Source organism: Cyanistes caeruleus, chromosome Z (genome assembly GCF_971803275.1).
Source record: "Cyanistes caeruleus chromosome Z, bCyaCae1.hap1.1, whole genome shotgun sequence".
In the NCBI taxonomy this organism is placed as follows: Eukaryota; Metazoa; Chordata; class Aves; order Passeriformes; family Paridae; genus Cyanistes; species Cyanistes caeruleus.
In genome coordinates, this window is record NC_141732.1 from 34,577,984 (window position 1) to 34,722,162 (window position 144,179).

Genomic DNA, 144,179 nt, shown 5'->3' on the forward strand with positions numbered 1-144,179 from the left:
AATATGCAGCTAAGTGACCTCAGCTCAGAATTCTCCTCTGCTTCCAGTAATAAACTGTCTGTGCCAGTCTACCCCTTCGGGTTCTGGTCTTCAGCTGATCCACAGATCGTCTCTAGATTTGTCTCTCTTTCCAGTGATTCCATTCTCAATTCAGCTCAGGAAGCAGTCACTTTCTCTTATCCACCATAAACTGAAGCTATATGGCATTGAAAATAGCCATTCTTAAATACTGAGAAAAAAAATGGTAGTAAATTGCTTCACTAAGACAGAAGTTTTATAAAATAGGAAATCTGCCCAGAATAAATCCACATTTAAAGAGCGTTTTAAAAGGACTTAGTATTGACAAGACTTATTTTTTCTTGAAATCAACAATAAGTGACATCAACAGTAGTAAAGCAACAATGGTTATGGATTTTTAGAACTTCAGTTACTGCTCTTAATGAATAAGATATAAACAAGATGCTTAATAAATAAGATACAAACATAAGTACCCCATAGCCAGAATAAAACTGGAATTTAAGTCATCCATGTTCATGGCTTATCTCCAAAGTACCCTATTAAGCAACTGAATAGTATTACTTTCTCTTTTTCAAAATGGAGAGCTCTTGAAGAGCTGTGATCTGAAATTATCAGCCACTTATCAGATGTCGTGAAAAACCTGGCACGATTTATTTCATGTATTTTTATTAATGCATTTATTAATCTTTGTCTAGTGATACAAAGTTAAGTGATGTGAATCAGGAAAGTATTGAATATGAGAAATATGAGACTGATGAACCATCCAGGATTACTTTGCTCCTGATATGCTGAGTTCTGTGAACATGCCTACTATAAGATACTAAGCTGGTTGATGTGTCCTCGATCTTCCCTATAGCAGAAGTAAGCACCAGGTGTAGTTGAATGGTCAGTGTAACACCATGTAACACATGTGTATTATTACACATACTTCTCTGAAGTGTTCAGTGTCGACACCCCTAGTTGGATTCTATTTGCACAGGGCAACGAGGACAAAATCCCTTGCAACCATTAAAAAGATTATAAAAGAAAATAATGCGAAAACATCGTGACTAATACTTCTGTAGCAAAATAGTCTACTTCAGTGATGCTCTCAGTCTTAAATTATTTAGTAAACTGTAGAGCTTTTATTTGCAACAAAATTGTAGCCCTCAGTCAGATCACATATGTTGAAGGATAGAGAATGTACCATATGCTAAATAAGGTGCCCATGCCAGTGGCATCTATTAAGCCAAGGTAATCTAACTTAAAACATCTCAAGACAACAACAAAGCATAAAGTCTGGCCAGTGTGTTTGAGCTCTAATTCAAGTATATATTCAGAAACTAGAGTTCTTTTGACTTGCCTGTGGTGAATTTTTCAGTGGTGTATTTATTTCACTGAAAGTCTATCCATATGTTGGCAGTGTTCCTTTAAAAACAAATCTTTGAGAAAGACAGGTAGCAAATTCCTTTAATAACACTGTGTTGAAGAGACATATCCTTGCTTCTGATCAAACATTGTAATTATTTTACAAAGTTTTTAAATAAAAAAATTTCAGGTATTAATACAATCCTTTTATTTTCTTTCTTTTAAGGAATAATGCTTGAATGGTAATGCCTTAATACTAAATGCTAATCCTAATGCTTAAATTGTAATGCTTTTAGCTCCTTTTTATTCCTGTTATTCATTCTAAGCAGTAGATTGAAGTTAATAGGGACTTGCTGCTGCTGCTTGATGCTAATTATGTTCTTTTGTGAGAAACTAGTTATAGAATTGTTGCTGATATTAAAATTATAGTCTACATCTGTCCTTTGTAAACTCTCTGTTCATACATTTAGTCCACAACCACTTCTTATTAGAGTAACAGTATATTTACAAGACTCCTGCAGAGAAAGTAAATGCAGCCTGAGTCACAGAATAGTAGCATGAATACTCTTGGGTAAGAAATATGATCACACACACAGGTATGTAAAATTTGCAGCTAATGGCTGATGGGAAAGATAGTTCTGGGTGGTGTACAAAAATATAAATTTAAAATCAACTGGCTATTTGGTCAGGCTAACTTTGACCCAGTAGATGCTATAGATGTGAACTGATAGACAATCCAAATAGCTGAAAAGCAACATCATTTACCAGATAGGTATCACTATCAGTTAGCAAAACTTGGTATGGATTAGAAACTCATAATCCTCCCACCTCTGGCTCCAAATGCAGGGAGTAATTACCAGCAATGAAAGCACCGTTAATGTACAAAACTGTTTCTGGGCATATGACATAGTACTGGATAATAATGTGTTATCTGCAATACCTTTCAAGTATTGACAAGCCCTTGAACTAAAAAAACAAGTAATTTTGTAGTTCAGCTTTCCTGAGGGGATTTATCTGAAGTTCTCATGCGCTAAAGAGGGGCTGGTGCTCCCTTTATTTTCTTGACATCTTTCACTGTTGTAATTTCTTTAGGACTGAGTCATACAGTAAAATAAGATATTGTCTCAGAGGGGAAAAAATACACAAGAAAGAAATAGAGCATAACTTATGTAAGAATCAAATAATATTAAATGTCAGCCTAAGGACTCAGAGTTAACTAGTCCTGTCTACTTCTATTCCTTTACACAATACTTTAAATGCATCAATTTTTGAAAATGTTTTACACAGACCCCAGTTCTCAAGACTCTGTGTATATTATAGTGTTAATGGGCCACACTGCGGATATGAATGAGTAGACTGATGTAGCTCTATTGGCCTTCAGAAGTTTTACAATTAATTCCAAAAGCTATTGATTTAACTACATAATTTCCAGACTGATGACTAGCTTTCCCATAGACTGGTATGAGAGAGTGAAAAAATTACTCTCTTTCCTGAAAGTGAAACCATGGAAATAAAACATGATACCAGTATGATGCAATAACGTATCTCCAGCATAGCTGCCAGCTAGTGAGAGGAGAAACAGAGCTCTGCGTTTCACAGTAGTTTTAATTGTTATGATTTGGTGAACTAGAATATTCCATTGCACCTGTACATTTCCAACTCAGACGAAGGCAAGGCAAGGCAAGGCAATAATTCTCTAGAATTAACTGCAAGTATGCTTATGCAATTACTAGCCTGATGTTGTAACATCATAGCTTGTTTTCCAAAATACCCACAACATGTCTGCACTTATCAGTCCCTTTCATAATTAAAATGGCATTCTTTCTATCCTACCCTCTCCAACCACTTTATTAACCTCAATAGTATAGGAAACCTAGGCAGAAAACCTAAGCTACTCTTCAGAAACCTTGGACCTAGCTCCCAAAAATGGTGTATGGAAAACTGCTCGCTTGAAGGCTACAATTATGAACATTTCACACTAACCCACATCCATCCACAGGGACACAGCAACAACAGTGACCAAATAGTGGTTATAGATACTTCAACAGTCTTAAGAAGGGCATATCTATTAAAAATAAAATAGATGGTTGTGAATAACATCCAAGAGTCTTGCAGTCCGGTTTCTTAGGAATTCATGTGACTTGGATTATGCATGCAGCAGCCTGTTTCACTGTTTCACAGTGGTCACTGTTCTGAGAAGTTTGGCACTCACTGGTGCTACCTTGGAAAAATATCAGTATCTTGAAGGAAGAGAACTGTGTAGAGGTTACAAGAAGGGTTGTAAGACTGTGCTGTAGGTGAAACTTCCAAAGTACTTTTCCTGTCTGGAGGGAATCTTACAAAACCCTCATGAATACTAGGAGATGCACGCAGTATTAGAACAGAATAATGCTGATAGAATGTTTGTCAGGAATGGAGAGCATGCATTTTGAAACACCACTGTTCTATGAAGGGATATAATACTAGGAACATGCAATATAATCAGTGCATAACAATGTAGGGGGGTAGTCAACTGAACATCCAACAACTGCCTTGAATCACTTAGCTCTGATTCACAGCAGTATGTTCCAAGCATAGATAATGCTTTGCAACTGCCAAATGAGAAGACAAACTGCAAACAAAATCAGTTACATTAATATGAGAAGGCTACTAAGAGATAAAAATCTCCATAGGCAGCAGACAAGATGTCACTTCCATATTTAACAAAAAAATGGTGCGAGACGAGCGTGTGCCTGAAGGACGCTGGTATCTAATAATAGCATTGCCTCACACAATCTCTTTCTATGGCAAAGGTTTCTGGGCACACCCTCATGAGGAGAAATCTGAGCTGATCATAAACAAGCAGAGCTGGGGCTGGAAAGAAGCGGGAGCATACTGCCTCCCCAAGACAGTCAGCTTTATGGCACTAATGTGGCACCTGAGCTGCATTTAACACTTGGACTGAATTCCTCAGAAAACACTGGAGTCTTCTGGAAAGGAACTTTCTTGCATCCATATTCCCCTTCAAAAGAGTCTTGCAAATGCAGGTGCTTAGCTTCTTACAAATCCAAGTGAAAAAGAAATCAAGTAGGAAGACAAAAAGTGCTTAGGCACATGAAAGGTATAAACTCTCTACGTATGATGAGATGGTTTTATGCATGTACTGTTTATGTGTGATGTTAGTTGGTTTTACAAAGTGTGTGTTTGTTTGGGATTTGAATATATTTAGCTTTATTTAATTTTGCTTCGATTTCTGTTCCTATAAGCACCAGAAAATAACATCCTACTGAAAAACAGGTGCCAAGCTAAGGAAAATAACTATTTCTTCATTCAGTTGTGATAAGATACCAGCAAGAAGTTAGATTAAAAAAACTAAAAAAAAAAAACAATCCTGAGGCTATACCAGCAAGATGAGATGATGTCACATTAGGGTTTTTCTATATCCCCTTTTCAAATGCCAGCTGATCAATAACAGGCCAGAAGTACAATATTCTTAGAACAAATTTAGGGTGTCATGTGCCTGATAATATAGAAATATTTCTACTCACTTAACTACTTTTGAGATCCAGTTATTTGGTATATTTCATCTTTTGGACAATGTATTTAAGCTACAGAACAAATATAGGCTTCAGCTGTTAAAAATCAGAGATACTCTGACATACATCTTGAACATTTATGCTTGGAAATACTGGGGATGAGAAATAGCAAAATATTTGAGGAAAACTTGGACACTTCCTAGAACCATTTAAGAGCTTTCAGAGTACGGTATACTGTTTGGAAAGGTATTGCTTGCCAAACTGCAATTTTTCCCCAGAAATGTGCCATTAGCAATAAAATGGTAATTGGCAAAGCATTTTGACATTAGATGTAGAATTCCTAGATGGATTTAAAGAGAAAATAATCTAATTAATAATTAATTAATTACAGTAGTCTTCTAAAATGCAGGTATCTTAAGATATGTCTGCATTGGATCTTTAACTCAGCCTGAGGAAGACAATCATTGCCTGTGCTGAATAAGAGGTACCAGCGATTTGTTCTGTCCCTGTTAGACTGTCCACTCTGTTGTTCTTTCTGTCGTATCACTAGGGAGCAGGGTGACTGGAGACAGAGAATTGTCAAACTTGGATCAGCCATGTTCTTTGGCTTAGCACTTGCCTGTAAAATACTCATAAGAAAGTAGCTCATCCTAAATCTAAAGAGTCATCTGATCCATCAAGATGTTACTGAGATACAGTGCTTAGATCATATATATCAGACATCATATCAATAATTTTTAACCTGGATTCAGCAGCCAGTCTGAGGCTGTTGATATTTTTGCCCAGCTGTCTGATACTTCTAATGATGGTATCTAACACAATCCCGCTGGTTTACAGTCACAGTCCATAATTATCCAGAGGCTTACAGACAACTAAGTAAAGACTTATCAATCAGTGCCTGACCTGGGTCAGCTTTAGTCAAGCACCTCTATCAGAGGAATATTTTCTATCAAATACAGTAGACAAAGTAAACCGTGACTTTAAACTGTGTAACCACACTAGTGACTTGTGAGTTTTTATTATCCTGACTTCTAAGGCTGTGCATGAGGAGAGGCTGCATCTTCCTTACCAGTGACTTGTGAAAATTCGTAAGGTTACAGGAGTAAGATGAGTTTGTTTTTCTGCAAAGCAATGCTCCAGCCCATTATGGCTCTAATGTATATAACTTCTGCTCATGTCTTTTGACCACATCTTTCTTGAGATAGGTTTTATATCAAGGAACAGAGGAAGTTACCGTACCATGCAATAGAGCACCTGCCAAATTTTGCAGAACTTTTTAATAGGGACTAAAATAACTCCTTCTAGGGCAGTTTCCTCAATGAGATATTCACTTTGATTTTAATTAGAGCTTACTAGTGTAAAAATTGCATTCGGTTTTAAATCCTTTGGCACAGTTTGTGGTCCCTAAATAGCCCACTGCTTAATAAATAAGTGTAGGAAACTAAAGAAGAAAAACAAAGACAACTTAGCTTCCAGAAAACTTGTGTGACACAGTGATTATTGATCACATGCATGTCTGTTTTGTGAGCTATGTATGTTTTCCAAAGTAAAGCCTGAACACAAATACAGTTACAGCTACACATACTGCAGTAGTAGGAAATATTTGCTATGGCAATACATTTGGAGGACATTAGGTCATATCATACTGTATAGGTGAAGACTGAACTAACACAGACATTGGGCAAAACTGTCAACCTTGATTAGCTAAATATCCAAACTTTACTTCATCTTCTTTCCTCTAATCATCCAGTTACGCTCCAGTACTCTAAAACACAAGTTTAATGGGATTAATTGAGGTATTCTATGCTTTCAGTTTGTTTTTATGTCTAAACATCTTCTAACTCACCCCCAGAAAAAGTAAAATGCACTCCCAGAATAATTAGTTCTAAAAGAGAAAAAAGCTGATTCATATGTGTGAAGATGAATATAAATATTTTTCAGCAATAGTTATAATATTGGAACTGTATCCTTGCAGTGTTTCTCGTAATTGAGTTTCTTTTTCATTTCCTTTTATGTACAACATCATTCTAATTAAAATCACTTCTTTACTGTGACAGCCAGTAAGAGTGATTTGTTAGACAAAATTTTTGTAAAATTAATTTGTTTGTTACTATTAGAAGAATGACTCAGTTTAATCATTCTGTAAATTAAGTTAAAACTGTTGCCTTTATCTAGTTCTTCGTTAATTTCTCAGAAGAATGTATGAACTTAATGCTTACATTTCTTCTGCAGTTGCAGTAGACAATCAGCTATCTTTTCTATTTTGTTTCTCTCTGTCTCTGAAAGAGATGGTTCCTTGGTCCTGACAGCTGTTTACATTATGAATAACTGACATTTTAAAAAGTGAAAAAGAAAAGAAAAAAGAAGATACAGTTTATTAAAACCTGACTTAGAACAACAAAAAAATAAAGCTAGAATCACACTGGGAAGCACTTCTCAGTAGTAAATCTGGCTAGTAGATAGCTCTGTAGCTATCTACTTCTGTCCCAGAAGGCTGATGCAACTTGAATAGCACTACATTGCTTGTCAGAGGCAATCGAAGGAGAAGAGAAGCACCTACAGCTTCCTCAGAGTTTTGCTGGTGATATGAACACCATCTGTGATAATCAGAGTATTACCATGTTGACAGGATTTTAGAGATTTGACATCATTCTGTATTTGCAAGTGTATTTTTCCTTTGAAGGTTCAAAGAACTGCAAATCACTTAAATCAGGTGAGAACACATGCCATTGAGGACTACTTACTGAGCAGTTCAAAGAACAGGCTGCTTGTTGGTACTAGTCATCTCCAGCATTTTTAACTCTCTTGAGCTGAAGGAACAAGAACCATACAGTATTACAGTAGAACATTTCAGGAAGCAAAAAAGTGTTTTTACTAAAATATAAGTGAATTCAGTTAGAACAAATCACACAGAGACCAGAGACACAAAGAATGAGGTAGACCCCCTTGTTAAGTCACAACATTCAGAATAGGCCACCTTCCTTTCTAAATTCCTTAGGAATCCTAGGGAGGGCTAAGTCAAATCTTAGTGTTGGGTTTTTGTGCAATGAAATTAACCTATACAATAATAACAAAATAATAATAACAATAATCGTCATAATCATGTATTAATAATCTTTCATTACTATTAAATCAGCATTATTTCAATAATTTACCAAGGATCTGTCAAATATAAGGGATCTCTCCATGTTGGGTAAGGAAGGCTATCCTAATCTCAGGTAAGGAATTTCAAACCTCATGAGACATTGGTGCTGAATGGGGGAGTCACCTGGCATGCAGTTCAGCTGCAGTTCAGGGAAAGCTCAAATTGGGCACATTTTGGCCGTCATATTTACAGAGTGAAGTAGTTGGCTGCTAATCAGTAGTAAAGACAAGACAGATGTGTTCATTTCGGTGGTACTGTCTTGTTCTGTGCTTTAGTTATCTTGTACTTTTGGGTTTTGAAACTGTCTCTGGAAATGTTTTTATGAGACATTTCACTCCTTTATAACAGGAGCCAGGAGCTTAAGAGCACACACCACAGGGCATGAGGCCTGTTTCTCCTTAGACAGTATGAACAAAGGTATGGGTGGAGGTCAAGTGTGTCTGCAACAGCCATCTTACATAATATTTGCTGTGATTTTGTTTAATGCACTTTAATGTACTTGATATTTTTCTCTCATATTGACTTAGTGGTGAAGTATTATAAAAGTCTGTGTTTGAATTCAGAAAATAGCTTGCAGTGAGATGACTGCCCATGATTTTGTGGAGTTTTTCATAAATATAATATGGGTTTTATAAAAACTGAAGAAAATACTCAGAATTTTAAATCTGCAATGTAAATATTTCACATGCATATAACGAGGTAGTATTTTCACTCATTATTAATCCTCCAATGAATTTACACTTGGCTAATATAAAAGGCAGACAGGTTTTCATGTTAGAAGCTAACGATTCCAGTTCAAGTTAACAGCTGAATGAACACACATACTGCTTATTTTCAAGCAGCTGGAAATCTGCCCAATATACAAGACAGAGATGATTTCACCGGCTATTTATCACTCTGCCTTTCTGACAATCTGTTCTTCCTGAGCAAGCTAATTGTTAACCAGCTATGGCACTCACTGCTGAGCTGGGGTAGCTCATGTTAACCCATGAGCTAAAGCCTCTCAGACCATGAGATCACAGAGGCAAGGTACAGTGTTCTGGTCCATAAAAAGAGTGGCTGATAGAAGAAAATACCTGAGAACTTTTCATCACTCACCAGGGTGCAGAACTGCTACACTGTACTATATAAATGTACCAGCTGGCAGAATCAAGGAATAAGAAAGGTCAATGAAGGCATTTGCATTCCCATTACATGGCAAGCATAAGAACTGCAAATTAGAGAGATGTGTTACATTGGAAATGGCCTTGTTTGACATTATTGCAGCTGACAAGCAGCAGATGGGACAAAATAAAGACTATACCTAAGGACAAACTGTTATTAAATATTAACCAAAACGTCAGTTCTTTGTACTGTAACTATGGTAAAGTTCAGTTTACCTTATAACAGAAGGCCAGCCTTTCCAAGCGAATCTTCATGAGACTGTGTTTCACTAAACCTCTAAGGTAAGAGATATGGGAAGGCATGCATTGGTTTTGATTCATGAATTAACGCTCATGTACTGGGTTTGTGTGGCCAAGCTTTGATAGTCAGGAGGTACAATCACTTCTGTGAGAAGCTACTGGAAGTTTCCCCTGTGTATGGCAGATCCAACGCCATATGTCTCCAAGACAGACCCACTGCTCACCAAGGCTGTGCCAATAAGAAATGGTGGTAATGCCTCTTTGATAACATATTTAAGAAGGGAAAAAAAGTTATTGTGCAGATGTAACTGTGGACAGAGAAGAGAGGGGTGAGAATATGTGAGAGGAATGAAAGTATGTAGGAGAAACCATTCTGAAAGGACAAAAATTGGTGGAGATGGAAGGGTAGAAGGTGCTTCAGACCCCGGAGCTGACATTCTCCTGCAAGCCATGGTGCAGACCATAGTGAATCAGCTGTTCCCATGCACCCCATGGAGATCCATGGGGATGTAAAGATCCACCTGCACCCCATGAAGGGGCCCCATGCTGGGGCAGGTGAATGCCTGAGAGCAGGCTGTGACTCTGTGGGATGCCCAAGCTGGAACAGCATCCTGGCAAGGACCTCCAGACCAGTGGAGAGAAGATCCAATGCTGGAGCAGGTTTCCTGGAAGGATTTTGAATCCTGTGGGAGACCCACGTAGCAGACTGTGCCTGAAGGACTACATCCTGTGGAAGTGGTTTGTGGAGAGCTGTTGCCTGTGAGACGGACTCACATTGGGTAAACTCATGGAGAGCTATCTTCTGTGGGAGGGGCATCAGAGTGGAGCAGGGGAAGGATGCCTGTCCCTGAGCAGCAGCAGAAATATGTGCTGAACTGACCACAACACCCATTCCCTTGTGCTGCTGAGTGGGAGGAGGTAGGGCTGGTAGGGAGGGAGGTGTGCAAGGGAAGGTGTTTCTAAGGTCTTTATTTAAACAAATCTCCCCAATTCAATTTTATCTCTGATGGTAATTAGTGAGTAATCTCTCCCTGTCCTTATCTTGACACATGAGCCTTTGGTTCTGTTTTCTCTTCTCTTCCCTTTTCAGCTGAGAAGTTGGGAAGTGATAGAGTGGCTTTGATGGGCACTCGGCATTCATCCAGGGTCAACCCACCACACTGGCTACTGAAAAGTGAGGAAGCATCTATATACACTTGAGATCACCTCTTCCAGGCAGCTGCATTATGGCCACAGTTGTAACAATGTCTCCTCTGGGCAACAACATATGTGGGAATAGTAGCAAAGTCTATTCTTATTTGTTTCTTTTTGCCAGCAGACATCTAGTAATGTCAGAACCAGTGGCACACATAAGGCTCCATGAGATTCACAGCCTGCAGAGAAAGTTTCTCTGTCAGTTCACTTTGAAAGTTTCTGTTGCACCTACTCCTCACTTCAAGAAGATGAACGACCAATTCTTTGAGAAACTAAAAATGAGTAAACTATTTGCTTTAGAGCAATGCAGAGTGCATGTACATTCTTATTGTTTCTCTTCACAGAGCATTATGTCTCAGGGCTAGCAACAGATAGATATAAACTCTAGTTTTGGTAGGTCTGTTCTTTCAAAGCGCATGGTAGCACTGACAGATGGAATTTTGCTGTGTTATAATAGCTGATGTAGTACTCATTTCTTACTGTTCCACATAAAAATTTATAGGTGATCGGGATAGTTAAAGAGATGCAGTCCTCAGGAAATTTTTTTCAAATACTACTTTTTTTGCTTTGGTCCATTCCAGAAGTGGTCAGGTTGGACAGAGCTCTGAGCAGCTTGATCTAGTTGAAGAATATCCCTGCTCAGGTGTGTTGCAGGGCTGAGTTGGACTAGATGACCTTTAAATGTTCCTTCAAATCTAAACTATTCAAATGATTCAGTACCTCAGGTTTTGCTGTTGAAGAAGAAAGTCTAATCTGAATTCTCCTGAAGTTTCATTTATGTTTCAGTGGAAAAGTATACAACACCCTAAAAATACTTTTTTATATTTAAAAGGCCACTGCATTTCACTATTCTTTATTAAAAGTGATCACACACACCAGCTGACAGACACCCTCCACTTCAATTTGCAATGAATGTTTTAACCTACACTTTTTCTCAAAAAAAGGAAAAAGGTTTCTTTGCCAAAGATGGATTGTTAAGAAGTCCTCAGTGGATAATCAACAGCCTCTTGTCTCTTTGTGGTTATGAATATTCAAAAACTTGGTGAACTCTGGGGGCTTCAAGGGGACAGTGATATGGTGGATTGACCTTGTCTGGGACCCAGGAGCCAACTAAGCTTCTCTATGATTCTCTTCAGCACAGTGGGAACATAAAGAAAAGAAGATGTGAAACAAACTCTCATGGGTTGAGATAAAGTCAGTTTAATAAAGGAAAAGAGAATTTTGCATGTGTGCAAGCAAAGGGGGAAGAAAACCTGAAAGATTTTATTCTTTATTTCCCACCAGTGAATGATATCCAGCCACTTCCTGGGAAGCAGGGCTTCAACACAGCAGATGGTCCAGAATACAAACACCACAAACAACGAAGGCCACACCTTCCTCCTCCTTCCCCTTAGGTTTTGTACCTGGACCGACATCCTATGATGTGGAGTACCCCTTTGTTCAGTGGGGTTGGCTGTCCCAGCTATGTGCCCTCTCAGGATCCTGCCCACCCCCAGCCTTTGGCCTCTGTGGGGTGGAGTGCTGGAGAGAGAGGCTGGTGCTGTGCCAGCACTGCTCAGCAGCAGCCAAGGCAATGCTGTGTTGTCAACACCTTTTCAGCTCCTAAAGCAAAGCACAGCACCGGGAGGGCTGCTGTGGGAAAATGAACTCCACCTCAGCCAGACCAAATACAAGTGTAAAGGTAGGTAATAGGTGTGTGCAGAAAAATCCCTGGCATTTGGGTGAGTTACATTATTTGTGTGAGTTACATTATCCTAATTGAGAAGTCAGCCATCTGACTGCATTTGAACAATCTGATTTTGTTTAAAGCTCCTTTTATGGTTTCCAAGCATGTTAAAATGCAAATCTGCGTCTGGATTACTCACAAGGCAATTGCAAAATCTCTCATTATGTAAAATGGCCACGTTTGAAGATCCATAAGCCAGTAGACACTAATTGGGAGCAATTAAGCTTACATTGAGTCCAATGGATGAAATGTCAGAGAGGAGGACAGTGACTCAAGGCATAGGACTAATTTATTAAAGAATCAGAGCTGTCTTGGTTGTCTTGCAGCATGTGCCAGTGTACAAGTCACCAAACTATCTCCCTCTGTAGAATGAGAATTTCAGGCTCCAGCAACTATTGTGTGTATGTTTCCATTGTAGGAGCTTGATTAATATGAAACTCCTCAGTATTTGATATGGTTAGTGATCATTCTCCTCTTTTGTAAAAGCTACAGAAGAAAAATAACCTACAAAAGGTACTTGTAGGAAAATGCAGGTGTTAGACAAAGTCCTTTTTGTCAATACAGTTTGCAATCAGGAGCTACAAACATGGTTTGTGTTCCTGATAGATACTCAGAACCTGACAGGAAAGCTGTGAATCAGGGAACCTGTGGGCCAGAGAAGGACCATAGGAGCTGTTTACTGCACAGAAGAGCACCAAGAAAGACAAACATGTTGTAAATGACTGTTGCTGAATCTCAGAAGCATGAAGCATGACCTGACACAGATTATCTGGAATAGTGTTCTTCTTCATTAGATCCACAAACAGCAAGAAATTAACAGCAAAATCTGCAGGACCATCTTCCAATAGTAGTACATGTATGGTGAATGTGAAAAATAAAACTGCAGAACTGTTCCTCTTTCTATGATAACTAAAACCTCATGAAAATGAGGTAGGACAAGACTTCTGAGAGTCATTAATTTGTTGTTCTGCTTGAACCAGGGAAATGTTAAAACATAACTGATAACATAATAGTCTGTCTGCACTGCAGATTTGGAAATGTTAAAGCCAATGTTGCATGCAGAAGCTTAATATCTTACTTGCACTTGCTATGATTTAGCCTTTAATTACAGAATGATGCTTTGTGTTTTCATAGAATCCAGACTACACCAGATATATGGATGGCTTGTTGGAAGCCTGTGTTCAATATCACTTTCCTTCCTACTTCATACAGACCAGTTTGAAAAGAAGATTATGAAATTTCTCACATCTCTTGTCCTAGTAGCTGCCACTAATGCATTTCAGAGGTCTGATTACTTGCCCATTTGCTGAGGCTGTATTCATTGTGCTGCAGTGTCTGTTTCAGCTTTTCAGAGGAATGTTTATGGCTGCATGTGTTAGTTTCCTGATGTCTCTTTATTTGAGTTATACCTCAATTCCCTGCAAATTATCAAGGAAGTGAAATGCAGAACTGTCTGTGCTTCTGTTCCACTTCTCTGCTGAGAAGCTCATTATGAAGAAATCTTTCCAATCTCTGACCAGTGAAAGCTGGTCATTAATAAATGATGAGGAATTATCCTCATGTTCTGATATTGTTCTGATAATTTTCTTGAGAAGTACACAGGTTGATCCCTGTAAAGTATTATTTCTTCTTCATTATCATCTTGAAAAAGTAATTAGGTATCCCAAGCCTAGTGGGAACAAGAGTTAAAAGGAATGGAGATTTTTTTTCCAATTTTTCAGCAAATCTGGGAGCTCTTTGTGAGACTCCAAATTGCTTTTTCCACACATTCCAAAAATATGATGTGAAACCCTTTAAACCAGATGTGTTTCCTAATTAGAAAATCTATTTAGTCCACAGAAACTAGAAATAAGTTCAGAATGAAGGGGATTTTTTTTTATAAATTAATTTAAATTTTATTATCAGAAGGGTCTGGAATTTAACTGCAATGATTTCAAAATCACGGTTCCTGAAAAAAGGACCTAAAGCAATGCAACAGGACCACTGCCAGCAGGATCTTGCACCTTTTCCTGTGGTATATCAGAAATGTCCCTCATTATTGAATCTAGGGGTCTGTTCTTTCCCTGCACAGTTTCTGGTGCCGCATTTCTGTGCCCCTGATACATGGCAATATGATTAGCACAACTAATGCCATTTAATATGGCAAAGAGCTGTTCCTGTGACTGAGTAGTCATGTCTCAGCTCCCTTTTTCCCCTTTATCAGGTCTTGAAGATACCACACACCAGGCAGACTTACCCACCACCATTTCATCCCCAAGTTTCCTGGGAACTTCCAGCCCACCTTCTCACCTCCTTACAGCCTTGAAGGTCTCAGGCACCTGGACAAACAACTTGTGATGACCCAATCACAGAAAAATGATACATAACATCACACAGAGAGAGCACTCTGTAAATTGGAGAAGTACAAGCTCTAAGTGTGACTTGGCCCACAGCTGCTGCTGGACAACAAAACCCACAATCCTCCAATGGCGAGGGACTCCTCCTCTGTTGTCTGTTTCCTCTGAAGATTGACTATAGATTATGATTGTTTTATTTACACTGCAAGCCAACCACCCAGTCTGCAGAGAGTCCAGGTGATTGGGAAACATCAGTTAAGATGTGGTTTCAATTTTGGTGCTATGATACTTATAAAATCTTGCTACACTGATACCAGTTAAAAAAAATCCTGCACTACTGTGATCATAAAATTCTATACTATGCTGATCACAAAATGATGTTTTTAAAAAATAGTTCTTTAATTGTAATTACAATCCAGTTCCATCATTCTGCTGAGGTTCTCCAAATGAGTCAGTTTGTCCCTACAATTGCAGTTGATAAGAAGAATCATGGAACAACCATTCTCAATTTAATGTTGAATAGTGGCATCTCAGTGGGATAGCAATCAGGCATATCCATATGGAAAATTGTCCTGTTGCTCCAGAGAGGGCTTTTGGTCAGTGTCCTGCCTGATGCAGCACAGGAACACAAGGACTGGAAAGAATATGGATAGGGGAGCAGCTTCATTTTAGGTTGACCGGAACCTCCAGATATCTCTGGACCACTGTCTTGCTGAAAGCTGGGCCAGTCGAAATTGGGGTATTCAGGGCCCTCTCTATTTGAGATCTCATGAAAATGGAGATCTCATTACCACTCTGTACCAGTGATCAACTTCTCCTCACTGTGCAGAGGCCCTGTTACTACCCAAAGGTTCTGTGTTGCACTGAAACACAGAGAAAACATGTCAGAATCCTGAGATAGTTGCACATTGCCATGTGCAATTGCAGGAAAAAAACAAAAAAAAAAAAAACCCACAACCAGAAAAAAGCATGGAAAAGTGCTTGCACCAAAAATGACAGAGCTCCTATTTATCCAGCTGAGTTCAGGCTAATTCAAGGTCTTAGACAAAATCTGAAACCCATGGATCACAGGATCATGTAACTCAGTGCTGTTACAGCTGCATCTTTGCCAGAATTTGCCATTGTCTGAAGAGTAGCTGTCATTGAACTACATCATTCCAATGACAACACATAACCTGTGCTCAAAGCAAATCTGTGATGCAGATCATAGTGGTCACTTCAGCCAGAGCTTTCCAGAGAGGCACTGAAAAATGCAAACAAATGACAAATGGAATGTCTGCAGGCACCCTGTACTCTAAATCCAGCTGGCGTAATGAAACTGCTTTTGCAAATTCTGCAGGATATCTGTAGGTGACAAAACCCTTCAAAATCTGATTTTATACAGCCCATGTGATGTAAAAAAACTAAAGATGATTGTTATGAACTTGTTCTAATAGGCAAAGAGGTCAAGACAAAAGAATAATTCAAGAGGAACCTGGCTAGGTTTTTATTCCTGCAGCATGAGAATATGGGACAAATTGGTTGGACTTAAGTAACTAACACATGCTCACAGTATAAGAATTTCTCGTTACTCGGGAATAAACTAATTGCAGGAAGATGTCACACTGGAAAACAGGAAAAATCAGAACTTCCTAATAATCCTATATTTAGTCATACATATGCACAAGGAGGAAAACATTCAGCATTTTGATAGCCTGTAGACAACAAATGGATCTCTAATCATTGCCTGGGTATGATTTGTGTGATCCAACATACACAAATAGGAGGAATCCAAATATGTTCTGGATGACACATACCCTTTCTTAATTACCTGACAATAGTGACCAAGAAAGAAGTGCCTCAAGAAAGAGAACACTTCTCTGTTTTGTGATGGCTGTTCTTAACATGGTGAATGCATTTGATTTATTTTTTTGCCTAGCCTAAAGCCGTATGAACCAGAAGCACTATCTGCTTTCTGTCTTTCTTGTGGATACCTCAGTGTGAAGGGTTGATCAATACTAAAAATTTTGGACTTGTTTTCCTGCAAGATAACTGCAAATTTAGACTTGGCAGCACTGCTTAAGTGTTTATTAATACAGAAAATACTTTGCTCTGCATGGTACTTGCTACTTTTTCTTCTTTATCTTAATTTGATATGCACTGCAACCTGTACTACACGTGGAAATCAGTATGAGAGGAAAAAAGACCTTATAAATTCCAGAGTAGATGCTACTTAACTTCCTTATTTAATTAAATTAATATGATTAGGAGTGTGAACACTTAGCACAAATTAGTGACTTGTGTGCAATAAAATGCCTCTATCGAAAGGTAAGAGTCTCTTTTTTGCTAATTCCCTAAGCTGAAATAAACTTAGGGAATTAGTAAAATAATTAGCAAAATAACTTCAAGAGATGCAGGTCTGAGAAGAAGTAGATGTTCTATTCAGATCATAACATTTTATGATTTGTTATTTCACAGGAAAAGTTCACTTTCACTATCACGACTTTATTCTTATGTTTGGTAAAAAAATATGCTGGAAACTCGCCAACCAGAACTCAAAAATGTGATCAAAGCTCTGAAAAAGACAAAGCCTGATTCTTCATAAATCCATGTGAAAATTACATGAGAAGACATGACAAAGAGCAGGGACTTGGGAATCCTGCAGGTGTAGATGTAACCTTCATGAGCAGACAGATTGGAAAACAGCTTGTGCACATGCAAAAGTGTTGTGGACCTTGCAGATTTATACTGGAACAACCACTGAGATTAGAGAGACAATGGAATTCTTGATTTTACTTCTCTGCTATGCCTGTTTTACAGATTATTCTGTACTCATTCGTAGATATTTATCCAGGTTTGGGTTTTCCTAGGGTTATCTAGTACATCTATAGTTCCTATCCTCCCACACTGCTGGAAGGCAACTTAAGAGAGATTCTGAAGTATTAGAGAAGCTTCCCTGCATCGATGTGCTTTTGCTGACTTGTCACCTCACAAACTGCCTGTCGATGCAGGGAAGAGAACGTGGTTCCTCACTGAGCCACGAGGGACAGTATCAGGCTGAGTTTAGAGCTCTCCTGAGGCTTTCTTGCCCCTCCCATGACTGGCAGAATAGGAATTAGGGAACTGCTAGACTTCTGGGTAAGGAGAAGTTTTAAAGAAATTGGGACTCATCTGCTTCAAGGCAAAAAATCGCTGTCATACAAAGGGCCTAGAATATAGCATTCCTGAATCAGCATCTACTGGGAGTCTTGCAACCCCCTGAGAGACCCAGGTACTAGCCAGTCAAGAAACATGACACTGCTCAGGCTCAGGCTGAGAAAAAAACTCACAAAACTATAGTCAGACAGGATGAATATGCTGAGCAGAGACAGGAGACCAGCACTAAGGGCGTCAAAAGAAAAATTTGCTGATGATAGTAAAGGGAGCTGCAACCCTTCTTTCCACAGAAGCTGATGAAAATGGTGCAGGAAGGAATTACAATTCAAGCCTGTACTCACAGGGGAGGAGGTTTGTTCTCAGGAGCTCATTAAAACACACAGACATGCTTACATTGAGCAAAATGTAAGGATAGCGCCCAAACTCAGAGAGAATGAGGTTTCTTATAGGGAATGTATAGCCTAGAGTGAGGTTAAAAGAGTCAATAAAACCAGATAGAAACTTCCTCTGTAAATCCAGTCCATCTTTATTTCATGAAGATAATTAACTCATGAATATAACTAAGTCCATTTTGCCCTCATAATTCATGTCTGGCGGTGGGTGTGTAAATGCACTACAGACTGACATTGGGCTTCAACAAAGCCAACAGGGATCCAATAGGTGTTTGCCAAAGTGCAACAGGGCAATACACAAATGACTTGTAGTGACAAGTAGATAAAAGCTTCCTCTTCTCTTTCCTCCACTATTCTGATTATAAAAAGGTTAAAAGAGCTCTAACTCCCAAATGATTAAAAACAACAGTGCAAAACATGACTGTGCCTGACATCTTCACACCTGTCTCCAAACAGTACATGATACTGCCTTTCTCATCTTCAAAACAGGGTTGCATCTCAAGTCCAATTTTGGGCCACCCTTCTGTGCAGAAAGCATGTCAGGGAAGACATACATTAACACTTTGAACATCCCCCCCTCCCCCATCCTTCTTCTCCCTCCAGTTTTATATGCTGAGCATGATGCCATATGATATGGAATATCCATCTAGTTGGCTGAGGTCAGCTGTCCTGGCTTGTGTCATCCCAAGCTCTTGTGCACCCCCAGTCTGCTCGCTGGGGCAGTGTGAGAAGACAAGGCCTTGGCTCTGTGTAAACACTGCTCATGAGTAACAACCCCCTCCCCCCATATTAATAATGCTGTTTCCAGCACAAATAATCCTTTAACAGCTATTGTGAAGAAAAGTAACTGTTCCTGAGCCAAAACCAGCACATCATATTAGGAACATGTCCACAGCTCCCAGTGAAACTGCAATGTTCTTGTGCAGATTTTTAACTATATGAGAAGGGTTCTCCTTGCTCATCTCTCTTCATTGATGGACTTGATAAAGCAAAGGGAAAACAATACTTCACAGGAAGGTATAGCTCTGGAAAACTGTCACAAATTTGCACTGAGGGAATGAAAAACTTTTTATTGCTTTCATGGATAGGACTGAATTCTGATTAGCAGAAGATTTCTAAAAATGCAATTGTGAGGTGTTCTCTCATTCTTCATTTGAAACTGCATTCCACTATGCAATGTAGACAGAACAAAACTGGCACAAACCTCTCTTGTCACTGATCATAATGGACAATTGAAACACCACTGGTCAAGCTATCATCTGCATGGTTCTTCTGTCTGCTTAACTTTTTGATTGTGGCAGAGGCCAGAGATGGGCCTGGAGAGCCCATCTCCAATACAGCATGCCAGTATTCCTATCCCTACTTGAACATCCATTCAATGCCTCCAGCATTCCCTAAAACCAGACCAGTCAGCACTGGGATGATGATAAAGTCTCAGCTGTAAAGATACAGGTGAGACTATCACGGCTGGGCAGATAGAACTTGGGAAAACCTGTCGTAGTATATGTTTACCTTTGGGAAGATGGAGAAAGATTAGAAGAGCAATACTAAGTGATTGTGACTGTGGTGGCCCAGATCCTTCTGGCAACACACAAGCTGAGCAGCATGATTCACACAAGTATCATCTCTGCATTTGATTAACTGTAGCCCTTACCTAGGAACACACACGGGAAAGGTACCTTCCAAAAAAAAAAGCAACATCCTGTTTGTTTAGCATCGACCCTAGCCAAAACCAGGGATTGGTTCCTTTTTAGGTGCCAGCTGGAATCCTCCTACCCCACCACGGATGGGAAGGGGGACACATGGGTAGTGGTAGTAGAGAATTCAGAGTTCAAACTGTGCAGGTGGTGGCTACAGGTACCACAGCCACTCCAGACGACAGGTGGAGACACCTGGGAAAGGAATGGTAAGGCTCCTCTGTCCTCTTCAAGGTGACAGCTCTGCTCCCCAGCCGATTCCAAGCGGGGAAGCCCTGGAATGCAAAGCGCAGCTACACCTGCACCGGTACCTACACTTGCACCAGCACCTACACCTACAGCAGTACCGGCACCGGCAGCTACAGCGGCACCGGCACCTACACCAGCATCTCCATACCTACATCTACATCATCATCATCATCTACATCTACATCTACATCTACATCTACATCTACATCTACATCTACATCTACATCTACATCTACATCATCATCATCATCTACATCTACATCTACATCATCTACATCATCTACATCTAACCCTACCCTTACCCCTATCCTTACCCCTGCACCTGTACCTGTACCTGCACCGGTACCGCCCCGCGCAGGGCCGGCCCCTCGGCCCCGCCCCGCGGGCACCTGGCGCGGCCCCGCCCGGCGGCGGCGGTGGGCGGGCCCCGCATGCAGATGCGTCCCCCGCCTCTCCGGTGCGTGCTGAGGTCAGGCTGGGCTGCGCTGCCAGCGCGGAGCAGCGGGGCTGAGGTCGCGGCGGACCCGGAGCCGCGGGGGCGGGCGCGGAGCTACGGCGAGCGCCTGGCTCGGGCCGGGAGCGGCTCCCTCCCGCCGGGAAGCCGGAGGGCTCGGCGGGGCCCTTCCAGCCGCTGGCAGCGGGAGAGCGGCGAGTGCGCGGAGCGGGGCGCCCGGCCCGCCCCGCCGCCCCGCTCCTCCATGCGGGCGGCGAGCGGGGCTGGGGCGCGGGGCGCCGGGGGCAGCGCGCAGCGGTGCTGAGGCCGCCACCGGGGAGAGACGATGGCCAAATGGCTGAACAAGTACTTCAGCCTGGGCAATAGCAAGACCAAGAGCCCTCCGCAGCCCCCGCGGCCCGACTACCGGGAGAAGCGCAACGGTGCCGGCAGCGCGCCCCGCCCCGAGGGGCCGCCGCACCTCCACCTCCACCACCACACCTCGCCCGGCTTTTCGCGGCGCCGTCTGCGCGACGACACCAGCGACCTACTCCGCGCCTACCGCGCCCAAAAGGACCGCGACTTCGAGGACCCCTACAGCGGGCCCGGCTCCTCCCTGCGCAAGCTGCGCGCCATGTGCCGCCCGGACTACTCGGCGCCCGAGGACCTGGGCGAGGCAGCCCTCAAGGCTTCCTCCTCCTCCTCCTCCTCGTCGTGCTGCGCCACGCCTCCCACCAGCGGCTCCCCGCACCTCTTCCGCAGCCACAGCGAGCGCCGCCCGGCGACGCCCCCCGAGGTGAAGTACATCTCCCCCAAGCACCGGCTGATCAAGGTGGAGAGCGGCGCTGGAGGCAGCGACGGCGCGGGCAAGAAGCTCAGCAAGGGCTCCAAGCAGCCGACGGCTGCTGCCCCCTCTGCCATGAAAGATAAAGTAAGTCTTGTGCTCCCCTTCCCGCCCCTCTAGGCTAGGTAGTGGGGCTGGGGCTACGTCAGGCCCTGGAAGGGTTTTGGCGAGGGGATCACCTACTGTACATCTAGCTGTTCTCAGCTATCCTTCATTGGGTGGCCTGGCCCTTTTTAATATCGCAGGGCATGTGCAGAAGTAGCGCGTGGAGCGATGGTGCCCTGCCCTTTTGGCTTTCGAGCGCACCTTCCTGCTGATGGGGCAGGTTCACAGGTGTGTCTGGCCCCGCGTTGAGGCACGGTTCACTGCCAGGCTCATGATGGGTACCAAGGCTCTTGGTATGCCCCATGCGGAGCAGAACAGACCCTGAGTAGTTGGGGAATGTTTGAGGAGCGCTAGAGGCCCTTGAAAAACCTTGTGCTTGCGACCCTAAGTTGAGGCCTCATCTCCACCGCATGTGGTATGGGGTAGTCATATATCAAAAGTAAACTGGTTTTTCGGAGGCAGTTTGTCATTTCTTTAGAAACTTTTTTGCCTCCTAGTTCAGTGTCAGAGGTGAGGAGGTTCAAAGTCCCGTGTTGCAACGGCATGGCAACTTCCATGATGCTTCCACCATACTTGTGTTTCCAACTGGCTGTCAGGTGAAGCAAACTCCATAGATACTTGCCCGCTTACAAATGTTACCCTGTCTTTTACTGGTAATTCTCTTAAAATTTTAGCAAAATATTCTAGACACAACACTGGAAAGTGCTGGACTTTGGAACTCAGGTTAGAGGGGGAATAGCAGTGCTTGTTTTTTTAAGCACAGCACATCCGCCCACCTGTGTTGGTCTTGTGAGTATAGTTCAGTTTTTCTCATATATTATAAATAAATGTTTTTCTATTTTGTTAATTGGCATTTTCAACTCCAGGACAGTAGTCACATCACGGGAATTTCAAGTATGTGCTGAATGTTATCAGTGTGAATGATCTGTGTGTACATGTTTAAATGTGTAACTTGATTGCGCAGCCACACTTCCATGACAACTTGATAAATTATATCTGTCCAGGAGGAATTCCAAAGAAATCTGCTTGTGACAGTGATGATACAGGGTGAAAAGTCTAGGATTTTATTCTATTGTCTTAGTAGGTGTTCCTGACTGGAAGCAACTTCTTTTTGTGGAAGCAAGTGATTAAAAGTTAGCATCTCGTTAAGTTTTACAATATATGTTACAATTTAGTCAGTTTTCATTAAATTTCCCACATTGACACCAGGTATCTTCTTTTATAGAGCACCTTTCAGCAAAAGCAACCGCTTACGGAAAAATGTATCTTTCTTTTTCTTTTTTTAAAATCACTGTTCAATTTTAGACCCTACTGAAGCAATTTTCAAATCAGAAAATACATAGTTGTTGCTAGGTAACCTGCTGCTTTGTAATGGTCATAAATCTGTATGCTGCTCCCAAGCGCTTGTAGCAGGCTCTGAAACTTGTAGGAAAAGATTTTCAGTCATATTCAGGTTTTTTTGCAATTGTTGAGAGAGAGAACTATATGTGACAGGCAAGAAATCTGAATATATTTGAGAGACAAAATCATCCTGTGCCTCAAAAAGCCAACTGTGCCTACCTGCAACAGCATTTGTGTGTTAGAGGCAGCATAGCTTGCCATTTGTTCAATTGTGTTATTTTATCCCAGCAATGGATGTGAAATCTCTGTTATTTCACAGCCCTGAAATGGAGAGTTTGACAGGTGAACAGGGGTCACTGTGGTCCATCAGAGAACTGCTTCTCTTCTATACCTGTGATTCACTGAGGAAGAAAATAGGGAGTTTAGTTAACAGAGTGTCTGTACTTCAGCAGTGAGCAAAGCAAGTGAAAATAAACTTCTCTAAGAAAGATGTAATAAGGAAGACAGTAAAGTTGGAATAAAACCCCCCAAAGCTAGAGGTCTGCTGCTCAGAAGAATTCACTGACATGCTAAAAACATTTAAAAAAAATCTGTGTGTTACATGGTATAAGCTAGTAAACACTTTAAGAATTAAATCTGTAAACAAATGCTGTATAGTTCTGTCTTCATAGAAGTAAGTTAGTGTTTAATGAATGATCCAGTAATGCCTGTTAAATGTTTGTGTTTCATTCCAGCATCCCTTTTTCAGTGTTTTGGGTTTTTTTCTCCTGATTTCATTTACAAGGATAGAGTGCTGTTTTCTTTTATGTGTTGATGGAGAAATGAGAAGTAGAGGTTTCAGCAAATTCAGTGAGCAATTTTATATCTTCTGTGGTTCATCATCTGTAAAGAGTTTGGTTAACAGCTCAGTTGTATGTCATACTTGAAAGAGTTACAGGAATGGGAAGGAGGTTCAGGAAGGTGCTTGTTTGGTGTGGTTACTTAAAAAAGGGCAAATGGCAAAGTAGGGATAGTGGCAGATGGGTTAGCTGAAATTCCCAGAGGAAAAGGAAAATTGTAAACTAGCTGATTCATGGAGTAAAGGGGGTGGAGATTTAAAGCAGTGGCAGACATGATTATATTTTGCAAGATTTTAGACAAAGGCTGGTAAAGTAACCACAGAGATGTAGTGTATCTGGGATTCAGGAAGTTTTGATGTGCAGCAGTAGAAATACCAACCAAAGCTGAAGCAGACAAACCCAAATTGCCATGCACCTTTTAGTAATGAGGTGCCTAACCTCTACAACAGATGCCCAGTGAGAGTCATCTTTTTCCAGATGAATTTGAATTCAAATTATTGGGTAGTTTTTTTGGTTTTTTTTATTATTATTTAGGTAGTACAATTAGGTGGGTTTAGGGACTTCAGCTGTGGTGTTTATCTTCAGATAAGGGAGAGCAGGGTGAGTTAGAATTCATGGCTGAAGCAGTTCAGGTCCTTCAGTACGGTGGATAAAGAAATTATTTGCTTCCATCTTTAGTGCTGGCTTGTGAGAGCTTAACTTGCTTGCCACAGAGAAGCTAGGGAGTGTGGGCAAGTTGAAACAACATGTGGTTGTATTCTGGATCAGTCTGGCATCTCCTGTATTTGTGTAAGAATAAACGCGGGACATGGTTTAAGACCAGCTCAGTAGGCAAACCGCCTGTGAATGGAGATCAAAAGAAATAATCTGAAGCCTTCCTGAGTGATTGTCCTCTACCTGGCATTGTGGTGTGTGTAAATCCATGAAGTAATAATACGGTGGGAAGTGCCTGTGTGAAAGGATACTTCAGATATGTTTTCACCTATTACGTGTTTGAACCTAACCATTTCTCTGCCAGGTTTTGCAGCTGAAGAACCTGGGATGCTTCCCCAAAACAAGGTGTTTCATACTTTGTCGCAGGAAGTTGTTAAGATTTAAAAGCTGGGATCGTAGCATATTGCTCTTTAAAAGACATGTATTTCATAATGAGGAGCATTTTTCACTATCTCTCTTCAGTGGAGACAGACCAATGCAACAGTTCTGTATATTGAATGCAGAAGATGCTGCAAGTTGCAAGATCCATTTCCACAGGTGTTAAAGAAATTTTTGACATTAATCTCTCTTCTCCATTAGATAGGTTTGTTGGCACAGGTCAGTTATGGTATCTGGTAGTGCCTCAAAACAGGGACTCCGAACAAATAAATCCCTAGGCAATTATACACTTAAAATTCAAGCTCCCTATCCTTCACAAGAGAGTCTGGACAAACACCAGCATTGGGCTTTGGGGCCTTCTTACTTCTGGTTTGCTGTTTTGTTACCTACTGCTTGCTGTATATTTAGTTGGTTCTGCAGTCCATGTTGTAATATGGTTGTTGCACTCCATAAGCTGTGATCTATTATTTTTTTAAGTAATATTTAAAATTAGAGCTTTGTCCAGTTTAATTATTATTAGTGTACATATCGTTACCTCCAGGCTGTACTATAATCTCTGTTCAACTTATGCAGTATAACCTTACAGTTTAAATTAAATAAAAATAAATTAAATTTAAATTAAATATAGTTTAAAGTTCAACCTAAAGCCTAACAATTCTAGCTACTTTTGTCAAGCAAGCACTTGGCTACTTTGAAATAGTACAAAAATTTCAATGATATGACAGGACATAGCTGATGCAGTAGAGAATAACTTGATTCTGCAGTCAGAGTGGATCTAGTACAAAATCATGTGAATGTTGTGTGGCAGCAGCAATCAAGCAAGCAGCTGCTCAACCAATCAGGCAACTGTTCAGGACAGCAGAGTTGCTGACTTGGTGTATAAAGTTCTGAGAGCACAAACTATGTGTGAGAAACAAGCGCCTTTGCACTAGACTAGCAAAGTAGTCTAGCTTTTTGAACTTCTGACATCTTGCATAAAAGTGATTAGACTCCATGCAACATTATTAATATCTTTAGATTGTTAAAGTACTGTTTCAGGGTTGAGCAAATGCTTGTCTTATTTCTGTATATGGAAGGTCTGTATTTTATTTGATCTTCAATATGTTAAAGATCATACAAGCCACATACCAAGATTCAACAGAATCTTGCAGCTGGTATTTCAAGGTGCACTGAGAAAACACTTGAAAAGACATCTACGCAGTGTTGCACTTACTTATATCAGAGAATATTATTTCTAGAGATCCTAAACTACAGACGTACCTCAGCGTCTTATTCCCATGTTTAATCCATTGCAGCAGAGTGTCAAGCTGCCTCTCCATGCAGCTGGTTCTAGTTGGCTCAGAGCTGGACTGTGAGACATTTCTCTGCATGCAGTTTCCATTAGTATATGTCTCTTTAAGTAAAGAAATACTCGTGGCTGCTGGTCTTGCCTGAATTGCTTAGGCAAGGCTATATGTAAAGGCAGCAAGTTATATTTTTTCTGCTTATCTATGTTCTTACAGGGCAGCTGTAATGCAGCTAGAAATGCAATTTTTTTTCACTTTTGTCAGTCTCGTGATTAAGAGACTAGAGCAGTCTTGTGAACAGGAAGATATTCAGATTTGACCTGAGCCTTTAGAGTCTGAGTGAATTCGGGGCTTTCTTGGAATGATGTGGTAGGCTGTTCACTTACAAGTATGCCCGGCATCTGCACTGTATGCACAGCTTGGAACACTCTCAGCTTTGGAAGTTATCCAAATTGTCAGAGTTATGGGTACAAAGAGATCCAAACAGAGAGAGACTATCAGGAAGCAGTTGGAAGACATGGAGATTTAAGGAGGGAGAGGTAGACTTCTGGAAAAATGTATTGTGTATACCTTTACAGTAAGCATCTCAACCCATTATAAGAAAATTCCTTAGCTGCTGTGTTCAAACAAGGGGACAGACTTGCTGTTCTGAACTAAAATATGCTTATTGAACTATTTACTGGCAGACTGTAACCAATCATGTTTCACGTGGTGTTATTCTATAAAAAGGCTAATACCTAAGTGCGAATGACCATAACGGAATGTGGCAGGGTGGTGGACCTTTGTCCAGTTTCCACCCCTTTCCATGCAGCTTGTGTATCTGATCACTTGAATCGCTCCCACTTGGCACCCAGTGATCAAGAACATTACTGCATCACTCTTTCATCTGTAGATTGCTATGGCACATAAGAGCATCCTGCAGGATTCCTTATAAAAATTAAATTTCCTCTTGTGAAAAAGCAGTAGCTTACCAAAAGTGTTAGCTAAACAAATAATATTAATAGTAGCAGTGAGCTATGTCCCTATAGTTGCACTTTGTCATTGCGATTTTATGTTAATGTACTCAGAATGATAAAACCACTAAGGGTAGGAGGTAAGGAGAAAATGTATTGTTTAACCTCAAAAGGTAGCAATAACGTATATATTGCTAAATGTTGGATAAGGCTTGTGAATTGTTGTTGGATAAGGACTGTGAAACAAAAAAAAATTACCTAAAGAAGAATGCAGTGTTGAAGTTTTCATGAGTGGTAGAAGAAGACAGGTGAAAAGAGTCAAAATGCCAACATGTATCTTAACAGGTTCCGAGTTTAAATAAAAGCAAAAACTGTATGATGAATACCATGTATTGCCTATGAAAGGATTTTTCTAAATTATTGAACTGAGTCCAGAGTAGTCCATCAGTGTAGCACTTAAATGTCTTCCATCTTAGGGGAACCGTAATATCCACGAATGGATTCTAAATGCCTGCTTAATTACATCCTCTAATCTGTGTGTCTTACATCTCTCTGGTGTACACATCTGCTGTCTGATCTCAAACTTGTTACAACAGTCTACAAGTTTATTTAAGTGAATTTAGGTTTTCTTGTTACCTATGTTGAAATTATTTGTAAAGTTCTGAAATCTACATTATATGTATGTACAAACATGTACATAGACAAAATATGATGAATATGTAATATTTAGTTACTGTTATTATTTGTTAACTCATATACATAAATGTATGCATTGCTGAGGAAGAGGTTGTGGACATTCCATCTCTGGAGACTTTTAAAATTCATGTGGGCAAGATCCTGGACAACTTGGTCTACTTTTGGTAGTACCCATGGTTTGAACAGAAGTGTGGTTTAATTCACAGAAAATACTGAGCTGGAAGGGACTCACAAGGATCACTGGGCCAAACTCCTGGCCCTGTACAGCGCTGTCTCCACGAGTCACTCTATGTGCCTGAGAGTGTTGTCCAAACACTTCTTGAGCTCTGTCAGGCCGGGTGCTGTGACCATGTCTCTTTGGAGCCTGTTCCAGTGCCCAACTAGCCTCTGAGAGAAGAACCTTTTCCCAATGTTCAACGTAAACCTTCCCTCACACAGGTTCCTGCAGGTCCTCAGAGATCTCATGGATCCTAAATCTTCATGTAACTGATGTTCAAAAACCGCCATGAAGTCTGTGCTGGCAGCAGACTTCTGTTATGTGAAAATAGCACATTTCACTAAGGACATTTGTGCAGGACCTTGACCTGCCATGCTGGAGTGCTTTTCTCCATTCTGTAGGTGAATTTGTGCAGTAAGTGAATGTGGGGTTAGTCTTATGATAGGCCCTAATGCATATGAGTACAGCAGCTTCTGCAACAACATGAAATAATGAATAGGGCTCTGTTTAAATTAAGTGCATGTGGACACAGCTGGGCATGGCTGGTCAAGAGTGATCAGCTGGTGATGGTGATGATCAGCAAGAAGGAATGAATTGTACTTGTTTCTGTAGATTGTCCTCTGATTTTTCACATGTGTGCATAGGCAAGTACAGGAGATGGTTTAGGTAAGTTTGCATGTGAACACGGCAGTACCAAGACTCCAAGCACATCTAATACAGCACTACACAATTCTGCCACAACAGTGGGCTCACCATAAATGCAGCTTTCTTACTACTGCATGATAGCACACTTATTATTACTTCCAGACTTTTCTTCATAACTGTCCAGATGAGGAAAGAGGTCTGTATTACACTATTTTACATATCCAACTTTAGGTGAACTTGCACACCAGCTGTTAGCATTAGGGCTGTTGTAATGTGTATATGGAAGTAAAACCTTTTATAGGCCGAATAAGGTTATGCAGTTTATTGAGATTCAAAGGGTATTCTAACTGTAAATGAGAAATTAGGCACTGCAAAAAGGGTATGGGAACTCATGTAAGTATTTTTAGGCTGATTAGTGAGGAGAGAGGATCTGGAAAGGAAAAAGATGAAGCTGTGTTTCTCTTTTTAAACATCAAGTTTGCATGTAATCTCCTAGTTTGCAATCTGTTTTTGTGGCCAGTTTACCAGTGTATTTGCTTGGGTCACTGAAGAAATGTATGTTTTTACAAGATTCTTTGTTCCCCAGACAAAGGATAGGAGAGATATTTCTGTCTCTGAACACCTTTGTGTCCTTTCTTGTGCTGACCACTGCCTGGTGGTCTGGTGAAGAATATGGTTTGACTTTTCACTCTTTTGGTGCCCTGTGTCAGTGTGGTTGTATCCTTAACTAATGGTGTGCTAAGCACTGTTTGGAGGTGGAGGAAGTGATACCAGACTGAACAGTTGAAACAGAATGATGATGGATTCTAGCAAGAGATAGGAAAGGACTGTGGTGCAGATCTTCCTGGATAGGTCACTGTTTTTGTAAATGTTACTGTTAAACACTCTGTTTACATGGAAACAGACATAAGGTGTGGTTTTGGAGTAGTTGTGCATTGTTCAGGAAGTGTGGAAAATTGTTTTACAGAACATATTCTGCTAATGGCATTACATGGGATAAATTTTTTTAAAACTTTTTTTTTAAACTTTGTTTTCTGAATGGAACAATACCTGTTAATTGCTCTGCCTATCCTTCCTTCAATAACTCTTAGATCTATTGAAAAATCCTTGAAGGTGTATTTTCAAATATAAAATACTCCAGTGGATGAGTCAGGGAAGCACCTATTTCTTTCTGAGGGGAAAGCAGGTACAGCTGCCTTTCTAAACTTTGATCAGGAGCTGGAAGTGCTGCCTTGCCTGCTGTGTGAAGAGTGGTCTCTGCATTGCCCTATGTGAACCAGTGATGCATGTGGGATGGGACTTCAGTTACTGCCTGGGAATAGAGGAGAGACATGGAGGGGCAAGAAGGCAAGAACTATTATTTATATCAGCTTGTTAGCAGTTCAGTTCTGTCCCTGTGGGTGTATGGACTTGTAAAAACTGAAGAGCAAGTCACCTTCACTGAGCACTGAGCCTTGTATGTATTATGTGGGGGAGTAGCTCTTGAAATCCTGTTACTAAATACTGGGTTTTTTCCCCCGCAGTACCTCTGGATACTGATAGGGATCAGTTCACAACTCTCTGAGAAACTTAGGTACCACATTTCCCATCAGTTACCTTCTAGATGAGGTGTGTCAGTCTCTAGAAGTCACTACTACGAGTGAGGCCTGTGGTTCCTTCCAGCAGCAGAGGGCTAGTGCTGGTCTTTACAATACTCAGATTTAGGACTAGAAGGAAAGGCTCTGTGCACACTTGATCTGTGGTGTAGTGTCCTCTAGAATCATGCCCTAAACTTCTGACTTGCTAGCAAGATATTAAAAGTCCTTGATTTATTTTTCCTGATACTTTCAGGAACCTGACTATGTATAGATCACTCTGTTAGCAAGTTTTCCAAGACTGTGAATTTTTTTTTTAATAAAAAGTAGTACTTAGCTACAGGGAGGATTATCCAACAGTTTCTTGAATTCTGTGCTTCATGGAAGAAAACCTAAGTGGAAGTCTTTATTAATATGGAAAACAAATCAAGACCAAACTTCACAGTCTTGCATGTATGCAGGCTGAGTTTTGTCCAGGCTTCAACATCAGTGACATTTCTGAAGTGCAGTTGCCTGAATATTACACAAAAATATAATTTTTTAGGAAACATCTGCTTAGGACATGTTTGTGATGTGGGACCTGGAAGTTGCTTGGGGTCAGAGAGAGAGATTTGGCATTTAGCAGAAATATCATGAAAAAAAGTGTTATAAAAAAATACCAAACATACCCCCCATAAAAACCCTCCAATCAATACAACATAACAGCAATCAAACAAAATAACAACACAACTCCCTCCATGTAATATTATTAATCGTTGTTGGCCAGCATGATGACTAGATGGATAACCTCTCATAGTAGGGAAGGCTGAGAGAACTGGGGTTGTACAGCCTGGAGAAGTGAAGGCGTTGGGGTCACCTAAATGGAGCCTTCCAGTATCTGAAAGGAGCCTACAAGAAATCTGGAGAGGGATTTTAACAAGGACATCTAGTGATAGTGCAAGGGAGGATGGGTTTGAAATGAGAGTAGGTTTGTATTACATTTTAGAAAGAAGTTCTTTACTGTCAAGGTGGTGAGACACAGGCATGGGTTTCCCAGAGAAGTTATGGATGCCCCAGCCCTGGAAGTGTACAAGGGAAGGTTGGATGGGGCTCTGAGCAACCTGGTCTATCTAAAGGTGTCCCTGTCCATAGCAGAGGGGTTGGAATGAGATGGTCCTCTTAAGGTCCTTTCCAACCCAGGCCATTCTAGAGTAACTTGTACTGTAGCTAGAAACTGGTCTTCTGTGAATACAAATTCTCAGGGAGGATGCAGAATTTTTATTACATTGTGTTAAATGTGTTAACTTTGATATTCTCAGAGACCTATTCACAGTTTTTATGTGCCCTTGTCTTCTGTATCTTTGCTGACAGACACATACTGTCATCTGTGATACTGGTGGGCTTAATTGTAACTCACAAAAGTTGAAAGAAGAATATATGGTCTGCCTTCATACAGTTATTTAAGTATGTGTCTGCGCATGGCAAGGAGGTTGGAACTAGAGGATCTTAAAGGTCCCTTCCAAACCTATTCTATTATCTAAATATATATAAATAAAAGAAATAATAAATAAAAATAAATCTTTAAAATATATCTCCCCTAATAAATTCTTCAAAGGCCTGGTGGGCAGGAGAAGTCTTTTAGATTTTTTGCTACATGTTGTTTATTATAATTCCTCTTGGATTCTTCTACAGCAGTGTGTCTTTAATCACAATAGCCACTAAATTACTGAAATAGCTAACAGTTCTGTTGCTGTATTAAAGATAGCTTGATCTTCTGCATTTCCTTTCCATTCAAAAAAGGGATTATCCCTATTTTTTCAGTGTGGTGAGTTCACATTTGTTTCCCTCTTTTTCATTCCCTTTAAAATGCTGGGTTTAGTCAAATAGAGATACCTGTGAAATTATGCAGTTAGGTGTGTTCTTTGGTTTTTTCCTGTGGCTGCATATGCAAAATATGCTTTTGTATATGCAAATACCCATTTAAACTTGTACTTAATATGATAATATTTGTCAGACTTTTTTTTGAGACTATAACAACAAAGACTATGCATCAACAGTGAAGCTTGCAACTTAGTTAATATATAATAGAGGGATAAACCAACCACATTCTCAACTTGTATTTAATTTTCTTTGGGGTGGAGTGATTATTGGGTTTTTGATCTTGTATCTGCTGATTAACTTTTTAGTTAGTTAATGGTTTTTAATTTGTGAACTTGTCTGGTAACTGAGCTGTACTCTTTTTCTCTGTCTTCTGACTTTTAGCTAGCAACCTGCTAGGAAGAGTCCCTGTGAGTGTTCTCTAAATCCTTACAGACTTCTTTTGATAATTGCACTTTTATTTGTGTTAAAGCTGCTTTTGCTTGATGTTACTGATGTGTCAAAATAGTACTACTACACGTACAAAACCAGAAAATAGTATTCCCATACACATCCCATATGTGTATGAGATGCCACAGAACAGGCTTGAACAGAGCAGGAATCAGTAGCTGTGGGAGCTCACAGTCCACACTCAGAATATAGATCTTGCATTCTGTCAAAAGATAAGCCATAGGTCTTTGACAATAGCCCTGACAAATGCAGCTGATTTAGACATTAATTTGGAATCTGAATGACTGCCTTCTGGGGATTCCTGATAGCTGTGTTTTAATTTTGATAGATAGGACCTCTGAAGAAGGTGGCTGGATTTGGCAGAGCAGAGAGCCAAATTAAAAGTGTCCTGCTCCAAAGGTCAGCCTCTATGTCTGAATGTTCTCTTTAGCTGTACTTAGAAAATTTCAACATGTAGCTATCCCTCAAATTGTCTCCAGGGTAGATGTGGCAAATACAGCTTTATATACTGGATAATCTGAGACTTCTAGAAGGGATGCTTTGGTAGATGATGGATACTGTCTATTACCTTCTACTTCCTGTCCAGTGTTTGTCAGTCAGTAACATGAAAGAGCAGTTTGTAGACCAGCTGAACGAGTTTAGCCACTTGCCTTGGAAGTGTACTGAATCTAAGCTGTGGAAGGGGCACTGCATGCCTGCCCTAACCTGGGATCTCCTGTGCTGGCCTTGGCCTCTGGACTGTAGAAAACAAATACCTGACTCAGACCAGCTTGCTGGGCAGTGGTTGAAAGGCTGTTGGGAAAAATAGAAACAAACAAAATGCACAGCAAATACCTCTTTCTGGAAAGCTAATGAGCTCTGGTGAACACAGGGGCACACTGGTTATCACACAGATGGACCTGCTCCTACGTGCTTGTGGGGAAGAGGTGACAGCATGGTGTTCCCTCAGTGGGTCTTACCTGTGTGGCATGGAGGTGATCAAAATCATGAGCTGCAGAAGCCACACTGCACATGCAAGGCATGCACCTGTGGTATTTGTGAAGAGAACTTGTGTGTAACATTGGCAAGCTTTTTTCTGAGGACAGCAAGAAAGGGGTATGAGGAGAGTGTATTAATACCATGTGTCATGAAGCAAGTATTTTGTTTATTGTGTAAATTACTAGAAAATTTGTGTACTCAGAACCTTCTATTTCATCAAAGGATTTTGTCTGTACTTTGTCTAAGCAAGCATAGAGGCTTGGAAGGTGAGCTCATTAAGGTAAAAGTAGTTTATATGGAGATGGCAAACAGACTTGCAGAGTAGAAGCTCTTTCTGGTTGAGATCTCTGAAAACAGGAAAAATAATCCTCTGAAATCTGGTTGTCAAAAGGAGTTCAATTTTACAGTAAGTAAATTTTACATTTTTACAGTAACTATGTTACAATAGAACCAGTAATCATACTCATTTGAGGTTTTCAAGCAATGAGGTTTGTTTGAAAGAAGTAGAAATACTTGAAACTTCCTAGAAATAGAGAAATTATAACTGTTAGCAAGTACAGAAGAAATCAAATTCTGGCACTAGCCAGCTGCTACATCTAGCCTGAAAATTACTGAATATAGTATTTATGGAAAGAGTAATGGTCAGCTGGAGAGTCCTCTGACAGCTCAGCATTGTAAATCCACTTGTAATAAGATACACAGTTTCAGGAAAGGTGAAGAGGCTGCTGTTTTTGCCTGAGTGAGTGCTGAAAAGTCTGTTTGGGATGTGCTGTGGCAGAGTGTTGTTTAGTTTGGAGTTTCTTGGGTGGCTTTTTTAGGGGGTGGTCTTGTTTGACAGAATCTTTTATGTATCATTTTCCTCCTAGCTAGTATACTTTGGGCAAATGGGCAAGAAGAAATGTCAAAAAGCAATGCTAAGTCCTCTTTCTGTTTCACGTTCTAGTACAGTTATGCAAAGGATTGGCGAGTATTACCTGTCAGCGCTTGCAAAGCAGAGCAGGACAGGGCACATGCTAGCACCTAGCAGCTCTTTTCTTGACAGGGTCGGAGCAGAAGACATGGATGGCATTTCAACTGCATCACTTTTGGAAATGAAGCTGCCCTTGTGACTAGGAGAAATTACTGCTGCGTGATGCACATTGTCGTCTTTGTCTCAAGTGCGTGCAGCTGCTGTCACTTGATTTGCTGCTTGGGCATATGTTGCCAGACGGGGGGGAGGGGACTTTCTCCCCCTTTGTGTTAACTGGTTTTCGAAATAATGAGGGAGTAATTTTGGACGCCAAGTGAAAGAAAGAATTATGTTTTCCCCTCTCTGTGATCCATGTCAGTCTGGCGATTTCTGATTAAAAAAGAAAAAAAGCTTCCAGTCACTTTGAGTGGAGGAAAACACAGAAAAGATAAAATTAAAACGTCAGTCTTGGTAGTAAAATAAGCAAAATAAGTAGTATAAAATTGCAATGTGCCCATTTTACAGTGCCCATTTTACAGCGCCCGAGTAATGATTCTGAAGTGTGTTAGATGTTTTGTTGCCTAATCTTAAAGGAGATCTCTGCCTTTCTTAATAGAGTGTTCATTTATTTCATGGCACTTGTGCAGGTGTTTGATCTGTGAATACTTGTGTGTCCTGTTTTTCTTCTCTGACTGGTGGGGTATGCTGGCAGCAGGAGACAGCAGCAGATGCAGCTTCAGTCTCTTAGCTGGCAGCGTACTCCTGGTTCTTTGTTAAAAAGATTGAAACTGTTGGAATAGCACTGTGCTGTTAGTCTTACTAGTGCTGGTCTTGACAATGTACAGTAATTCAGTTGAAAAATCCCTCGTAAATAAAGTAAGCCTTCAGGGCAGAACCCTTTAGGCTTGCCCTGCTTTGAGTGATGAGTTGGACAGGGTGATCTCTTGTGGTTCTTTCTCACCTGAATAATCTTAGGATTTTGTAGGGATTCTGATGTTGAAGCCTGCCTCTGCCTGCTTTGTTTGCTTCAGACTCTTTGCCTGCGGTAGATTACATCTCTGTGCTCTGCAGTACATCTCATATGAGGATCTCTGCCTTTGCACCAGTCCCCTTGTCACATCCCAGAAACAAAGATTAGCTCTACCACTTCAATTATATGAAGGAATGATTCCTGTGACTTAATTGACTGAAAAAGAAAATATAAATAGGACCTACGTAGCAGCATACAGTGATTTTGCAGTGGTCAGGAAAGCAAAGTAATGCAAGATCAAGTGTGAGATTTCTTACTGGTGTCTTTTGTCTCAGTTCACAAAATATAAGTACAAATAATGTTATTTTGAGAGAAAGTGTGTCACAGATAGGTTTGAGGATTTAAGTGAGAACTAAAATTAAAAGTCTTCTTACTAATGCAGTGAAAAGAGTGGCCTTAAAATACTTATTTTAAAAGTTTCTAGAAATATTTTCAGTTGTAGCTCATAAACCTTAAAAGCAGAGGAGATGAAGTATGTGCAATGGAAAGAGTGCTAATTTTTTCCTGAATATTAGCAGACTTCTCTAAAAAGAGATTGCACTGGATTAAATTTGGTGACTGGTTGGCTCTTTCTAATTTGTCCATCCCGATTATTCTGTTCCTTGTGCTAGTCAGAAATCTTTTTGACGTGGAGTCTGCCTTTATGAGGTTTCCAGTATGAATAGGAGCACACTTCTATTTCAGTACCATCTAGTAACTGATCTGTGGCAATTGTGTATTTATCCTCTGAACCAAGACTGTACTTTGAAGACAGTCTTGGGATACAGCCATGTGAAGCTGTTCTTAATTTGCTGATAGGATGTCATTGCCTTCTGCTTTGCACATCTGACTGGAGACTTCAGTAACAGTTACCTTCCTGTCTTTCAGGTATTGATAGCTGATGACTACTCAGATCCGTTTGATGCCAAAAGTGAGTTGAACAGAATGGGCAGAGGGGAGAACACTGGCTATATGGAACCATACGAAGCCCAGAGAATAATGGCTGGTAAGAAAAGACATGTGTGAGCTCCAGTTGCATGGCAGCTCATATGTATATTACAGCTGCTGTGGAACAGAAATATCCTTTGGCATGGAAAACCGTTTCTGAAGATGCTTAGGTGGGCAGCAGCAAGTGACATGGAATCATTGCATTTTCCTGCATGTGCCTTTATACCTAAAAATACTGCTCTGTACCTCGCTTTTAAATATAGAAGTTTTGTACTGTCATGCGACAAGATAAAAAATAAGAGCAATGGGAGTTGGAGTGTGTATTGCTCCTCTTGGCAGAGTGAAGGCTGTCATCTGTGTATGTGGTTGAGATGGCCAAAGTAGGACATTGTGTATGAGTTATTCCACTTAAAAACAGCCGATCAGCTTGCTTATGGACTTCTTTCCTCAATCAGATTCAGAATTCTTGGTGTCAGAGGAGGGCTGCGGAGCTACGTCTTGCTGTAGCTTCCTTCTTTCCTTCCTTGCTTCTCTGAGGTTTTTTTTACCAATGGTCAAAATTAGACACTATAGGATGCCTGTGAGCCTTTAATTGCTGTTTTTGGTAGTGTTCTTCCTTTCCTGTCTATGTAGGGAAGTGGTTACTAGTGATGTTGTATGCCTTTGGACTGTTGGAACTCCTTGTACTGGCATTATGCAACTCTATTTTCCATGTATTTTCTTCATCAGGATCAATATCCTACTTGTTGGCTGTGCAGTCTGTGAAATGTTCTGAGGTATGGGGCCATATGTTTTTAATTTGATGATTTGACCAGTCAACGCATATCTTTGTGCAGATCAAATGTACATTTCTTGGATTTGTACAGCAGGTCCTGTTTTTCCTCATTTTGTGGTAAAAGTCACTCTTATGCCCAGTTAAGTTGATTGTATGCTTTCCTTTTCTATTGGCAGCTCCTGTTTTGGGCCCTCAGGAAAGATTAATCAGTGGGGGAAGATGAGGCTGTTGGATGCAAAGATCCTTTTTTCATGCAAGTGTTCCTATTTTTCTTTTCTTAAAGCATTTCTGAAGAGAGACACAGGAAATGGAAACAGTTCTTTGGAAGTTTTCAGTACCTTACAGAAGGGCTGGGAACTCTTATTTCTCGTTAGTGTAAATCTATTCACTATAAGTCAAGGAATTTCTCAGAAAATAAAATTAGCATTTGTAATTTAAACTATTAAGTTTGCAGTGCATTGGCTTGTTTCTTCCTGCATTTAGGACTGGAGTTTGTTCTCTCTCCTTTTCCACGTTAGCCTTAATAAATGAGATATTTAGGGGACGGTACTGGATGGCTTAGCTGCAGTAAGGGACAGTAGGTCTGTGAGCCATTGCAATTACAAGACATCCTTTTGCATAATTCGTGCTTGGTGCAACTGATAAGCTGTTATATATGCTCCATGTTATTATAAAGGAAACATGAGGAGCTCTCAAAATGCTAAAGGCACTTTTGAAAATAGGGTTTAATTGATTATAATGATAGAGCAAGTGTTCTGAATATTCATGTGACTCAGCTAGTAGAAGATGATTGATACGCCTGTGAAGATGTTTAGTATTTTGAGATCTGGATATTTAGTTTCTGGTCATCTTGTCCTAGTGTAGATCGAGAAGGTCTTCCCATAAACCTCCATGGCATCAGGTTATGTTGACTGTAGTCAAGCACATATTTTTCTGTGTGGGGATTTTTTATTGCTCAGTTATTGCCTTTGCACTTTACTTGATAAATGAGAATCCAAAGGCATCTTGTTTGAATTTTTAAAGGTTCTGCTTATATTTACTGAGTGAGTTCTATTATGTATCTGCTGCTTCTGAAGAAGACCTTTTGACTGAAGTTTGACTTGCTTCAAAATATTTACTGCTTTGTTATTTTCTTTGTTTTGTTGTCTGATGAATAGAAGAACATCAGATGGCTATCTGTTTAGCCTGACTAATCTGATTAAATCCTTCTGATTGCATTTAATGTGGCTTAATCCTAGAGAGGGGGAATTTGCATAACCCAGCAGAATGCACTGTAGGAGAGACATAAAATAAAACAGTTTTTTATCAGTTATTCCATGTTTACTTGTGTACCCTAACTCCTGAACTCTGGGAATCCTGTGTAAGGGTAGTTGAAATATGACCCTAAAACTTTTGTGTTATGTGCTCCTTGAATTAGTAAAGGATTAGGCGAAAGCAGGTGTCCATATGAAATAAGATCCTATGATTTCAATATGAGAAAGTAAACTTACATCTGAAGAGAAATTCACAATGTCTGAAGTAACTAATATTTTTATTCAGAGTTTATTCTTTCTTCCTAAAAGTGCTGTGGTGTTGAAGTTATCAGGCAGTTTGCTCTGAGCTGATGTTTAATTTAAAAAAAAAGGCAGTCCCTGAGTTGATTTATTTAACTTAATTATTGAACAGTCTATCTGTTCCCATGCTATCTGTGGTTAAAATTGGGTTCAGTCAGGCTTGAAGTTTCTTCCGCTGATAGTGCCCCCCAAAAATACTGTCTCCCCAGATTTGTGGTTGTGGTGACTGGAAAAAAGAGCAACGTTTATGACCAGGTTTGGAAAGATTTCTCACGGAAAGACTTGACCTGAGGCCAAGATAGAGTGTGTTGATAATGTATGTTGATAAGAAGCTATCATCTCTTGTCAGCCAAACACATCTGCTGTAGTATTGGTGGTATTCATAGATGTCTGTCCTTTCTTCAGGAAATCCATGCCAAAGGTTGAGAGAGAATCCCTCTCAGTCCAGTTCCTGAAGTGCCGTGTGGTGGGAGTCTCACCTTGGCTGGGTGTGCACCCAAAGCCACAGCAACAGTTGTATCTCTGCCTTGTCCACAGCCTGTTTGGAGATTTGCTGTCCTTATATGAGTACAAGGAAAGTTCTCTGTGGTATATGATGTGAAGTATCCTGGACTATTCATGAAGTGAGATTCTAGACTATCTAGGTTATCAAGCATGCATAGCAGCAATAAAGATAGCTACAATTCTGATTTCTAAGGCTTCTGAGTAGTAGGTGGACCTTACTTCTCCCCTGGTATCAGTCTGGAGCTGCTGCAGTGACATCTGGCCTGTCACAGAAACGAGCCTGTGCTGCTTTACCTGGACTGTAATCAAGCATCACTGCTTGGATCAGGTGTAGAATGTTCTTTATGCTTGAGAGAGCTCTGCCGAGAAACAGTGGCTGAAGATGCTGCATCTGAACAAAAGTCAATGGCTGAGACACTGTCAGGTCAGAGAGCTGTGATCATAACATCCAGGCTTCTCTGTCATCCATTCCTCTCAGGGAATGCTAGAGGAAGAGAAGTTAGGTTCCACTTGGGTATTTTCTCCCATCAGCCTGTACTGAATGTCAAATCTCCCCAGAGAGGGGTCTGTTTGTTTCCTGTGGTAATTCCTTTTCCCTGAGAGGAGAAAAGGTTTCCTCAGTTCATGGATATGACTATGGCTATAGTTGGGGAAAATGGGCGCTTCTTTTGCCTTTAAAATGCCCTATAAGTCATAAAGGCCCTATTCTTGCTATAGCCATATGGACATGCCTTTCCTCTTTCTCCTGACAGCTGTGCATGTTGACATAGCTCTTCCAGGCATCTCTGCCTTTCAGAAGGAATTAACACCTGAGCTCAGATTACATGAAACATTTGCAATCAAATGCCAGATCAACGCTGTCTATAACACAGCCTTCTGTGTGCTGCATCATATAATGCATCTAAAATTTACCTCTGGAGAAGTATCCAATTTTGGATCATCATTCAGGTGGAGGTAGGCAAGTTGTTGCACAAAGAACTGTGTCATTTTAAGGTATGATAATGAATACTGGTTACAAGAATGAGATAATAAACTGCATCTGTTGTCCTACGTGGTGCTTGGATTTGAAGAGAGCATCTTGCTTCCAAAAGGAGATATTTTATGCCCTGAGTAACCTCTAACATTTCTCTGATCAGAACAGCTTATGATCTCTTGAGTATGAAGCACCTAGCATGATACATGCTATAGTGTAAAATTCACTTATGTAAAATTCACAGTTTTACTTAACAGTAAAATTAAGGTAATTTTAAGTCTCAAAATAATTTTAAACCATCTCATGGAAAATGGCTGGGTAAGGGGTGGAGGTGGGGCAGTTTGGTGGGAGAGAAAGTAGAAAGCGTTATTGTGATATGATGCCTAGCTTGAGAAATGTGTGTTGGCAAAATCACTTCTGTTTTTTCTGGCTCAGGAATTGCATCTTTTCTGTAGAATGGTCAGGGAAGGACAGATAGGGAAGGCTAAGCCCTTGAGTTAGGATAATGATTTGAAAGGCCAATTAAGCATGTGGTGCATCAGTGCCTTGATTTCTTAGAGATCTAGGAATGCCTCCTAGGAAGGTCTGTACCCAGACAGTCATGATGTACATCACATTTTTCCTTTGCTTTTATAGGTCTGACCTAGGACTGTGTCAGAGACATCAGCCTGTTTATGGGGTTCTGGCCTCTAGTTCATGCATCTGCCTCAAGGCTGTGGTGGCCAGGGAAAAAAACACTCTTCTTGTGTCTCAGAATTCTGAAGACTCAAATGGGTAGCATTTCTCCAAACAATTTCTTTCCCTGAGATGTAACATACCATGTGGTATTCCTCATGGAGTAAATGCGATGTTATGTGTAGGCTTAAGAAGGCTGTCATAGCCTTCTGGTGATAAAATACACACTGTGCTTCTGTTCTGATCAGGGTAACTTCAGAGGTTTCTCAGGGCATAAAATATCTCCTTTTGGACAGCGGAAGTAGGTGTTATGGGAGGAAAGAATTCCACTTGTTATTGATGCATTTCTCACAAGAGCCTAGTTACACATTTGTCCTGGGGACTGGGCATGTTAGATCTTGTAGGTGGGATGTGCTAACCCATGAGATCAGGGAAAGTGTTCACTGTGCATTTGGTAAGTTCCAAATCGACATAGGAGCATGCTGCCACTACTGCTTGAACACTGGAAAATCTAAGTAAGTCACAAAAAGGCTTCTGTGCATAAATGGAAAGCTGAATTCAAGTTTCAAACTGGGTAGATAGGTTTGTGTTCATGCTCCAGGGCAGGCGAGTGATGTGGCAGAAGGATCTGTGTGTACTGGACCTGGAGAGCTGGAATCTGTTCCTGGGGATGCTCTAGAGAATTAGGATCATGGTACAGAGATATCTATTGTCTGGCCTGTGTTGTTCACTGCATTCATCAACCTGAGCAATTACGCATTTGCACTACTAGCAAAAGTGAGGATAAACTAAGGGAAGTGTGTGATGAGGAAGGGCAGGGTTTTCATCTGGAAGGGCTTTAGTGGATGTGAGCATTTTGTCAGCAGGAGCCCTTTTAAAATTAAACAAGGGGGTATTAGAGAGAATTCTAAAAGAAAAATCACAGCTTTCTTCATAAGCTCACTACCTTAGAATCCTCTCCCTTTATTCTTTTTCTGTATTTATCATCCTGTCTCTATCATCGTCCTGGCTGCGCAGTAGATCAGCAGTGAGCAAATCTAACTAGCTCATACTTAGAGATTTTGTGCTTGTCCCTCTTTCCCTGAGGATGCAGACAGTTGAGAGTCCTCTCTAGGTACAGACCTAGTGCTAGAAGAGAAAATGCCTTCCTGCACTTCAGTGCTTCTTTCTAGGGACTTGAGGTAAGAGTCCATGGTTGCATCACAGTGGAATCTCTAATGCATGACAGGCACCCTAGCAAAAACAGTGCACCTTAACTGGGGACTTCCCATGGACATGCTGGGAGAAGTAGCTCAGTCTTCATGCAAACTATCACAGAAATGCTGGGAGTATGGAGAAAACAGCATTCCCATGAACCTGCACCTACTTCAAAAGGTCTTGGGTGTCAGTTTCCCTTGTAACTAGAAAGGCTGTTTTTTTGTTCAGACATGTAACTTCATCTGAATAGTCACTACAGCACATTGGTGGTGAGTCAGATCTTGTAAAATTCTTTACCAGGTGGCCTCTGGCATGTTGCTTGTTGGCACCAAGTTTACAACTGCAAATAGTATAAGAAGATCAATGATAACTACTTTGATACAGGCTTTGATTAGGATGCCTAGATGAGCACATACAGCATGGGAAGTTTTGGAAGAATATTTCTGGCTCACTGAAAATCACTGAGCCTAGCAAGCTGACCAGATCGCTAAGCACTGTAGTAACTCTGCAAAATTTTCTGTCTGTCTGTACTTGAGCATGGCAAACAGCTGTAGCCAACACAGAAGAGGCAGTGTGTTTGTCCACTAAGCTGAACAGCTGGCATAATTTTCAAAAAACTTTAAGCACCCTCTCTTGTTCCTACATTAATGTGTTTCAATTCTTAGTGTGGCTTTGAGGGTATAACAATAGCCATGAGGCTAGCCATGACTGGAAATAAGTGCCAAATGAGAATTCATCTTCTGTCAATGCGCCTCATGTGGTACTGTGAATTCCTCACTAGCACTATTATCATCCTGTTTCCAGACTATGTGAGTAGGCCACATTCTGTAGTACTGTTTTCCAATAGAAAAGTTTTAAGATTTTTTTTTTTTTTCCCCTTTAAAAGTGTGGAAAAGTGCAAGGTAAGTCTTTACTCTTGAAATTCGGTATGTATGTGCTCTCATCTCAGCATTTGCAATGTGGAGAGCCACTGGGTAGGCTTTGAAGAAGATCAGTAGCACAGAAGTGAGCTTGTGACTGGTAAGGAGATGGTTTTATTTATGTGTTGGGAATTTCCTATAGAGCAGCACTGGAAATCTTGAGGACCACTTCCTAGAAGTGACAAAGGAGGGATGTCTGATGTGTTCTGAGCATTCCCATCATTTGAAGCATAGTGCTAGTGTTACTGTCACCCGCTGCTGTCCTGTAGTGCAGAATTCCCTGCAGCTCATGAGAAGTGAGGACATATGCTCTGAACAGCTGTGCTTCTTAAAAGTATGCTAGATGTAATGTTAATTAGAAACCTCCTGGGCTTCAGCATCTATTTCAAGTTGTTTCTTACTTCATTTGGAATTTGGACAGACATTCCATTGGGCAATGATTTCAGGGAAATAAATTGTCTAGAAACAATTAGAAGAGAACTTCTTCCTTGGCATTAGGTCTAATGTGCATGAATTGAGAGATGTTTGAAATAGTGCTGGACCTGCTTCAGCACAAGTCCTTATGTTCTCTGAGCAAAGCTGTGCTGTGAAACCCTGCCAGTTTAGAAGCATGTCCAGTTGCCAGAATAATCAGTACTTCTCTTCCTGTCTTCATGAGTGATTGTGAGAAGATAACGCCAGAAAGCATAGAGCTTAGTTTCTCATGGTGAGAGACTGCAATGTGTTGTGGTTACTGTAACTAGGTGCATCACTGGGCTGGAACTAGCTATGCATAAAATTAATACATTTTCTTTATGTTAAAGATTTAAAGTGTTCTCTCTGACTTTTAGTACTACATGTTTAATTTAATGTTGGTTTTGTTTGTGGGGTTCTTCCCTGTTTCAACACCTTCATCTTGCACTTTTAATATGATATAGTCTGAGAATGGACTAAATGTGAAACTTGAATCACAAGCTTGAACAAAAATTGAGTTTTTCACAGCTTGTTGACTCTTGTTGTCATTAAGACAAAGTTTATGCCCAAAATAATGGAAACAAGATGCCAAAAGCTTTGGAAAGGTACATCAGTATTATAGTAGACTACTTGAGGGTGCATGTTGAAGGACTGTAACTTCGTTAATTGCATTTACTTGCTCACTGTCTGATGAATCGGGCCTACGAACTTGCATAAAAAGCAAAGTGAAGGAATGGATGCTTGGATATTTGGGAAAGAGAAAACAGTGAGCTCAAAATGCTGTTTAACCTTGCCTGCAGTTTGGAAGACTTGAGAAGAAAAAGTAGTTTCAAGCCAATTTTGATCAAGATGGTTAGTTTGACAAAATCTTTCTCCTTTCCTAATGCAGGCAACATGTGTAATGTATGCAGGTGGTTTTTGCTTGGTGCCTACATCTGATTTGCATGCAGTGTTGCCTGTGGCATAGAGAGTTATGTTTGTGTTTCTTACTATGCTGCTTTGATTCTATGTCTGTTTTCACCTACCAGTTAACACAGGTCTTTCCTCTACTTCATCCTTCTTGTCCCCAGATAAAGCTGATTCAAGATTTTGGACTGCTTTTCTTAAGAGCAATGGTGCTTTTAATATAGGATGTGAATTGCCTGTCCCTTCAAGACAGCGATGCTTCTGGCAGCAGTTTGAGTAGCATTGAGGTCTGTGTGGTCCAAGGGGATCTGTAATTTTAGAGCTCCAGCAGCTGTCACTTGAGAAATGCAAAAATGAGAACTGTGACTCTAGAGTGAAAAGAATTCAGTAAAGTATTCATTGGAATATTGGTGTTCTTTTGGTTACAAAGGGGAAAGAGCTATTCTTTTCTCATTTGGTGTCTTGCTGACCTGTTCAAATCCTTTTAATCTCCCTCCCATCTCGCTTCTACCCTCCTCCCCCAAGCTCCTACACTCTAGTACCATGTACGTTGAATTTGAAGGTGTCATTTATCTGGTCATTTAGTGGAACAGAAAAGATGTACTTCATCTTGGTGCAAAGGATTCTCTTAAGGCAGAACACACCTGAACATGAATGCATCATCTGCCTGTCCTGTAGAGATTGGTGTGAGTTGTATAAACCCTTAAATTGAACAAAGTAAATAAAAAACAAAACTGCTCTGCATTTTCCCTTGTAATCAGGCCACTGTGGACTGTGATTTCTTCTGATTTAATCAGTGTTCCATCTGTTCTTTCGATGCTTGGAAAGGCTTAGAGGCAGTGAACACAAACTAAGAGGTTCATTGAATACTGGGAAAAAAAAATCTTACTATGAAGACAGTCAAATTGTGGAGAAGGTTATCTAGTGAGATTGTGTAGTCTCCATCTCTGGAATTTTTCAAGACTGGACTGCGAAACTGGAATGTGAGTAACCTTGTCTGACTCCATAGCTAAAACCTGCTTCAAGTAGGACATTGAATAAGATCACTTCCACTTCCTGAGATCTTGTTTAAATTGGCTTATCTTATGAACCTGCGACTGATTTGTAAAAGGGAGAAGTGGCTGTGAGAGTCAGCATATCCCAGACTAGAATATTGGAACCTGTGTTAGTTTAGTCTCAGTTGATTTCCATCTTTATCACCATGACAGTATGTTCCCAATATTAATCCTTTTAAACTTTATCTCTGGGAAGACCTGACAGGTGACTGTCAGGCACAAGGAAACAGTCTGCTGAAATGTAGCTTGAGCAGGGGCTTATCCACAAATACTCTGGTTTTGTGGAGGTAACCCTAGCTGGGCAGAATCCATGCTGAAAGCATGCTGTTGCAGCAAGGGAGTGTGATTCTTGACAGCTGTTCACTTTGTTGGGGGAAGGAGCAGAGGCTGAACAGATGGGCTTCCAGACTGCACTCAGGCTGTCTGTGCACTTCTGGACTCTGCTGGCAGGAATTCTGGGTGCTTTCCAGGTGGAGGTGTGATGGAAGCATAGGTGGCTGATACTGTTGTGGTGTGCCACAGCAAAGGAAGGGAGCACTGTAAACTCATTTTTGGGCCTGACTGGGAGGAGTGTTGTTTAATTAGGCAGGGGGACATAGGAGATACATCTTACCAGGTTATCAGTTCAGCTCTCTGTCTTCTCAGACTGGTGCCAGCTCTATTGGTTCTTGCAACATTGCTCTAAAGCAGAATGCAGAGAATGTGTTACATGAAGGATCAGCAGTGTATGGGAGATACAGACTGTTGCTGATGAGTTTTACAGGGATTTGTCATATGAAGCTGTAATGGTGATACTAAAAGAAAAAATGAGACATGCACTTGGGACAAAATGTGATACAAAAATCCTTTGTCACACTTCTACATATCTTCAATTATGCTTTGTTTTCCTTTTCTCTTTTCTCTTAATCTTTTGCAGAGGCTTTTAGCCAAAGGAAATGTGAAAATATTTAAGAGCAGCGTGTTAATAAACAAGCTAGTGTCAGGATGACAGCCCTGGGAAGAGATATTTCTAGCCTAACCTGGATTTATTGTTTTTAAAAGGAAACTAGTGTGGACATTGCATGTGCTGTCAAGTCAGAAGGAATTTCTACCCTTACCCCAGCTAGCTGTGGTCAACTCAAAGGTCCTTTTTGGAGATTAGTGAGAGTCTAAAAAAACTAGAGAGATTTTCACTAGAAAGCTAGTGAGAATTTTTTCTCAGAAGAATTTTCTCAATCATTCTTTCATATTTTATTCTCACTCAAATCACTTTGGGTTTTTTATCTGTACTGTACAGAAGAGTTAAGTCAAAAAAGCTGGTACAGGAAGTATTAGTTAAGCATGAGGTAAAGAGAATCGTTCTTTGAGGGAACAAGATAGCCTTTCAGCTCTGCTATTCTGTCCTCTTTGTTGTGCTTAGCTTGCTAGGAAATGAATAAAATTTTTGCCTGTTGGTTTTGCATACAGACTCTGGAAATCCCTACTAACAAAATATGAGTGAAACCTTCAGTAAATGAAGCCTGTTTTTGACATCAGCTGTAATGTAGTAGCTACAGTTTCTCCTGTGCCTTTTTCAGTTAGGGAACCCAAACCAGATGAGTGCTTTTGTGTCCTTAAAAGTAAACAAGAGTTGAGGATTCAACCAGTTAGTTCTGTGTCTCCTTTTGCCACAGAAACTGTACATCTTGCCACATAAGTTTACCAACAGTTTTATGTGGCTTTACAGCAGTGTCATAGAATGAACTTAAAACTTCAGTGAGAAGTGGTGAGAACCACAATTTCTGTGCTCTTTGCATTTTATGTACTGGGTGGAAAAAACATACAGCTTTCTCTTTCTCTGATTTCTGGCCATTAAGAACTCTGCTTGAAAATGCTCTTTTGGAGAAGCTCAAACATCTATGCAAACCCAGCTGTTCATTACCATTCTGGCTGCTAAATTAGAGGCAGTTGTCTGCAGTTCTTTCTGGCTGAGGTCAGGTAAGCCTCAGCTGGTTTTGGCGTGTGTTGGTGTGCTGATATGTGCAGTAATCTTTGTTATCCCTACTCATGTAAAGAGCTAAGAAGCCTTCAGTGAGTTTCTGCTTCTGGATGGACTGTGTTGTGCTACCACGACTAAATTTGTTGAATAATACCAATGTGCAAATAGAAGATGGAAATACTCAGTCTTCACCTGAGCTTGAACAAGGCTGTGCATTGCTCAGTTTCTTGTGTTAGTGCCTTGAAGTAGGAAAGTCCACATAAATCTTGTTTTTATGAAACAGGATGTAGGCATGCAAAACTGATGCTATGGAAGGTTACACTAACAATTAGAGCAGCAGCACAGGGAAATCAGGTTTGCCTGAAGGAACTCGGCTTGCTTTCAGTTCTGCATTCATTTTCTGTGGAGTGGGTAATTTGAAAATTGCTGTGATGAAGTAGTGGCTTTTGTGCTGTTCTGGCTCTTGTCTTTTGTACCATCAAACAACAGTTGAACTTGTCAGGGATGGACTGCAAAACAGAAGAGTGTGAGCCTTTTCTAAGCAAGCTCTGCAGCAGCAGTTATGGCTCTAATGCAGCCTGAGATTGTCTTGAAGGTGTCTGTGCTGCTGCCTCAGTTGAAATAGAAAGGGAAGAGTGAGATGAAGTTAAAAAAAAGCCATGTATTTCATATATACCCTTAATTTTTATATTTTTTGCTGAGTAGCACATACTATTGCCCTTTCCTTTGGCTGTGACATGTACCGTCACTGAGATCCTGGCATCATGGTAGAATATAAAGTATAACAAAAGACAGCCTCTCCTAACTATTTTTTAAAGGATGTTTTTGTATCCATCTCTGAAAACAAATAACAAAAAAATGTAGCAAGAAATACAGCCTTCCACATTTGTCTCCATGGGAGTGGTTTTGTGCATTGTAAATGTTGCTTGGTGGTTTAGAGATGCATATTGGAAAGTAAGAGTGTTACTGGAAAATTTACCAGTAAGTGTTGACTCAGTTGTATGCATCAGGATCATGATTGCAGTGAATTTTTATAACATGGCGTTTTCTGACTTGACCTAATTGGAAGATATTAAATATTGCTCCTCCGAATTTGTGATACTTCCATTGCAAGAACTGGAAAAAAGTACTGATTTATGATGCTGATTGCACATGACTGTCATTTGCTTTCTTAAAGCACCTGTTCTTAATGATCCTGTGCTGAATGCTAACCAGATTTATTTGCTGTTATGTGTCAGTGTAAGCACAAATGCTCTTGAGTGATGATGTGATAGCCTGTATACTGCATACATTTGAACACTGCTGAGTGTTCTGTACTGTTATATAAGTCTTGTCTGAGGGGAAAGCCCAACACCATGTAACTGACAGATTACTCTGCAAGTGAGCTTTCAACTAGGAATGGACACTATAATAACTACAGATGAATCTGCAAACACAGATTCATTTAAGGTGTACTGAGTATTAGCAGCTGCACAGCTCAGTGCAGAGTATTTAAAATGCTACTGATGCTAGACACAAGTTTCTCCTTCTATCAGTCCCTTGCTGGCCTACTTGACACAATGAGTAAAGAGATGATAGGCCAAAGAGGATGAGTTGAAACATTTTCCCAGTAATTTTAGTGTTCGTATCATTTCACTTTTTCTGTGCTGTCAGCTGTCACTTAATGCATGCAAGGCCTTGCATTGTGATAAGTAAAATCTATGGTTGCATGTAATGACAACTGAGTGGCTTTCTTCATCTAATCATGGGAAGGTAGAATTCTAAATTAAACCATTTTTTCCCCAGGGCTGAACAGCAATTGCAGACCATATTTTATATCTACATTAATGATCCTTATGGTATGCATGTGTAGGACTGTGCTGGACTTAAATTTACATTGAAGTTTAACATTTGGAGTTATTTAACATTGGGAAAGCCTGTATGTCCAAGAGGTGGTAATTCATCTTCATTAGGTGCTTAGGTGCTGATCGGAGTTCCTGGATTATCCCTCTAACTGAGCTTGAATGACAGAACAGAAAGATTGCAACTAGGACAATACTTCCCTCGGGGAAAGCGTGTAAAAGTGGGGAAAATTGTAAATAACCACAGTGGCTGATCTCTGCTTCTTCCAACTTGCCACTTGGAAAATTGCAAATTATCACTGTGGCAAATAATCACTGTGGCTGTTCCTTGCAGTGAACAGGAGAAAAACCAGATGGTTTAGCATGCAGATGCTGTGTGGCTTTTAATTCCTGCCAAAGGAGGAAACAGTACTGATAGTTCCTGTTCTTCCTGGAATGCTGGTTGGGGAAGGTGGAGGGAAAGAGCTCTTGCAAATGCATCAGATATTGCTTCTAAAACTTTGGCTTCTCACTGGTTTCTTAGCATTTTTCTTTTAAAAAATTACTAATAATTGCTAAAATAATGGGCATCAGGGAAGTCTCAGGCTATGTTTTGAGCTGGTAATTGGGGGTCTTTGAGTGGTTTGTTCGTTTTTGGTTTTTTTTTATCGTGGTGACATAATCATTCACAGACTGGACAAAAACAATGCACAATTCACATTTCTGTGTTCCTCTCAATGACACAGCCATTCCATTCCACTGTGGAATAAATCTGTTCTAGGAATTATTAAATAGCAGTTCTTCTCCCTGCCTTTTCTTCTATACAGCAAATGCTAGCAGGTGGCTAAAAGAAGATAACATGTCTCATCTGACTGAGAATATATCTCATCTGAGTTTGTTAAATCAGATATGGCATTTCTTCTGGCTACAAAAGTCTTACTGTGCCACGTAAGTTGTACCTGTAGGGAACTTCTTCCCACTATTTGTATCACAAGGCATAGTGGGGAGGAAGTCTGGAGGGAGGCCTCTATCTGCTTATCCTTCTCTGCCCTCTTCCACATCCCTAGGAAGCTGTGCCCAAAGTCAGTTACATGCAGAAAAGGTAACTCCCTTCTGCATAATTCTCATAGTTAAACCTCCAGCTCTCAGGAAACAGTTGCCTATTTTGTCTTGGTCATATAAACTCCCTTTTGCTCACATCTGGTTATTCCTTGCAATATCATCCCAAGTATATGAACATACATATTTATACTTGATAAAAAAATAATTTTGATCAGTGCTTATCTCATTTGATTCTTTCGAGTAAGCTTTCAGCACACAGAGACTCTCACAGGCAGACATGATGCAATAAAGTATCTTTCTTCTGTGTGAGGGTTGAAGAATATTTAAATCATGAATGTTTTCTTCCATTCCTGTCCTCCCTCAAGGTGATTCCTGTGAGGGAGAGGTATTGCGTTGGTGAAGAGCACTGGCAAGGGCATGGGGGCTGTCAGTGGCAGTCATGAGCGCAGGACTGATCTAACTGCAGGAAATGGTCATATTCTCTACAAACTTGTCTGTCCTGACATGGGACAGTTTTAGCTTGTTTAAAACAGGCATTTAGACTTTGGTGCTAGGATGACTTTCAAAGAGAATTTATTCTGTTTGTGCTGATCATAAAGCGAATCTTTTGGGACACTGTAGTTCATGTTCTGAGCTGATGAGACCCCTTGTACTAACTGGTGTACATGGAAATCCCAGCACAGCACTCTGCTTCTCAGAGGGCTTCTATTCCCTCTTACCACAAGAAATGAATGTTCTTTTGCACATCTTAGAAGTTTTGACGTATGGAATGAGGATCTTGAATTTTTTGGTTGCCACTTGGATTGCTCTGTTTAGGCTATGAAACAATGATCCTTGAATCCCAAAGGTCAGTACTCCAGACAGGTCAAGAAAACCTACAAGACAAGCCAGGCCTATAGCAGTGTGATGTAACTGGCTGTAGCAGCATTTGGAGTTGGCTCTTGGTCAAGCAGCAGTAAATGTACAGACTTGGGGAGTTTTTTGGATTCTTTGTCCCCTCATCTAAATGAAAAGGGCATCCCTACTCCTCTTCTGTGTCTTATTGAAAAATGTGCAAGGAATAAGTAGGTCAGAAGCATCAAAGCACCTCCAAAGAGGCAAACTCTCCAGAAATAAAGAATTTTAAACTGACAGTTAAACAGTTTAATCACTGAATCACTGCTTACTTACAGAAAATATGGTGTTGAGGGGGAAGGCTTTGTAGAATAAATTTCTGCCTCCAGGGAACTGATGAAATTTAATCTTTTTATTTATTTGCCTCTGCCAAAAGAGAAATACATCTCCAAGGATAATTTTCATGTCATTTAGAAGCAGTACTGCTGTCCTTCCAGGCCACTAGGATTTTGGTTTTCTTCCCGTGTGTTTTGTTTTTTTAATCAGCATCCTTTGACTCCACCAACACCTACCCCTCCTCTTCCTCACCCTTCCCACCCACAAAGATAAATGTGTGCTTCCTGTCTTCTTGGGCAGGGTAGTGGTTGCTTGTTTTATTTCAGTACATACCTTCCATGGAAAATATAAATTTTTTTTTTCTATTTTATTGATAATTAACGTAAACAGTCTTCTCCCTGCCTGCCCCTGCTCTGACTGGCCTTACAACTTTTCTTTATCTGGATTGTTGGAATGTAAGGTTGCTTTGAATGCTTCTTCCTGGGGTAATGAGTCATAGTTGGACTTTAGTGGTATTTCCGGCATGATGCAGGCAATGTGAAGATGTTGGTGGTTTTCACATCATGCGGTTTTGCCAAGCCCTCGCAGGGAACAGGGGAACAAACGCCTGTTCATTCCTGGAAAGTAACTCACATCTGAGTCACTTGGCTTCTGTTTGGAAGAAAAGTTGAGGGAAGGAAGATCTTTTCATATCCAGCTTTTTCTGCAGCAAAATCTGCGGTAATTACCATTGGGTGGCAGTTGCTGCAGCCTCAAAGCAGAACAGCCCTCCCTGCCACTGGAATATAATTGCTGTTCCCTTGTGTCCCAGCAGCTGGAGGCATCCAGCTGGATCTGGAAGCAGAGGAAAAAGCAGTTAGATTTCTGGTGACCTGAGGCAAATTTTGAACAGAGGTAAAATTTAGCTTCTCTAGTGAATAGCCTTTGCAGTAATAAAATGAGAATTCTGCATCACAAGTCCTGAAATACTTTCAGACTGGCTTTCCAAAATGGATGTGGAAAGAAACATTAATGGTGAGGCTTGGATAAGTAAGCAGCTGGCTGAGTATTTTGACCTGTTTATCTGGGAATTAATTTAATGGAAGCAAATGTTCATATCAGGGTGATCTTTGCATTAATCTGTTTTATGCCTGTGGCAAACTGGCAAGTTACTGGTTGATGTGTTGCCTACTCATACACCTGGAGCAAACTGCTCACTGCCCTTCAATGTGATTACTTGCCAGTTCAGTGATTTTCCATTAGAAGCCTCAAGAGCAGAGGTTTGGGCCATTTCAGAAAAGCTTACGCCTTGATAGCAAGAACTCCTGCAGATGGGACTTTGTTGTCTGTGATCAGATCTGGCCCTGATGTGACCTTTACCTGCTAGAGAGGGCCAGGCTGTCAGGATGATGTTGTGGGAAATGCATCAGATATTCACCAGTGCCTCTCAATGTGAACCTGAGCATTTTCAAGTTTCTTTCTGCTTCCACTGATAGCTTTGGTTTTCAATGACAGCTGGGATTACAGGGATTGTAACTGGCTGTTGTCCACAAGCAGGCCTTGTTCCTGAGTTATGTTCTCACATACCCTTTTTTGGTTTTAATATGGTATTTTATTTTCCCCAGACTTATCCACAGAAAGCCAGTGTTTTTATAGCAAGAGCTCCAAACACTTTGTGGACTGCCCTTTTAGGGCTTTTGAATATGCAGTGTTTGAATCCCCATTCCAAAAGTTCTGCTGTTGATAATTCTGCTCTGACTATCCTAGTTGAAGACAAGTTAGCCTCTTCTCTCATTGCAGAAGCTCTCCCTCTCCCTATGGGGAATTTTGTGTATATAGGAGGAAGAGATGCAAGAAGTAGACTCTGATCAGGGTATAGTTGTTTGCTGGCTGTAATTAAATACCTCTATCTTTTTGATGATAACTGTTTGGTCTGCCTATGTGCCTTGAAAAGTTGTGAGTTCCAGACAAAGTCACTTTAGCGTTGAGATCCCTGTCACGGGAATTATCTGGTAGATTTGAGTGACACAAATGCACTCAGTGAGAACAGCAGCACAGTTTTAGGTGTTCACTGCAGGCTGGTTACACTTTGGTGTGTAGTTAATAGCAGGTTGTGGTTTTCATTTGGTTAGTGGGAAACTAAATCCAGGCCAGTAGGACTGAAGTTGTTTAAATGCTGACTTCTGGAAAGAGAGCAGAAGAGAAGCAACCATCTGGAGGAGACCTGTAGTCTGAATCCAGAGGTAGGAAGATGGAAATTCTTCAAGCTAACAGCTTGACAGCTGTCTCCTGTACAACCTTATTCCAGCATAGTGTTTACAGCTTAATGTGTGCTAAATAAATGAATGGAGAAACTACTGTGCTTCCTGCAAATAACTGTATTTGAACAAATTCAACTGCATGCAAAAATGACCTTGAAAATCATTGTACTTACATTAAAGGTTTTCTAGCAACAGCTGCTTGTCAGAGTTAGGAGTATTTCCAAGTACTTTGTTTCATTCTTTCTGAAATAGGATGAAGCTTTATTCAGCAATGTGTCTGGATAAACTCTGTGAATCCTGTGCTGTTGAATGGAGCTGAGTGCAGCTAAATGTCCCCTGAAAAATCACTTCAGCAGAATTCGTTCTCTGTCCTGTATTGCTCTTAGGCTTAGGTGTTGCTAACCCTTGTACATTGCTTAAAAGTCAATTTCAGTGCTAGATTTTAGATGACCTTGCATCTTAGTACTGTTTCCAGCATGAGACCTTCATAGTCAGACTTGTCTCACTAGGACAGGGCTTTTGGCTAGAGAAAGCAGCTGAGGAGCTGGTAGCACTGTCATTTTAATTTGGCACCAGTCTTGAAAGTGGTAGCTGAGATGGAGAGGGGTGTGATTTATCACTTTTATACCTGATATGTGTGGGCCAGTGCACTTTGAAATCCGACATACTGGCAAGTCGAAACAGCTTTATTGTGCTGCTGTTGATCAATCTGTAAGTTAATGTGACTGTATCATGTTGCACTATAGTTTTCCCTGTTTTTCAGTGGAGCATGCATAAATTACAGATTGCTGTCAGACTGATAAAGAAACACCTATGTCTGTTTTACCACTGATGCTGTGATTTGTTGCGTGTAATTTGTTTAAAAGGTTTCCCAATAGAATAGCAGAGGTTGAAAAAATCAAGGAATTGATGTAACTTAGTGATTTTGTTTCTTGCAGGTTAAGACTCTTCCTGCATATTAGATGTAGATGAGCAAGATGTGCTGTTACTGTGATGCAGGAACCTGTCTTTGCTTCCCAACCTGCCCAGAGTAATTTTTCATTGCCTTTCACCACGCAGGAGAGCAAAAACTCTTGCAAGCCCTCAACTTCAGGGAATCTCTTTGATTATATAACTGACATTTCTTACGTGATTGTGGCAATAGGACTCCTGCATTTTGCTTGTCTAGTGTTTCATCAAAAGAAATGTTAAAAAGGGGCTGTAAAATGGAATTGACTTAATTACTGCCTGGTGACATTTACAGATGTGCTTGATTTGGGGAAATGGAGTTTTATATCACCAGAACTTTTTTAATAGTGCCACTACATTGTTTGACCTCTTGTTCCTGCATGCTTGAGTTTGAGATGAAGGAAATACCTGTTGGCATTGGGCCATTATAGAATGATCTGATTGTGTTTTATTCTGTTGCATCCTTTTGGAAATTTACCTGTTGGGTTCTGTAACCAAGTAGTAATGTTTTCAACATTTCCTTTTGTTGGCTTCATAGCTGTTCTATTTCCCTGATGATATATCTCCTAATTCTCTCCAAACTATTTTCAGGAATACAGTGCATCTGTGTGTAAACCTGTTGAATTATTTAGGGCTGTTAAGGTGTGGCTGATGTGGCTGCTTGTCCTGTGAAGCTCTGTTCTGTATGTGAGTATCAGAATTGTTCAACCAAGTGGGAAGAACAATGTCAAGTTGAGTCTTGTATCTTATAGTGTTGTCTCAGTTTCTGTACCTGTCCTGGTCAGGTTCTTGGTTTTACACAGGTGACCAAACTTCTGAAGCCTAATTCTGTAATTACCTCTGATCTGTGAGAATTATCTCACAATAATTATCTGTGGGAGTCTTCCAGACTGCTAGCAAAATTAGTGCTCTCAAAACTTCACCAGTTGCTTCTTCTGTTAGCAATTAGCTTAAATGCTGAATTGTATACAAATGTACTTTTAACCAGCAATAAGAATTCAAATTATATAGTTCATAAAAATGAATTAAAGGAAAAGTAAAATTAACATAGTTCTTGACTTCCTGATAATTCTGAAGACTATTTTAGCCCTTAGAACTGGCACTGTTAGAGGCTACGAAATTATCATGAGAAATGCTTCATCACAAATGTTCTGTTGTCTTCTACTATATGATTCTTGAATATCAAGTTTGCACAGAGCTATCAGTGTGTATAATGCTAACACTGCTTATGGTACAGATTCGGTTGTGCTGCCATTTATTGAAAGGAACTTTTTCTGATTTAGCCTTTAGTAAAATTACTTTTATTTACAAATACTGTCAAAGGTGAATTTTCAAGCATATTTATACAAGGCTTTACAGAAGAGATTGGAGATATGTGTAAGTGTATGTGGATACATGCATATGTTTTTATATATCACAGAATATGCTGACTTGGAAGGGATCCACAAGGATCATTAAGTCCTTGCACTTGCAAGGATCATTAAGTCCTGGCCCTGCACTTCCCTCCCTGTAGGTTGTAGCTTTTCCTAGAAAAGCTTTTCTGCTTTAGAATCAAATATTCATAATTTTTCTAATTATGCTCCCTGAACATGAACCACCTTCTATTTACTGGTAAACTTTTCTGTATGGTCTGATGCTTTGGTCTTCTGGGTAAAAGAAAAATATCAGGCAAGAGTTCTTGTATTGAAATGTGCAAGACATTTCAATACACAAAGAGCCAATTGCACAGCTGTACTTGGCACACAAATTTGTGTGGTTTTTTACATTTACAATCATTTACATTTACAAATAATTTACAACCGATTTGGGTGAATCATGACTTCTGTTCCTCAGAAGTTCACATTTGTTGATGTAGCATTTACTGGGTCCACAGTACTGAAAGAGAAAAAGATACCTACCACTTTTCTGACTTTAGAGGAAATAAAACATTTATCTTTTTGATCCAGAGTATTCAAGAGAGTTGTGTGTTCTTTCTGTTACAGTTCTTTCTCAAAAATTGCTCAATTTTTCTTGATGTGGTTGTTCATAACTAGAAATTAACAGGATTATCTTGCTTGTATTTACATCTCCATCCATTTCTGTGTATGTCTTCAAATTTACCAGATTTTTAATGCATAAATGAAATAATTTTTTTCCAAGGAGTATGGGCACTGTCATTTTGCAGACTTTACACTGCACTTTGAAGTGGTTTGGAGAAATTACTTGATTATAATATTTTTGTTGATACATGAATTGATTTATGATTTTTGTTATAGTAACAGTGAGAACTGCTCTAGATCTTTGCTTCATTTGTAGCTTAAAAAGTTCTCTCGCTGAGTCTTTTCATAACTTTGCAATTTGCTACATTATTGATGTTCATATTTTATCGTTGCAGTGGTCAGTATAATCATACAATATCTGAAGTTGGAAGGGGCCTCTTGATATTATCTAATAAAAAAATCCTGTTCAAGCAAGATCAGCTAGAATGGGTTGCCCATAACTATGTCCAGTCAGATCTTGAATATTTCCAAAGATGGATCCTTCACAGCCTCTGCAGACAATATGTTTTGGTGTGTGACCATTATCACAATCAAGATGTGTTTTCTAGTGTTCAGGTGGAATTGAATACATTTTGACTTGTTATATATTTTGTGCTTGTTATATCTTGGCCTGTCACTTGGCACTGTCAGTAAAAGTCTGTCTTCCTCATCTTCTCCATCAGGTATTTATATGCATTAATATCTCCTCACTAAAACTTATTTTCTCCCAGCTGGCAAGTCTCAACTCTTGCAGTCTCTCCTCATATGAAAAGTGCTTCAGTCCCATCATTGAGCTTCGCAACCTTTTGCTGAAACTTCCTGCAGTGTTCTATATCTTTCTTGTGCTGGGAAGGTGAAATCTGGACCCAGCAGACCAGATGTGGCCTCACCAGCGCTGAGTAGAGGGGAAGAATCACATCTCTTGGTCTGCATCCCACACTCTGATGCACCCCAGGTTGGGTTGTGCCTCATTACTGTGAGGGTGCATTGCTGCCTCGTGTTTAACTTGCTGTCATACAGGATCCCAAAGTCCTTTTCTGCTGAGCAGTTTTCTGGCCTGTTAGCCTGCCATTTTCCACTGTCCCTGGCTCCCTTTGAATGGTAGCACAGCCACTGGGTCTATCACTCACTCTGCTCAGTTTTGTATCAGTAGATGGAGGGACCATGGCTTTGTCTAAGCAAGGCTCTGTAAACTCCCAAAATTGGAGACACCTCCCATGACCTACCTGGTAACCTCTCCCAGGGCAGCACTGCACACCAGGGGAAGAAGGAACCCACAGTGTACTGCTTGGATCTCTCGAGCTACCTCTTGTGCCTGTTTCTCCTTATTGCTTCTTATGATTCTGCTCAAGAAGGCTTGGTTCTGACTGCTGAGAGCTGCTGTTACAGCCCCCCTTGATGTGACATAAGCTCTAATGCTTTTGTTTAGTGTTCTTACTCTAGTCCTACTTCATTTTTTGCTGATATTCTGTAGGCATAAATGCAGACTTTTTTTTTTATATCAGTATATACAATTGTACTGTGGGACTTATTGTTTTATGTTCTTTGTATCTTCAAATTTCACTTCAGGACCATCTCCTCCTGAAGAGCTAACTATACACAAATTTCAGTGTTCTTGTGAACTTGCGCACAGTTACTGTGAGTGTGCTTTATACCAGCTGGCAGGGATTGTGTGCTTCCTGCAATCTGGCTCTGCACAAGCTGGGAAATGTTGGTGGAGGCATGAAGCTGTGGTTGTTAACTGGAGCAAACTTTTGCTTCCAGCCAGTTACCAATGTAGAGGTAGAATTTAGAAGTCTTGTACAAGCTTGTCATCTCTATAATTACGTGGCTATTAAGAAATGGGTGGAAGTTGAATGCTCTAAAATTATAGACTGTAATGATAAGACATGGTTAGTAGTGATTCTGATGCAATTTTCCTCCTTGCCAACAGAATTTCAACAGCAGGAAGGCATGAAGTCCCATCAGAAAAACATGCAGCTCTACGACACACCCTATGAACCAGAAGGCAGTGGTGTGGAATCTGATTCTGAAAGTGTGGTGAGTCGCCGTTTACGAGAAAGCAAATTGCCACAGGATGATGACAGGCCTGCAGATGAGTACGATCAGCCGTGGGAGTGGAACAAAGTCACCATCCCAGCTTTGGCAGGTAGGATTCCTAGATCCCAGCCTCAAAATTCTCTCTCACAGTTACAGCATACATATTTGACTTTGGGGTAAATCAAATACTTATGCTCTTTTGATGTGTATGTGTTTGTGAAGAAATATCTGAAAAGTGAATGTGGGTCATCTCAAATCTTTACCTGCTGCAGAAATATGGAACACTGCACTGTTTGTTTGGTACTTCAGCCAACCTGTTGTCAGTCATCTTAGCATTTGTTTCATATAACTAAAACTTCTGATTCTCTCACTCCTTGTCCCTACTTCATTTTAATGGATGGGATGTAGATATTGTTTATTGTTGAGTATCTCTAAGATGAGGAAGCTGGTTTGCAGGGTCCTGAAATTGTGGAGCGATTCTCAAAGGGACAGTGTGATGAAGTGTTGGGGGTGAGGCAGGAAGAGATGTGGCTGTGGGAGTGAGCATGGAAGAAGCCTGAGAGCAATGATTACTGAGTAGTTAGTGTGCATTTACCCTGGGTAAATCCTGCTTGACAAACCTGTTTGCTTTCTGTGTTAAAACTATTAGATCTCTTAATGGAAAGAGAGCAGTAGGTGTCATCTGTGTTGACTTTAGCTTTCAGCATGTTGTGCAGTGGCATCAGCTGTGTTTGGAATATTGTAGCCCAGATGGGTGGACCAGGAGATCTGCAAAAACCTATCAGAGTCATTGACCACAATGGATAATGTCAGTGATTCTTTCTGGAATCTGGTTACAAGTGTGATGTTCAAGAACCCTTCCTGTATAGCATACCTATTAGTAACCAAGAGCAGAAGGAGAGGAAGTGCTCCTTATCAAGCTTGGAATAGCAGCCAAGGGAGGGGAGAGTGTGTGCAAAGATGCCATTCTGGAACCCGAACAGGCTTGAGAAATGGACTGACAATAGGCTTCCAAAACCTAATGAGAACAGACTTGCATTGGGAGCAGACTAACCCCCTGCAGTGATATGGACCTAGATCTGGTTGATGTGCTGGGATACAGCTTTGATAGAAGGGGCTTAAGGAGTCCTGGGGGAAAGTGGTCTAGATGTGGCTAGCAATGCTCCTCACCATGATGAAAGCTAGAACATGTTAATCTGTCTGAATAGGAGCAAACTAGTGGATGAAACAAAGTGACTGTTCCTCAAACAAAGTGACTGTTCCTCTTCATATTTCTTGCACTATGCATAGTGCTGTGGCAGGATTCTGATATAAGAGGGATGTTGATAAACATTTTTGTTAGCACACAGCCAACAAAATGACAAGAAACTGCAGCACATGACAGCACATGTGAAGAGAGAACTGGGCTTGCTTAGCCTGGAGAACAGAAGACTTTGGGTGGGACTTAATGGGCACTTTCTAATGCCTGTGAGGAGATCCTCAATAAGATGGAGCCAGTTTCTTCACAAATAAGCAGGTGTGTGATGGGAAGATGAGATATAAGATGAATCAGGGAAGGTTCTGACTCAAGTTGCTTTTTTCTCTGCAAGAACAGTTAAGCATTGGAAACAATTATTCAAGGAGCTTTTGCAGTCTCCATATTTTTTTCATTCTGTGGGAAGAAATGACTGCATAAACAACCTGATCTGGTCACGTAACTCCCCACACAAGGTTGGTGATTTTGTGCTACCCTGAAGTAATTTTTCTTTCAAAAACCAGCAACTTTATTGCTTAGTGATGCTGAGATACAAGCTGTGGCACCAGTATACATCTGCTGCCAGTGAGATCACTCTTCACAAATTTCTCAAATAGTAATACAGCAGCTACAGAGATGGGATTATTAGTTTTAACAGTTTGGTCTTAAAGATATATATATAAAAACATATATGTTGTATATGTGCATATGTAATCGTAGACATTATCCTTCACATATTGGTCATATTATATGAAATCAATTAAGTTTTAATTCTTTTGGAGTTTGTCTTAAGCTGTGTATTCATCTTTGTGTCCACTTTTTTGGTCTTTATCAGGTAAATTCTGAAATAGGGTGTTTCTGAGTTGCTTTAAAATGAAGAATCTGAGTTTTGTCAATGTTTTTCTTTATATCTACTTTTCAGTTTTTAAATGTAATTGTAAATTAACAAGGTCAGCTCAATACAAGATTTTATGATTGGCTTATGTGTAATATTTCAGTACTATGCAGTTACAAAAGCACACAGAGCAAAATCTTACTTTACAGAATTAATAGACTAAAGAAAGGTTTAATTATATGGTATTATGATATGGTTGGATTACTTCCAAGTTAAGCATAGAGAATTCTTACTTAAAAAAACAAGAGTAAACACTTTTTGAGATTAATTAGATTTCTCTCATTACATCTGCCATTCATTATAGATTAGTTAGTTTCACAAAGAAGTGTCTAAGGATTGGCTACAAGCATAGTTGCAAGCTGCTGTTTCATCTGGTGTCTCTAGCATTCGTCTTTGTCCTAAGAGTAGTAAATGTTTAAAATAAGGAAAGTCTGAAGTTTGAAATGGTGGAAAGTTTGCAATGAAGAAGTATTGACCCTCTGCTGAGATGTATGAAGTGCTCTTCTAACTTATTTGGTGGTTCCACAGTGGAACTCAGGAAAAGTTTTTTTCAGTTCTTAGCTGAGGTGGGTTTTTCTGAAAAGTGCAATGTTGGTTGAACTACTAAAAATTTTAGCAATGGGTAAGTCCCACTTCACAGGCTTACAGTTTCCATCTCCCAATTACATGGAGATCCTCTGCTGAAACTTTCCTATTTGAGAAATTCATCTGCAGGGAACAGCAGACATTTGTTTTTGCAGATGTGGAGACTTATGCAGCAAATGTTTTCGATTTGTCAGGTGACAGACTGTAGAAACAAACCAAAATGGCAAGCAACACTGGAATTACCATGAGCCTAATTACTCATGCAGGTCTTTGAAGGAAAAAAAATTGTTCTTCTTCCATGATTTCAAGATATGTTGCTGGAGCTAAAACCTGTTTATCTCCAACCTGGACTTTGAGATTTGTCAGAATGCACAAGATTTGAAATGTGCTGAGGCCGAGTGTGTCTGTGCTCTGACTCCAAAGGATGGGGCTGGAGCTGGTGCCATGCTGGCACTGTGGATGGAGCAGTGTAACCTATGGATTTTGCTGTGCTAAAAGACGTGTCACTCTGTAGCAGAAGTGGAATGCAGCATTTTAACTCTCTGCAGCTGGAGTTCTTTCACAAACAAATTTATGGTTGTTTTATTGGAGGCTGTACAGCTAAAATGTGTTTTTGATGGCTTTTATGGGAAGCAAGCAGGTCTTGTTAAAACTCCTGCTGAGCTGGGCAGACTGGTTTGCCCAGAATTGAGGCTGGCAAAGTAACAGGAACAAAGTAGCTTCCAGGTACACAAGTCTGTCTAGAAAAGGAGATAACAACAGGGAGAGCCCACTGGATAGGTAGATCACTTGGGTATTGGAGGGCTCATTCAAGAATGTCACACTGAATCTAGCTTCCACAGAGTTTATGAGAAACCTGCCCTCTTCAAACTGCCATGTGGGCACAGAAAACCTTCATTCAGGAAATGCCTGTGAAGTCTGTAAAACAGATCTTAGTATTGCTTTACGATATGTATTTCCCTCTCTTATAAAGAGTGTCTCAATGGTCAAGAGGGTCATTTGGTAGTAGTTTCCAACACTGATGATGGGGTGGTGGACGGAGGACTTAAAAACGCCAGACTTTTTCTGACTTCTGCTGCTTCTGCATGGAAAGGTGTTGCCTAGGACCTTGAGGGACTTAAAGCAAAGGAGTTCTGGCATGCTGCTGTCATGGGAGTATGGCAGAAATTACAGAGCAGTGGAAGAGAGGCCTTATGGAGACTGTGGAAGTGTCAGATATTGCAGTCGGTTCCATAACTGCAGTGGCTGAATGTGCTTTACCTTTGTTTAAGAGAAGACGCGTAGCAGCCAAAACTCAGACCTGATTACAGCATTGGGTGGGCAGGTACCTGGCTGAGTATCTTATTTGTCACTTTAATCTGTCTGGATATCCCTTCAAGACTGCTTCTTCCTGACAAATTAATTCACAAACAAATGGGAAAAAAGAAAAAAGGAAAAAAAAAAAGGAAGTGCAGAGACATGTCTGAACTTTTCAAACAGAGAAAAAAGCCCTAACATTCAAAAGCATCTGCAGTTTAACTTCATCTTGTTTTTGGAGAATAGCTCCTACCTCTTACCATCATGTTAATGACTTTTTACACAAGCATATAGAGCTTAAAAAAAAAATAAGAGAGTGCTTTTAAACTAAAAGAAGAGAGATTTAGATTAGATGTTAGGAGGATGTTGTTTAGTCAGCAATGGTGAAGCACTGGAAGAGGTTGCCCTGTGTGACATTGTGGATGGCCCTTCCCTGGAACTGTTCAAAGCCAGGTTGGTTGGGACTCTGAACAGTGTTGTTTAGTGGATTAAATCACTGCCTGTGGCGGCATCTCCCTGCTCTTAGGGGGTTGCAACTAGATAATCATTAATGTCACTTCCAACTCAAGCTGTTCTGTGATTCCGTGTTGTAAAGATATAGTTGTTAACAATCAGAACTGAGTTTGTTTTGTGAATTTTTTGGAGTCTGAAAGATGTTCCATATTCAGAAGGTGGCAATAAGCTCACTGGTTTTCAGAGAATACCCAAGTTACAGCTGGGTGTTCTTCTTAGAGTTAAAATAATAATACTGCTCATATATGTCACAGGCAAGTACCCACATGCAATGTTTCTCTTTGTTACGCTAATCAGCTTTCATTATCCAATAATGAGGCTAAATCTGAGTTTGTATTAAGGAAGAATCAGCATATTTCCACCATGCATACTTAGGAATGTGATTGAATACAGTTACCCAAAGTTTGCAATAATAAAAATTGTGTCTACTTTCTCTGAGTAGAGGGGGCATGTGGAAGTGTCCTAAGCTTCATGACAAAAGCATAAATAAATTTTTGAGAAACATCTCCAAAACACTTTCCACCTCCAACATGTCACTGTGCATTATCTTGAACTTGAACATTGCAGCTCACTGCTTTAAAACACTTAATGCTATCACCCACGTGCCTGCTTGGCTGTGTGTTACAGTATATTCACTTTTAAATGCATGAGGCCTATAAGTTTTGTAGGGATTGCCTTCAGTTTTCCTTGTAACATTTTTCCCCAGTATTGCTGTTGAAACTCACATAGGGGCTGATTGAGCAGTTTGTGCTTGTGAGCACTGTGATTTTTACCTCCTGACAGTGAAGGTTCTCTTGTCTGATCCTTGCTAGATGACCTTAAGATACAGTAATCTGCAGCTGGGAGTGTTAGTTTTTGACCATAGACCCATAGAGAGCAATGTGGGTAGATTCTTTCACTGTTCCTGTCAATATTCTGTGCTTTAATTTTTAATTTTTTTTTAATTGCAGCTGTGTGGAATCTGCAAGTGTAGAATGAGGATATTGACATCATTAGTATGGGCTTGGCTACAGGTGTTGCAGTACTCTAATAAGTTACAGTTTTGAAAAATAAGTGGTATTGCTTTTCTTTGAATAATGTAGTTAGTGAGAGAAATTATGAAAGACTGTGTTTCTTTTTTGTCTCTGTTTCCTAGACTTTAAAGGCACAAGCTTTGTGCCAGTAGTGTGTGAGTGGATGCACTGTTAATTCTTTGCTGCTGGACAGCATTTCAGATATAGATAGATGGGTGTTTGCTGCCTGATTTGCTTCCAGATGACTGTTAGGATGATACCACATAACCTGAGGCTAACTGATGTTCTCACTTACTTGCTTTTGGAATTATGGCAGGTGACTGAAGGCTTGTTACTGCTACTTGTTTAACAGCATCGTCTCTAGAGGATCAAAGTATCAAACGTCAAGATAAGCAGTAGTTATTATAACAAGGTTTAAAAGAGTGTGAATTTTATTACTGGAAAAGCAAGAGAATTTTAGGACTGTGTACTCTGCATAGTAAGAAGCACTTTATGTGATACATGTACCTTTGTAGATAAAGCATCTTAATGCTAGTGGGCATATGTTTATTCTCTGTGGGGTGTGAAAACCTCTCTAACTGCTACAACTCTTTTGCTCTTTGCTAACCTTGCCTGGAAAGGTAATTATTGTGTGTCTTGCAGCCCAGTTTAACGGAAGTGGGAAACGGCAAACATCTCCTTCTCCCTCAAGTGACCAGCACAGGCAATTAAGAGCACCTGGAGGAGGATTTAAACCCATCAAACATGGCAGTCCAGAATTTTGTGGGATCCTGGGAGAGAGAATAGATCCAACTATTCAGCTGGAAAAGCAGATGTAAGTAAGCACAGTAATTGCTCTCTCGCTCTTTGCCTCCCCACTTACAGGGGCAGCAAGTGTCCAGATCCTACTGTCCACCTTCCCTCCTCAGTATCCCCAAAGACCTACTCTTCCTAATCAGGTGGAGTGTAAGTAATCTTTGTGGGAGAACGAAATAGTGTGAAACAGGAAACTCATCTCAGGAACAGGGTATTTTATCTGTCAAGTGTGTGCAGTTACTCCATTTTCAACTTTGTTGTTTATATTGCATTAGGGAAAAAGAAGTTGTATATCACATTTAACCAAATTCTCTTTAAAGGTGCATGAGTTCTATATATTTGTGGCTGCAGAGCATGTTTCTACTACATCAGATTTGCCTTGCATTTGGCTGTGATTCTTCTCCAGACCACTTAAACAGCTTTCAGAAAGGAGATTGTTATTTCTACCCTTGTGTTGTCAAACTTGAGAGTGGTATTTAGATGCACTTCTATCAGCACCAAATTCAGGTTCTGGGAGAATTCCCTGTAGTGAACGTCTGGTATCCACAAGAGTAGCCCCTATCCTGCCTCATTCTTGCCCTTCTTTGAACAATTTGGACAGTGGCTTGTGTGATGGAATGACCCGCTGTCCTGTATCATACCAAAGGTGCAGCCTCTGAGAAGGAACAAGAATTCCTGCTACACAGAGAAAAATCCTCATGTGGAGCAATTTACAACAGTTATACTGATATTCCTGGGCATTGAGAAGCCAATGGATTCATGCAGTAGAGTGAAGAAACTGTGTCTTGAGTCCCTGAAGTCAGTCCACTCCAGAAACCATCATTCTGGGTTAGAGGCAGACTTTATTTGCACTGGAGAGGGAGGGCATAATATGGCATGGATGTGAGTATGCACTTCGTGAGAATACTTTGTTCCTTAATGCTAGTGGTATTGGGAGGATTAACAATCCTTTTACACCTCAAATCCTCAGTAGAAGGGAATCCTCTCCTAGTGTTTGAGAAGAGGTAGATCCAGAAATTACTTTCCTTTGACATGTTATTTTTCAAGCAGTATTTGGAAACTTAAGTTTGAAACAGATAATATCATCGTTTGCATGTTGTTATGTTTCATCTAATGAACCTCAGCCTTTGAACCATCTGCCCATTGACTGATTGTATGTTTATCTCCAGTAGAGGAAGTAGCAACCTTTATTGTGAATGTGATGTTGTTAGGTAAATAACTAAATAGGTAACAGCTAATAGGTAAATAGCTAAATAACTAAAAAGCTGCAAATTTAACTGTAAATTTGGTTCTCCAAGTTGGGAAGTTCCAGCTCACCAAATGCTCACCCAGTCCCAAATACATTAAAAATTTACATTTAAGCTGCAGGAAGGTGAGTTTCTGTTACCTAATTCTTGACACATAAATATATTATGGCATCATTCTGTCTTGTAGTATAACTGCAATTAAATGTTACAACTGAAAACTGCAGGTCTAGTTTTTCCTTCTTAAGTATTCAAATGCCAGTGACATGAAGTTATTTTTGATTCTTCAGTATGATGGATCAAACTTCAAATGCATGCACAGTTAACAGTGATGCATCAGAAAGTGCAGGAGTTTACATTTATTTTACCATTGATTATTCATAATAATTCAAATTACTGTGGTTTTAGTAGTATGAGATATCTCCACAACATATGCCAAACCCTTCCTGCGTTTTCTGCAAAAGTGGAGTCTGTTTTTGCAGAAAGATCTAAAGGAAAGGATGCACACAAATTGGCAAGTGAGTGGGTAGGTTAGGATATTCTCTAAACAGGCAGAAACACCAAGGTGTGTTAGTATGTTAAGAAAATATTTTAAGTTACTTGTGACTGAGGAATCTGTAACTATGAACTTATTAACTCATGGACCCAGGGGAATCAAAGTAATTTGTTCTATTTCCTCAATAACAGTGTAAAGAAAAAGCGTGTTCTGCTGTTTCCATTGTCTTATTGAAAGTGAATCCCTCCCAGCCTTATAATCAAGATCTGGTTTCCTGTTTTGCTCTAACTCAGAAACAGAATAGTGTAGTGCATTATATAAGCTGTAGCAACTTATTATACTTACTGTATAGTTGCTCCTGCTCTCCTGTCTTCAGTGGAGTTGTGGCCCCTCGGTGGCTGAAACCTGACCATTAACAAAGTAAGGGATGTCTGGAAGAGAATTCTGTAAACCACCATCAGGGTACTTACAAACCTGGGAGGAGATCCTGTTAAGGGTCAAAGTGTGTGATTATGTTAGAATTTTCTTTCAGTTTTACATTGTGTGCCTTGTTTTCCAGGATATCTTAGAAGACATCCCGTACTTTTGCACTGGTGTCTTTCACAAGCTGTCACTGCACTTTTTTAAGGCCACACCACTGATGTTTGAACATGTGACATTTCTTCACAAATGCTTATATGCTGGCATTTAAAAAATAAGCACACCCAGGACAAACAGACCCAATACAGTTGAACAGCAAATCACTCAGGAACTCAAAGCTTATTATTGCACTTTGCTTATCGCACTAGGTAGCTGGAACAGGAGCAATCAGAGTGTCCCAGTTACGTGAGCATATGACTCACAAACAATTACACTTCTGGATACTGCTGTTTACTGTCAGGTGTAGCCACAACAGCTTCCAGACATCACATCTGAATCAGATATTATCAATTGTTTTATTTCCAACTCTGAAAAGCAGGTTTTTCTTCCTCAAACTAGCCCTGTGTTCTTTTTTTATTTCTCTCAGAATATCAGAGTCTCTGAATATCTCCTTTATTTTGGCAAGGTAATATTTGGCCCTTTGGGGAGAAAATAAAGATAATTGCAATTAATAGGAAAAGTTTTTAAATTCTCCCAAATCCATTTCTTGATTCATATTTGTGTTACTATTATTCTCTCACACTCAGAAGGCAATCTAGTCTTTAAATTGTTTGTTAAGAAATATCTTTCACCAGCAACTATCTAATGGGAGATGAGGAGAAGACTGCCTGAAATCATTTGCATCTGTGTCTCCACCTTATTTGTGAAGTGATGAAGCTGTCAGGGCCTCCCTTTCTGGTCTGTCTTGAATATACCAAGTATAAGCTCTTTTTAGTTCCCTCTTATGCAGACTTTAGTTTTAATCAAGCACACAATGAATTTTTAATTTAAGCACAAACTTTTTTTTTTTAGCACAGTCATTGGATTTTACAATGGAGACACCAGCACAAGGTAGTTAAGAGCATGATTGCTGTCAAAGAGATTTATCTAGTCTTTATTCACCTATCTTTTAGTTGGAGCATCTTTCTTAGGGTAAGAACAAATGGAATAAAATTATTTTACGCAAAGCAAGCAACAGTTCCTGGTAAGAACAGACAGAGAGTGCTTCTGATGTGTTCATTGGCTTGCTTAGGCAAATGTGGTAGTGTCAAATAGTTTTCCAAAGTGCACTTGGCAGTTGCAGGGAGGTAGAGATCTTCCTCAGAGACATGTTTGGCACAGTACAGAGACATTTCATTGCTCTGGAAACTTAGGGAAGGGTCAAAGTGCTTACTTGTGGAGTCTGAGATTTTGAAAGCTGATACAGAGCAGCAGGGAATGAGAAGCTTCGTTGTCTGCACTGGCTAGTTTAATGAAGGACCCACCTCTCCTCTCCCGATTTCCTTTTTTCCCCCTATGTTGTTCTCATCCACTCCCCAGATCCACTAGAGATTTATATAACGCTCCAGAGTTGCCACAGCTTTGTTTAGATTGTGCCTTTTCGATAGATCTTCAACTTTATTACTCTTCTCCTTTTTTAAAAGATTTATTTTAGCAAATGTTTTCCATTATTAGCTGTCCACATTCTCCATTTTCCATCTTCTGTTTCTTTGCTTTTTTTTGGTTTTTTATTTTGTATATTAGCTTTAAAACTGATATATCCCAAGAATGAAATAGAGCAAATGTGTATATCATGGATCTGTTTCCAAAACAGATTATAATGTGTTGCCCTAAGTGAGAATTTCTTACATAGGCATGTAAACCAATCCTATTGCGTGGCTTCCTGATCTGAGTTTTTCCCCTCAGCTGACAGGAACTATAAGCCTCCACAATTTGTAATAACTTCATCTAGTGCTTTTCTTCAATAATATATTAGATTTTAAAGGTATCCATGTGCTGTTGGTAACAATTCATACCTTAAAAAATCAAGCAGTGAAAACAGTATGAATGTGGGAATATTTGTGTGTGCATTAACCTCTTTGCTTTTTTCTAGATGGTATCATGGAGCAATCAGTCGGACAGATGCAGAAAACCTGTTACGTTTATGTAAGGAGTGTAGCTACCTTGTAAGAAATAGTCAAACAAGCAAGCATGACTATTCTCTTTCACTGAAGTAAGTACTTGCCAGAAAAACATAGTAAATGTATTTATAAGCCCTAGCTTCTGTGATGCCTTATAAGAAGATGATCATTATTTGTTGCTGTACTGTTTTAGCTCCGAAGGACTCCAGAGTGTTTGGGATTGCATGATGCATAGTTACAGTCACTGAATTAGTGTCTTCCTATCTGGAAATGTTAAGAGATTTTTAGTCTTCATTTGGTGTCCACTTAAATAAATAAACCTGGATTAACTGGGCTTTTTTTTCTGGTTCTAGTTTGAAATGCTCCTGCTGCTTCTGCTTTAGGCTGAACAGTTTGTTTGGAGATTTTATTCCTTTTGTTTTGTGCACTTTACTGGAGTAAAGCTGTACAGCTTTGCTACAGTTCTTCGAAGTAAAAAACCCAAGATTAATGATGAAATATCTACAGAATTAGGAGATGAGCAGTATTCCAGTCTCAGCACTGCTCTGAATTTGCCTTATGTAGCTTAGGCTGAGCAGAGTACATTACAGATTTTGTCTTCAACATACCACAAAACAGATTTGCAGAACAGTTGGGGCTGGAAGGGAGGATCAAAGATCATCTAGCCCAACTCTCCCACTCATGACAGGATAATAAATTAATTTCCTTTTCTAGCTGAGGAAGACTGTCAAGATTTTCTGTGCAGGAGTAGAAGAAGTCCCTTGACCTTGCTATAGGCTATACAGGTGCAAAGAGAAGTGTTTCCTTTCTTTCTTTCCTGAAGGATGGGGTCTGATGTGGAGCCTAACCTTCCAAGTAGGTCTGGGGTACAAGCTGACTTGGCCTTTTCACTAGCATTACTCCTGCCACTTTGGCTTTTATGCCATTTCTTCACAGGTCTGTTCTGAAAAATACATTTTACTGCTGAGATGATGGTGACACCTGGTTGTAACAGTTTTATAAATAGCACCAAAGCTGATCCTTTTTAAAATAAGTTTAAAATTCCATTCTAGGATTTGAGAAGAAAAATATTTCGTAGGAATGTATTTTGAATCATTATTCCTCTGCTATTATTTTTGGGGTCTCTGTAATAAAGAGGTTTGCCTTCAGCTGGAACATACCTACGTTAAAATTGTGGTTCAGTTCGTCTTGTCTCTTGTAATTTGATCTGTGTATTCTCGAATATTGGGGTCCTCTAGACATTTTCAAACACTGAGGCATGAATGGCACAAGCTTTGGAATAAATTTTCCCTTAGGCTTAAATTTTCCCTTGAATTCAAAGTCTTGGAATATGGAATATGACCTTTTTTAAAAAGAATTTCACTTAAGTCTTGCATCAGTTGAGTGATTTTTGTTATTCATCCAGACCACAGCTTCCAGAGGGAAAGGTGACAGTTAAATTATATTTTGCTGTATTGGACAGCTGAGTTCATGCCTTCAGTATCCTTTTGTGGTCTCTTTGCACAGGACTGCAATGTTCCCATTGTCTATTAGGTGTGTTTGTGCTTCTCAGGGACCTTTACTACCATGTGTGAGTCAGCTTTTTTTTTTTTTCCGGTTAAATGTTTCATTTCTGCTTCAGGGGAAAAGTAAGAATCACGCCCTGATTTTGTACTGAGATTAAGTAACAGTCATTTAAAATCTATTCTTCTGTTTCATGTGACAAGCTTTTTCTAAAAATAAAACAAAAACCAAAACCAAACCCAAACTATTTCACTCTAGTTTTTGAGTTTTCTTTTCTCTAGTAGCAAAAGAATTTTTGTTTCCGAAAATACAGCAATGAGAGTCTACCCAAATATTTACCTGTGTTTGAAGAGTGAACAGATGGTAGAACTTGCTCATTTTCATTTCATATAACTGAATATTGCATAATGGAGACAACTCTGAAGAGCATTTTTTCCAATAGCAGTAAACCTTTTTGTGTTCTGTGGACATTGAGAGGGCCAGACAGGCTTAACTTGCATGGGGAATTTGTGTGAAATATTTGTCTAATTCAAGTTCCAAAAATTAATCATTCCAAATAAAATGAAATGAACATGAAAGTAGCTTCATTGCTAAATTAAACTTCATCTGTGGATAAAATAATTATTGAGGTAGTTTAATTGTTCGTGTCAGTGTCTGTCACTTTGAGATGCTGTAGTTTACCCAGTGAAATTTAATTGCATGTGGATTAGCTACCTCTGGGGGCATCAGAGAAGGTCTTATTGAAGTACACATTTGTATTGTTCATCTCAGTTAGAAACAAGGAATTGGTATTGTTGGTGACAAGTGTTTGAAGCTGAAAGCATCTTTCTATGGATTGGGATCCAAGGAGCTAAGCCTCTTTGTCAGTATTGTTTAAATTCTGCACAGCTGAAGAGGGATAGAGTATGATCTGCTTTCCCAGAACAAAATTATCCCAAAGGCAGGAGGGTACATCCTCTTGAATCTCATCTGTCAGCCCTGGATTGTTCCCTTTGTTTCCTCTTTTCTGTACTCTTTCAGGGTTGTAGATACTTGACTCGCTTATACTCACCCACTCTTTCCTTAAACACAATTATAATTGCAGAAGGCTGGGTAAGAATTAGAGACCCATACTCCTGGTAACTGTGCTATGACCAGAAATTCCTGGCTGCTATTGAAATGCCTAGTTTCAAATTCCTTGTCTGAGATTGGTTCTTTACTAACAAGCAGAGTGGTGAAAAAGATAGAAGTAGTTGTGCAAATCAGAGGGAGAGCCATTTCTTACTTGTAAATGTTCCAGCAATTACTTCAGTGAACATCAAGCTCACAGAGGTACCTTCCTGATGTAGCAATAGAACAGGATCTCAGGATGGAGTTACCACGTTTCAGTCTTGCTCAGTGAAGACCAGGCACCAACTGGGCTGTACTAGCTAATCCTTTCAGTCAGGATTTCCCCCTCCCAAGGCTCTTGCAGCAGTGTGCACCCGTGCCCGCACCACTTCATTTCCTGACTCACATTTCACTTTTGGGAAATGTGACTATTCTTAATTTTAGATAAGGATTATCTCACAAGTTAACTAAATGTGCAGTCTGTGAGCAAAAACAGTAAGAGGCATTGCTTTCTGTTCTGTCAGATGGTTTCTGCACAATCATAGCCGCTGGAAGTACAGAGCTGAATTCAGAGAGGGTGGTGCCTTTTGACATCCTGATCCTGTGGACTCATAAACAGGCATGTGGTTTCCCTGAATAGCAAAGGAAACTGCAAGCTATGTTGTTTTTTGGTATGTTTTTTTTTGGGTTTTTGGTGGTTTTTTTTTTTTGTCATTACAGTCTGTAGAAGTGATCCTGATTTCCAAAGTAGAGTACATAAACCTTGAATAGTTCTGGATAAATGCTGGTCTTGCACCTTTCTGTTGATTTTTGTTCTCAGAAGTAACTCTAGTAATACTGTAAAAATTACAAGTTTCTTCCTGTCAATACACTTTACAAAGAGGTCATGGGATTTTTGATGTGTCTCTAAATTAGCAATTGAATAAAAATATTTAGAAATGTATTACTACTAGGCCATAATGGTAGGGTCCTGGCTATTAGCAGAGGCCATGGATTCTGTCACTTCTATGTAAAATCCAACAAGCTAAAGATTCACCCTACCTTCAAAGCAGCAGATAGGAACTGGTTATAGAGAATGGAGCCTGGGCTCAGTAGTGATCTTCACATCTTGGGTGCAGATGAACACTTCTACACCTTGTTTGTTGGGGAAGAAACATTGTTTATTTTATCATGTAGACAGTGTCCCTCAGGTGTAGAATGGTGGTACTTTGTATAATCTGCTTGAAAAAGCAAAGCTGAAACAGGAAAAACCAGTTCATAGGCCAGCCTCTTAATGTCTCCAGTAAATTGTTTTTCAATTTTTTTCTTATTGTCTGGGGTTAAGTAGTGAATCTTTATTTTTCAGAGGAGGTTTTATTTTATTGCTGCTGTACATTGACATGAAACATTATAGGCTTTGTTCAAAATAACAGCATGTAATACAAGTTAAAATTATGAAATGGAAAATCATTTCAGAATGGGAAACTAACAACATATATTTCCTACATTGCTAGAATTTTTTTTTCTGATGCAGTTGCAAAGTTGTTGCTTTTTTTCTTTGTGCAAGTGACGTTTCATCAAAATAAATGCAGAAAATATGTTCTGACAAAACAGCTCTTTCTTCAGCAAAAACAGGGTTCAGAAGACTTGGCCAAACTTTCTGATTGTGAGCACTGAATCATGTTTCAAAGCCACTAGTATTTCCTGGAAAAAAAATACTAGGTTTAATATCTAATTAATATTTATTAAACCTGCTTTTATCACACTTCATGCGTAAGATCAAAAAAGCATGTTCTGATTAACTGTCTGCCCAATTCCTTTCCCGTCTTCACTGGGTTTTGAAAACTGAAAAAAAATATGTGAGGAGGTTGCAATTCAAAGTCTCCTGGTGTTATGGTTGTGCTGCCAAACACTTTAAACAAGGTGTGTCTGACTGTTAGTTATGTGTCAAGTTTGTGTCTGTGTAAACATCTGTGCTTGAGAGTTTCAAGGAAATTTGGTGTTGGGATCAGCAATTAGCATTTTTCTTCTGTATTTGAAACTCATGGGAATGGTTGTAAAAAGGAAAGAAAGGATAGAATATTGTCTCTAGTAGCACTGGTTTGTCGCTGTTTTCCCTCAATTGAATGAAAATGTGGTGAACAATTATTACAACATTAGAAAAACCACAAAGGGATTCAGAATTCACACAGTAGCAATACCACAAGCCTTAGTTCAGGTCCCAGCACCTTCTCTTGCAAAATGTGTATGTCTTGTCTCTTCAAGGCATAGGCTGTCATCAGTGTTCACATATGTGAACTTGGGATCACTGTTTAGGTTCTTTTCTTTGAAAACCTTGGGCCTGGCAGGTTCTAATAGTTATTGCTGAACTGAAAAACAGGCATTCCAAAATCAGGACTACTCAGTCAGGCACTTGTTCAGGTAGACTCCAACAGCGCTTCAAACACTGAGCAGAAACTTACTTACAATCACTTCAACCATGAAGCTTTTTTCCACATCATTACCTGAAATTTCAGTGGTCTCCTTGCATACTAAAATCAGAGCTTAGATTGAAAGTGTTTGGAGGAGGGAAAGTGGGAGTATGACTTCCAGGTTCCTTTTTGAAATGGTCCCTGTAATTGTAGTCATTGGCCTAGCAGCACTGCTGTTAGTCAAGTGCAGATGCATTTTGCCCTTACCTGTTATTAAAGGCACTGATTCTGTGAGTCCAGGCATACCAGAAGAGGGGAGACTGTGAGACAGGCTTTCAGGACAAATAGAGTAGGCGAGACCACTGAAGGATCCTTAGTATAGATGTGAATATTTTCACAGAGTAGTTTACAGTTGAAAGTGTTTAATTTGAGGGCATGATTTCAAGCTGCTAAGTTGACTTTCTTCCAGCTTAATTTGTTCTACATTATAGAAGATGAGAATTGTCTGTTTTGATATGTCGACTTGCAACCAGTCACAGTTCATTTGAAACAGGGAGGGCAGATAGTACATTGACAGTGTAATTTTTGGAAAATGAAAGAGGAAAGGGAGTGAAGGCGGAAAGTACTTGAAAACATAATCTTTGCTTTCATCCACCAGTAAGCCTGCAATAATGCTCAGTTTAAAGACTTCTGGACATCCAGAAAAGTAGCCAGGCTAGAAATGAGGTCTCTCACTAACAATGTGGTATTGGCTGCAAACACTAGCAGTAACAAGTATCTGAATGTTCTCACCTCTCAGTTCTTCTCTTTTCTGAACAGAAAGAAGGTGTGTGAGATCCTGCTAAGCTTTGAAGTCAGTTTCACATGCTTTCCAGTTGCCCAGGGAGATCTGGGTGCGAATGGACCTCTTCAGATGTCTAGTCAAATCCCCTGCTCCAAGCAGTACATGCTTGTAAGGTTGCTGAGTGCTTTAGAAAACCTCTTCTCACCTGCCTTGTCCTGGTTCCCGGGCTCTAGGACTCTAACGAGGAAGAAGTCCCTGTGTCCAGTGGGAACTTCCTTGCAGCTTGTGCTTGTTGACTGAGAAATTTCTGTTTTCTCTGTAACTCTTCCTTTTAGGCAGTGTGTGATTCCAACCTGACACCCTCCATTTCACTTTTTCTTCTCATGGAGACTAAACTGGCACAGTTCCCTCAAGCCTGTTCTCCTATGTGAGGTATTCCCATCCCCAGACCACATTTAGTGGTCCTGCTCTGAATATGCTCCAGTATTGACATCTCTTTTATTGTGGGACACCCCTCTCACCAGTTACGGACGCAGCCTCATGAGCACTCTGTAGAAGTAGTCACTGTCTTCCAGCAGCTGGCTGCACTTTGCTGTGGAACTTAGGGATGCAGTAGACCTTCATGGGCAGGTCTTTGAATCATTCTCCTTTCCACCATGTGCCCTCCCTACTGCAGTTCCTTTTCTGGCCCCTTGTGCCCCACCTTGCACTGCTGCTTGGGCTTGTTGTATCCCAAGGGCAGAAGCTATAGATTTGCCTTGTCTACGTTCCTTTAACCTACTACTCATAACTTTTAGCTCACATTCTTTCTTCCCTCACCCTCACAAACAGTGTGGCCTTCCAGAAGGCTCACCTGTCAGGATATGTAGCAGAAATTCTTTTTGTGTAAGCTCAATTACTATGCGCTACACAAACCTGAATATATACATAGGTCCTTCTTGGGGAAGCAACAGCTGTCTGTCATGAATACATGGCTTGTAGCAATTTGTTCATACTATGTGCATTGTCTTCCTCTTCAAAAAGGTTTGTGCTTTTTCCTTTTCTGCACTAAAGTGCACTTAAAAAGTTGTTCTCCTGTCCTTGCCATACTTCTGAAATTAGCATGCACATGTGATTCCATTAATGTATCTGCACACTTCTAGGTCATTTTGTAGCAAAGGAGATTCATAGTGAACTGAAAAAAGACAGCAATACATCTGTCCTCATAGTAAGTATTTAAAGATGTCACTCTTATTTAAGGGAAATAATTTAGAGATCAGTTATGACTTGAAAGATATATTTTCCCACTAAGAAATTGATATTTAAAGCAAGATTTTAGGCAGGTGAAGCCGTAATTACAGTGCCTGGAGTGGTTTCTGCGCACCAGAAAGGTTCTCTTCATTAGAGAATTGAATACACCTGAAAGATTTGAGCTTGGTTATGATACGGGCACTTACAAAAGGAACACTGCACATGCTAACTAGAATATGGCAGATTTTAGAGAAAATGGTTTTAACATAATTTGTTTTCCTGCTGCAGCTTTCTGTGTCATCTTGAATTGTGTTTCTTTGCTGACACAAACCAATTCCAGTTTTAGCGCTACCGTCTCTGTCCCTGGACACACCTAGAAGAAACAGTGGCTTGGAGCCAGAAGGTTGGGGATTTACTCAAACAAGCTGTAAAAACCTTCCAAACCTCATTTAACATGTTGACGTGTAGGAGCTGTTCTTTGTGCTTGTGTTGCCCTGGCTGAACTCTGTACTTTTAAAGTGTTAGCCTATTTGTTATGTTAAGACAGCAGGCACTGTAGAGTCACTTCTGGGAAGAGCTGAGGCCAGCTTTACCTCTGGTGCTGTACGGCAGTGTGGGTGCTACCATCTGAGTGGAATTACGTTGGACAGGTTGCTTTGCCAAGAGCAGGCAGGGCAGTTCCCTGAGTTCCCTGATACTCTTCTCCTGCCTGCCTAATCATGAGCCTTCCCTCAAAGAGAGTGCCTGCAGAAAGACCACGGGACAGCAGCCTTTGCTCAGTATAGTGCTCAGCCTAGTGCGGTATTATGCTATGAACCTTGGGAACATGATCACCTGGAGAAGTTTTCCCATCTGAAGCCACCAGATTACACATGGAGATGTGGTCTGGACAGTTGCAGCCAGGGTGGAATGGGTAAGATCTGCCCTGAGGCATCTATCCACAGGGTAGAATAGGACAGGTCTTGTCTAGCTGAGCAAGGTTCATAGCCTGCTTGTGCCTATGAAGGGACCCTCAAGATTCTGAGAGGCCCACACCAAAGATATTTGGGTCCAGAAGTAATGGCTGGCTATAGTGAAAATAAGCGTTCATAGGAAAATATTGAAGGGGCTGGAGAGAGGTGCCGTGGGGAGGAAGTGGGTTGTCTCCTGGCACAGCTCTGGATCACCTTCTGTGTGAGACAGCTTTGCATGTTGATCAAGGCAGCACAGGTGCTGAAAACTAAATACTACCTTAGGCTGCCTTTGTGGTGAATTGTCCGTGGGAGTTTGCAACTTGCAGTTGGAAACTGAGTTTGGCCTCTGTCTTGGCCTGCCATCCAGCAGCTACTGGCATTTTGTTCTCCTGCTTTTCCCTCCATAAGGAGAGCCTGTCATGGCACTGTGTCCCTCTTCCCTATGCACAAACATGAACTTACACTTTGCTTTCCTTGCAGGAGCAGCCAAGGTTTTATGCATATGAAGCTGACGAAAACCAAAGAGAAATACATCCTGGGTCAGAACAGCCCTCCCTTCGACAGTGTTCCTGAAGTCATCCACTACTACACTACAAAAAAGCTGCCTATCAAAGGAGCAGAACACTTGTCCTTGCTCTACCCTGTGGCTGTACGGACTCTCTAATAGCCTAGCCTCACCCCTTCCTGTGGATGGGAGGTGAGAAATAAGCTGGGTTGCACAGAATTCAGAGCTTGAGTCTATGATGGAGAGAGGCAGCCTTTAGTCTTGTGAATGTGGGCTCTCTGCAGAGTTTCTATGGGACTGTGTGTGTGATACACTTGTGCTGCAGCATGCCTCTAGAACTGTATTGCTGCCTAAGAAAAAGAATACTTATTTTAGTGCAGGGAGAGCAGATAACCTTCCCAGACCTTCCATGTGAATGAAAGTGCTTCCCAACGAAAGTTCTTCCTTTGAGAAGAATCAACACGTTCTTCTCAGCATTAAAAAAACAACTTTTATTCTCTTGCTACCCTGAGAAACTTCTCCATGAGAAAGAGTAACCTTACTCTGAGGGACCCTAGGGTGTTCTTGATGGACCTGAGAAGGAGCTGCTTAGCAAGCAAGTCTCTGGCTCTGGTCGCATAGCTTGATGGGTTTGGGGTTTTTTTAATGCAGTTTCTTGGGGTAGTCAAATATTGAACTTCTGTTAGACACACAATCTTAAAAGAATTTTGTGAGAGCAAATCATGGTCAATTACTTACGAATAGGGGATGTAATTAAACAGTAGTTTGTTATATATTTTTATCCTTTTTGGTACAATAATCTCTTAATGTTTACTGTCTTCATTTGCAAGTTTCATTTGTAGGTACAGGCAGCTAATTCTGTTTGGGGCAGTTACACCATAATGTTTTAAGTAGTTAGGATAAGTAATTTTGATATGTGGGTTAGTATTTATGCATGAGGGTGGTCAAAGGCTTTCATAAAGCTTTAGTAGGCAAAATCTTCACTTGCTCATTCATCTGGATCAAGCAGCTGTCCTACTGATGTAGCAGGCTAACGTGTATCACACTGCCTTTCCACAAGATGGCTTTAGCAGCTGTGAGAACTGCAGTATGTAGCAGAGCAGAATTTGTTTTTCTGGTCTACCAAGGCATTCTTAAGACACAGCCTCATTGGCACATACCTTCTGGCAAGTGCTCTTTTTCACCATGAGCAGAAGCCTGCCTCCTCCTGTATTTTGGGCACTGTCAGCCAGAAGCACTGTGGAAGCTGCTCTGTATCTTACTCCTGCCTGCTCAGTGCCCATCCACTTGGGACATATTTTCTACATGCTCTGTGTGCTCATTCAGTGAGATAAGTGAAAAATTATAATTGTACACAAGCTGGAACTCGGGAATCTATAGCCTTATAGTCCTCGTGTTGTGCCATCTCCCACATATGTCTAGAATGTTGTGCATTGACCCATCAGCTGGTATAGTAGCAAACTGGTTATATGCAGGTTATGTATTTTACAGACAGCAATAGGACTGTGAAATTGTGTGCTATTTAATTCAGCTTTCTTAGCTACTACTATTTTTTAATGTATGCTTAGAAAGAAGTGCAAATCTGAAAATTGTAATGGAATAACCACTTACTGCCTGTAAAAGTAGTGCTTCATGGTATTGTCTAATCTGGTAAGAACCTCAAGGATGACCCATATACTGTCACTGGTGCTAAATATTCTGTTTCCTTTTAAGCCTGCCTTATTCTTTATATGACATCCAATGCAGATTGAACAGAAGTTGATCATATGTATATGAAGAGCCCAGTGTCATTCTGTGCAGCAGTGGTAGTGGGTCAAACTGTCTGTCTCACCCAGAATTGGAAACTGCATGGAAATGAAAATTTTTTCCAGTTTTCCGAGGAGGGTGGCACAATGGAGGACAGAGACAACATTCCTCTCCAAGTGAAAACAAACATCCCGTTTTCATGTGCTCACCTACCTGCTTTTTTTTTATTTTCCTGAAGTCTTTATTCTCTTAACATCACCCAACTGACAAGAGCATACAGGCACTTTTAAGTTATTATATTCTCTCACCAGAGTAGGAGTTTATGAAGGTGGCAGAGTTCACACAGATTAGGAATCAGGTGACATCTGCTCTGTCTTGAGTCTTGGCCTTTGTGGACTCAAGCAACACTATCAAGCCTTTTGGGACAGAAATATGTCATATTTCTTCTTTTGCATGTTGAATCTGGCATGATTGCTGTTCTATGGCCCGTTTTTCTTCTTAAAAGGGGAAAAAAAAAAAGTATGCTCCTACTCTGTCTAACAGCAATTACTAGTAGAAACCAATAGCATCATTAACCAAGGCCTTGTCTGGCTTCCTTAAGCACTTTGTTTTTAATTCATGGGGATAACTATTGTACCAGGCCTTTCTTGTCATGGGTCTGATCAAAAGTCAGACGAAGCCAGCAAGTGCCATTTTATTGCTGTCTGCAAATTTTTGGTTGGGATCCATTGCTTCATACAAATCATCTGAATATGCATCATACAGAGGAGTATACTGCTCATTACAGCTTCAAAGATCAGATCAAGGTTCTTGGTTCAGCAAGAAGAAATCATCTCAGAACGTATTGGTTGTCCATGGGAAGGTTTTTTTATTATTTTTCTAAAAGACTTTTAGAAAGTACTCAGTAATTGCAGAATAAATAAACCAGGATTTTGTTTGCACTGTAATGTTGTCTTTGTTTATTTAAGTGATTGTATGATATTTTTCCATTGAAGGAATATTCTTCCCAGATTTTTTAATGTACAGTGAAAATGCAGTGTGTTAACAGTGTGTAGAATTGCGTATAGGTGGAAGATCTTGTAGTGATCATGCCTATATAGCACATTAAAAGTTTATTTTAAAAAAAAATATAAACCTCTCCCTTTTCTTCATCTGATTGTCCTTGTGTACTCAGATTGTCATGAACAGCTAATAACTGATGTGGCCTTTTAGAACAACTTGTGTTTGTGTGTCTTAACTGTGTTGTGAAAGTAATCATTAGGTTGTAATTGGAGTACGGAGAATCGTATGTCTCAGTTCTACCCTGACTAATTCTCTTGATAATGTGCACCTTTACAAGGGTTGACATGGGTGCATGTGTGAATGATACTGCTGGTGGTGTCCAAGGAATCTAGTTATTGCTGCTAACAGCATAACACTAGTGAGTCACCTTATGCAGTCTTTGTCAAAGGTGTTAATTAGGCTTCTATTTTGATGAGTGTCTCACAGCATGGTGAAAGCTGTGAACATCTGTAGGATGTGTGGGAGAGCTTTAGTAGCCAAGATTGCATTTCATAGCTCCTTCCATAATTGGAAAATCATTTAGGTTTGTGGAAGTACAATCATCACCATGGTTTCTGTACTTGATAACAGATTATTGTCTTACTTTGAAATAAAGTCTTCAGAGACAGAATGCAAAGCACAGGGCTGAATTAAGTGCAAAGCTACAAAAGAGACATTTTCAGCTTCTCAAAGAATATGGCCTGAGGAAAATGGTTACTGCTTGGAGGATGACACATTTGTGTGTTTCTCCTCAGCATCCCATTGGGTTTTGCACTTGGTATCAAGCTGGCAACACAAACACCATGTGGCAATGCTGGTGGAGTCCACAAGTGATATCTTTTATCCAGGCTCTGATTCCATTTCAACACTTCTACTCTGCTAAGCTATGCTCTGGTGGACTCGGTCCTGTGCTGCTGTAAGTTAGTCATGCTGTCCTCAGGTGGTACCTCAAGTGGTGCCTGAGCAAAACAAGCAAGGTCTTAACAGAATTTTAAATAATTGAAGACTTCATCCCACACACTACTATCTCCCTATAGAGAGGGTAAAACAAAACGATTTGGAACAGAACTGTGTACTTCTGATCTGAGCAAGGGGTGAAGGAAATAAAATGGAGATTCAAGTTTCTGTACGTTTTTTTCTTTTTAATGATCTGCAATGATCCACAATGATCCCACATAAAATAGTGCATATTGCTTTCTATTATTACTTATTTCTGGAAGCCCCAGTAAGAAGGTAAGAAGAAAGTAAGCAAAGAAAGTTATTGATCTGAAATGAAGCAAATAGAAGTCCTACTGGAAAAAAAACACGTTGCAAGGGATGACCATGTACGATCCAATCTTCTGCAGCATGTGATTTCCTCTCTCAAGCCTTGAGCTTCCTCTGTGGACCAGGTATGCACAATCTAAAGATAATGTGGTGACTTCAGTGTTCTGCACCTTGTATTTAGTTCAGTGATAAGATTAGACCAAACATTGCCTTTGTTTTCAGGGTCCCTGAGCTGCATTTGTTGCTGCTGACAGTTCCACGACAAGCTTGGTGAAGCTTGTTGGCAAGTTGATTATATTAACCCGTTCCCCAAGTCTGCCTCCAAGAAACAATGGTTCTAACCACAGTAGAAATATCAACAGGATGGCTGGATAGGGAGTTGCATAAGCCATGAGGACGACTGAAACATGATGATTATATGAAATTAATATATAAGAAGAGTTACAGGATTGTTTATAGAACAATGGCTAGATTGTGTCAGGTAGTGTGTGCTGAGCCCGACTGAAATTCAGCTATGAAAGAATAGAGAAGAATAAGGTAACCGTTTACAAGTAAACAGCTTGTTAACTGCCGTGAAAGTTGTAAAAGTGTCATGGAGAAAGTGTGGAGATACTTTCAGAAAGGGCAGACTGAATGGCAGTGAGGCAAGAGTCAAGTGTGAGATACTGAGAGAATTTGAATACAGGAACCAAGCATTCTCTAGCACTTTGTAATGGATATTGTCCAGAGTCTCTCAAGAGAGGCACAGAAGATATGTACAAGAGGTAACCCAGATGAAGAGATTATGAGGAGAGACTAAAGAAACTTGATGAGAATCCAGAGGTTCAGAGGAAACCTCAAACAAAACCTTGGGGAGGAAAAAGGGAGAATTCAGGAATACACTGGTAGAAATACAAGGGACCTACATCCTTAGAGACTACACATGGTAAGGCTGAAACTGCTACCCTGACCCTCCTGACTTCTCTCCCAGACTGTGTGGTATACCTCATAGAACAAAGAAGTAACATTGGGAACCACTATGCTGATCAAACCAACTTCTGGACTGTCCTGTGGAACAGGAAGGCCATGTTTCTCATTGCTGACATCACACATATCCATGCCTAAAATGTTTTTGGATCTGACTTTATTTAAACTGTGCACTTTTGTTTTAACTTTAACTGCAGAAATCAGCCCTGAACTCTCTATTTCATATTAATTAATTGTTGCTAATTATTTTCAAATATGAAGTTATGTAATAAAATTGTGTTAAATTATTATAATAAAAGGATTCCAGTTAATAACTTTGTATGGCCGGGTTGGACCATGGTTTCAACCTGTGTATTACCAGTTATGTGAAAATAAGGGCCATGTAAACAATGTCTTTGAATTTTATTGTTTGTTCATAATCTCCTTTCAGCACAAATACGGTAAACTGTCCTCTGAAATCATCTTATTATTTACCTCCAGTAATTAGATCCATTCACAGAGAGGGCAGCCTGTAAAATCTTGTCATCTGTCTGTTGTCTACACATTAAGGCTATTTTTATTTCCATATAAACATTTCTATATAGAATCATTTAGGTTATCAAGTCCAACATTTAACCTAACCCTTCTAAATCCACCATTAAACCATGTCGTTAAATGCCACATCTTTTAAATATCTCCAAGGACAGTGAACCACTGAGCAGCCTGGTTTATGACTGATGGCCCTTTCAGTAACTAATTATTTCCATATTAACATGGTCTAAACCACTACTGGTGCAACTTAAGGCTGTTTCTTCTCATTCTCTCATTTGTTGGGAGAAAAGGCTGACCCCCACCTCACTAAAGCCTCTTTCCCAGTAGTTGCAGATTTGAAGTTTTCCTGAGTCTCCTTTTCTCCAGGCTTAACACACCCAGTCCCATCAGCTGCTCTTCATAGTGCTTGTTCTCCAGACCCCTCACCAGCAGCTCCATTGCCCTTCTCTGGAAGGGCTCACCCCAGCACCTCAATGTTCTTTTTGAAGTGAGGGGCCCAGAACTGGATGCAGAACTTGAGGTGTGGCCTCACCAGTACCAAGTACAGGGGGACAATCCCTGGCCTGGTCCTGCTGGTCACACTATTGCTGACACAGGCCAGGGTGCCATTGGCCTTCTTGGCCACCTGGGCACACTGATGTTTTGTGTTCAGCCAGATATGGACCATATCACACCCAGGTCCTTTGCTGGGCAGATTTTCAGACACTCTGCTCTGGCCTGTAGTGCTGAGTGGAGTTGTGACCCCAGGGCAAGACCTGACACTTGGCCTTACTGAACCTCACACCTTCGGCCTTGGCCCATTGATCCAGCCTGACCAGATCCCTCTGCAGAGCCCTCCTGCCTTCTAGCAGAGCAACACTCCCACACAGCTTGGTGTTGTCCGCAGAGGTATGCTTAGTTCCCTCATCCAGATCAGTGAATTAGCTGTTAAACAAAACTGGCTCCAGTACTGACCCCTGGAAAAAGCATTTGTGACCAACTGCTGGCTGGATGTAGCCCCATTCTGGACCCTCTGGGCCTGGCCATCCAGCCACTTTGTTACCCAATAAGCAGTGCACCCATCCAAGTCATGAGTGGCCAGTTTCTCTAGGAGAATGTTGTGGGAGATAATGTCAAAGGCTTTGCTGGAGTCAAGATAGACAACATCCAAAGCCTTTCCCTCATCTTTTAAGTGGGTCACCCTGTCATAGGTCAGGTTGGTTAGGTAGCACCTGCCTTCCCTAGATCCTTGCTGGCTGGGCCTGATCCCTGGTTATCTTATATGTGCAGTGTGATGGCACTCAGTGTGATCTGTTCCATGACCTTCCCCAGGCTGACTGGCCTATAGTGCTCCAGCACCATACAGCCCTTGTAGAAGGGCATTGCGCTGGCCAGCTTCTAATCTCCTGAGACCTCCCTGGTTAGCCAGGACTGCTGCTAAATGATTAAAAGTTACTCAATGAGCTCTTCCACCAGCTCCCTCAGTACCCTTGGGAGGATCCCATTTGGCCTCATAGACTTCTGTGTGTCTAAGTGGTGTAGCAGATTGTTGATTTTCCCCCTTTGGATTACTAGGCCTGTTCTTCATCTCTGTCGTGCAGCTCACCAGATGTATTGATGGAAACATTTTGTCTTTTACTACGGTAACCAAATTAAGTTCTAGTTGGGCTTTGGCCCTTTAAATTTTCTGTCTATACAGATTTGGAACTCTTCCTGAGTGGAGATGCACTTCTTCCAAAGGTCATAAACTCTTTACTGAATTACAGTTGAAACTCTCTTGTTCAGACTGGTTTACATCCCCCTCTGTCTTTTGGTATTTAGGGATAGTAATTCTGCACCTTTAAGATTTTTTTCTTCAAAAATTGCTAGCCTGCCTAGATTCCTTTGTTCTTCAAGAATGCACAGAATCACAAAATGCTTTAGTCTGGGAAAGACCTGTGGACCATTCAGTCCAATCTTTGACTGATCACCACCTTGTCAACTAGACCATTGTACCATGTCCTGTGTCCAGTCCTTTCATGAACACCTGCAAGGATGGTGACTCCAGCACCTGCCTGGGCAGCCTATGCCAATATTTAACAACCCTTTCCATAAAGAAATTCTTCCTGATATCCAGCCTGAACCTCCCCTGACACAGCTTGAGGCTGTGTCCTCTCTTCATGTAACTAATTGCCTAGGAGAACAGGCCAACCCCCAGCTAGCTACAACTTTCAGGGATTTTTAGAACAGTAAGGTCACCCTTGAGCCTCCTTTTCTCCAGACTAAACAATCATAGGTCCCTCAGCCTCTCCTAATAGGATTTATCCTCTAGATCTTTCTCCAGCTTCACTGCCCTTCTCTGGACTCACCCCAGCACCTGAACTACTTCTCTGAAGTGCCTTCCAAGAAATTCTGTCAACTAGACCAAAGTATTCCCACAGAAGTCCAAGCTGGTAGGTCTCCTTACCACATTCCTTGATTCTATTGTTTCGTGATTGCTATGGCCCAGACATCCTCCAGCCATTAGCTGCACCACTTTTACTGCTTTTAAGGCTGTTTTTACCTCTGTTAAACAAATTAAACAATCCCTTCCCCTATTTGTCTTTTGTGCTGCCACCATGTGACTGCCTGAATAATTCTGATTCAAAGGGCTGAATGAAAGAATTTAGGTAGCAGAGTCCAGTGTCTGCTTTGTCACTAACAGATCTTGTGAAGAAAACTAAAGGTGAGAGCATGCCCCTTTTGCACTTGGAAGCTGCTTTTAAGCTCAGACTTTACTACTGACCCCTATCTGTGTTAACTCTGTAGTATCTCCACTTGTTTAATTCATTGTCTTGTATTGCATTGATTCTGACCCTAATCCTGACACATCACCTTTGTTTTTGAGCTTAGCCTCAGGTTTTCTATGTCCCTGTGCACCTGCTGTTTTACTGCTGGACTGAGGCTGACTTGCTGGCTCAGAATCATGCCAGAAAAAACAGAGATATAAATAAACTCTGCATACTGCTCCAGCCATAGGTTTTGTTTCTATAGAGATCATGTGAAAATGGAGCTTGACAGCAAGAGATATTATTTTTGGATGGCCAAAGTTGCTGAACAGCTCTGTTTTTCACACATTGAGATACTGAGTGCTTGCATGTACATCCTTCAGTTTTTACATCTTCCATTTACAATTGTTGCCACCCAGTGTCTGGAGAAGGAGGCTGGCTCATCGGCAAAACAAAAATTTCCTGCTTTTAAAGAAATGACATGCTAACCAAACCCAGAGCAATTATAGTGGGGACTATTACAATTTCTTAATTTTTAAAAAATCTGTGCTAAATCCCAGTTTAATGTTCATAATATTATGATTTTTCTCCATATTGAGTTATCTTATTACTGAATCCTAGAATTTTGGTTATTTCTACAACAGCAAAAATGAAAATGGAAGTTGTGTTGGGCCTGCTTGTTCTCATTTCACTTTTTATATTTGTTTCTCTAGATTCCTTCCTTCCTTCCTTCCTTCCTTCCTTCCTTCCTTCCTTCCTTCCTTCCTTCCTTCCTTCCTTCCTTCCTTCCTTCCTTCCTTCCTTCCTTCCTTCCTTCCTTCCTTCCTTCCTTCCTTCCTTCCTTCCTTCCTTCCTTCCTTCCTTCCTTCCTTCCTTCCTTCCTTCCTTCCTTCCTTCCTTCCTTCCTTCCTTCCTTCCTTCCTTCCTTCCTTCCTTCCTTCCTTCCTTCCTTCCTTCCTTCCTTCCTTCCTTCCTTCCTTCCTTCCTTCCTTCCTTCCTTCCTTCCTTCCTTCCTTCCTTCCTTCCTTCCTTCCTTCCTTCCTTCCTTCCTTCCTTCCTTCCTTCCTTCCTTCCTTCCTTCCTTCCTTCCTTCCTTCCTTCCTTCCTTCCTTCCTTCCTTCCTTCCTTCCTCTTGGAAAATTAAGAAAAATTTTGAACATTCTGATGCAAAATGAAATTTTGTGGCTACTCCCAGCTTATTTCTTCTTGATGCAGACAGACAGTGCAATCCCTAGGACTCTGAAGGGGCAGAAGGGGATAGGGCTGTGTGCTCTTTCTGCCCAGAACTCCCAACACTTTGCAAGTCTCGATGGTCCAAGGCACTACCGGATTACAAGGAAGGTCCTCCAGCCTTGTGAGGCCTGAACACACCCCAGCTTTGCCTGAGGTGGGGCCCTGTTCAATACAGGGATAAAGCATAAGGAAACTGCTCCAGAAGTGGATCCCTCGCACAGGTAGGCAGTGATCCTGTTTTCCGTAGGCTTCCCCCATCCTGTCCCCCACGGCTTTAAATACTCATGTTCCCTGCTGCTATGTCTCCATGGGACACAGCTGCAGGCTGTGTAGAGACACGCTCCGTAGACAGGGAGTGCAGGAAGCGGGAAGGGAGATTTCCTTCAACCCCATTCTGTGTCTCTGGGACTGATGTAGAGGGGGGAAATCGGCTCGCTCAGTTTTCATGGGAACACAGCTCCCTCGTGAGGCAAGACTTCAGCAGGGCCCTTTGAGGCTCCAGGTTCAGCTAAGTAATGGGATATAGTTGCAAAACTACCTTCAACAAGGAAGCAGACGTAACCAACAAGTCTCAGCGCAGGTACAACTGGCAGAGATGCATCTTGTAAAAGGTGAGGCTGGGGAAAGGAGCGCTAGGTCCTGCTGTTTTCCAGAGAGCCCAGGTGCTCTGCTGCTCACTAGCCCCGCTTTTCTCTAAATGGTAGTCCAAACTCTTCTCTCAACACTGAAAGAACCTAGACTTGAGCTCTTCACCATACTCTAGAGACTCTGCTGCTTAATTCCTTAGAAATCAAATCAGAGACTCTCACCCCTATAAACCCTGATGCCTACCTAGCATGCTTTTTTATCCCTCCTGTTGATATCGATGACATACAATAAATGTTCAGGGGCATCATTCTGGTAACTGTGCGGCTCTGATTAGTCTGTGACAAATGTTAGGACTGTGCTTCCAGCCTGGTGTGGTTCATTCCTGGTGTATTAACACCCTGTCACATGAAAGAAAATTTTTGCTTCTTCTGCCAATGGAATTGAGAGAAAAACATTGATAATATCTGTTGTAGCACACCACTTGTCTGTCCTTGACTCCAGCTGGCATAGGGACTCCAGCATTATCAAGTCTAGCAGCACTCAGCAGCAGCATGACATCTTCAGTCAGGACACAACAGCCCCTGTTAGTTTTCACCCTCCACCAGACTTTTGCATGGGCCATATGAAGTATTTAAAAGGCACTGAACATTCTTTGGGTCTGCAATGGGTGAATCAGCCTGCAGGTGGGAGCCAGGGAATCTCAGTGGCTGCAGTATCACTGCTGGTGCACTGTCATGGTGGCAATCAGCCTGCCCTTCACCCACCCATAGTAAGGCCACAACAGAACAATGTTCTGAGAGGCCAGACAAGCCAGTCAGCTGTTTAATCTTCTCCATATTCATGATGGCTACACCAAAAGCTCATTGGTACCCTTTTGGGCCCTTGAAGTACACTGTCCTCAGGTAGTCTATGCCAAGGATACATGAGGCCTCCAGGACTGCCCAGAATAGGGTGCTTTTGCCACAAACCCAAAAATATCAGTTAGTAGTATTAAATATGTCACATAAGGGTGAACAAGAACCTTGGAAGCCCATGCAGTAAAACCACCAACATCAATCTCAGCAAACAGGAAGGTGTATTCTCTCATTCTCTCTGCAAGATAACTTCCCCAGCATAGTTAAGTGCACAACATTTGTATTAAAAAGCTCCAAAGCTCAACTAAATGAAGAGGTACTCAGTGCAGCCAGCCAACTTCGAAGACACAGAAACCTGCAGATTAATAATTGCTATAGCTGTAACATGCTCAGTTCAGAACTCCCATTGTTTCAATCCACATGCTGGGTACCAAAAAGGATTGTGGTGGGTTGACCTTGGCTGGATGCTAAGTGGCCACAAACAGGACAGAGGAGAAAATAAGATGAAAGAGCTCCTGGGTTAAGATAATGTCAGTTCAGTGAAGGAAACCAAAGGCTATGCATGGAAGCATAGTGAAGCAAAAATATTTATTCTCTCTTTTTCATCATCAGGTGGTGTCCTGGGAAGCAGGGCCTCAGTATTTGATATAGTGAGAACTTTGGAAGACAAACGCCTTAATAACAAATCCCTCCCATGATCCTTAACTTCCATTTTTTTGCCAAGTACAACATCATATAACATGAAATATCTCCTTCAATTAGTTTGAGTCAGCTGTCCTGGCTATGTGTGCTCCCTAACTCTGACCCACCTCCAGCCTACTGGCCACTGGATGGAGTGTGAATAAAGAGCCTTGATGCTGTGTGAGCCCTGCTCAGCATGACCAAAACACAGGTGTGCTATCAACACCATTGTAGCTGTAAGTACAGAGAACAGCCCTATAAGGGATGCTGCCAGGAAATTTGGCTCCATTCGACTCTCCCAACCACACCCACTCACCGTGCTTGTCTGTGAGTCCAGTGTCACCAGCTGCAATCAGAATCCCGTCTCCCTCCACTTCGCACCTTCAGTGTTAAAGAAAGCCCTGTCCTCTGCCATTCCAGGGTGACCCTCACACTAAACTTTCCCTTTCCTCATAGCAGAGAAGGATGCATTGAAACCTCCTTTCTTGATTCCACACAGCTGACAATTGGCATTGCTGGCCACTTTCCACTGTGCTTTCTTCCCCGAGCCCAGCAAGTAGGACAGCAACCCACTAGGACCTGCCTGTCCCAGTCATGAAGATTTGTTCCTCTGCTTCCTAAAGGGCCTAGAATTGTCTTCATCAGAGGTCTGCTTGCCCAAGAGCCTTCTGTCCTTAGGCCATTTTTTTGAAAGATGCAAAGACTGCAGCAGAGATGGGATCTGGCTCTCTAACTGGCTGCAGCAGGTCAGCTCTCATGACTGCCAGCAGCTGTAGCAGTGAGAACTGGGTTACAGGTTTTGCTTCTGCTCCAGGGAAACACAGCTGGCCAGGCTTTCAGCAGAGATGTGTCTTGGAGCAGCTGCCAGGTTGCAGAGCAAAGCAGCAGATTTTCTCTCCCCAGGCTCTGTTGTCCTTTGCTGAGGTACAGCCAGCAGCTGTTTGTGAGCCTCCTGTGGGAAGGCTTACCTGCCTCAGTCACGTCCTGACATCCCTCCTTTGATGAAGATGTTCTCACTCAGGCAGCCTGCACCTGCCTCCTCCCAGTGCCAGGGAATACTCCACAGCCCTGGGCTCCCTCTGAGGAAGGAAGCACAGGCGGGCACAGGTGAGGGTGCTCAGCCAGGCAGTGCCCTTAAGCTCAGACCTTAGCCCTGCCTCTGTGGGCTTCTGTCTCTGCTCTCCACTCTCTTCTGGGGCCTTTGCCACCAGGCCTGTGAAGGCAGCATTTCCACAGGAAAACAGAGAGCCAAACAAGCATCCTTCTTCGGCCTGGGCCACTGCCCAGCTGCTTTGAGATACTACAGAGCTAGTTGGGCCTTCCAAAGCTGTGATTCACCTGGAATACAGCCCTGGATATGCTGAAAGTTCAGGGCCTGGATCCCAAGAGGAAGCCCTGAGGTTCCCGTGCCAGTGCTGACTCCATCACCCACCTCACAGTTCCAATTCTGCTGAGAAGGAAAGAGTGACAGCACTTCCTGTGCCAGGGAGAAATATTTCCCAGTCCTGGAGCTGCTTTGTTGGGCATTTCACCCTGTGGTGCTTGTTACCTAATGCTACCCAATGCAATGGGAACAGGCTCTTTTAAGGATCTTTTGCAGAATTAAAACGTGTCACAATGTTGTAATTACAATTAGATCTTTATTATTACATAGTGAGTCAATTTCAGACAGAAAATCTTTTGGAAACTCTACAGTAGCATTCCATACAGATAGCATCAAGCATAGCAGAAATACTTAGAACAGTTGTTTCAAGTTCAACAGTATCTAAAGTTGGAAAGTTCTTTTGATATTATCTATTTTTGAGTCAATCATTGAATATGCAGGCATACTCAATACTCAATATGGCCCGTGTCCCACAGTGTAATCACATGTAGAACGAAAAAAAATAATGTATTTTATTTGCTTTGAGCTGTGATCATTTAAAGTGGAATTTGGTCATGTGAGTGACTAAAATATTGGAGGGCATGTCTTTACGTTAGGGAGGTTTTATGATGCTGTGAACTGATTTAAAAAATATTGATGAAGAATATGTTCCATACTGAAGATGGTGATTTGGCTCAGATGATGAAAGTTGCCTTCCTTATGGAAAAGCAACTGTCTTCATTTTTACATTCTGTTTTCAAGAAGAAATTTTCACAAAGCAATAGGTCCTTTCCTTTTTCATCAAAAATCTGTTACTTGCAGTTCATTTTCTGCTGGAATATTTTTTACAGTTTAAATTATTGGAAGCATCATGGGGGGAAAAAATCAGTGAAAATGTTATTTGCAATAATAAAAAAGCATCCAGCTTAAGATTTTCTATCAAAATAGATGAATCATTCATAAAAGAACTCTAATAATGACTTTTTAAAATTGGGAAGGTAATCTGAATAAAAAATATACATCTGAAAGTGTTAGGCAGAAAAAGTGGTTTAAGGAAAGATTGTTGCAAGGTCTCCCTGTTTGGCAGAGACCTTTGTGAATTTAGGAAGGATCCAGCATAATATTACTTTAAAAACTCAGACTCTAGAATCCACCTAGAAAACTACAGTATGCCAAAGAATTGTTACAGTCATATATACTGAAGATGTAGAAAAGTAAGATTTAATTAAGAATAGCTTCTTTAAACCAGGTACATCAATGTGCCTTGATTTACCAAGTTTAAATGTTAATGGTAACAGAGAAATCTGGATATTTTGAGAGCTTCACAAGATTTAGCGCTTTAAGGAAAATGTCAAAGATGGGATGTTACAGGAAAAGGTACAAAAAATTTTGAAAATGACAGCTAAAAATTGCACTAAATTCAAAGTCATGCAGAGTAGTCAAAGAAGAGTTTTTCCTTGTGAGATTTCCCTCATGGCAATATGGCAAATAATCTGTTTGGAAGGGTATCCTGTCCAAACATTTCCATTTCTTTAGAATGACACTCTGGGCAAGTTTTGGTGATTAGCTCCTGATGAGTACATACATTTAAATGTGAAATAGCTCTGAATGACAACCAACAGATGTAAAATAATAAGCCAGAGATAGAAGCCAAGGCGAGGTGCATCTGCTGCTGCACTTTGGACAAACGCAATGTGGTCTGTCGTGCAGTTAACAATAATGCAAGAGAAAAGCATGGCAGTTCAGATAGCTTGAGTATGGTATAAATCAGACCAGTGGAGGTAGTGCATTATTCTACAGAACTAAAAATACCTTCTCCTGGGAGTGAAGTCTGCCCTATTAAATATCTCACAAGTCTGGAAAACTCATAAATCCGTCTGCATCCCTATAGACATGGGAACACCTTGTCAAATTTACATTATTGTAATTTCATCAAACCCCATTGCGCTGCTGGAACTGCAGAGGCAGCTGAAGAGAAAGCAGCTGAAGAAGGTAAATATGGCTTCTAGCCATCTAATCCTTTCATGCCCTGTTGTGAAGGAGAAAGGGTATGCGGATCTGCCTAATTACTTCATGCTTTTACAGGGAAAGCCCACTTCATCTAGGTTTTTCTGTGAGTGGCATGGCTATCACTTAACTGTTTTACAAGGAGTAAGCAGCCCATGCTTAGTTATCCCTTCCAGAGGGGAATCATACAGTCAGTGCAGGGGATGCCACTCCCAATTTGTTACCCTTTTGTAGTGAAACCACCACTGACAGCAAAGTACGTTTATGCTGCCATCAAGAGGGGGCAGCCTTTATTAACTGCATCTCTGCTCCTCACAGCACAGTGCTGCCTCTTTGGGGTGTGTTTTCATGTCAAGTTCTTGTCACATGGCCTTCTTGCCTGTTTGCTAAGCTGTCGTTTTTTGTCAAAGCCGTTCAGGACAGATACCATATTCTGGAATGAGCTAGACCAGCATGACCCAAGTCAGTCATTCCCAGGGAATGGTGATGGGGCTGGTGGCAGCTGAGTTACCTAACTAATATGGTTTGTAATTAGTGCTGCTTCGATCACAGAGAAACCAGGACACCCATACCAGTAAGAACCAGATCTCCCACAGAAATTCTCATAAACTTTGGTTGTCTTCACTCAGCTTAAATGAATCCAACTAGGTATAAATCTTCCATCTGATGATTTCACAGGAGTGTTTCAGATCACTCTGGCAGGCCTAGATAAGCAGTGAGAACTGTTATAAGTCCAGATATCACCTTCACCCATTCAAGATTGTTTTCCTTCAACTGTATATAATAATGAGCTTCTTTCTTTTTCTTGTTAGACCTTGTATTTTTAAGGCTTGAATTTCAGATTTCAGTAAGAATCCAGATGCAAGGGGCATAAGTAAAAACTTCATCCAAGGACTTTGAAACATGTTTCAAAGTTTTATTGCCTTCAGTTATCTGTGTACGAGATCCTATTTTTTTTCCAAGGATCTGGGTCCTAACTGAATAAATGCAAGATAAAATTCATCTCCATGAAGTGCAGAGGTCAGCTTCAGCTCATTAGTGATCTGTGTGGGTTCACCAACATTTCCACTGAGCTCACATTCTCAGTAAGAGTGGGTCAGAAAAGGATCAGGAAACTTTTAATGAAAACAAATTTAAGTATCTCAGCACTAAATTTAACCAGAAGTCTGTGTCTTTTTGGGGTTATTGACTCAAGAAGAGGAAAGAATGAGGAATAATGTATCATCAGAGGCAATGGATCTTTAGGCAACTACTATAAAAGGTGATACACAACTGCCACCCCTCAGAGCTCTGAAAAGAATGATAAAATTTAGTACCCTTGTACAGCATTCAGATACCTTTCAATTAGAAACCTAACATCTTGATAAAACATAGAAATTACTTAACCAGATGATAGTGAACTGATCCCGGTGTTTGCCTCATCTATGATTGTACTCAATCATCATCCAGAATCTCAGGTTTGCAATTTATCACATTCACATTCGTTCTCCCAGTTCACTGCTATTCTTGGAAAACTTTTTCAGTGACTTATCCATACTTTTCTTGCACAGAATGAGGCATACAGCAGTCATTTCAACATGCATTAACAAGTGCCTGACAAGCATGCTTGTTTATTGTTGTCATTCATGTTGTTTTAGTGACACAAAATGCAATGCAATGCTTTGGATAGGCCAGGGAAATTTCAGAAGTATTTTTAATTTCTTGACAATTATTGAAAAGCCACTCAGGCTATTCATGAGTCTTCATAGAAGTATAGTGAACACTCTTTATTTCTGTCTTTAGCACACTTATATGGGGTTTTACAGGGTCCACAGGCTAAGCAAGTTACTATTGGCTAATACAGACAGGTTCACATTTTTTCTCTTATACAAAAGGATATTGTTTTTCTTCATTCTCTCTGCTTCAGGAAAGTTTCAAGGACATTAGCCTTTAATATCACTTATTAAAGGCTAATGTCTTTAGACTTATACTAAGGGCTGGTTTGTGCAGACAGGCCTTTACTAAAATATAAAATATTCTCTACAGACAATAACTGAGTCTGGTTTGCTATGTCTCTCCAATGAAAAGCAGTGTTGATGCCGGATTTCTACATAGGTTATCTTACTTAGATTATGTAATTTTCATAATTTTTCCTATGTCATATCATGCAGCCAGTCAAATTGACTGTAAAACAAGCAATATAGGTGCAAATGCATGTGCCCATGTCTTTACGGAAGAAAGATATTTCCCTATCTGGATGAGATCCAGAATAGTATTAGGAAATTGAGAATAAAATATTCCCAAACCCACTAGAGGCCAAATTCTCTGAAATGCATAAAAGCTGTGAAAGAAATGATATTCCAGGTAAAATTAGTCATGTTATTACAGTTGACTCAATGCTTCTATCAACTATTTCATATTCATGCCCCTCTGCTCCCCCCAGGGGCCAGCTGAGAGAGAAGGCTTCAGGAAGCACAAGGCTAATTACTTGCATGAATAGCATTTTCACCTAGCATCTGAAAGCCTTGGTCACAGAGTGTTTTCAAAAGAGCTGTCCTCTAAACCTTGCAGGCTATGAACCACACACAGCATTGTGAGGGCAGTAAGAGGCAGGAGAAACAAGGGTGACAATAGAATCACTACCACTGGCTCAGCACCTGCTTCTGCTCAGAACAACTTCAGCACAAATTTTTGGTCTGTGTTTTCTAGGATAGCTTTTGCACAGATTAAAGCTGAGTCTTAGTATGTGAGTTGGATTTAAACTATGATTATGCATTTTGTGGAACTGGGGCATGGAGATGAGATCTGAAGAAGAGTAAGTTATTTAACTTATTTTTGTGTTGCTGTTGAAAAAATTGTTGAGGAATTCCATGCAACTGCTCATGCCATATATCCTGTCACCCAGATACCAGTGGTGAGGAATTTATCCTCTACACTGGCTGAAAGGGACCTTATTTAGCACTCAAAGCTCTCTGGATGGTTTTAACTGAGTGTTTTAAATAATATGGCATGTTCTAGACATAAATGTTTATACTCCAATAATGACTGAGTGTATGCTTTTATATGCATTTTTATGGATTACTAGTACTAATTGTTACATTCCTGGAGTAACAGGAAAAAGACTTTTTTTCCCCCAGATATTCTTATTTCCTGGGTTGATTTCTTTTTCCTGAATATTTCTAGAAGTCAGAGTTTACACTGCAAATTTTCTTACTAATTCTGGAGGAATGAATATGCATATAATTTATCTAAACCTACTTAAAATATTTCAGAATACTCTGAATGTTCTGTTTCATTGTGCCTTTATTACAATCAAAGGAACCCATTTTCCAAGTGCTTTTTCTGCAAGCTTCTGGCTCTGTCTGCCTACGCTAGGTTCACTGATGAACTAGCACCACATCTGCAGCATGCCCACGCTGATCTTTGTGAGATAATTTCAGTTAAGCAGGTGTGACCTGTGTCAACCTGCTGTAATGGGTTAACCCCAGCTGGCAGCTCAGTACCAAGCCAGGTGTTTACTCACACCCCTCCCCACAGTGGGATGAGATTAAGAATTGGAAGAGAGAGGCAAAACTTGTGGGCTGAGATAAGAACAATTTAATAATTGAATAATTATTAATTGAATTTTAATAATTGAAGCAAAGATAACAACAACAACAATATTAATAGTAGCAGCAACAACAACAACAAAAACAACAAAAGCAGCAACAGTAATAAATAGGAGAGAGCAAAAGTAATACAACTGAGGAAAAACAAGTGATGCCCAATACAATTGCACACCACCTGCTGGTTGGTGCCAGGTGACACCTGGCCAGCTTCCCTCAATTTATACACAGAACATGACACTCCATGTGATGGAAAATCCCTTTGTCCTGTCTGCATCAGCTGTCCCAGCTGAGTCCCCTCCCAGCTTCTTGTGCACCTGCTCATGTGGCAGAGCATAGGAAACTGAAAAGTCTCTGATTTAGAGCAAGAACTACTTAGCAAAAGCTGAAATAAAAATGTGTTACCAACATTATTCTTCTACTGAATCCAAAATACACTGTACCAGCTAGTAAGACAAAAAATTGACTCTCTCCCAGCAAAAACCAGGCGAGGATCCATGTTGTTTCCCCTACCATTTTTGTTATGCCAGGTACCATGCTCCCCAGCACCCCATCACCTTTCCTATCTTTTGATTGATATACCCACTGCTGTCATTCCTCAAGTCTATGGAACTTCCCTAGTCTGTTGAATTCATTTGCTCCGTGACCCTGGAGTGTTGTAACAATCAGGCAGGAAAGATGGTGTGTAGTGTCCAATCGTTGCACGTTGTAGACAATTCTGATTCCATCACCACCATGCTCACTGAGTTCCATCAAACTCCATTCTTCATTAATGCAGCGATTGAAAATCTGGAGTGGTGGAGATGGTGAGGCATCCAGTGTGATGAAGGGTGGATAGCAGCCATAGAAATGATAATATGCAGTATGTGTATATATATGTATGAAATAACATCATACTGTTTAATTAATTGGCTATTCTCACCCAAAATGAAACCCCAATGAGGTACACACTGGACTTCCCCACAGTCCTGCAGTACCCACCATGTGCACCTAGAGTCCTAAGGAAAGCATCCCACAGACGGTTTACCTGTGCATAAGTCAGGGACAACCCAAACTGTTACATTATCCCTCTTTGGTCTGTACATATGGCACTGCCCTACAGACGTGGAAATCCCTGGGCTGCAGCATAAACTCAGGCAGCTCTGTGCAGCAGTGGCCCAAGTTACATGAAAATCAGAATAATTTATATTTAATTGAAACAAAGATCTCAGTGATATTTAGAGCCCAGTGAAGGATATTTGAAGCTGGGATCCCCAGAGATGAATTTATGCTCTCAGGTTAATTTCCATTTGTATAACTTGTTTTGCACATCCACTTAAAGATTACATGGTTTTTTTTCTTCAGGCCTTTTCTTGACCTAAGATGATTTAAACATTGGGAACACAAAAATCTTTGCTGTCTTCTAAGTTCAAAACTCTCAGCCAGACAAGAAGCATCATGGCCAGCAGGGACCCAGGACAGCTTCAGAGGGGAAAGGGAAAATAGTGAAAATAGGATTTTTTACTCACTAACAGTACCACATCATCAAGTTCTTAAAGAATTCAGTGCTTATGATTAGAGTTTTGCTTTCAATAGAACTCAAATTATGTTTCCCATGCCTAACTAATTTTTGTTTTTTAATCACCTGAGCACTCAGACCTTAGCACTGTAGATATGGCTATGGACTCTGGAAATACAGAAATATTTCATTATTCTAAGGAAGAAAAGGATGAAGGGGAAAGTCAGTTTGCAGTGAGTAATATATGGAAAGGTTTGAGTGGACATGATTTTTTTATTCAGCTTAGCAGGAGAATCTTATGATTTATGCTGTACCTTCACTACAGGCATCCAAAATCAGTGAGGACATAATAGATGCGGGGTTCCGGGCAGAAAAAGTCCAAGTACAAATGTCAGACCAACTTAGGACTGAAGGCCAAGGCACCCATTTTACACAGTGCAGCATAGGTCCAGGATCTGCTCACGATAGTTGTTTTGTGGATCATTAGCTCTGAACAATTATCTTCTGTTCAGGATCACTACAGTGGCCCATTCCATATTCCTGAATATGTTTTGAGTTTTTCTGAGCACATAGGTGTAGAATAGGATCTGAGCTGTAGGATAGAATCAGAAATGTGATCATAACTAATTAGACATCGTTGATATTTACCACTTCAGTTTTTAATCTAAATTTCTACCTGCTGTTATCACTTGTTTCTTGGATGCCTGGCCAAACTCCAGAATACTGTTGGAATAAATAAACTAAAAAAAACCCAACAACTCTAATTCTTGATCTAATGGTCCGATACAGTAGGACTGGACAACAGAGTGGAAAATTTATCTATGGGACAAGAAAATACAGAAGGTAAAAGTTAATATAGCAGCAAAACCTTGTGAATATCTGACAAAATCCAAGTAACTGTTTTTTGTCCTAAAATAATATTCAAAATCAGGAAACAAGTCAAAGAGAGTGAGTTTCCTCAGAGCAAATTCCATGTGAAAACTCTTGGTTCAGCTCCTGCATTCCTATTCTCAAGTTTCCACTCATTTAATGGCATTTTATGTTCCAACTTTCCTAGGAAAGCAAAAAACCTGGCACAACCTTAACAGAAGGAGCCAGTCAACACTTGTGTGAGCTCTTTACTGTCTTTGTGCCACGGAGAAGCACAAGAGCCAACTGGACAGGCTGAGGCACTGCCTGTGGTGATGGTGATGGTGGTGTTCCCTATCAGCCTTTGCCACGGACATGAACCTGACTTTTGATAATGCAGTCAGAAGATTTAAGTAGGAGCTACGTTACAGAAAAGTCCAAGTGAAGCTCCACTCCAGGACAGTATCAGAAGAGCAGCTTTCCTGCTTGGTACACCTCGCTTGTGGTGAAATTTTCTTATCTCCTCTTGGCCCCTTTGTTACAGTAGTCTGAATGACCAGCTCAGTGGGCAAACTTTCCAGCAGAGGTATGTGCTATAGCATTTCCTGGATCACAGAGACTTTGGGATAGTTTAGTGGATGTATTTGCATGGCCAGGGAATCAACTCCCAGGCATCCTCACTCATAAAAAAAGAGTTCTCAGTTTTACAGAACACAACTCACATCACACTGCTTAACTCAGAACCTAGCACCTCCCACTCAAAACAATGGAGATTCTTCCTTCCTCCCCCATTCTCAGGAGAAGAAAATGCAATTCTGTAATGGCCAGGATTTTTAAAATCTGGATGTCAATGTATCTCTGGGTTATTATTTTTATTGCAATTGCTTGAGTAAGAGAGAAGATACTGGTTTCCAAAACAAGACTTAGTGAGGAATGAAAGGTCTGTAATACCAGGCAGTTTATACTACAGTGATTTTATTTGTTTTTTCCTAATTTTCATTCTGTTTATTCTATGTTCACACTGTACAAAGGATAAAACCAGAGATTATTCATATTAATAGGATTATCGGCCAATATACCAGATTACAAATACATACAATAACAAATTAGTACAAAATACATATCCAAGTGTGAAGCAGTGTAGTTTAATTTTTCAGTCTACTTTCAGATCCAGTAATCTGTACCTCCTTTAGATTCACCATTTTACAAGAGACTTCTAGCACATGTGGTGCATTCCTGCTGTCTCCTAGACTGCTCTGAGATCTCAGGAAGTCTAGTTAGGCTTTGTCCTTGATAAACTGCTCTTGGATGATGAGTCTCCCCTTAAACTTATCAAAAACATCTTATCCTGGTCCATGGCAGGAAATTCTCTTGCCTAGCCAAGGAAGGGGACAAGAGATAACCCTGAAAGCCTTGGAACTTAACTCGCCTGAATCATAGCCCAAATGGAATAATATTATTGTTACTGAAATTTTGATGAAAATTACTGCTCTGGATTGAGGCCAGGATGGAGACTGACTGAAGACTAAAGCCAGGCAACTTGCAACCCTATGAACAACAGTCCCAGGTGAGGCCCTTTGAGCTCCCCTAGGCTGCAGTGGCTGCACCAATGTCTTGGCAGAGTCTCTCAGAGCTCACCAATTCACAGGTTTGAATACTCAGAACAGTGATTAAAAACTGAAAACAGGGCCTGTGCTGGCACCCAGCTCCTTGAGGCTCAACCCTTCACCCACAGAGATGCAAACACATTTGGTGTCAATCTTAGCAGGTGCCTTCTAGGTATATATCCATATACACGTCTGTGTTTGTGTGTGTCTGAATTAATTCAAATACCCTCTATCAAGTGAAGTATGAGTCTGCTGTTCTGAATCTATTATCAAGTCACTGTTGTAATTGTAGTAAATCCCGTTGCTTCTCTTTCTAAATGTTAAATTTGTCAACGATCATGCACTGCCAAATCTTTTAGACAAAAACTATTGACCAAGGGGCTGGGACTAAGATTTTGCTCAGCTGCATCAGGAGTTTAGAAAGCAAGGGGATCCTCACTGAGCTTCATGGCTCAACAGGGGTGTCTCACTTGTCCTTTGGCATCCTTATCATTTTGCATCCTCATATATGATGTGAACCGTTCTAAGCTAATTCTAATCCAATTGATTTAAGTATGCTTCATAATTCAATTTTTCTATGTATGCTTCATCTATATTCTAGGTCACAGAGTGAACCTTGCCACCAAACTTTGTTAAGTCACACTTTCACAAATTTATATTGAATGTCCTTTTGAAAATACCCTTTAAATGACCTAAATGACTGATTTGTGACATCATTGAAAGAAACCATCTTGTTCAAAATGGAGATATAACTGTTTCTTCATGCCACTTGCAGCCTCTAGGGTATTCTGGATACTGAAATATAAGATTAGACATAAAAATTAAATGGAAAAAAAGGCAGTTACAAAATTGAAAGTCACAGCATGAGACTCAGAAACTTCAATTTAGAGGCTGAAGCCAACCTGGTCTCAAACTAATTCTGAATACCTCCTCTACTGTCCAGTGCTACACTCAGGGTTTTGGGCAGACTCAGAGATCTTCTGCAAGAAGATGAAAAGAGGATGATTGTTTCTTCCAGTTAAAAGAAAGCCTGAAGGCACTTGATTACTTTTGGAAAATATCAGATTACAAAATGCTGTGTTGGGTGATGAAGTTTTTGAGCTAAAACATGATGTTGGCCTAAGAACAAATGAGTACAGGCTTGCTATCAGTACGTTTAGAACAGACACTTGGGAAGGTCCCTGGAGCAGGGAGGTTCCAGCTGAGCCTGCCCCCATTAGAGAGAGAGGCTGCCAGTCTGGCTTGTGAGAGAAGCATAGCTGAATTTTTCAGAGGGCAGTTTGACAAAATGCCAGAAGGAATGAGGCCTCCTAAGCCAGAAACCAGTGCCAGTTTGTGTTCTTTGCCTCAAAGCTTATCAGCAAAGGCATCTCTTGACTATAAATAATTTGCTTGGCACTCCAATATACGGCAATTCCTATATTCAGAATACATTACTTAAAGTGGAGGTGAGACACTACGTCCTCATCATAATTTGAGCACTTGAAATAACATGTTTATTTTTCAGGAATTATCAAGTGGAAATGACACATACAAGAGATTTTCACACATGGTTGTCCTAGGTTGTATTGTTGACAGCAGTCTGAAATGCAGACCTCTGAGCACTTTTACTGCCTGTAGTCTATCCAGCTACTGTGATCAGCCATGAGGCAATGATGGCAGATGACATGACTAAAGGTCAAGCAGTTAATACCTTTTCTTTCACAGAGATGTGCTTATCCTTGTGTCTTCACTGTTATTTTCTATATAATCTTCTGTCAGAGAAGTTACAGAATTCAGACCACCAATCTGCAAGGGAAAACAGGAGAAGCATGACAGGATTTCTCTGATGTAAGCTTTGAAACCTCCCTGGGTAAAAGGACTAAATTTCTTTCAACATTGTGAGTGGAGAAGGGTTTTTTTATGCCTCTGTGAACATGGCACAACTCAGTATTTTCAGTATTAAAAAAGAAAGTGACGTTAATGGGTCTGTAGCCAAAGTCTGTCTCTCTTCTCTGCAGCAATGTGAACTCATCTCACACTCCTTTTCATGGTATGGGTTTCTCATCATGTTCTAAAAGAGCTTTCCACAAAAAACTGCCTTTGAAAACTTCCTCTCACAGGTGATGTGTGAAGCCAGCAGGTCCTCAGGATGTCAGTATGAATCTGAGAGGAAAACTGTCCTTAGAATACCAGGTGGCCCCACTCAGGAACTGTGCTTACATTAGGCAGACTCCAGATCCTGGGTCCTTAGGCTGTGCCAGCTGAAAGTCTGGTCTAGGAGAAACTGCAGTTTAGAAACTGCTTGGAGAAGCTCCAAGTTTCTTCCTCTCAGTCTGACTGCTTGTGACCTCAACACTTTTCACTCCCTGAGGCATTGTGCCCTGGCTGAGTAATAGTTATTTTCTCATCTCAAAAGACAGAAGGGAAAATGTTCATTTTATACTTATAAACTCCTTAAATTCCTCTTCCTATCAGACCTATAATGTGTAATAAGAAACTTACTGGCTAAGAAGACTCATATTGGAAATCTCCTTCCTCATACTCGTGAAAGGGTTTGCATGAACCTCATCAAGAACCAGGCTAGCAGGACAGATGAAGGTAGACTTCTATGCAAGAAGCTTCTAAATTAATCTCATACTCAGGAGCAAAATCTTCAACTTGTCAGATCAAAGTGACCACTACCAGACATTTCCAAGCAGAAGTAATGAAACTAGAAGGTGCAGGGCAAAGACTGACACCAAGGAATTGCTCACATCTTTTCCACTTTAATTTTTTGGCAGCCCTGAAGCAATCACAGTTTCTCCCACCATCTGGAATGATAGAAAAAAAATCAAAATCTAATATCAAATAACAGTAATAGTCCTTAGGTGGTCCTTTTATATCTATGCTGATTTCCATGGCAGTAATTGGAAAATATCCTCTTGACTAGATAAGAAATCTCTCTCCTTCACACATAGACCTTAGCAATACCATTTCTCAACTGTCAGATTGATTATTCTGTTTGAACATTTCAATACAGAACCAGCAGATTATAATTAAGAGAAAACAAAAAGAAAAAAAAAAAAAAAAGAGGATGTTCCAGTTTTCCTTTTCTAGGGAAAAGATAGGGGAAAAACTGAAACAGTAAACTATAGCCACTCATCTGAGACTAGCATGTTACCTTTCTGAGGACTTTCCAAATGTAAAAGTGAGGGAATTTGATACATGAAAGCAGTTGTATTTTCAGTCAGAAGATGAAATACAAAGGTTCTAATTTCTTACCGCCCTGAGTTACCTATAACAGCAGTATTTGACTGATCATGTTGACTGTAATGAAAGGTTTTTGCAAAAGTACTAGGAAAAAAATTATTGTTCATATAGAAAGAGAAAAAGAAATCCCACCCAGAATGTAGGTAGCATTTAATAGGCAGTGCTCTAGAAGGAGAAATAAAAATTCAATATTCTTATGAGAATATTCTATATTTCTAGAAGAAATCTGTTAGAGGTTCTAGGTAAAGTGACAATCATCTGAGGAAGGCTGGAGTACTGTTGTGTGATTGCAGGTTTCTTTCTATGCTTTGCATGGCTGTATTAAAACAGAGCAATACTGCAAAATTGACTTGGCTTATAATTTTCAGTGGTATTCACATTAAAAAAGGAACTGTACTCCAGGTTTTGTGCCAGACTATGGGTGGTTTAAACAACATGTATTTCTCATTCCTAAGTGACTCATACTATTTCCTGCTTTCTCTAAAAGACTTTGCAGCTTGCATACTGTCCTAAGTATATATGGAAAATCATGGATATTGTGCTGTTTTCTATCCAGCTTTTTTTGTTATAACTAGAGAATATTTATTCAAGGTAGGAACATGAGCACCTGAGCACAAAAGGAGATCCAGTACCACAAGCAGGCAAACAGCTACCAAACCTCACTCAACTTATTACTTCTTTTGTTGGTCGTTGCCAGAAAGTGGTGTCTGTATGTAAACAGATGTTTCCAATCAGCCTCAGTCAGTCTCATTTGCTACCTGTAATTTACAGTCTCTAATACCTCACTTATTTCTATGCAAGTGTGACTTGCAGAACAAGATTCATGGATAACTGCCAGGGTGCCTTATTCTTCTCTTGTATTTTGGACAAAAGTGCTGATAGCCCTCACTCGGGCTGTAAAACCACTTCCTCTGTGAGTGGTGAGCACACCAATCAGATTTATTCAGAGCAAGAGAAAACACTAACTCCTGGTGTAAGCAAGATGACTAACAGTGCTGTGTTTTGCTGCAATTAGATAATCATGCCAATTCATGCAAAAATGAGAAGGAGCTGTTTTGGCCAAACTCTGAATTTTAGGGAGTATTTCTGTGTTGTTCTTCACACATGTAGATCTAGTACAAACGTTTCTTCAAGACTGAACCGGTAAAGCTTTTTATGTGTACTGTGTGTTTCACTACATGTTTCAGTTTCTTCTTTAGCTACTATGATATGACAAGAGGGTTTCTGACTGACTTGTACTCAAGGAGAATAAGGCCAGGCATAAAAACAGTCCGTAGGGGTAAACAGAATGACACAACAAAATGAAAATGTCAATTTTTTTTTTGTTAACGTACTGAAATAATGCCCTAATGGAAATTATGGCCAGCTGAAATACATATCCTGGAGTAAGACCAGCCTGAAGCATCTCTAAAAATGGACTGTGTCTTGTTGATAGAAGTTCAGATAATGGTGGAAAATAACTCAGGAAGGGCCAAATTTAAAAACTAATACCAAGGTGACTGTTGATCATCATTAATCTGAAGACATCTTGCTCCTGCATACCAAAACTTCCCACACGAATGCCAACATCTAAAATTCTTCAATTTCTTAAAATTCAGTCTAACATGTAGCATCTTTTAAATATCTAAACCATACTTTTCCAAAAAACATAATGTATGAGATAAAGTTCAAACCAGCACTACAGTTCTAAACAGGAATTTTTTTTCCAGCTTTCTTCCTCTGAAAGACAAGCATTCAAATAGGTGGTGACATTTGTGTTTTTAAGAGGCAGATAATGAAACAGCTTGCAAAGAGTACCATTTCTTCTCTTCTAGAAAGCACAGGCTTTATACAAGTAATGAGTGAAAACATCTGCAAACTACTCAGTTTCTTAAAAACCCAGTTCTCTAACAAATGAATCCATGGTCTGAAATTATGTGTTTCCTAAGAGCTTGTTATTTCCGAAGTCTAAAATATACCTGATCTCCTTGACTTTTCTTGGTGGAAGAATAATCCTCCCAGTGATGTGGCCTACAGAGAGAAGTTGGAGTGTATCATGAATCCCTGGCTGAAATATATGCCCCAGAGTTGTTTCCCAGCTGACTTCCTACAAGATCTGGCAGAGGCTTCAAATTTATGGTTGTGAGCTATTGGGCAGAAGAACACGGGTCAGTTTAGCTAGCAGCAAACTGCCAGACAACCATTAGACTCATGCAACAAGACCCCCAGTGCAAGAAAGAATCAGGCCTGTTGGAATGAGACCAGCAGAGGCACAAAAATTATCAGAGGGACAGGGCACCTTCTCTGTGAAAACAGGCTGGGAGGGTTGCATTTCTTAGGCCTGGAGAAAAGAAGTCTCCAGGGAGATCTTACAGAATTTTCCAGTACCTTAAAGGGCCCTATAGGAAAGCTGGAGAGGGACTTTTTACAGCAGCATGCAATGACAGGACAAAGGAGAATGGCTTCAAATTTAGTGATATTAAGTTTAGTTTAGATATGAGGAAGAAATTCTTTACCATGAGGGTGGTGAGGCACTGGAAGAGGTTGCCTGGAGATATTATGGATGGCCCATTTCAAGGCAAAATAGGATGAAGCGTTGAGGCACCTGGCAGGTGTTGCTGCCTATGCCAGGGTGTTGGAACTGGGCAATCTTTAAGGTATTTCCAATGCAACCCATTCTATGATTTTCTGAAATCCTGAGATTCCAGGGCCCAATGGAAAAAAAACCCAAAAAGCAGCCCACTTTGAAAAAGTGGGCACATTTTTGAGAAATGTGACATTCAGATGCCAAAGGTCCAAGCACTGACAGAGAAGCTGTAAGCCTCTGCACCATGCAGTTACCAGTTCAGTGCCCAGGGCAGTCTGCATGACTTCCTGCAAAGTCTCCCCTGCCGGTAGGTGACAGCATCTGCTCCAGGGTTGTGAGCAGATACCAGTCCTGACTGTGACACTGGACCTGCCCAGACGTGTTGGTGGCACATATTGTGTCTATGCCTGGCTTTAAACCCGTGGCTTCCAGGCTTTAGTTGTCCCCCACTTACAGAGCACAGTGCATTTGCTGCCAGAAGAAGGTTTTTTGCATCTCCTCTTCTGTACAGCAAGATAGGAATGTGTTCTAGCAAGGTGCTAAGCCCCCAGCTTGGGAGCAAAAAATATCAAACCATTATTCCGTCAAGGCAAACACCAGCCATGGGAGTGAAAACTGCTAACTTTCAAGTTAGCACAGTTGGTAGATGGCTCACCCAGGTCTATAATGTCAGTGTGGATACTGTAGATTTTGTATCTTTTTAAAAAGGGACCAGACATTCAGACACATCCGGCTGACTGCTGTGTTCACATCTAATGTTCAACTGCTGTTATTGGCAGTGGGAATACAAGAACAGGGGCAATTAGTCTGTATTAATAGCTACTCTCTTTCACTTCTTTTGCTTTAAGAAACTCAGGATGCAGAGAACCATACTGTACTGAACCTGCATTTCTAATGATATAGGAGTGTGGCTGTATTCCTAGTTTGTGCAAGAATGTGTCACAGTATTCTCTTATGCTGAGACATTTCTGTGAAAGTACTGCTGTATAGCTATTGATAGAGAGATACTCTAATATACTAATGAAATTATCAACTGCTTAAAATTTGAGCCAAATATCCAATTTTCCTCCTGAATGCTGTTAGTAGAATAAATGTAGCTGTTATTAGAGTATAGAATCTGTCTTGTAGTCAGTGTTAGGCTCAGGTAAAATACTGCTCCACCAGTAAGCTCCTCTCCTCTCTTTGCCTCTTACTGTTGCATTCTGTGGTACTACATCCAATATACAGACCAGTTTTGGAAATGTTGTCTTCTAAGAGCTGATCTCTTGTCCAACACTGGCAGCTCACAACAGTTTCTTGTTTGAAGTTGAAAATTTTCAGTTTTCCAAAGCACAACCTGTAGAAAAGTTTGTGGTTTATTACAGTCTTTGATTTTCTGATTGGTTGTATTTATCAAAAACTGCAAGGGTCTGTGAACTGTGAAGGTCTTAATTTCTATTACTATAGCATCCAAATAACAGGGTGTCTTCAAAAGCCTCCTGTAAGGTGTAATCCACAGTCTGAGGCATTTCTACTCTATTGCTGAAGAAAATGTAGCCATAAAGGTTTAATGGGTTTAGGTAACATCTGACCACTCTAGAGGAAAGTAGATAATAGCTTTACATACTTGTATATGCAGGTGTGTTCATGCTCAGTAATATTTCTGATTCAGCCTCCCATTTGGCATTGTTTCATTAATTGATCTCTGGACTCCCACGTAAGGAAAAGTACAGCTCCACCAAAGGCACCCACAAGAGTTTTTTATATGCTGTAGGCCCACACAATGTTGTTCTCTAATAAACACCAAGTTAAAAAAAAAAAAACAAAACCAGAATCCAGAAACAGAAAGAAATGGGGAAAAGGCAGTACCTGGTACCAAAGGAAATTGTACCAGCATAATCAACTCTCACTCTTAGCAAAGAGTGTGTAGGTGATGGAGAGGAAATGTAAAATGTTTTGCAGAGCTTTCAGTGCCAGCTGAGCAGCTACATATAAATGTCACTGTTTCTTTGCCTCAGAGATATTCTCTGTTCATTGAAAGTGTGAAAGTATCTCTGCCGATTAAGACAATGCAGATGTTCTGCATTGTGTAGTTAGTATTTTTAACAAGATAATTGAAGTTTTGTGTAACAATGGTCAAAACTGACGAACATGTTGTCATAAGCCTTTTTTTTTAAAAAGGGTAGGGGTGTGGGAAAACTGCTATTTGCACCCAGAGCAGGTATATCATATAAGATGAAGATTAATGGTCTGTGTGAAAAAAACCCTCATCTCATAGTGACAGACAGGGCTGAAATGTACTTCTGTAAAGGGCCAAGGAAAGGTCAGTGTGGGCAGACTGCACTTCTAATGGCAGCTTACACAGGCAGATAGTGATAGGACAAGGGGAAATTGTTTCAAACTTCAAAAATAATTAAAAGAAAAAAAGCATGTGTGTGGGGAAATTTAGATTACATGGTAGGAAGGAATTCTTTATTCAGAGGGTAGTGTGGTGCTAGAACAGATTTCCCAGAAAAGTTGTGGATGCCCCATCCCAAGGCCAGGTTGGAAGCGGCCCTGAGCACCCTAATCTGGTGAGCGACATTGCTGCCCATGGTGGAACTAGATGATCTTTAAGATCCCCTCCAAACCATGCCTCTATGATTCCATGATAATGCTGAGGCAAGCAGAGACAAATTCTCAAATTTTAGCACTGCTCATTTTTGCAGGATTTTGTCATTAATAGTTTAATCATGCCTTGAATTTTCAATCTGTTTAAGGGCATTAAATATTTAATTATCATTATTAATTCCATTTGTTACAGCTTCTTAAAGCATGATTTCTGGAAATGATAAACATTTGACTGCGTTTTGCTGAATGAATGTTCTATATACATTTTTAAAATACTGATAACTAATAGATAACCATGAAAAGAAGTAGTAGAAAGTTACTTTTTTTTACTTTGAAAATTTCAGTTTCACAAACTCTTGTGAGATTCCTGAAGGGCATAATTTTAATGATGTGCATTCATCTAGCCAGTGTGAATGGCTGCTTGGCACAATCACTGCTCAAATTTCAGCTTGGCAAATGACAGCCATTGAAGACCTGGGCCTTAACATCGCTGAACATGACTTTGATGCCTGAGTCATGGAGGCATTTAGGCATTTCCAGCTAAATCTTTTCCTTTAGATAAAGGTAGGCACTCCTGTAAAGCTCCCTCTTGGTCAATCCTGAGTAAGTAATCCCACTAGGTATATGAGGCTACTTGTGGAATTATTTCTTTAACACTCACACTGAGCCTCAAGGCTCAACAGATCATTGTGCCACAAGTGCCAGATATCAGGGTCCCCTGCACATGTGAAGGAACTGAACTAATAATGCTGATGAAGAAGATGTGAGAGTGTTCATCAGGAGGAGTGAGAGAAGATGGTACTTTGTAGTCTGGACCTGTGTTTTTACTCAGGAAAAGACCTTTGAAGTTGCTTGAAGAATCTGGAACCAGTGGTTTGAACCAGAGTGGTTGGAACCGGAAGGTCACCATAGCTCCACAAGTGTCTGCAGACAACAACCACAGTTTCTGCCTAGAAATTACAGGGCTGCATTAAAAGTTAAAACTAGCAGCATCAGAAAAAAACCACCAAAACATCCATGCTTTATGGCTCTTCTGCTTTGTTTGAAAGCTCCTCATCTCAGAAACCATGGCAGGAGCTTACTGTTGGCAAATCGTGATGGACTAACCCCAGCAGGAAGCTACACCCCACATAACCACTCCCATCCAGTGGGATGGGGAAGACAAGCAGAAGGCTTAAAGGCAGAAAACTCATGTGCTGTGACAAAACCAGTTTAATTGGTAAAGCAAAGTCTGCTCAGGCAAGCAAAGAAAACCAAAATATTTGTTCACCACTTCCCCTTAGCAGGCTCGAGAAAAACAGGGCTCCATCATGCGTCTTTCACCTATAATCATCACCAGTGTACAAAACATAAATTAAAATTTCCTTCATAAATCTTTTCCAGCTATCTGGACTTTTTTACTCTGCTAATGTTTAATCGATTAAAATGCAGTTCTGCTTCTGATGTTTGGAAGACCAATAAACTTAGTCATGTGAGGAGGGTTGTCCAATGACTTCCAGTTTCTCATCAGTAAATCAGAATTTGATCTTGCTTGGCCTGAATGGAGGACAAAAGGAGAGGGAGTAAGCAGCTTTCACGGCATTAATCAGACTATTTCTTCAAAATGAAGTCTGTGACAGTAGTCACTCACATGGTTGATGTACTTCTATGTGCTGAAAGCCTGAAAAACATTAGAGTTCTTAGCATTAAGCTATAGCCAGCAGTGTAGATTTGGAATTTGCATTTTGCAGAGAGCAGCACTCATCTGCTTGGGCCATTTTTAGTGATGAGCTAAGAAGCAGCAATAAGCAGAGTGGGATTTATGTCCCAGTTAGCAGTGATCACAACTACTTATCGGCAAAAGAGCTTTTGGATTTTTTTTAATTTTTTTTTTTTACCAAAAAAAAGGACTGACATCTTATTTACACAGGAGTTTTCCGAGATTTTGAAGTTTCTACATATCCTTTGTTTCATCCTTTTATGCCTCTGGGTGTATTTGTGTACACTTGTACGTCTAAGTGCATATATATATATTTCCATATCCATGTATACACACAGCAAGAGTATATCCCATTATTGCCAGGATTACTGTGCAGTTCATTCAAGAAAAGGGCTAGCACTTCTTCCTGGTCATATGCATAATTCTAGAAAGCTCTGCAGGTTTGATCAGAGAAGCAAATATAGAGGAACAAATGCCTACAACTGTCCCCCAGCTACTGCTTGTCAACCCCAGTAAATTAAGCTCCATTAGTGAACACATTGCAGATTTACAGACCAGAGGTGGTCACTTTAGACCTCAGTTCTGTCTTCATCTTTAGCTTCCAAGTATGTCAATATTCGACCTTAAGACTACTGCTTGTCTTACAATTTTCTCAGGAAAACAATCTTGTCTGATTTTTGAGTCTTCAAAAGAAACCACTACTTCTTTCAGTAGCTAGCTCAAAAACTGAACATCACCTGTTAAAAATGTGGTAGTTCATTCTTTGTGCCATCTAGCCTTGACACTCCCTGCCTCTTTTCAGCATTTCTGCTGCAAATCAAATAACTCTCCAGTACTTCCTCCAACCCAGAGGAAGTCCCTGTACATTTGTAAGTTGCTTTAGAGAGCTCCATTTGGTAAAGCTGCACAGCTCCTGAAGTCTCTCACTGAGAAAAATGTCTTCACAGAGAGCAGAGATTAAAAATACACACTAGTGGAATCTAGTTGGCTTGCTGGGGTGAAATAGGAGAGAGATTTGGTTTGTGCAAGAATGCTGTACCACAGTATCTCAGGGCTTCACTCCTCCATGTTATGAATCTTTCTGAATTGTAGGAGGGAAGAACTGGGGTGGAGACTGGGGGTAGAGACTGGAAAACAGCTGGGACACAACACGAAGGCTCATCTTTTCTTGACCTGCAGAAGGCATGGCCACCACAGCAGCAGTTCCAGAGTATGGCTTACTCAATCCAGCTGAAGAGGATTTACTAGAATGTCTCTTCCTGCAACACTGAATTGATTCTGGATCTTGTTCCAGTATCAAGCTCCTGACATTTGCATTTTCTCTATAGTCAGTGAGGTACAGTGAGGCTTGTAGAATGGAAGATGTTATCAAGTACATGCTACATTGGATTTGGGGGACTTAGCTCTACCTCATAGCTGGGCTAGAGTTCTGATGTCATCTTGGGCATCATCATCCTGATCTTTCAGACAGAATCCTTGCACATATCTATGGTCAGAGGGAGTTTTAGGACCTTGTTCTTCCCTAGACTCAGTCAAGGTCTTTCAGCTGTATGTCAGACATACGGAATGAAATGCTGGTGCTGCTGGTCCCATTTAAGCTGATGCTAGATTTTCACCCAAGTTTCAAACACGGTAGTGGTGATCCTGAACCTGGCAAGACTGTGGCTCAGGCACTCACCAGTCCTTGCTCAGCCTTCTTGCTTGCCCATGCCTTAGTTCAGTGGAAAACCCCATGAGGGTTTGTGCACCTCATGGGTCCTGTGGTGCTCTCTATGAAATGCCCAGTGCAAATGACTGGGGCTCTGTGGTACCAGCTCAGTAAGGACTGATTGCAAAAACAGGCCTATCTTCATGAATCTTTCAGCTGTATGTGACAAGCAAATCAAATGGTCAGAATCATACCTGTGGGTGACCTCATCCCTTCTTTCACCTCCTCCCACTGGACTCTGGGATGATGTGTCTCACTGTCCTGCCCATTACTCTACATATCCTCATGGCCCTTCTCACTGTAGACAGCTCCTGTCAGACCTACTTGGAGCCTGAAGTGAGGTAATTTGCACTAATGCATTGTGATGACTTGGCCAGGCAGATGTTTATGGGATAATCACTTTTCTGCGTGGATTTTAATTGATTCAAGCACCAACACTTTCCCAACACAGTTAATCCAGGACCAGAACAGCTGCTTTTTCTTTTCTGTCTTCTGGACATGATGATGTGAGAGGCAGACACTACAGCAAACACTGAGTGAGTCTATGCCTTTCTTGGCATGACGAAGGTGGAACACTAACTGAGCTCTCCTCCCCATGTCAATCCTCACAGACACCTCTCAATGTCTCTGATTTCAGCAAGGTTCTTTCATCTTTGTGAAAAACATGCCTGATGCAGTGATTCTAGATTCCCTTTTGATATCTTATTGACCACTGAAACAGAAAATTGACTTCTGGAAACCCTTGAAGATTTGTATTCTTATTACAAGTGAAAGTGAAGACAAGTGAAAGCTCTTGCTTGGGAGTATTTGTTTGTCACTGTCTGGATATATTGTGTGTTCTGTCACAAAGCCCTCTCAGAAACTTGCATGCTCCCAATTCTGCTGCATGCAGACTCATGGTCTACCTGCTCTCTGTTACCTGGTACAGGATTATCTTGCCCTGCACTGTCAGTCACTCCAGGCTGCTGCAAATTAAACACCAGTTAACAAATATCTTCTAAAAAACATCAGAGGGGTGTGAGGTCGTTGCTGAAACATTCAAATCTGTTTCAGCATCAGCCGCTGTCATATTATGTTAATCACAAGCCATGCTGATAAAGCTACAAATTACATTTTGTTTTAGGTACTAATCAAGGTCCTTCAGTATATCCTTTCCAACTGGTTAGCGGAATGGCTTTGAAAGGGCTCAGTGGAAGACCAGACCAGTGACATGCTAACAGTAATTCAAACTGCCTCAGGAAAAAAGGCATTTGTTTAGCCAAACTCATCCAGGAAATATACTATTGTGATATATGACAGTGTTGTACTGATCGGGAGGGAAAGGCAGCTTAGTCATAGAGAAATTAAAATATTCATTATATCTCAAGCATGTCATCCAGTGAGAGAGTCTTCTTTTAGAGCCTTGTCCTGCCACATTTAATCAAGCTATAAGCAGCACCTTGCTCTGGAGATAATTTTACAAAAGCAACAGGGCTGTCCCTACAGCATTAAGAAGTTGGGTAAGACAGAGCACACTTAACCCATTGTTCAACTCACTGCTTAACTGACTGAAACTTAACTGCTGACTGAAAGCAGCTGAGGGGTCCTTCTGTCTTATCCATCTGAAAGTCAGAGCAGACAACACATTCTACCACCCCACGGAACTATGTACACACCTCATGGTTTCATCTGTACAACTCCTACATAACCTTTGTCTTAGACAGCCAGGCTGTAGCCACGTGGAGGATTTCCCCTGATCAAACCAAAAGGGTTTTTTGTCATGAAGGAGAAATTCAAATGGAAATGGCTCAGCAATGGCAGTTTGTGACTGAGGAATTACCTGGTATAGTTCACAAGAAGAGTTAACTGCCGAACTGGTTAAACTGACTGGAAGCAGGAATGCCAAAAACAGATCAACCACCATACAAAGGAGTGAATATTTCTTTGCTGATGAGGAAATAAATGCTCCAGTGTTATCTTGCAGCATCATGTAATTCAAGTGGTCAGGGGCCACTTTGGTAGACAGAGCTGGTGCTGGGGAATTAACCCAGTGTTGCTCCATGCCAACAATCTGGTGGGTGCAAGTGTACATACAAATTCAGCTCATGCTGCATCTTTGTAGACTCCTTGAAGAACCATCAGTGACAGGAGGACTATGTCAAAGGCACTTTCCATTAGACCTCTTTATACTTAAGTAAAAACACCTGTTTAATTCACCCCCAGGAGTACAATAAAGTAGTCATTACCTGTATATTCTTACGTAATATAAAATCCTACTTGCCTAAACACAACAAGGCTCAATTATCAGCTTCTTTGCTCATATGTCAGCCAATACTTTACCACAAAGTCTTCTGTTAGCTCCTTCCTCTGTATTCCTTGAGAAATAGTTTCTGGAATTGACTGGAGGTTTTCCATCCACAAGGAGGTTTGCTTTTTCATACACCCATTCTGGATGGAAAATGGTTATCCAGGTTGTACACACAGACATTCGCACATGCTCATGCACACACATCAACACGCTCTCCCCCCCATTATAGACATTCACCAAACACCAGCCAAGGAGCCTTAGTCTGAACTTAAATTAACCCATTAAAATGAATCAGCTTTGAGAACCCCAGACAAGCTCCAGAAGTTTGTAAATAACAAAGCCTTCAAAGACTAGTAGGCAAAACCAGCAATGCCAATGTTTGCCACCATCCTAGATTTGCTTCTCTATATGCATGGACATTGAAACTCAGTATAGGTTTTCCATTAAGAGAAACAGATGTTCTCCTGCTCTGTTTGTTGGCAGAATCCTTTCTTTTCACTGATGTACTGCAGCATGCCAAAAAAAAAAAAAAAAAAAAAAAGCACAAAAAGACCACAAAAAAAGCACAAAAAGACCACAAAAAAAGCACAAAAAAGCATGTGCATCAATGAAATATGTAGCTCTGCCAAGAGAGAAGATAAATAATCACTGCCTCTGTAGGTGTATTTTCTGGTTCTGGTGGATGAATAGGTAATCTCTCTACCTCTTGCTAAATATGCCTAAGAGTGAAATGCATCCTCCAGAGGCACTAAGAGCCAGAGCATATCAATTCTGAATGTAGACATCTTGTAAATTCTTTTGGTGCCTCAGACCCACACAATCACTAATGATGGTTTCTGTCATTCAAACCTATTTTTTAAATTTCTGGTTTTATTTCTCCAGGAAACTTCAGCCTGGGATAGGAGGAATTACTTCACTGTGCATTTGATGGAAAGGCACACACAAAGCCTGTGAAACATCAAACAAGGTAAACAATAAATTCTGTTACCTAAACAAAAACACCAGCGCTAATGTTCTGTCAATGCTCGAGCTCAAGGTGTATTACTGTAGCTTGTCCTCTTCTCTCTCTGTAACTAAACTCCAGTCACTATGATTGATAACACTGTTCTGAATCAAACGGCTGTTTGTTCCTCCCTCCTTTCCTGTACCTTTTAATTCTTTAGGGAAGGTGCAATGATATTTAAAGGCATTTTTTGGGGAAAAAAAAAAAAAAATTGAAATTTGGCCACAGTTCAAGACTGGATACTGATTATTTATTTTAAACAGGCTCTGAAGATCTGTCAGTGAATAAGCAAATATAAACCTAGCTTTGAGAGTAGTCCTTGCAGGTGTTCTGTCGATTATATACACATTTCTTATACACTATGATGGAACATCTGGAAGGAGAGAGCATTCTTCCTGGCAGGTAATCATTTAACAATTCATGTGTTAAATGTGATATACTTTTGACCAGGAGAGAAAAACAATATACAAATATACCAGCATAAGAATAAAGAAGGCTAATAAAACAGAACACAATAATACAATGATCAAAGGGTATAAGATGCAATATGCCAGATGCAGATGGTGTGAATCCCATAAAAATATCACAGCAATGATGCCCAGCAGTTTGTTCAATTTCTGTTGTGATTCAAAAAATTCCAGCAGGTATCATGCTTCATTGCAATAGTCACTTGTTTTTGTTACATAATAGCCTTTTCATATCTGGTTTTTCAGGTTTCCAGTTCTTCAATTTGAGAGTATGTTGTGTTCCATAATAGGTCCTAAGTGTACAGATCAAGTTGAAGTCTAGAATTCTGCCAGCACTGATGTGAGATTTTTGATATTTGAACCTCACTGTCCAAGTTACTGCGGAGTTTACCAATTTTTGTGGGTTTACAATACAGAATACCAGATTTCTCAATGCAAGGGTTAGCATTGTCTGATACATGAAGCTTCCTATCTTTTCAGATGTTGTCAGGATTATATGTTGTCTCCAGTTATATGTCAGCATTCTTCCATCATCAGAGCAGTAATAAAGTTTCAGGGAATACTTAGTATACGCTCTAGATAGTTAGCTTCTGTAGTATGCAGGTTGAATGACAGCTTTCACTTACTCATTTATCAATTCCTAGTGGAGGAGAAAGAAAACTTAAGTCTTGGATTGTATCCAAGCCTCAGTAATGACTAGTTTCATTATCACAGTTTCCCTTATTCCTCTCCCTTGAAAGTCCAGCAAAGCAACTCTGTGTTTTTTGAGTAAGAGGTATTGAATCCTCTCCTGATTTCCAAATACCACACCAAGATATTTAAAGTATACTGCTGGTGTTCAGTACATGCATTTTATTCATTAAGAGTATTAACTATATCACTTTTCCTGGGAACAGCTGCAGTGAGTGGTTCAGGGACACTGTTCAAAGCTCTGTAAACTATTGGCAGTTGCCATGTGCCATGAGACTTTTTTACTGGCAGCTGCACAGGGAGAATGAGACTTAATAACAGTTCCTCACTCTTCTAGTTCTTTTAACAGTTATGACATTAGTATATCAGTTCTTCTATCAATATCAATTAAAAATCATCTCAATTCAATTATCCTATTCTTTCCTCAATCCACAGGATGGATAACATTAGAAGGTAGCTTGTAAAGCAAAATGTCAACAAGAGCTTGCTAAAATCTGAGCAGGAGATGAGTGAACATAGTCCAGGAGTCTAACTGCCTAAATTATAGCTTTTAAATCTGCAGTAGCAGGTCTAATTTTCTTCAGTCTGACATTCCATTCAGTCTGGCTACACTCTTCTACCATTACTTGGTAGCTATGACAATCATGCAATTTCACATTGGGTTTAAATATTAGCCACCGTGTCTAATAGTCATTTGAAAAAGCTGGTCCATATTTCTGCTACTGCTTGTTCAGAAACAGAGGCAGGTATGGATGCATGCATGGCGTTTTTCAGTGTGGGATAAAGACGCATTATCTATTACAAAAAATGTCACATTCTCCACTGCAACATGAAGAGCTTCACAACATACCCCTTTGATGGGCATTTTAATATATCTGAAGACTAGAGTAAAAGAAATTTAAAATGACTGAAACTGTTTTACCTGGGTTTCTTGTGGAAAACCTGCCACCATAGGGCAAAAATTTTGAAATCTACATAGAGCCTGACTCTCCAGTTTAATCCAGAGCAGCCACTGAAAGGATGAGAAACATCCTACCACTGATAAAGTAAAATGCATGATGAAACCATCTATCTAGTCTGCACTGTCCCTTCCACATGTATTTCTCATACACATTTGAACTGCCTATTTCTTCTGTACAAATCAAAACTTAATGGAGAAGAATTAGTCTAAACCAAAGAGGGGTTAATTTAGATTAGGTACAAGGGACTTGAGAAATGTGGGAAGAGAGTTTACCACTGAAAAGTGAGGCAAAAAACACGTTGAGTGCCTCAGCCTTTTCTATATGAGGCCAGTTATCCTGTCTAATTTGTTGGGAGCTTACATTTTCTTTGGTCTCCTTTTCTGACTGCATACCTGCACAAGTCTCTCTTCTTATTATTGTGGTAAAGTTTCTCCTTTGGTTGTGCTATCACCTGGATTAAGAACTCTGGAGCACTCCTGGCCTCCTTAAAGCAGATGGCAGAGTGGCTGAAACCCCGCATCAGGATCAGAGCCTGGAGTGTGAATCTTCCTGTAGCTGAAGGAAAAACTTCATTAACATCCTCCCCTAGATCTGGTGGCCTGAAGCAACCATCAGCCATGAAGTTCCCCTTGTTGGTTTGACCCCAGTTTTCACCTATATATTTTTACCCATTTTACCTGTTCATTGCTGGTTTTCCATGGCAGCTCCCTGTAGTTCATCCATTTTTCACACTGAGGGTAACATCATCCTGACTCCTCCCTACTTGCCTGTCCCTTCTGAACATTTCCTAGCCACTGGTGCAGTGCTCCAGCACGCAGCTTGTCCCTCCACATCTCAGTTACCGTGGTTAGACCACAGTGTTCCAGCAGCACCGTGGTTTCCAGCTGTTGTGTTACCCATGCCGTGAGCATCGCTGCATGGACACTTCAACCAGGTTACAGGTTGTCTCACCTCTTCAGATGAATACCCCAAATGTCTTTTGAGGCATTCCACAGGTCAGTTATCATATCAATTTCAAGGTCCATAATCAGCTTTTTCAATCTTGCCAGCCTTACTTGCAGTAATTTTCTTTCCCTAATCATCAGGGACTTTAGCAGCACTAACCGAAGCAAAACAGATAAAAAAGAATTCATGGTGGAAATCACCCCATTGCAAAGTCTGGCTTATGGAGACCACTTCAGAGGCTATCAACTTTTAAGAGATGCTCTGGTACAGTGGATGTCTAACTTTTTCAATTTTTAGTGAAAGAAATATCTAATCCCACAGTTTTCAACATTGTATCACAGTAAGAACCCTGAAAATCATACATGTAACTGATTCTTCCAGATCATAGGGAGAGGTATGGAAACTTAGACTCCAAATTTTGTACTGTTTTTAGGCAGCATTGCAAGTTTGTACACTTTAAAACAAAAAATCAGAACAAAGGAAGGAAAAAAGGTATTTTATAACTATTCCCTCGATCTGCTTGATATAAACTACCTAGGAGTGTAATTCTGGATAGCCATGAGTATGTTTATATTCAGAAAAACACTTTGTTTTAAACCTTCGACAAAACCTTGTCTTTAAGTACTTGAAGACCTTAAGCAGGTCTGAAGGCTTTTTGTCCACTGTTAAAAGCTTGCCTCTTTTCCAAATGTGGCGCTTACCCTAAGAGGGTATTAAACTAAAGGTAGTATCTGTTATCATACTTGAGTAAAATGAATCCAGGAAAAAAAAAAAAATAAAATAAAATCTGGATCTAGGTTTTGCAATTAAGTTATCTTGAAAAGGCTTTGTTTAAATTTAGAACTAACAGGAAAATGGAACGCCAAAGCTCCAGAAGCAAATGACGTGCAGTGCACGGCAACTGTCAGCTTATGTCTGCAAGACTCCTGCCCCAAAATGCACAGGAACAGCCTTCCTGAACTTCCAGACAGCCTGCAGTCTGGAGTGTGTGTCAACAGTGGAAGTAACTTCATACTGCAAAAATATAATTTCTTGCTTATTTCTGGAAGAAGACAATCTACATACAAAAAGATTATAAAGATTGTCTTATCTGAAGGACTGGTGCTATTTTCACACCTTTTCCTGTAGTGTATAATTAGTATTCAATTTTTTGGAGGGCTCACAAAAAAGGAAGTGTGTGCCACAATGCACTTTTAGGTATTACCTTCAACACAGGAGTAGTTTTAAAGCAACTTCCCCCCAGGAAGTGAGTGAAAAATGATTCATCACAAAATCACCTCTTCCACATTGGATGAAAACCTCAACCAAAAGACAAGGAGTGAGGGAAAAGACTGGCACGGTGGGGCAACGCTGGTAAACGCAGGATTTGTGTAAACATTTCCCACACACAGCATTGCACAGGAGAAGGCAGCACTGCTGCGATGTGCAAAATGAAACGAATTCTCTGTCTGCACATTTAGATCTCAAAGAATTAGTTAGTCCACCGAGGACAGCAAGTGTTTACCCCTCTAGGTAGTAAATTTGGCTGTGAATTTTCTTTGTTAACGCGGGTGTAATTTTCCCCACCATTCCGCCCATCCTGAGAGCCAAAGCCGCTGGGCTCGCTCCGCACACGCAGCTGTTTCCCCGCACCGCAGAGACCAATGTTCCCGGGCACAGAGGCATTTCCCTCTCTCAGACAAACTCTCAGCTGCGCTCCTAGCGTCTCCTCGAGCCAACCGACGTGCTAGAATGTTGCTCATCTGACAACGAAACCGGCGTCATCGTGACAGCTTAAGGACATCCCTTGTCCTTAACCTATCCCTTTACCGACATCCTTGACTTTTTTGCATACACCAGCAGGCGCGGTGTGTCCCTGTGAGTGATCGGTACCCACCGCCCCCCGCTGACGCCTGGATGGGGCGGTCCCCGCTCCCTACACGTGCCTGGAGAGGCCGGCTGGCCCGTAGATCGCGACCTTTGTCCCCCGCCCCGGGCCGTCGCCCCGTCCCGGGAGCGCCGTGCCGACTCGGGGGGCGCGGAGCCGGACAGCGAGGGTGAAGGGCCCGCGGCGGCGGCGGCGGCGCCCCGTCCCGCGGAGACGGAAGGCGGCCCGGGGCAGGATGGCTCCGGGCTCTGCGCGCAGGGCTTGCTCGGGGAGGGCTGCGGCCCGCCGGGGTTCCCGGCACGGACCCCGCTCCCGCCGTCCCGAGGGGGCACCGCCGCAGTGCGGGGCGGCCGCGCCTGTGCGCGCCCCGCGGGTCGTCACGCCCTGCGGCAGCGCTGCTGCGAGCGGCGAGAGGCCTCGGGGAGGCGCCGGACTGCCGGCGGGCCGCTGGGGCTAGAGACAGGGAGGGAAGGAGGGAGGCAGGGAGGGAGGAAGCAGGCGGGGAGACTTCCTCCTCCTCCTCGGCGGCAGCAGTAAGCAGCAGCGCGGCTGGAGCGGCCGGCAGCGCTGGGCACCGGCCCGCCCCTGCCCGACCGGCGGTGGGCTGCGCCCCGGCCGGGGGCTCCCCACGCCGCCCATGCCACCCACGCGTCCCCGCTGGCGCTGACCGCTCCGCCGGCTCCGCGGTGGGGCCGCTCCTGGGCCGGCGGCCGCCGCCGGCCGGCCGGAGCGCCCAGCGATGCCGGTGGCCGCCCGCTCGGCAGTCCCCGGGGCGCAGCCCGACGCCGGGCTCCATGCCCCTGCCCGCCAGCGGGACCGCGGCGTCGCTCCGCGCGGCGAGGAGACGGGCGGTGAGCGGCACCATCGCCAGGCCGGCGAGGCGGGCCGGCGCGGCAGATGGGTGGCTTCTTCCGCCGCCCCCTTCCTGCCTGCCTTCTCCTCCTCCCCTCCGCCGCCCCCCGCCTCCTCCGTTGCCTCCTCCCCCGGTGGTGGGGCCGCCGTCGCCGCCTCCACCTCCCCCTCGGCTGCCTCCCTTCTCCCGGCACTCTCCCAGACCCGCGCCCGCGTCCGCTCCTGCTACGGCTTCCCGGGACTCGCCATGAGCGGCGGTTCCGGTCGCTTACCGCCGCCCGCCGCCCTCTGCCCGCCGCCGCCCCTCCACGGGCCGAGCTTGCCGGAGGCGGGAGCGCGGAGCCAGGGCCGGGGCAGCCCCGCCGGGCACGGCGCACCCCGCGGCGTCCCGGGCGCCAGAGCCCCGCCACCAGGTGAGCGGGAGAGGGGCCCCGGGGGACTGGGAGCGGGTCCGGGCGTCCCACCCCCGGCTGGCAGCGCAGCCGGGCCGCAGGGCCGCGGAGTTGCCCTCCGCAGCGCCCGGGGTCCGTTCCCGAGTGGGGGCCACGGGCGGGACGGGACAGGAGGGAGGGCAAACTCCCGCTGTTCTGAGCACGGGGAGGCGAATCGCCGGCGGCGGCTGGCGGCAGGCCATGTGTCGCCCGGACGGCAGCGAAGTGCTCGGGGCCGCCTTTGAGCCGGTGCCCGGTGCGGCGATGGCTCTTTCCCCGACGGCCGGTCGGTCGGTCGGGATGCGGCGGAGCGAAGCGCGGGCGGCCCGCAGTGCTGGCGCTCGGGCGGGCGCCTCCGGCTGTCGCGCTGCTGCCGCCGGCGCTCCCCAGCCCCGCGCCCCTGCCCGCCGGTGCAGCCGCGGGGCTTGCGCTGCGCCGGGCACCGTGTGCGCTCGCCCTCCAGCCTGCGTCTCGTCACACTTAGATGTGCCCCGGGCAGCGCCGGGGCCTCGCCGGCTCTGCCGCCCTGTCTCCCTTGCGCAGCAGCTGCCGGCCTTCTGCAGCCTGCCGGCTGCGCCCCGCTCCTGGAAGGATTTGTGTGTGTATGTGTGCCTGTGTATGCGTGTGTGTGTGTGTGTGTGTGTGTGTGAGTGAGTGAGAGAGAGAGAGAGAGAGAGAGGGGGCGATGTGTCCGTGTCCATATCCGTGCCCGGAGCCAGGCTCCTCCCCTCGCAGCGGGCTGCCGGTAACTGCGGGAATTCACCGGGCACAGTGACTGGTCATCGTAAGTTCCTGCGTGCTGCTCCAAAATCCTGACTGCAACTTCGGCTTTTGGCTTGTGAGACCCCCCGTTGAGTGACTTCGGGGCTCTCATCGTCAGTTCCATAGACGTGTTTTTGGATTTCCTCTTAGAAACCGCTCCACAGCAGGATCCCTCTGAGGAGCTGGTTTTGGGCATGTGGTTCGTTCATCCTGAAGCTTCGATGTTTTCAGGACTGTGGTCTCAACATATGGGTTGATGTGCTTGTTTATAATCAAACACAAGAGCCGCTTCCAAGGCTGTGCTGGAGTTTCCCACATGCTTATATTTAAACGCGTGTCTGTGTGGTTTTGGGATCAGGGCCTTAGATGTTTTCCTAAGCTGTTCTTTGTGAATGGCAGCCAGAATGAAGTTGTTTATACATATGTGAAGTTACTAATTAGGAAGTGGTATGGGAGAAGGTCAGAAAACAAGACATCGTTCTTCGGGCCTGGAGGGTGAGGAAACGAGGTGTCTAATTAAGTCTTTTCTTGGAGTGTATTTTTAGTGGTGCTTATGTCTTGGGCACTTTAGTTGGGTGATTTACCGGAGTCTCTGGTATGGATGTTTATACTGATAGAAATCTTGCTCTGAAATGAAGTGGTTTTAAAGACAAGCTCCTCTTGAAATTCGGGATTGACAACATAGTAAAGGATTACAATGCAGAAAGTTAAGGGAGAGTTTGAATTTTTACCTTTGCATTGTATTATATGGTTCAAAAGCAGCTTTTGCTATGTCCTGAGACTGCACAGTACAAGGGGCAGATTAGTCTCTCCCAGGCCTTCCAAGTAAAATATACAGGAGAAAAATATTTTTCCAGTATGTGTTATATGGAAATGGAGGTTTTATCTGATGAAGCTTTATTTCAACTTTTTGTTTTAAAATTGCATGGACATTCCTGGTATAGATGATAACCTTATCTTAAAGCCTGATCTCTCTTAATCTTCTTAAGCTCTTAGCAATCCTATAGACAAATTGACCTAGTATGCTACTGTTGGGAGATAAAAGCTTTTGTATTTTCCACGGTTTGGAAAGTCATGGTGGCGAAAAGTACTCTAACCTTTACCACATAATAAAATCATCATAAGCCTAGGGTACAAAGATCTTAATGTTGGATTAAGGAACACTGGACTTTTTCATTCTCCAGAAAGGGACTTTTTTGGGGTTTCTTCTGAAGTTTTGGTATGCACTATCATGGATGCTGTGTTTAATGGTACTTGCAATAGTGAGAATGATTTTTCTCAAAAGAGCTCTTGCAGGCACCCAAATAAAGTTTTACAATATACTTAAGTCAGCGCAGCAGGTAAATGTTTGTTGCTAGTCGTTGTCTAAAAAATACATAAAACATTTTTAGGTGGTATGATATGTGGTTTGTATTATAATTTTGAAATAATGTCATAATTTACAGGCAAATCCAGGAGATTTCTAGACTGGGCATAAGGAGTGTTTTTTTCTTCGCTTGCTTTTCTCCAAAGGGAAAGACGCTTCATGAAGGTCTATCTTTCGCAGTCAAATATACGTCACCAGAGGGAAAAATGATGAACTAAACTCAGGCATCAGGGCCAAATTTAGATTGTTTTGCTGAGCATCCTTAGTTGTACTCTTGATCCTAATGTATTAACTTTTGGTAAAAAACCATATTACGATCTAATATTCAGACATTGAGAGGCAGCGAAACTGCTGCACTTTAAGCAGCAATTAAGATTGAGAGAATCTTTGCTATGTCTTTTCCCCCAGCAGAACAATGTTCAGTGATGGTTTGGTCTGTTTTGGTGTTGTTTCTTTTTTTTTTGTTTTTTCCAGTATGGAAAAAGTGTTTTTTCCAGTGTCGGCAGTATGGAAAGTCTCCATTCATGGCTGTCAAATGTGCAAGGATATTGGACTAGAAATGTTGCTGATTCTTTACTTCATTTAGAAAATTGATCTTGATTTTAAAAGGCATTTCACTTCCATAAAGTACTTTTCCTCCACTGGGGTACCTGCATCTCCTTGGTGAAAAGGAATAACTTGCCTAGAGGAAAGGTTGTCAGCTAGGAAAAGTGTGTCTGTAGTGGAAAATCTTAGGGTGGTGTGTTTTTTTTCAGGTCTGTATTGATAGTCTCAGTTGTTGCAACATCTGGAAAGGAAAGATGGCTTTTTGAAGTTGTGCTGTATTTTAGACATGTTGTTATGTCCATAACTGGTGAAAACAGCTTTTCTCTTAAACGTCTTTGTTACTCGTGTCAGTTCTTTGGATGTCATCTGTTGAACTTTACTAAGTCTACTTAATATTGCTTTCTCTCCTTCTGTTGCTAAGTCTTTAGTTAGTTTAGTTGTTTTTAAAGGCGCACATGAGGTTAAGTCCTATATTAAGAAGGGAAATGGAAAGTGTTTATTTTGTCAGATAACTATGCATTTGCTAAGTCTTTCAGTTTGGAGAAGCTGAAACTTCTGCTGAAAGGATTAGTGCCTGTTTTCAAGCCTAGCTGGTTGTAGAATGTGAGGAGCTGGACTTCTTGTGAAGGTTATATGAGGTGCCTGTTAAGTGCAGTAGAAAGCTGAATTCTTAGTGGTTCTGCTTAATTCTGTATATGCTGAGCAGTTATAGTAGAATTGCATGTTCATATTGACACGTACAAAACTTCTGTGCTTTTAGCAGTTGTGCATAGTTATACCATCTCTGTGTGGTATTTGTGGTTTTGTTCTCAAACTGGAGAGCAGTTAATGTGGCTTTACAGTGAGAGTTATATTTAATTCTGGCATGCCTGGTGATAGATGCTAGTTTATTTATGACATGGTGATGCCTTCACAGCTTTATAACCATATAAAATAAAATGAGATGGAAAGATACCTTCTTGGTAGGAACAAGTGAAGCATGTTCAATATGTGGAGACTTTTCAAGAGTTACAATTGATTTTGATAGATTAAAGAAAAAATAAGCAATGAAACAAAAAAAAAACCCCACCGAAACCAGAAACTCTCACTGGAGCATCTCCATTTTAATTTGGTCAAACTGTGATGTAATGAAATGGCTTGATGGTACTTCCTGGTTAGAATTACCACAATATTGTAAATCTGTTACTTTGCATGTTTGAACATAATGCATGTTTTGGACACGAGATTGCAACCACCTTTAGCATATGAGAATTACTTATTATAATGTTGGTATGTTAGTTTCACTAGCTTTGAATTATAAAGGAAAATAGGAGGCTTTGTTTTTTACATAAATTAGTTGTACTGTGAATAGATTATAATAATGACAGATTTAATGTTAATAGACATATAATAAACATTTGTTTCAAGAAGTTGGTTATAAAAGATATGAGTTGCATATTTATTGGATTTATTTGGAAAATAAATGCAAATGTACTTCCTTAATTATTTTCAGATAAGGTGCTTTCATTTTATGCCATGCTCTGTGACTATCAGTTTTATATTTTTATTTCACTTTCACCTTGTAGTATTTACAGCAACTGGAAATCACGATTTTATGGCCTAAAATTGTTCTTTGGAGGTGCCAATATCAAGGCAGCTCAAGTGGATGCTAGCAAGTGTTAATATACTGCCACCCCCCACCCCCAACATAAGTATTTACGGATAGTGTGAGACTGAAACAAATCTATTTTAAAGAAAATATATAATATTAATATACAGTTCTTCTGATTGTAGTTCACAGAGTATGAATAACTTGATCCTTGTCTAATCTGTCATATTTTAGATGTAAAATATGCAAAAGCCTGGAAATTAAAAATTCAGAATATTCTCTAAAGTACAAATTTCAGTTTAATAATAGCAAGAAGACCAGAGATACGTCTTTAATTTGGAAATGCATGCTCTGCTTTGGAACGTCTGCTTATGAAATAATCTAAATTATCTTTTTGGTCTGAGACATCAAAATACTGAGCTTGAGAAATATTTTTGCCTTGTCACAGAAAGGTTAAAATGAGAAACTGCTGTAAAGACTATTAAGCATGATTGAGAACACTAAATTCTTGGAAAAGCTGTGTTTAATTAAAAAATAAAGGTGGGGTTCAGAGTTCTTTTCTTTGCCTTTTTATGTTTAGTTTTGCTGCTTATACAGCCCTTTTTCACCCACAAATTTTCTTGGCAAAATGAAATCCACATGCGGACAGAATCTTTTTGACCAATTTTTTTTTTATTTTTCTTTCCCCCTGGGAAAGATAGGCTTTAAATCTTTTTCAACCAATAGCTTTGCAACCTTTTTGTTAGCTCTTGCATCTTAGGTATTTTAAATGGTCTTGTATGGCATATGCTTCATATTGGAAGTTCAAATGGAGATGTATTATCTAAACATAAGGGTTGTCACAGTTAATGTGATGCAAGATGTGGATGGGTTAACAGTAAGGGAAGGTTTCAGAATAAGAGGAAATGTTACAATTTTTTCAGTGCCCTGGTTTTGGCTGGAATAGAGTTAATTTTCTTCCTGGCAGGTACTTGGGGCATCAGTCAGTGTTTGGTGACTGATGGTATTGTGCATCACTTGTTTCTCTTGGGTTTTATTCCTGGGTCACCCCTTCCTCCCACCCCCCTCATCTCTCTATCCATTACAATTATAGTACTATATCATTAATGTTGTTTTAGTATTTTACTTTATTTCAATTACTGAACTGTTCTTTTCTCAGTACACGAGTTTTCCCTTCTCTGATTCTTGCTCATGTCCCACTGGCAAAGGGGGAGAGTCATGGAGAGCTGCTGCTGGTACTTAGGGTTAAATCATGGCACACTGAGAGCTCCCATTACACGAATATTTTAATAAGATAGTGCTGCTTTTCCCCACCTTTGTTTTACTGGGTTTTGTTTGTTTTCTTATGTTATACCTTTTTTAGTGCCTTTTTTTTTTTTCTTAACACCTTCTGGTTGCATTCTTATATGCATATTCTAAACCGTTTTTAACTTGTTTTTCTATGTGAACTACAGTAAATGCTTTGTTGTTAGAATCCCTTGCATAAAGAAAAGATCCTCCATTCTTGATAGGAAAAATACTCTTGTTCTTGTGCTTTGATGACTTAAAATAAAGCTTCCTTCAGGAAGTTGCTTGTTGTGTAATGTAGGGCAAAGAATGCATACTTCACTTAAGGAAAGATGCAGGAAGTTTTCGAAAGAAGTAGTAAGTATGTCATAGGTATTTTCACAACTAATTTAAGCAACCATGACATACAATGTTTTCTGAACTTCTGAAATGCACACACATGCTCCAAATGTTCATTCTTAAAACACTCTTCCTTAGATTTTCTCAATGGACAGCCTGGCAACCGAGCTCTAAGCTCTGGAGTTGCTGTTCCCATTATCCCTGGCACCGTGTTTAGGTTGAGTCTCTCTATCATCCGTCTTATGCAAGCTCTTTGCCACCATGGTGCATGAAAAAGTAAGATCTGTTATCGGTCTTCTGGTGGGAAAGTGTGTCAAGATGCTTCTCTAGTGTCTCTTGTAATAACTGGGGTTCTGCATCCAGACAAACGACCTGACTTGCTTGCTGCATTGTCTGGCAGCTGGTGTGGTTTTCTTGAACATAGGCTGTCATAATAAGCCTTCAATGCAACATTGTAGTATTTCAAAGTTCACATCTCTAAGCATTTGGGCTTGGTCACCAGTTTCTAGGACAATCCCAAATGGGAAATTAAAATATTAAAGGAAACTACTCTAGCATTTCAATTACAACAACCAAACCAAACCAACCCAACCCTCCCCCAAACAGAAGGAAAAAAAGTTCCAGCAACATAACCTCCTGAAAAACTTACTTAAGTCTTTAACTGAATTTATGATCTTCTGTGTAAGGTACACAACTGTAGCACAAGGGTGTGCAGCTAGTATCAGTAAAGAATATCAGTAAAGAACTTTTTAAACTTTAACTTTTTTTAGAGGGTGTTTATGATTGTATCTGATATCCTTTATGAATAGTGGAAATGCATTTCTTCCTGTAATACTACCAGTCTCTACTTCCAAAAAAATGTTATTTGTGCTTGTGTGCTTTTTTTCTGGAAGGAGGGTATGGGGAAGGTAGTGATGTTTTAAGTTTTCTGCCAGCCTCTGGAGGAGTAAAGTATGAATTCTGTGACTCTTACGCTTCATAATCTGCATGCCTGGAAGATTCCCTGTTAGGAAGCCTACCCTTAAATAGTCTCAAAATTGCTGAAAGCCATGCACTGTATTTGTTTGCATGACTTCTAGTTGTGTAAGAGCCCGAGGAATGGCTATTAAACCACAAAGTATGGCTCGAAACATTAGCTGTGTATATGGAGCAGTTGGGTCTGTCTGTTGGAACAGCTCCTGTGTCGTGTGATTGAACTTGCACCACGCAACAGCAACATATAGTTTGACAACCTTTGCTGCCTGGTTTTTCAGCACAGCTGAAAGTTATCTCCTCTTTATCTTTTGTTGCTTGGCACCTAAAATATAGTCAGGTCCCAGAGTGAAAATATTAGAGATTTGTGCTTACTCTCTGCTCGGGTTCTTGCTCTGTGAAGGTTTCGCTTTTAGGCACATGGATACTTCTGCTTTCATTAAAAACCTGTGCAAATGTTTGCTGGATTTGGATTGTGGTGGATTTTTTTGTCTCCCTACCTACAAGTCAATATTTTAAAGTGATTTTTTGAATTTCCATTAAAAATGTGTTTATCTGCTTTTTTTAGTGTGTGCAGGCTTTCTGTACATATCTTTTCCATGGCATCACTTTTTTTCCTGTTTATAAGTTGAAATGGCCCAGAGCCAAGCAGAGTAAGCAGTAGTTTTTGGAAAGAATTATCATGCAGATTTAGTAGTAGGATATTGAGCCTTTTGGCACAGAAACCCTGTGAGTCTGTAATCATTGTGGTTTGTGTGTGTGTTTTTGAGCAAGTTTACATAAAGTGTTTATGATACGATCTGAAAATTGCTTTTGCAGCTTATTTTGGAGGTTGGGTGCAGGTTAGACATCTGAGCTGTTTCAGAAATGCATTTTGATTTTTGGAGGCTTGCAAGTGAAAGCTTTTAGCCACCAGTGTGACAAGTGTCTTCAAACTTAAATAAATATGTGATTATGCTTGTAAAGATCAGCAAACTGAGGTACATACTGCAGGGACGTTATTTCGAGAAAGTGAGAGTCAAGATGTGTGTGATGTTGTTTGTCATAAGGGCCTGTTGAGTTGGACTGAAAAAGTGAATCAGATAGAAAAATATTCTTTTCTTTATTAAAACTTAATTTATTTTTAAAACACTGTCAGTCTCTTCTGCCCATAGGGTATTGGTTCTGCTTTTATGCAACGAGGCACCAAAAATATTACTAATAATGAATTTGGACACTGAGGAAAAATAACTTACAGGATTTGTTGCATTTGGCAGCTTTTTATTTGATGAGGCATATTGAATATGAAGGATTAGGAAAAAGCTATGAAAGTGGTAAATATGGTAAAAATTACTCAGTAGTGACTAGGATTATGTTACCTTACAAACCTGGAAAAAATCCAGTTATGGAACAGCGTATCTCTCTAGTGGAATCGTGATCCTCAGCTCTGTCACTGATTACGTTTGTGGTGAGGACCAGTCAGTGTATTGGGGTGCAGGTGTGCTGTGCCGAGGGATCTTGGCAGCCTGGAGAGCTGGGGACCTTATGGCATTCAGCAAAGGCTGAGGCTTGCACTGGGGCAGAGCTGTGTGCCTTCAGCGAGGGGGTTGAATGTGTGGGTAGCAGCTCCTGACCTAGTGGAGCTCACTCGTTCAAGGGCAGCAAGCTTACATAGGGGCTGGAGCATGGGAACTGTGAGGAGAGGTAGAGGACACTGGGATTTCCCAGCGTGATTGAAGAGATGGCCCAGGGAGATCCCAGCTCTGAGATCCTAATGCCCTCTCTCCTTCTCTTATGGCAGATGAAGAAAAGATAGTGCCAGGCTTTGGCATGCTGGTAAGGCAAGTCACTGGGAATCGGGCTCAGACTGAAGCACCTAACTGTGTGGCAGATATTTTTAGGAAGAATCTTCCTTCACTCTGAAGCAGAGAACTGTGGACGTTATGGGCCTTACAACTTTGGAGAGATTCAGAACTTTGCCAGACAAGGCACTACTTTAAATTGGCCTGGTCTGAACAGGGGGATTGAATTATCAGATATCCTGCAGTTTCTTGCAGCCTGAAAACGTTCAATTACTGTATAGTAAGCATGTTACCTTTAGCCTGGGGATGCCTGTTTCAGGCATTGCAAATAAAGGAGCAGCAGTTTGGGACTGGTCTAGTTGCACAAGGTCAGAAGTGATGGTGAGAACTCAGATTTCTTTGTCATGCAAGTGTCACCTCAATTCTGCGAGACTGCTTTTTTTTCAACCTTGATTTTTTTCACGTGCTTTCCCCACACACCCAAAAGTAGCTTTTGAGTTGGGTATTTAAGGTATAAATGCTTCTGGGTAAAAAATCAATAGCTCTTTGTATTTAAAGCAGAGCTACACTTCTGCCCTTCAGCCCTTCTTCCTAACTTACTTGCTCGTTTATGTACAGTCTGTTTTCATCTGACAGACAAAAGTATGCTCTTCAATTTTTATTTTTCAATCCTAGAAGTATAGGGGTCCTGTCTTTCCAGTCATAACTTGGTACAGAAAGTGCCAGGTAACTTAATTGAGACATGTGTTCAGCAGTGAGAGGGATTTTTTTCCAAGCTTGAAGGGTATGTAAAAAATAAAAAAAAAATGTATTCACTGATGTATTCTTATCCTTTTTTGTTAGTCTTTACCAAACCAGTGTTTCTAATATGATAACTCTACTGGTGTATACATTTTTTATAGTATTTTTAAGGGAGAATGGTACAAACAAGAATTCAGTCAATAATAGAAAATATGAACACAGCAGAAAGTAGGAAAAGAATGGAAAACTGTAGTATATGGCCTCCTCAGGCTGCCTTCCCATGTAAAAGCGAAATTGGCATCCTTAAGTAAAGCTTAGGAATTGGCATTCTTAAGTAAATTGTCATCCTTGTTGGCTTAGTCCATTTCTCTGTAAATAGCTTCAAACTTCAGTGAGGCTTTTTAGCTTTTTAAAAAGACTTCTAGTAAATTACTGGTTAAGTATCAGATAAATTAGTCTGCTCTCTCAAGCAAACAGCTTGAAGGGATCTGATGCTGTTTTGTCTGACTTATTGATCTGTGGACACGGGTAGTTGTTGGACAGTTAGACAGTATTTTGCTTCCAAACAGCTGCAGTCTCTCTGTACGGTCTCTCTGACAAGGACACAGGAAATAAAGGAGGATATTGAAAGCAAGGAAAACCAAAGGAATTGCAGGGAATGGAAATTGTAAGGATTTGGAGGCAAACTGTGTTACTGCAGGGGAAAGCATAAAAATATATAAGAAAATTCCATGAACACAGATTTTCATAATTTCTGATGTTCATGTAACAACTTACCTCTTTTGAGGATCACTCTTAAAATATATGTGCCATAAAAAAGAGTTTTCAAAGCAAGTGAGTTGCCCATATTGTTATGGACTTGTTTCCTGTGAATTAACTGTAGATTTACCTGTATCTCTTGTTTATGGGCTGTGTGGAGGGTGTGTGGTAGGGTGGGTAGTGAAGCAAAACGAGGATGCCAGAGTATTCTGGAGTTACTGAGTCTTCATCTAGGTTGGGGCAAAAGTGGTTTAAAAGCATTCTGAAACAAAGAGGAGTGCCATTGGTTTAATTTATTGCTCTCTAGTGTTACATTTCCGCATTATGTCAAGATTTTGTTTCCTATCAGGTATTTTTTGGGTGCTGCATTTTCTGTTTTAGACTGATGTCATAGAGAGGTAGCTGTTTTCAGTAACTTAGTTCTGCACCTTTGTGTTTCTCCATTTTCTGCTGCCTTAGCCCCTTGGGACTTTTTTTGTCTCAGATAGCAAGAGAGGTGAAGAAGTAGTCTAATAGATTGGATTAGAAAGCAAGACATAGGAGATCATTCTACCAGTGTACAATGCTGTAAGAGAACTTAATTTTCAAGGCACCATATCTAATTATGGCCTTTTATATCTCTGGATTTTCAAAATAGGGTTGATTTTCCAGAAAAGACATACCTGAATGATTGCCACCTAGAGTGGTTTTAATTTTGATCTTCTAAAGATCTTAAATTTAAACAATTTGAAGAAGAAATGTTGTCTAAGGTTTATTGCATCTCTTTAAGAGGAAGGTGTGTACATAAACATGGAAGACCTCATGATCTCTGTCGAGAGAAGTAGGTGAGAATACTTTAGTGCTGTTTAGTACAATTGGTATGACTGTTACTGAGTATCTGTATACTGACATGCTTTGATATTTACTATGCAGTGTCTTTGGAGTTACTGCTTAGGGATTGCCTGTGCTAGAAAGTTATGCTCTGTTCAATCAGCATATCCAGAAGGGCAAGGATGGTCTTCTTGGTCATAAAAGTGACTTTGGAATGCTCATTCTGGGAGAGTTTGTCCTATTTTGAGAAACAGGGTAACTTATCAATATGACCATTTTGGTATGATAACCTCACTGTTCTTGGATTGTAGACACAGTGCATCTGGAGAATTGTGGCTTACAAATGCACTTATGTGTTCTCTTATGTAGACCACCAGCTTATTTATTTCATCTTGAATGAAATTCAATTTCAGCTTGAAATTTCAAGTTCCTAACAGCTGTGTGTGGTACTGAAAAGAAATTTTCAGCCTTGCTGGGGCCCATGTGGTGCCTTTTTGGAGCATGGGTGTCAGCTGCCTCTTCCTTGCAGTCAGTCCATGTGATGAATTTAAGATATGATTTCCTATAAAACAATTGTGGTTTAAACCTTTACCTTGCTTTGCCTAACTCTTGCTGTCTTACGTTTGCTGCTCCTTGCGTTTAAAAATTTTGTCTTCCCCTCAGCTCATTTGGGGAAGCATGCTGGAATCTCCTGGATTGTTCTTATGGCTGTCCAGGCATTTTCCTTGCTTTTGCTACCTCCCAGACCAATTAAGCTTGTCCATTTCAAGGCTATTGTTGGAGGAACAAATTTTAAAGTGCAGTAAAAAATCTTTGGTGAGCTGAATTGCGGCTCTTGCAGAATATTATGTTCAGCATTCTTGTGACCACTGAAGCTTTTTATGTTATCATTGGAGCAGTGACATCAAAAGGGGAGAGCTATCACAAAGTCTTAAGAGAGGGGAAACCAGAACATGTGGTTGGTTACCTGTTCTCCAGGGCTGCCCAGAGTGCTCTATGGAAAATACAGCTAGCAGGCTGAGGGTGACGAATCATGGCCTGGGAGACAGACTTCTGGGACATGAAAGTGATTCTCAGCACTGGTAAACAAAATGCTGTCTTGCTTCAACTGCTTGGATTCCTTGTGAGGATTTTGTATGAACTGCAAAACTGGGCTCAGAACATTCTGCTTATGATCTTACCAAGAAGGATTTTTGCTCATGATTTTTGCACAAGCTGCTATTGTTACAAATGTATTACTTAGGAAAGAAGGGAAAGTGCACTTGGTTGTTGTATATATTAGAAAGAAATGTGGCAGTCTGATCTCTGGTTAAGTCAGAACTTGTGGAGTTTTGCTCTGGCTATAGCATATTTTGTTTTGGAAAAACCTGGGCAGTTTTTTAAGTCTTTAGGCAGAGAGCTTAAATTCCAAATTTTCTCACCCAAACACTGCAGATGCTACTTTTCAGAAACCATTGTGAAGCAGAGCAGATGGAGGCAGTTTTTTAGGAGCAAATTTGCTCTGTTGCCTTCAGAAGTGTGGACATAATTCTCACCATCAACCACAAATAGTCACTCTTCAACTTTGCAAATCAAGTATCATGAAGACAGATTAATGTCTAATCTACTGGTCTGTGTTGATTTCACTCTTTATGCCTGTGTTTATCCTGTGCTTATTGTACTCTGAAATCTGTATTTGTAAAGAGGAGGGCAAGAGGCATTCTTCCAGAAGTCCAGTGGCTGATCTTCTTTGCTATGGAGAGGCTATTGGAAACCTTTGTTTTGCTTTAAAGACAACACAGAAGCTGTTGAAATTGAAAAGGGTAGTGTGCTGAAACAAAAAATTGATATATCAAAAGTCACAAGGTTGTTCGTTCAAAGTCTCCTTTACATACACATTTCTGTTGACTGTTCTATATTTTTCCACTAGCTCTTACTCGTGTTAACATACTGGTGATCTTAAAGAAGGCTTGAGAGTTCAAAACTGGTGATGAGATGACTGATGTGAAAATTCAGTGAATGTAAAATTCAGTGTATTAAGCTGTAATTCTTTTTCTTTTGACATGCATACTTTGAGTTTGTTTGCTTCTAGAGACAAACAGCACATGGATGTGGAAATGTTCACAGACACACAAATGTAGATACCTCATTTATATGAACAGTCATCTCTGTATGTCTTAAAAAGATCTGCCATTTGGCAGTGGCCACAGTCCTCAACTTCTAATTACTTCAGTGCATTATGTAAGGTATGAAAAATAGGTTTACTGAAACTGGCTCTATGGTTTCCTAGAATTATGTGTGCTGAATGCATTGTAAACTTAACAGGGTTTTTTTTTGTGAAACTTGTCTACAGTATGCAGTGGCATAGCTAGTGATTTGCTATTGGGACTGGATGACTCGGCTACTTTAAAACTTGTCTTCCCGTTCTGTATGCTACTTTTCCTGAGATCTTCTCTTCTCAAATATGCCTAAAAGTAAACTGGACTATATATATGTGTCTTTAAATCTGTGTATATACTTTTTGTGTAGAAGTGGAAGCCCTGTCTTCTGGACTGGAGAGAGGTATTCCTTCATTAAGAGCAAAAATAGTAGTTTGTTCAGTTGTAAAAAAAAAGCTGGTGATAACAATCCCCGTCAAAGTAAGTTAGTCTCTTAAAATGACCATGTAGCCTGGATATAACTGCAGTAACTTGTCCTCTTTGTCAAAGTTTTCATGTCAGAGGGGTGTTTTGGCTGCTAAGCTGCTAGACAAACAACTGAAAACTGCTGAGCTTTGTGGATATGTCACAGGTATTGGCTGACATGCATCTGTGTTGCTGCTTTTGCTTTCAGATGTTACCATGAGTATCAGTTGGAGCACAAGGAGCTATGGTAGTAGGAGTGTTTGGGAGAGCTGGGTCTTGTTTACTTGAGAAAGGTAAGAGTGTGATGGGGTTGTGGGAATTCCTGATGGAACAGAGTGAGAATGGGTGATAACTAGCCAGGAAAGATCACACAGCAATGAGATACTTTACTAAGTCAAAGAGGATATCACAAGCTGAGAATTGGCAACTACAGAAAAGGAAATACTAAATCCTCTATTGCCTCTGTAGCATGTTACTGAATTAGGAGACATGAAGCAAATTCCAGAGTATAGTTTGTTTGTGCAGAACATATAAAATGAGACAATATGGAAACTAAAGTAAAACTCAGTGGAGAAATGAGGTTATGTTTTGATGAGATAACTTTAGCAGAACACAAGGTGCCCACCAGAGTAACTCTAATCACTCACCTTCCTTACCTGGACAGTGAAGAAAAAGTATAGCAGAAAGTTCAGCAAGTATGGTCACAGGCAAACCAGACTTGGTTTGGAGAAATTCATTTAACTGCCAGTGAAAAGTCAGAGAAGGATAATGATAAATAAAAATAAACCTTAAAACATCTTCTCCGCACCCCTCCCTTCTTCTCAAGTTCTACTTCAGCTCTAGATTTCTCTTCCTCCTCTGTCTGAGTGGCTCAGGAAAATGGGGGATGGGGGCTGTGATCAGTTATCACACTTGTCTCTGCTGCTCCTCCCTCCTCATGTCTTTCCCTGCTGCACTATGAGCTCCCTCCCAGCTTTTCCAGCATCAGTCCTTCCCATGGGCTGCAGTTCTTCATGAGCTGCTCTAGTATGTTTTCCAGCATGGTCATATCCTCCTTCAAGCACCTTCTCAGATGTGGAGTCCTCCGTGGGCTGCAGGTGATCTCTGCTGCATCATGGACTTCAGTGGGCTGCAGGGGGATAGCCTGCCTCATTACAGTCTTCAGCACAGGCTGCACAAGAATTTCTGCTCTGGTGCCTGGAGCCTCTCGTCTCCCACCTTTTTTTCACTGACCTTGAGGTATGCTTCGCTGCTGTTGTACAGCAGTTTTCCCCCTTCTTAAGCATATTCTCTTAGAGATGCAATCACTGTCACCAATGGGCTTGGTCTTGGCCAGTGGTGGTTTTATTTTGGAGCTCACTGCCCTGGCGTTTGTACATAGAAGAAGCTTCTGACATCATCTGACAGAGGTTATCCCTGTAGCCAGCCACCAAAACCTTGCCACACAAGATAGTCTGAAAAAAAATATCTAATTATCCACATATGTATCCAGTGCAGACAAACATTCCCTGTATGTATGTGTTAGCTGACCTTTGGCTACACAAAGATTTTGATGCCCCTCCTAGACTTGAAGGAAACACATCTTCTTTCCATACATTGTCCTGGAGCAAGATGGAGTTGTATGATGAACTGGGTGAAAAAGCTAATGCAGGAAAGTAGAGTCAATTAAGCATGTTGTGTTTTTTGGTTTATGACTGCTTATGACTTAAACAGTTTGCTGCCTAGAAAAGTTCTACAACTGAAAAGGGTAATATAGTTGACCCTAAAGGCAGGTTTTTCTGGGTTTCATGTCCTATACCTTGCATTTAAAATTTAAACTGCACTACATGGCAGCTGTTCTATTGAAAAAGAAGTATAAATATACAGAAGGATCTAGATAATGGCTATGAATCCTACTAGATTACTTGTCAGAAATAAAGATGCTCTTTGTACTTGTAAGTTTACCGTTGGGGAGAGGTCTGGAATTATTAAAAAAATAAAATAATGAAATTCCAATTGAAATGCTAAATCACAGCTCTTTGATGTAGATAGAGATTCGTGTATTATGTCTTCTGCTTAGCTTTTCGGAGATTTCAGATTTTTAACTTTACCTTGGAAGCTTTCAAAAAATTGTGGGGGTTTTGTGGTGGTGGTTCTTGTGGTGGTTTTTCTTGTGTTGGTTCGGCCCCCACCCCTCCAGAAAAGCCAAAAAACACACCAGAGAGAAAGCAACTGCAGAACTAACAAAGATGCAGAAATAATCCAGCTATATACATGGAATGAAAACAATAGTGTTCAGACTAGTCTGTGATTTTCAGTACAATCTACTCATGGCTGACATGCTGCTTTGCCATTTGATTGAAATTTCTGCACTTTTTCTGTTGTCTTTGTAAATCTGGTAGCTAGATTTTTGAGCATATGTTTGCAACAATCTTTTAGGTGGATTATGTCTATCTAATACCCGTCTTTTAGTAAAATATCAGTGGCTGCAATGTTCAGAGTAAAACTTGAGAAGGCAGTCACATCCATCACAAGGACAGAGGGAGCTTCAATAACGTATTTTCATGTAAGGACAGAGGTCAGCAAGGTTGTTGACAGGAACAGAGAGTAATAAACTTGACTCAGCAGCGAAACCATGTTTCTGGAAGAGTGCATGGGTTTATGAGTAAGGAGAAAAGAGAAATCACTTCTGTCCTCATGCTTCTGAGGAAGTGCTCCTTTCTCAGTAGCACTTGGTTTGCATACCAGGGGAAAACTGGTATTTGTAAGCATCAGTTGGTGTTGGTGTAGGTGACCATCTTGCATTTTGTACTGTGGGAAAATGTGCCCATTTCTAGCCCTTCCAAAGTGATCAAAGACATCTGTATTGTTTGAAGAAATTTTTCTGATTTGTGTTTGAAGGGATCCATTTTTCATTGGAATGAGTGGGTATGGGGCCTTTTCATGAACTCTTAAGTAGGTTGTCCCTCTGTGAAGCTTTCACTGTGATGATGTGCAGTCTCTTTGAAGAACACCACCTGAATCAATTGCTAGAAGTGTTGCAGTGTTTCTTTTATTGAGTGTGATACTGTGGACCATTGGGACAAAACAGAGGAATAAGGTGAAATCAAGACATATGCTGCAAGAGCTGGTTTGGTTTGTGGTGGTTTTGTGAGTATTAGGCTGACATTGGTTTTTTAAGGGAGATAAAGAGAGCTTTGGTTTTTTCAGTGTTCATAAAACATTTTACTTGTGCATGTCTCTTTTCTCTAATTCATGTCATGAAGCTCTGAATCAGGCATCTACCTTTTTATTAGCTATGTAAAAATAATACAAGGAATATCCCAAAAACTGTGTTTCTAGGGTAATAACTTCAAGTATTCTTAAGCTGCAGCTGGGAATAGCAGAAGTAACTGCATATTATCACCTGGCTTCTGACCACTGTACTCCTAAAATGAATGAAGGAACTGCTGCAGTTTAACACTAGCAGTAGGTGTTAGCTGAGGGAAGCCACTTCTCCAGGTTCACTGGGTGTACTTTAAGATATATACCTACAGTATGTAGGAAATCTGGAAGTGTTTCCCTCATTTGTAGTGCTGCTCTAAGATGGGATCAAGAAAAGAAAGAAAAGAGATTGGCACTTTTTTTCTGCCTGTGTAGTAACTTCCAGGTGGTAATTGCTTCCTTCTTTCATCATCCATTGTACCTATTGCAGTCCATTGTGATAGTTTTTAGAGGGCTACTAGGATATACACAGTAAACACAAATAAGTGCTTTATAAAAGTAAATAAATAGTGATGGCATTGATATTTTTATATTTTTGGCTCTTTAAAGAATTTGCCATGTGGAAATGGAAATAGAGATAGTATCAGTGATGAAGATACTTGGGAACATGGGAGGAAGAGAAGAAATATACTTGTTTTTTCAGGAGCAGAAGTATATTCTCTATTGAATACAGTTCTACAGTAGTGTAAAGCAAATTAAAAATTTCACACAGACAGTGGCCTCAATGTGCAGATATTTCCTTGAACTTTACCTTCATTTATATGATTCAGATTGTTCGTGAATCAAAGAGAATAACTTATGCAGTCTGTAACTGCAATTTTGAGTAATCCTCACGAATCAGGGGACTGAAGCTAGAGACCTCTCACTCTGAGGCACTGATCCTTTCTGCCTGACCTCAAATAGTGTTGCAAACCATAAGCTTTCAGGCTGGTAAATGCCAGCCTCAGCTGCTGAATGTAATTTTCGCCTGACTGCTGTATGTATGTATTGCTCATGCAGCCCCAATGCTTTCCTCCTGTACAGTACTAGTACAGGGTTAGTGCTTTTTGTCTGGTACTTGATATGCACAAGCAAATATGATGTAAACCATGTACAAGACATATAATGAATATTAGACAGCTTTTCTTTATCAAGTGAAAAGCAGAAAACCTGAATTGCCCTTATCACCCAGAAGCATGTTATCATTTCACAGAAATGTATTAACCCTCTCGTACAGAACTAAACGTTTGACTGCACTTCCTCCCTCAGATGAGCTATTCATTAAAAACATCTTAATGTCACAATTATTTTCAACTTCTTCATTCTCATAAGCTTTTTAGTATGGTTGACATTTTTGGAGAGAAAACTAAGTGGGTTTCCCATTATAAGATGTTGCTTCTGTTATGAAAATAATGTAGACATATTGGCAGTTAGACAAGTGAGGATCTGTGTCTAGAAATCCAGAGCATAGCTTAGTCATTAGATTTGAGGGGAAATAACATTAAATTAAATGGTTTATTGAGGCAAACTGCTGATACTTGAATTATATAATCTGAATTGTGCTCTTGTCTCTCAAAGTGGCTCTTGAAAGAAGATCTGGACCTAGGTCTATTAGGAGCACTAAGCAAGGCTTTCAGTCTTTCTCAGGGATTGTATTGAGAGTACTTACTATAGTTGCTGCTTTGTGTTGGGCTCTCATGAAAGGATATTTTGAAGATGTTATAACATCCCATTATTACAAGAAGTGGAAATCTAGTATTAGACAGGCTGAGCTTGTGTCTGGCAGGAGTTCTCTCCTGTACCATTTTTGTCACTGTTTAATCTTCGCCACACATACTCTTTTTTATTTCCTTGATATTCAGATCCTTATTTGTAGTAATATTTCCTTGTGTTCCAACTTGTATTACTGCCCATTGTCTCTGGGTGTCTTGAGGAAGAAGAGGAACAAAAATATAATTTCCTCCAGAAATTCTTTCTTCTCTTTTGATTTCTATAGCCCTAATGTTATCTGCTATTCTTCCTTCTGGCTTCAGTTTCCAGGTACCTGAGCCCAAAAGGGTCTATCATGTTGAGCAGTCTAAAGCCTTCCCTCAGTGCTTGTACACTGCTAGAAATGAACAGCTGATGTTTGGTTGTGTTCCAGGAAAATCATAGGCTTGGTATTGGGCTTCTGAACCAGGAAACAACATACCTTACTTTTTTCTTCATGGTGCAGAATCTTTTTACTTACATTGCTGTTGTGCTTGGAGAGGCTGTACTTTTCAAAATTCTGCAAATAGATGGTGCAAAAAAGAAAAACTATAATCAAGCAGACTACTTTCAGAGAAAGAAGAAAGTATATAGATTTTATCTGATCTGGGGTCAGGGATGTTCTTTTTGCCCTGTTCAGGCACCTAGGAGTCTGACAGGATGCAGAACTTCTTATAAAATTAGCAGATGAGCAAATAGAATGTTTCCATTTAATGAGAGAAGACAAAAGGAAGTTTTTGGTCCATAGCTGTAGCTGAAATTATCTTTCTCCTTGTGTGGACTCTTATGTAATTACTGGCATTGAATTTCATCAGTCACTTTATTTGCTCCTCACTTGCTATTGTTAAATAGAGTCATAATTCCGTTGTATATTTTTCTTCCATTTGACCCCAGGTCGTGCCTGTTAGTGATTTTAATAGACTAGAAAATTAGGATTGCTTTGAAACAGACTGCTTTGCAGCTTTGAAGGCCTTGTCCATTAATTGCAGAACCATGTTAGACAGACGAGGATAAACACTCCGTAGCTGAACAATTCTGCCCACACTTATTCAAGTATATTTGCCTGTCTGTGGAACTGGCTGGGTCATGTCTTCCACATTTACTTTACTGGCAGTGTGCTACTCTTCTTGCTCCTGAATAGAGCATGTCCTGAGGACATTCTGGAAATGTGGAGGCCGTGCTCTGGCAATGGGAACAAAGGTTGCACACAGTAACTCCCTCTGATTTCAATCATGGTTTTGTCTTCTTGCTCCTCCTTTCATCTCCTCTAAGGTATTTTTTGGCCCCCTCACTGCTTTTACTGATGAAGTTACTTAAATAATTTTTCCTCTTTAAAATGATAAGTAACTGGGTCAACAGCCTTGATTTTTAGTTGCTATTAATAAGCTTTCACATTAACCCATCACTGCTTTTTCAAGATGACTTAGCGAATCTCCTGATCTCTCCTTCCCCTGCTTTCTGGGAGTGTGTTCACTCTACATTCCACTGCTGGGATTGCCTTTTTTCCATGTCATTCCTAAGAGATATCTTAATAGAAGATCTTGCTGTTAAGCCAGAGTGTACAAAGCTGTGAGTGCATTAGAATGGGAAGAAGTTTGGATGATCTTACAAAACCTCCACAAATCTAGTGGTTTTCTTTGAGGAGTGTTTCCAGCTGTTTGCTGTATTCCAATTAGAGATTGTGTTTTTGCACCTGCTTGAGAAGCCTGGGTTCTGTCACTAACTAAATCAACTTGTTGCTTCCTTGAAATTGGCAATACAAAAATGTATGTCTCATGTCTGCTGTGTTTGTATTCTAATCAGAGAACAAAAGGCAGATGGTAATTACCCTGCATGGTAAATAACTGTAAATTTCTTAAGGAAGATTTGAGCAACTCAGTTGAGGAAAAAATCTCTTGAATGTAAATGTTTAGTACTAGTATTGCTACTACTATTAGTTAGTTACTACTAGTAGTACTAGTACTAACTATTTACTAGTTAGTAGTACTACTAATTGGTCGTAGTACACCTAGGACAGTCTCCCTGTTCTTAGAACTGTTTTTTTCAGAGGCAAAGTGAACTATGTTCTGACAATGTTCTTGTAAATTCATTGACTTTTCATTGAGGTAGCGTCACAAAAGAAGGAAGGACTAAGCTGGTATGGACTTTTGCTGTAGTGGAGGTGCTGGAGGCAGTATTCATATCTTGCATCTGCAGTTGAGTTGGTGGGAAGAGAAAAGGTGGAAGGATTTATCCTGGGGAGTTGCTGTACTTAAATGTGGCAGCCACATCCTTCATGTTTTCCAAATAAGCTTTGACTGGTGTTCTAAGCTTTCTGATACATAATATCTGCTTGCTGTCCAACTTCAGAAACAGGTGAGTATTTGAGTCGTCTGATGGATGAGGAAGCTGAAGTGTTCTCTCTGGATAGCATTAACACTTTCAATTAAAAAGAAGTCTTTGGTGAGATGTACATTATCATTAGCATGCTGGTTAGTCTAGATTATTGGCTAGATGTTTAACTTCATGTTGTCAGTCTTGCAATATGCCTCAAGTACAAAGGAGGATGAGTGAAATAAATTTTTAAAACGGCTGCAAGTGAGAGAAATGGTTGTTTTGATATTTCTGTGCAATGGTATAGGAGATCTAGTCATAGTAGCAAAGAATTGTTGCACATTTGGGGTTAAGAGAGGAAGAAAAATGAACAGTTAAAACAATTGTGTGATACTGAACCATATGTGCTTAAAGGATGAGTTTACAAGAGTATTCAAAAAACTTGTGTCCTGTGGTTTAATTTCTGCTATGGTTATGAAAACACAGGATAACTTTCCTGTTTCTCCATTCTGAGTTAGGACTGTTCAGTGATCACAGTTCAGCTCCTCAGTATTCAGGCAGTTACCTGAAGTTTTTCCACTGCTGTTTTTCCCTTGTGAGCAACATGTGCAGCTTCTTGTCCCTGTAAACTCATAAGTTTTAAAACATCTTCTGTAAGTTTGTTACATAATATTATTGAACAATTTTGATCTTTATTGCATTGAGATACACTTAGTGCTTTTCCCAGTTCCTCCTGCATGAAAATTCCTTCTCGGTAATTTCTCCTAGAAGTTTTGCAAAAGTGCCCTCCTTAACTTACATTATGCCCCTTGACCTTTTGCTTTCTCTTTCAGTGTGTCTTTCCTGTAGTCTCCAGAGATATTATTTAGTTTCTGATCTCTGACTTTCAGATTGTTATGTAAACCTATGACTTCATGTTTTTAGGCTTAAGTGTAGTGTCCGTTAGTTACCTCTTCTCTAAGTTAAAATGTAATGGCTTTTTTACTGTTTTTTACTTTACTTTCTTCTGATCTTCATGTCCTGATCATTCTTGCTCCATGCCACTGTGCTGTCTGCCAGGTTTGAGCATAACCTGGTGTATATGCCTTTGATTCTTGCTGCTCTGCATCTGCATCGGCCAATTCAGCTCTCTTGTAATCTTCACACCTCAGTCACTGAAGGCTGGTGAAGGAGAGGATGGAGAACTGAAATAAGCTATAAGAGTGCTGCTGCTACCAGTTTAGTCTCTCCTAACCTTTTAAGCTTTGCTTGGGTATCCCCTTTGTAGCCTCCTAGTGAATGTGGTAAGCTGTTACCTCCATCTAGCCAAGCATCAAGTAGCAGATTTTGTCTAGCACAGATATGCTGAACTGAACACTAAGCAAATAACCTGTTACAAAAACAAGTGCTAATCCCAGTACTGTGATAATTAGCCTCATTCAGTGTACAGTTTTTTTATGTAGGGAGTGATTCAGAAAGCATACTTGTGGAAAGGAAAGATCGTACAGTTGGGTTCTCCATGTTTCTTCATTTCTGTATCAAATACTGTAATTTGGAGGCGAGGAGACAGGACAGGAGACTGTCCTGACAGTAAGCAAAATTCACATTGTACTTAGATCATCTTTGAATTCTTTCCTCACTTGGTTTAGTGATAGTGAAATAGTGAAGGCCAGGTCTCTGTCACTTATGTGTGACAACACAACAAAGTTTTGACAGTCTGAACTAGCAATCAGTATGTGCAATAAATAGCACTTGACTCCCTTCTTTGACCACTGCTGAAACTTAATCTTTTGTCTTCTCTCAGTGCATGGTATCTTCTTCAGATTTTCTCCTTGAATCTAG

General features: G+C 40.8%; 3 protein-coding genes and 1 long non-coding RNA gene across 6 annotated transcripts in view; 3 read left to right on the forward strand and 1 right to left on the reverse strand.

The window, feature by feature from the left end:
• Positions 1-9,411: 9,411 nt before the first annotated feature.
• Positions 9,412-13,905, forward strand: LOC147648337 (uncharacterized). The gene is made up of 3 exons (XR_015280971.1): positions 9,412-9,470; positions 10,519-12,303; positions 12,955-13,905. It is a non-coding gene; the product is annotated as an uncharacterized LOC147648337 (long non-coding RNA).
• A 6,946-nt stretch (positions 13,906-20,851) lies between these two features.
• On the forward strand, positions 20,852-80,557 carry SHB (SH2 domain containing adaptor protein B). The gene is made up of 6 exons (XM_023943828.2): positions 20,852-21,521; positions 36,314-36,431; positions 58,533-58,748; positions 64,818-64,989; positions 69,202-69,321; positions 77,659-80,557. The coding sequence occupies exons 1-6, from the start codon at positions 20,937-20,939 to the stop codon at positions 77,840-77,842; spliced, it is 1,395 nt and encodes a 464-aa protein (XP_023799596.1). The 5' UTR covers positions 20,852-20,936; the 3' UTR covers positions 77,843-80,557.
• Positions 80,558-99,574: 19,017 nt separating this feature from the next.
• Positions 99,575-119,727, reverse strand: LOC111940923 (uncharacterized). Its single transcript, XM_086866665.1, has 6 exons — positions 117,818-119,727; positions 107,250-107,356; positions 105,413-105,464; positions 102,708-103,015; positions 101,917-102,011; positions 99,575-101,018 (listed from the first exon to the last, which is right to left on the reverse strand). The coding sequence occupies exons 1-4, from the start codon at positions 118,042-118,044 to the stop codon at positions 102,997-102,999; spliced, it is 405 nt and encodes a 134-aa protein (XP_086722791.1). The 5' UTR covers positions 118,045-119,727; the 3' UTR covers positions 99,575-101,018; positions 101,917-102,011; positions 102,708-102,996.
• Positions 119,728-120,961: 1,234 nt separating this feature from the next.
• The window catches only part of RNF38 (ring finger protein 38), a 104,115-nt gene continuing 80,897 nt past the window's right edge, over positions 120,962-144,179 (forward strand). For 2 of the 3 annotated variants that reach the window (XM_086866661.1, XM_086866662.1), the window contains exon 1: positions 120,962-121,502. In XM_086866661.1, the coding sequence (XP_086722787.1) occupies positions 120,977-121,502 (526 nt within the window). In that variant the 5' untranslated portion in view covers positions 120,962-120,976. Of the gene's footprint in view, positions 121,503-135,282; positions 135,368-144,179 lie in introns of all 3 variants that reach the window. The other variant, XM_086866663.1, reaches the window with a different exon arrangement.

What these genes read in the sequence shown, in the direction of transcription:
- LOC111940923 (XM_086866665.1), bottom strand. Translation starts at nt 118,044, where the DNA reads ATGGCTGATGGTTGCTTCAGGCCACCAGATCTAGGGGAGGATGTTAAT. An exon ending in AAGAAGAGAGACTTGTGCAG is followed by an intron (nt 107,357 to 117,817) that starts GTATGCAGTCAG and finishes ACTTTTCTACAG; the next exon opens with GTTGTGCTTTGGAAAACTGA. An exon ending in AGACAACATTTCCAAAACTG is followed by an intron (nt 105,465 to 107,249) that starts GTCTGTATATTG and finishes TTCTCTCTGTAG; the next exon opens with GCCACATCACTGGGAGGATT.
- SHB (XM_023943828.2), top strand. Translation starts at nt 20,937, where the DNA reads ATGGCCAAATGGCTGAACAAGTACTTCAGCCTGGGCAATAGCAAGACC. An exon ending in ATTCAGCTGGAAAAGCAGAT is followed by an intron (nt 64,990 to 69,201) that starts GTAAGTAAGCAC and finishes GCTTTTTTCTAG; the next exon opens with ATGGTATCATGGAGCAATCA. An exon ending in GACTATTCTCTTTCACTGAA is followed by an intron (nt 69,322 to 77,658) that starts GTAAGTACTTGC and finishes CTTTCCTTGCAG; the next exon opens with GAGCAGCCAAGGTTTTATGC.